Raw genomic sequence first — 126228 nt, forward strand, 5'->3', positions numbered from 1 at the left:
GGATCCTTTTCAGTTCTTTGTCTGCCTTTCTATATAGCACAAAGCAATCAAGGGTCTAATTTTTAGACACGGAACCTGTAAACTATCTTTGTGCCCATATTGTGGAAAAGAGTTCAGGTAAAATTGCAAAAAGCCTCAGAAAGGAAAATCAGAGTGAATATCAGAGATTAAACACAACACAGTCTAAACTGAGCATCTGTCTACCAGAGAAGGTATACCCTTTTAATTATAATGCTATAGGCAAGACAGCTTAGCTGTTTTGTTCCCAAAAGTGTGGATTTCCCTAATGTTCATTCTAGTTGTACTACTGCTCTGCTATTATTGTATAAGAAGGGGAGTCATGTCACCTCTGAAATTATGCTTCTACTTTTTGACCAAGACAGCCTTTTAACAGGTGAACAGACTAAAGCACATCTGTATCAAACTAGCAATTGTTGATTCTTTTAGGCTCACAAACAACATTAATTAAGGTTGGGGAAAAATAACATAACAAGTAAAAATACAGGGAATTGTGTTCCTAAGGCTTAGAGAAAAGAACTGGTTTATGGAACTCAAACCAAGGATTTTCAGCACTGAGAAAAGAAATTTTATATGTCAAACTAAGCAAGAAGGAAAAAGCTTGGCTGGAACAGGACTGATCCTACTATTGAATGGAGTAACAGATAAGGAAAGGAAAGGACAAGTGTGGTAAGAGAGCAAGTGAACTGATCTTGAGAGCAAGTAGTGTGTTCTCTGCTGCTATGAAGGAGACAGTTTGGATAAAGAAAAGGGAACAAAGAGATCATTGCTTCTTGTAGAGCCAGACCTCCAGCCATATCATTATATGCCTTCACCAACAGCAGCAGCATCAAACCTAGTTTCCCAGGGTTTGGGTAGAGGCAAAGCAGGAAGCAAAGCCAGGGTTTTTTTTCTGCTCTTGACAACCTTCTAGATGAATGGTTACTCTGCCCATATGCAGATACCTGATCAGCTCTTTGGATCATAAGTTAATTCAATTCCCAGACAAACTCTTCCTCTACATGGGAGGTATCTATGCATTTTGGTTGATACTACATAGATGTTTGGTTTGGGGCCAAACTAGAGGCACTTTGAGTCACTTGTACAGCCTTTGTTTTGAAGAGTCAGGAAATGGCTTCCTTTCATGGCTTCCTCTCTATTGCTGGTATTTTCCCCAACACTTATATTTCTCTGAGATTGGACAAGAAACGTTGAGAATCTAAATGAGGTCAGGGACAAAGTCACTCAGCCAAGGACAGCACATCATGTTCTATATGAGATGTTCTATAGGAGATAATTTAGCTTGAAGCTTTGTCTCCTCAGCCCCAAATTTGAAGAGATTCAAGATGCAGCAATTTCACAAAATCCCATATAATTCAAGGATACTTTAATTCAGCATTTAGTTATGGACCAAACTGTAGTAAGAGAGAAATTTTAGCTGGCCCCCAGAGTACATACATCATCAGCCTTATGTCCCAGAAACCCTTCAGGAGCATATTTTTAGCCTGTCTAAGCTTCTGTACCATCCCTGAAAGGCATCCTGTTACGAAGTAGATAGCAAGAAAAAGCACACACTGCTGACATACAAGGGCCCAGAGCTGTTATTAAAAGAAGTAAATCCCCCTCAATCTCCCTCAGCCATTCCTTCCTCTCCTTTACATAAGGATGTGAACTCAAGACAGATTATTGCAAAAATACATAATGTTAAATCGTGAAGGCTAAGGCATAGCAGACTGATGCTAAATCTGTACCAAGAGAATTAAATGGTATTAGAGTGAATTCTCTGACCTGGACAACAACCAGTGCAGTCTGACCATATCTCTACTCTCAAAATCCAAAACATAGTGTCACATCCAAACTGCCTGGTGGGAATTGGGCTTGGCCCGTGCTACCTCTCAGGCTATGACTGGGGATTGTTTGGGAGACTATTAGTTGTCTCCTTCTCAAAGCATATAAAGTATCCTGCTAATAATTTAAGAGATTATTACATTTCAGTGCTTGTGCTTGGACCCTGACATGGTTTAATATATTAAAATAGTTGTAATCTGAGTGGCCATTACAGAGATAATTCAAAATCAGTCTGGGGCAGAAATCACAGGCAGATCACAAATGGGCAACTGCATCACAGGCAACTGCATCATTCTTGCCTCTAAATCAAGATTCCCACCTGGACTTCATCTCCTATACTGTCCCTTACTTCCCTATAGAAAAGGAGTGAAAGGCTGTGATAACCATGGGACCTTGACAAACATTCACATATGTGAGGTACCTAAAATAATACCACAAAGCTGAAAGGAAGCTCATAAATTACTGTTATACATTGCTTTAATCAATAAACACAATGTTATTCTGTAGAAATATTCAGTCTGCAGAAAGCTTAATTTGCCATTAAAAATATTTTGACAGAAAATTTCCTGTTTGTTTCAAAGAGTCATAGTAACTGACTGCCACAGGGCAGAATAACATTGCCTAAAGCCTTTCTCCCTGTGGCATCCATTCTGCATGCAAGGCAGATGAACATTTGTTTTTTCGCTTTTTCACATTTTCTGCCATGTTTCCTTCAAAGCTTTATTTTCCTGGCAGTTCTAATTAATTATATTTTATTCCTTATCTGCCACTATGCAAGAAATTTTGCTAGCTCACCTGGTAGAAAGAAGAATGGTTACACAGGACATAAATTGGGATACTTTCACATGAAATACCTATTCTTCTTACCTCATGGTAAACACGCCAGCTTTACATTGCTCTTGTTTCAGTAAAGGTGTTATGACACGTCCCCAGCCAACCTTAAGCGCCTGTTTAGAATGGAGCTAGGCCCAGTTTTGAGGAATAGAGATAAACTTCAGTGACACCAAAATGATTGTGGTTAGTGAGTCACAGAGGAACCTCTTTTTAATAAAGTGGTTTCAAAAAAGGTAGTAGAACAATGTGAGTTCAGCATGTGCTTTGTTGTTTTGGTGAATCGAGGCTCTAAGGTACTGTTCAGCTGTTCCTGTTCCAAATTAAATGTGTCAGTCAACGTAAGATGCATCAGTGGTGTTATGGACATGAGAAATTTCTCAGTTTTTTTGAAGCAAATGCAGACTAACAGGAAACAGGAAAAAGCAGTACATATTTTGCACTACTTAAGTCAGAAATAACTGTCATTGGGATTTCAGCAAAAGCCCCAGAAAATGAAACAGAAAACCAAAAGCCAAATGGTCATGAATAGTAAAATGTCCAGAATTAAATAGAAATAAGAAAGGGAGAAACCAGATGAAGGGGAAGTCCTATCAGGATTAAAGAATTAATCTAAGCTGGCAACAGTTTGGACATACTTCATAAAAGGAGAAATGGATGACAGACTACAATTAAGTCAGAATGGAGTCAAGTGGTTCATAAGACTTTTATAAGACTGTAGCAAACAACATTAAAGGATAAATAGCAATTTATTTCTGAAATCTTTACCTTTTGCCCAGAGCAAAGATACTTAGTGTTATGCCTAATACTGATTACTTTCTAAAATATATTTGGAGAAGGAACAGATGAGCAATAAAATACAGATAAATTGCTTTTTGATATTAAGTTAAATAGAAACTTAACTGTCATAAACTAAATTCTGAAACTACTTGGTCTAAAACATATAATAGTGAAATGGATCTGGGTTTTGACAAATTTGATGCTTCCTTTTAAAGCCAATAGTTTAAAATGGCCAGAGCACCATTGCCTGGGTCCACGTTGCCTACCTCTAAATAAACTAGACCGCATGTTTTTTGGAAGAGGAGCAGAGGAACTCTGGTCCCATGCTGCAGGCAGGATGGAGGCAGAAGACACAATTACAAGAGGTATGTGAGTACATGCTGTCCCAGGGTCAGTGGAGGAGAGTCAACAAGGAGTAAGGAAGATGGTGTGGCATTCAGAATTGGGATAGCATTGGAGGTCCCATACCCTTAAACTCACCTGATAAAGTATGATTTTTTTTTTTCACCTGGAGGTCCTGGTCCTTCTCAGATTTTTGTCAGCACAGGCTGGTTTACAACGGCAGGCTGAAGTCTCTGAGCAAGAGGTGCTTCAAATCACAGACCTCTTGTAGCTTTCTTCAAAACCCTACTAACCTTCCCAAGAACTTCTTCACCTTTTTTCTTCACATGCCACTTTTAGATTGACATAAAGTTAAATTTTACCACTGCTAACACCAAAAGAAGATGCTGAATTGCATGTACATGGCAAGGCTTGGAGGGGCTGGAGGATGGAGTGTGATTCCCTCCTCTGTGCAAAAAGATTGGGGTTGCTCTGTGCGGGAAACAAGAACTGCTTCATGGGCCAAAACCAAGTCCATTAGCAAAGTTTGTGATGCCTCTGTGAAAATATGGTTATGAAAGCACTGAAAATACTAGAGATAAAGAAAGGAACAAAAATAAAGGAGCAAGAAACAGCAGAGGGAACACCAAAGCCAGAGGAGGAGGAGACACTCCATGGCAGAGCAGATAATCCCAAAAAGTCTGCAGCTCATGGAGGATCCATATCAGAGGAGAAGGAAAGAATAAGAAAAAAGAAGCAGCAGAGAGAAACTGTTGTTGTGACCATGAACTCCACACGCCAGTTGTTGCCATAATGAAGGGATTGAGTGATGATAACTGTGGTGGTAACAAGGATAAAAGAGCCAGGAGTGAAGGAGTGAAACAGAGCCTGGGATTGGGGAAGTAAGTAAGCAAACATCTATTTCTTATATTTTTCTTTGCCAATACCCTAATCAATACTCAAATATTTATATTAGTTGGCAATAAATCAAGTTTAGCTCCTCAAAGTTGCATCGCTTTTGCCTACATTAGTAGCTGGCAAGTGATTTCCCTGTCTTTATTTTGACCCATGATTCTTCTGGATCTCTCATCCTTACTATTTTCTCCCCCTACATATCACTGGGGAGTGAGGAGGAGTGAGCAAGTGGCTGTGTGGGTGTTTAGCTGTGCACCAAGGCCAACCCACTACAGATGCATTATCCATCAAGATGACAAAATTCAATTTCATCTATGCTCTGCAGAAGGCTGGAGATTGGTTCAATATAATGTTCAATTACTGTATCTCCCATGTGGTACCAAGATATTTGGTGATTCAAGTCTTTTTTATAGAGGAAGCGCTTTTAAATTAATGTATTTCAGAAGGAGAAATTGAAAACTGTTCATATTTCAGTGTTTTGTGGTGAGGAAGAGATGAAGATCATACTTCAGTGTGATTGCACTGGGAGCAATGGGGCTATTCAGGATCTGACCACAATATTACTCAGTTTGAAATTGGAGTCAAGGTATTGTGTGTTAAATAAGACACATCATGAAAAAAAAACAGCACATTCATGTAAAACAGATAAGAAAGCCAATTTCTCCATCAAGGAAGTTAAAGAAATCAAACCTAAGGTGTGACTATTGCCCCACTATACCTAAAACAGTCTTCTGTGCACATCCCAGGTACTAGAATATACTCAGAATCATGTAAGTTTCATTCTAAGTTCAACAGCAAGATGTGATAAATGCCAAGATTTTAATGGTTTCTACTGGTGGAAAATGTTATATTCTTATTTATAATTTATAATTAAAACTCATCAGTAAGTATCAAAATTACAAGATCCTAAGCAAGGAGTTCAAGTATACAGTTATTGCTCTTGCCAAGTAAAATGTCAATATTAGATCATCTCCCACTATTAGCACTACATGAATGTTTTACATTTAAATCTTACACAGAATCTGAGCCCAATAACATTTAAAAATCACATTGTGTGTCTTGAAGGACTTGTTCTCTAGATCAGTCAAATATTTAGGATTAGATGGAAAACAGCATTGAAATTACTTGTTCATCATACTGTCAGTGATGGAAACAGTAATCAGATTTGGATCTTGCAAGCCTATATTAATCACCCAGTCTCAAGAAGAAGTTGTGTTTCCATTTTACATAGTGTTAATCTGGCGAGTTTTCATCTGATAAACACATAATTGCCTACAGCCCTATTCAGTTCTTTCTTCCTTCTAAAAGTAGAAGCAGATCTGCTGACTTGTACTATTGGATTTTTTGATGTGGGCATCTTTTCTCAGTAAACTTCACTGTATCTACCAATGCATTTTACACAGGCTACTAAACATCCATGAGATGGAAATGATTCACAGTCTTTACTGATTAGGTCATATTTGAGCCAGTGACCTAGAGCTGAAAAGTAACGACAGCTTAAATTGCTTTCTACCATACTGCAAAGAGCCGTATCCTGAAATGTAGCTGAAAGATGAAATCTAGAGTACTTCAGTTTTATAACAAACAGTTATCTGGTGCAGCTTTAATTCCAGTCAAAGTAAAACCTTTGACAGTTCACTAGTTACAGAGCATGAACCAACCAAATATAAGGAACTAGGAATGCAGGCATTTGCATGCAAAGATCAACAGTGATTTTGTGCTTTTTTTCAACAGCTGCAGAGTTTTGTCGGCATACCAACTGCTTCATTTCATCTTTGCAAAGTTTGTTGATGTTAAGATCCAGAGACAGAAGAAAAATCTGTGAAAGAATTACAAGAAATGTTGTTGCAGTTGCAGCATTCTTAGTATAATCAAGTCTGCTTTGTGTGTTTTGAAGTATTCCCAAATCAGGATTTTTGGGGTTTTGTTTCTCTTTGGATGATTCTTTCATGGACTGAAATATTTTACAAAGGGCAACAAATGCTATTAACCAAATGATCATAATTGTTGTTAATAGTGGCTTTCTAGATGGTATCTATTGTTAATTGAAGTGGAAGTTGATGCGTTAACAAACTTCTTAGGAAATCATTATAATACCTTACATAGTTCAGAAGGAGAATTCCTGGGCCTCAAGTATGATGTTCTCTAGATCAAAAGGCAATAGAAAGAACTATTTTTCTGACCTTCATTTATAGCATGCATTCAAATCTGATTTGCATTCAAGATAGCATATGAATTTTGTGTTATATTCACTTCCAAGGATATTGAGGGAAAGTAAATTTGGTTCAGCTTTATGCAAACCTGAATATAAAGCACAGCTGTACTTGACACCTCATTGTTTTCCTACTGAAAATATTCTTATGGTGTTTGTTCAAGAGACTTTTTATGCCAACTGCAGTTTTCATACTATTTCCAGTAAGAATTTAAAAAAAAAAAGAATCACACAGAACAGCAGAAATGAAGTTTTACCCCTCTGCAGCAGTGCATTCTGTGAACATAAAATGAAACTCTTGTTGCTGTCTCTCATCACATTTTAGCATTGGTAACTCCATTTTGCTCTAACAAAGACCACAAACAGTGCTCCTTATGTAAAGATGTTGGCTATGATTCCTGGTACACTGTTGACATGCATGTGGAAATACATTTTTTTAATGTCTTGAATGTAATGCATAGATAGTACTGGGAAACATATTTTTCCTCAGGAATCTAAAGCAAAATTTGTCATTTCAGTGAAATGTTACTAAATTATATGGATTAGGCCATCAAGGCAAGTAGTAATTCAGAAGAGAAGTTAATGTAGGGATTAGGGCATTAGTTTGGCAACTGCTTTCCTGATTGATCATGTGCAAACATTAGTGTATTTGAAAACAGCTTAAAGTCTGTTTATTCCACAGTACACACTAGACAGACTTCTAATTTACAACCTCTATAGAGGTTATGTACAGCATCTACATTCAGACAGAACCAAGAAAAATTTGAACGATACACTGGCATTGTGTTGATTTGGTTGCTTGCTTTGCTTCCTTTCTTTCTTTAAAAACAACATATATTTTGGCTTATTCAAGGTCACTTTGAAAAGCTGTTCCACCCAACAGCATATTGACTGCTCTCCCCAGTCGAGTACCATCTGTGAAGTCACTGACAGATGTTATATTGACCAGCCTAAAGTTCCCATTATTGTCCTTGTTTAGGGTGACGGTCATTAGTAGCCTGCTTTAATGATCAGTGTCTTCCCATATGACATGGGCAACCTTGCAAAGACATCAAGCATGCTCCCTCAGCACTCTTGGACATATCCCTTCTTGCTGTATGTCCAATTTGTTTACACACTCCTTATTCAACCTTTCTGTACTGTGGACAGTCCTTCATAAGCTCACATTGGGCTACTAAATTCAGGGGTGTGGAAGAAGGCATAAAGAAAAATACATTGAGTACTGCAGTCTTTTGCTTGCCCGTTATCCCATTGAACAGTGTGTTCATATTTTCCTGGCCTTCCTTTTGCTGCTGAAGCCCTCAACTTTCTGGAATTCATGATGTCTCCCTGTACTAATTGTTGATGCTGGGAATGAAGCCACCTGCTTACAGTAGAGCTGGCTGTAAAAAGGCATGTCCTGAAAGGGCCTGGTCATCCTGCTCAGTTAGTAGTGTTTGCCAAGTCCTTGCACAAGCTAGAAAAACTTCAACAGTAGGCAAAGATGCGACAAACTAGGTATGCTGACTTTGATACTGTCCATGTCACAGTCGACCAAAGAAACACTTGCATTTTCCCATGCAAGAATTAATCACCTAAATGAAATTACCATAGGCAGCTCACTGAATAGCTAAACCAAATGATTCAGGGTGAAAAGGATGGAAGGCAGGAGTTCACCTTGCAGAGAGACACTGCAGAGAGACACCCTAACAGCAACAGTTCCTCCAAGGAGCAAGAGTATCAAGCGGCATGTAACAGACGGTGGTGCACTCTGGAGAACAAGAATGTCACCCATTTAGCTTGTGAATGCTATCATTATGTCCATACAACATCCCCTGTGATCACCAGAAGCCTGGCAGATAGGAAATTTATATCCTTTGTAAATGCAATAGTTGTAAACACTGGTGTTGAGCATGATACAGCATGAGGTATCTTTCTCCCTCTTTCCCTGTATTTCCTTAGAAACAAAACTAAAATAAAACCTTGCTTTCTCTTCTGCTGCCTAACTAGGTAGGTGTGAATCCTACTCACCTTAGATTTTAACCAACATCTCTCTTCAGTGCAGGCCTGAAAGTGCCTGTGTCTTGGCAGACTTTTGCACCACAATGCTTCTGTTATCATGTGCTCAGATCCAAAAATTAATTCTAGAAATGAGATCACCTTTTCTCTATCATTTTAAGTGCTTCACAGGCATTCTCTGAATGCAACCAGGCAGAGTTGTTCACACACAATACAGACCTCTGTATTCAAAGTTCTACTTGCTGAAGACAGCCTCCCCTTCCCATGCAACAATATCACTACACTTACACAAAGCAATGCATGATAAAGGCAAAACTGAGAGGCAGAGGGAATAGCAGTCAACAAATTAGTGATATCTCATGCAGCAATGCTGAAAGAGATTATCATACCACGAAATTTAAAAGAGTCTTAAGAGTCTGAACTGGTAAGAACAGAGAACCAATATTATTAGTTTTGGACAAACAGATGCAACAGAAACATCTTCAGTAAAAGCAGTATCTTCAATAAAACACACATGTTTAATAAAAATCTTCTCCTGTTCTCCCTGTCCTACTTCCACTGCCATCAATGGAAAATCTTACTCTTTCCTCTTCATTTCTGTGAATGGTAGCTAATCAGAGAATATCCCTGAAGCTGAGCATTCAGTTTTACAGTCTTACTTATGAATATGTTTCTCAGATGCTGAAACCCCACTGAGACTTGTATTTCAGTATGAGTCATATTTCATCACAGTATGTTAATTTAGTTATTCGTTTCCATTGAGGGATTGTCTTATAGAACACGTCAATGGAAGCCTTATTGTTTCCAAAAGAATATTATGTCATCTTAATGCAGTTTAGATCCAGTGCCTGCAGCTGCCTTCTGTTTAAGACTTGTTTCATTTAAGTTTATATCATTCTGAGAGACTTAATTCCCATTCATAGCTGCTTGGATCTAGGTCTTTAGTTTTATTATTGATGCGATGCAGCATGAGTTATCCCTCTAAAAGCTGTTCTCAGCTGAATGGTTAAGCAAAACATCAATCCGGCCCCAGGGCTCAAAGCTAATCTTTCAGCTCATTACATTTTAAAGATGCAAACAGTCAGAAGGCCTGGAATTTATGTAACTTGGGTTATATACAGTAAAAAGCATGTAAAAGTTATATAACTTAATGTTCATATCAGATGTTGAAAAATAATAGGTATATCAGACACAGGAACATAACAAAAATGTCTCAGCAGAGTATTTAAGGTTATCCTTTGACTAAACACACACAGAGAGCAATGTATTTTTACATACAATTAATTCTTTCACCATTTCAATATGAAATGCTTATTTTTCCACTATTTAACTTTTACAATAGCACTCTCATAAGTACTTTAATAATACTCTTAAATCTCTACATGTTTAAATTGAGTTTATGAACAGGCTAATTAATTTTGCTGTCCTCATTATGGTGACATCAAAGCTCCTGTTTACCTGGGCTGTTAATAATTTGGCTGTAGAAGAGTATTACAACTAACACTAAAATTTTGTCATAGAAATATCTTGGGAACTGCACAGTCAGATTTCCAAGTAGTAAGGCAAAATGATGCCAATTTAAAAAAAAATCAAGAATAACATTGCCATGCTATTGTTTTTACCTCTTAGGACACACTGTAAAGTATGCACTCAGTGAATAGAATTACCCTATCACGTTAGTCCAGACTTTCTGTATTTAAGAATAGGTATTTCTTGGTTAAGGTATGATATGAAGAAATACCTGTGTGGTCCTCCAGGCTGTATTATTAATGAAACCAAGTGAGAAGTTCCTAGGCATTCTTGCCTGGCACTCTCCATGTTTAAAAAAGTATAGAATTCTTAAAATTACTTCTTCATCTTCAGCTATATGATTTATAAATCATCTCCTGCCAGGCTGTGGTGTAACACTGTGGCCTTTTTCCCACCAAAAAGCCTATCCGAGGCACCAGATGCTGCCAGTCAGTGGAATACACGGGGTACAACTTTCAAGAGCCACAAGAGCTGGTGCACTTCAGATGCAGTACATCACTGTTCTCTCTCATGTGCTAGGTATGCACTTGGCCTGTGCTAACTCATGTACCAGCAAACAGGCTATCAATCATACTTGTGTCTGGACTACTGCATGCCATCTGAGTCTCAAGCATGCAGGGAAAACCAGCAGGGGAGTGGGAAACAGAGGGTTATGAAGGAGAATGCATGAGATGGATGAAGAACTCACGTTATATTTACTCGAGTAAATACAGTTCCTCACTTCTTTTTTTTCAATTTCTCAGATTACACTAATGCAGTCATTTATGCCACTGAACTCTGAGCTTTTAACACAAACTAAATTAAAACTATCATCTCTACAGGATCCTAACTTCCTCAATGGAAAATAAAAGGCTACAGACGGCAAATCAATCCAGCTAAAATCCAAATCAGTTTCCAAGATTCTGCCACTGTATTAAGGTCTTTTACCAGAGCACCCCTTCTTCTGGAATAGGAAGTCTTCTGCTTCAGTGAGACTACTCCTAACAATACTTAGTGAAGGATTCAGTGACAGATGTTGTGGCTCTCAAGGCTTCCAATGTTTTTCTGGCTGTTTGCCACTATGTTCACCTACTCACAAGCAAAAAGCCCAGAATCCAAAAGGTTTCATTTAAAACAAGGTTCTGAAGGAATCCTTTATGTCCCAGACAGCCATGGACAAAATGCATCTCAGTTTTTAAAAGTGTATCAACAGATCTGCCCACTAATGTCAGCCTCATGGAAAAAAGCTCTCCAAACTCCTACTTATATTAAAATCAGTTTTGGATTGATTAGAACCAGTTCTCTAATCACCTAGATCTTTTTAGATACCTGGGGAGGATAGTAGTTTTGGACATACAACCTGACTCTATTCCCATTGAAGTTAATAGGAGATTTGCCATTAATTTCCAGAGGAAGAGGATGAGGCCCCAGACTTTTAAGAAAATGATGCAGTAGTGCTTAATGGATCGTGCAGACCTCCTTAGCTGAAAATACCTTTGTGGTTCCAAGTTTCCATCTACCTTTCCTGGATAAACATGGACATTTAGTTCTCTGTTTCAGATTGTTTCCAATTAACATTTGCAACACAGTCATATTCCCTTTTTGTCTTCTGTTAAAAAAAGAAATACTTAGTATGTTCCATGACGGTAGGAAATGCCAAGGAATCATTCCAGCAAGTAAAATTTCATACATCTAGCTGGCTAGGAAGAATAAATAATGACCTTTTCCACATGCCAGCAAATATAAAACGTTCATATTTCCACAGGCACAAGCTTAATGGCCATCTGAGATGTCTGATTCATTTATGATTTAAGTACTGTTTATAGGAGTTGACCAAAGAATTTACTTGATATCACTGAGGAATGCAAAACACATGAGTAAATTATATAATGCAGATATCCACATGCAGTTCACCAGAAAAGAAATAAAACACATTTACAGTAAAAAAGTTAACTTTTGCATACACATCCACTTCTATGCGATCATTCAGGCCCAGTTTCCATCACTTCAAACCTATTCTGCAGTTTTTCAGTTAGCATATTACAATTTTGTACTGGAAGCCTGAAATTATGCCTCTTGTTTTCTTTGTATTACTCCCTTTCCACTACTGTCTGTCTCTCTGTGTGTTCTGTTTATGTTTGCTATATGATAGCCACTAAATGCAGACCTCATCTCATGCCAAAACTGCTCTTTATAAGGGAAGCACTAGTCTCTTGTCCAAAATATGCATCCAGAGCCATTAGGGACTGGTTGTTTTCTTGCAGATACTGTTGCAGAAGGATGTGGAGCTCCACTAGCCATGTGCCTTATTTGTCAAACATTAGCAGATGGCACTAAATACTCCATCTATGCATGGGAAACAATTGATAGAAACCTAAGTTTCTGTGATAAATGGAACATTTAAGCTCCTTCAATGTACCCCTAGGGCCTCACTCCAGTCAACACAGGTATCTTCAATGACAGCTTCATCCTATCTATTGTAGATGGTTATCAATATGTGCAAGGAATTATCCTCTGGAAGTGCCCATTTTTCTCCAATGCCTAAGGCAAGTTTAAATTAATAAAGGCATTAAAGCTAGTGTATATGGCCAACCTCTGGCATGAAACTGCCTTAACTGCTTAATTGTTAGGATGTTCCCTGGTGTAGTTTTGACCTGGGTCATCTAGCACTCTCCAAAACAAAGTCTGGACATATTTCAGGAACTAGCCAAGGACTCTTCCCAATACTCAGAAAAGAATGGACCTGTCTCATTTTATTTACTGGACTAGATGTAGCTTACATAACTAGCTTAGATGATGTACTTATAATTACAGCATGCCTCTAGACTAGTTGAGATGAATCCCATCCAGTATGACTGAAGTCATCATAGCTGGCCAGTGACTGCAGACAGTCTACTAAGAACAAGAACTTTGGTCCCACAGTTCCAGATAGAGTTACTACTTCCAAATCTTGTCTGACCTAAAAAAGGCTGTGATAGCATTTTTCATTATTAGAATTGGTCTCATTGTACTAACATCTGTAGAAACAAGACCTAACAAAAAACATCTCAAATACACTGAATAAAACAATGAACACAAAGGTAACAGGGGCAATGGGATCTAAACTGATAAAGCATGCATCATCAGCAGCATGGTCTTTCAGTTAAGCAGTGTACATTTTATGAAATCTCAGAATCAGAATAGTTTAGAATGGGCTTTTAAGATCATCTAGTCCACCATACAGTCTAACCATAGGCAGGAATATCTTTCCACTAGACCAGGTTACTCAAAAGCCCACCCCAATCTGACCTTGAACACTTCCAGGGATGGGGCATCCACAGATCTAAGAGCAACCTGTGCCAGTGTCTCACCACCCTGGTAGTAAAAAATTCTTCCTTATGTCCAATTTAAATCTACCCTCTTTCAGTTAAAAACTGTTGCCACTTGTTCTATCACTGCAGACCCTGCACAAAGTTTGTCTTCATCTTTCTTCTAAACTCCCTTTAAGTACCAAAAGGCCACAATAAGATCTCCCCAGAGCCTTCTCCAGGCTGAACAGCTCCAACTCTCAGCTTTTCCTCCCGGGAGAGGTATTCCAGCTCTCTGATCAATTTCATTGCCCTCCTCTGGACATGCTGTAACAGGTACGGGTCCTTCTTACACTGGGGTTTACATTTCTAAATGGTCATCTATTCATTCTTTCATGGTTGTTCAGTATTGATACACAATTTCACCCTAAAACAGATATGGTACATACCAGCAATAATACCATGATGCATAAACAGGCATCCCACAATTAAGACACTTCCTTGAGTATTTCACCTCACTGCTTAGCTGTTGGATGTTAAGTAGGATGTAACTAAAGGAAAACTTTCATATTTTTTCTTATATCAAAGGCTGTCATGTGATATGAGAGACAGCATGCAAAACCAACATGAGCAATGTGTTTTCCTTTACAGTCTCTCACATTAGCCATAAATACATGATTTCCTCCATAGTGACTTCTCAAGGGCATTAGGCAATCTGGATGTAATTCATTTGACTTATATTTTGCGGGGTTGTATTCTCCCATGTTACTGCTTTGCCATAAAGGGACTGCATAAAGAGCATCCCAGAATACAGGCAGACTTCAGAAGGAAATGTTTTTCAAAGCAGTAAGTTGGCTGCTTGCTATGGCCTATCATGTGGAATGTAGTCAAAAGGTACAAATAATCTGTGTGTCTAGCCTCAGTTAAGTGGAGAGTGGGACTTGTTTCATGGTCAAATACTTAGACTCCCTGGAACAATTTGTTTGATTCCTGGAAGAGCTGACTTGGACACTGAGGTTTCCAAGGCTCCAGTGGATGCCATGGAACTCACTGTGGGAGCGGCCGCAGCCTGCTAGCCAAAAAAATTAAAAACCTGAAGTCCTCTTACTTGTGGTAAACTTTACACACTGTGACAGGTTTCACATGACTCAAATGAGTCATGACCTATGGCCAAAGCAGTACTTGTAGTCAGTGGTACAAAGTATGTCATTGTGGTTACTTGGCTACTTGTCTCATCCCAGCTGTAGCTGTAGGTAAAAGCTCTTGATGATTAGTTATAAAATATGCTTTAAGATAGCCTGAGCTAAAAAATATTCTGAAGTGATGCAACATTCACAGGTATCAGTACAAAGTGTCCCATAAACTTCCCATGGGTTTTAGCTCAGGCCCTGAGGGGACATACTTTGCTAAGTGGGCAGAGAAAGTCAGCAGTCAGGAGATGATTATCATCTTTACATAAGCCTCACATCTGACTGCTGGGAGTAGGAATTCCAGCTGGGAATGTTCAAGCCACTGTCTGTGTTGAAGTTATGTCATCAAAAATATAGCTCTTGGCTGGAGTAATTTCGAATAATAAAAGTTTCTGCAGTTTGTAAAATTGGGTTTTGGATATATAGAAGGCAGTCTAATGTCTCAGCATTGCTCTCCAAACATCATCTTTCACTTTAAAACAGTGTTAAGGGCCAAATTCTCTGTGTGGCTTCAACCCAGACTCTAACTCTGTTCAGGGTGAGTAGACGTTTGAATATACTGGTCTTGAGGAGTGTACAGTTTAATTCACACACAACCAACAAGGAATGGCAATGGACCAACACAGAGTGAATGATCGTAAGTAAGCCAGAACATTTCATTTGTTTCTTTTTTTTTTTAATGTCAAGAGTGTTATTGAGGGGGTTTATTAGAAGGGCAGCTGGAATAAAAAATACATCAGGTGAAATTAAAAAGCAGAATGAGGTTTCATAATGCCTCATAATTCATAGTGAAGCTTAAAACAAGCAGAGAGGTAACATGTGATAAGGCTCAGAGTCACTTGTGGAAGAGTGGAGAGCCAAAGAAAGCATGAGAGTGTGCTCTTCCAGCCCTGTAGGAGAAGCAGCATCCTAAAACTGTCACCTCCTTGGGGTTAGTGTGCTCAGCTACCAGTGCAGCTGCAGTATGTAAAACCACTGCTATAACTTTCTGAAGTTACAATAAATGTAGCACACTGTGACTCATGATCTATTGCATATTGACTTTGGAGAGGTGAGATGTATTTTATTAATCTCAAGTGGAATATAGTCTTCCTAATTCAAGCTATGGCTGTAAACAAGCAGTGCTAGGGCACGGGCATGAATGATGGAATCCAGCCATCCACACTTCTTTTTTTGTGGGCATGATTGGCACTTTTTCAGCCAGTTAGTGGTCTTGTGGGCATTGTTCAGGCACTGACATGCACTAGGAGCCCTTCCAGCAGGTGAGTTGTAATTTCAGTGGGGCAGGGAAAAGGAGTGACAGACTTAAATAACATGGGCATGGCTACTCTATGCTGTGTGGCCTCAGAGCTGGAGAACAGGCACTTCCTCTGCTCAGTTTATTAGCTTGGGTATTGTCTTAGATGTCTGAACAAGCACAGAGGTTGTCATTCTCTCCAGAGGTGCTTAAAGCAACCAGCTCTCCACATGGCAGGGGGGTTGGAACTAGATGATCTTAAGGTCCTTTCCAACCCTAACTATTCTATGATTCTATGTGGGCAATCTGCAGTATTCTGTTTGGAATTCATTAATTCAAGGGGCACCTATCAAGGTCCACACCTTGATTTGCTAGAGCTTAGGAACACCACAGGGTGTCTGCAGTTCCTTCCACCTCTTTACAAGCGCGCATTGTTTCCAGCAGAAATGAAGATACGGCAATCTGATAACATCAATGTGTTCTGAATAGCAGTGATATTAATTAATGTCTTATTAAGTATTCCCACCACGGAAGAACATGTTCAACAAAATAATAAGTCTTTTCTTTGAATTAATTATTATAATAAAGTTTTAAATTTTCTTAACTCAGAGCAAATTACTTGAACAAACTGTATCATGCAGACTAATATTTTAATTGAATATGTAATTCAAGGCAGGCAAAACCAGCACTGCTTACATTTAGGGAGCCATGGTGTTACCATCCCTTAAACCTTCAAAATCAGACTCACTTCTGACATAGTGAGTACTCTGGTTTTGACTTTTCAAAAGAATCTCACAAGACTGAAAAATTTCTGGGTTTAATATAGAAAGCATGAATGCAAACAACAGTTCTTTTTTTAAAAGAAAATATTCTGTGTGTTCTTCCACCCACCATAAACTTCTTTGGCACCAGACACCCCCCCAAGCTTGTTTCAGCTTTAATCCCACTTGTAGCCATAAGCCTCACTTTTGACAGGTTTGCAGGCCCCATTTATTAGCAGCAACAACAGAGGTTGTCTGTCTTAAGACACCTCTTGTAGCAGCAGCAGTCCTCTTGGTCAGGCCAATAGACTGAGAAGTGTTACTCCCTGTATGCAAACTGTGTAACACCTACCTCTACAGGAGGCTTTGATTTTGCAGGAATCTGGGCACCCAGAAGGAAATATCCAGACACTGTTCAGTGCTCTCTTTGTCATTCAGATAAATTTTCATTACGGAAGAATGTTGTTAAACCCCGTTTGTAAGGCAAGAAACAAGATATTTAAAATCTTGCAGAAAAATATTTCTACAGAGCCATTCTGTGATCCAGTTTTTCTTGTGATATGTTTGAATTCAGCCATGAAATCACTCAGACCTTCTGAAACACAGCATAAAAAAAAATAAGGAAATGTTTTACGACGCTTCTTCGACATAAGGCAGTGATGGGAGCTTAAAGAAGGCAGAGACATTGCTGAATATCTCTGTTAGCTAGTCAACACTTCACAACTCTTTGTCCCCCCCTTAACACTCAAAGTGCTGCCCTATATCAGGTGGAAAACAGCAGTGTTTATCATTCAGAGATATCACAGTGGTAGCCCTGGCAAGTATGCATGCAGTATCTAGTATGCATATAACTCTTAGACGAAAGAAAGTAGACTAGGAAATCTTCTAAGGTTGTTTAGTTAGTGAAGTTTAGGTACTGATGAGTGCAAAACAAATCAAACAGAGAGGAAATTAAGTGTATGTGACAGATATTTGTCACATTACTTAATAGTGCTATATGGTTCAGTGATAAAGACAGATTGATTCTAACTCACATGTCCGAAGAACTACTGGGCATCCATTCTGTTTCTGGTGTAATAGACTGCCTCAGATTCCTAGGCTGACCTTGAGTCAGCCTGGTGATGGACAGGGGTAGGCATGAAGTAATTCAAGCTGCTCTTTCTTGTGCACATATCATTTCAGTAGCATAGTTAAATCCTGAGATGGCAATCAGGGGTGGACATTTTCTATATTCAGATGCAAAATGAAAGGTAGTTATGAGAAGGATGGTAACCAGTAATCTCTAACCTATTTCAGATCTGGGGGAGATTAAAAGATAATGAGCTGAGATGCCTTTTTATTTCCTCCTTAGGAAAAATACCCCATTGCAGATAAAAACATTATTGTCTGCACATTGGCTAAAAGTCATAGTAATTAATGTAATAGCAGCTTTTGTGTTCAAGTAGCTGTAACCAGGTTCCAAAGTCAGCAGCCCATTGTAAAAAAGAAAGAAGCTCTCACCTTTCCAGGTCTTCTCATTTGAATCTAACTACGGAAAAGTTAAGGCTGTAAAATAGCAGTCTGAGCTATGAACATGTCTTTACCGTAACAGTTCAGGAGAAAAAACAGAACTCCAGCTCTGCCTTGCAGTCCTCTGAAGTCAGACACAAACCTTCTCATGGCCCAGCTGCTCAGTCTGCCTCACAGGGGAGAGCAAGAACAAACCTCATCAGCTATTACTGATTATTAATTCATTGTCATATTTTATTGTAGCACTCCTGCTCCATGTCAGACAAGCTGTGTCAAGAAATGTATAGGTGTTTTGAACTTCCAGGCTAAAGTGACAGTGGCTATTAAATAGTGAACTGTTATGAAAGAAGCCGAGGCCCCATAAAAGGAATAAAATTGGATGAAAGGTGTCTCTAGAGATTTTCATCTCATCTCCCACAGACTTATACTAGTCCACCAATTTCTGATTAATAGCTCTTTAGGGGGTGGGGTAAATTTCAAGGAACAAAGTAAAACCTATGTTAAAGTGGCACAGCTTTCCAAAACCAACAGATATAATCTCCTTCTTTTAAAGGCATGTAAACAAATGTTTGATGATGAATCAGTATGGTCATTAAGCCTTGACCTTAACTACCTTTATACTGACAATCCATAGCTATGTGAGGTGAAATCTGAGAGATCTTAAGGTTTCCATTAATAGTTATCAGTCTTCCAAGAAATTTTCTAGGCCAGATTAAATAAATAACATTTTTTTCCTTTACACATTTATGCCCTGGGGGGGAATAAATTTCAGGTACCTTTCATGTCATTTAGATACTTCAGTTAGCACTGTTTAAGGATATTCAGCACTTTACATGCCATCAGCTGTGTGGGTGCAAAGAAGGTACTGGTAGGATGAGATTTTTCAGGAAAAGATGTTGTTGTTTATATAATTTTTAAAGGAAGAGTCAAAAGGGTTTTGGCTGAGTTGGATTTCTTCATTTGTTTGTTTGGGGGGGGTTTAAGTGTTAAAATGGCTGGATATTTCTAGTACTTCTCTTTTTTTCTATTTTCTTTTTTTTGGTTAGGAAAGAATAAAAAGAGGACAGAGCAGCCACTGTTTTTACTTAGTTTAAATTCATTAATAGATTCAGTTCAGATGAACCTGCATCTTCAGAAAAATCTACCATTCAGTCCCCAGATTTGGCTTCTTGTAGTCAGATATATTGTCTTAAAAATAGTGTCCAGTTGTCTCAGCATATACACTTCTTAAAGACAGTGGATGTGAAATTAAGTTTATAGAATTATAGCTTAAGAAAGAGAAGCATAATCAGAGTCTCGCTCAAAATCAGGCATCTGTAGCATACAGAAAAATTACCCTTATGTGAGTTCTACAGCAGGTGCATCATCTAATTCTAGTTTATATGGCCCACTGGTAAATTTAGCTGAATTCATGAAGAAGTGCTGGTCAAAACCACATATATTCAAGAAATGTGTGGAAGATGTGGAGGATGATTGCATGCACTGGTCCTCTCCTGAGGCCACGTTTATGTCCTCTTTGCAACCAACCATTTCCATGAACTGCCGAGGTCTCAGTGAGAACCACTGTGCTCCACCACCACAGGTCTCTGGTTTCCTAGGGGACATGGCAGTCCTGTTTGCCTCATTTCTTCTCCTCTGACACTCTCCAAATACACCTAACCTATTTCTGTTGCTCATGCAAATGCAAAACCATTCTCATTTTTCACTTTCAATAAACATTTTCAGAATAAACATTTATAAGTACTTTGAAGAAATTTCTTCAGTTTGCTTGTTCAGTGCTCCCTCACACCTATACATATTTTAAACAACCAGAACATTCTCAAATACCTGCTGCATAATGAGCCACCTTTTTTTATTTGCTCTTTCTGAACCTGCCTTTGTATGGCTTCATTTGATGGCCCTGTTGCTGCACAGGACAAGAGACAGAGATTGATGAAATTCCACCCTACATGACTTCCCTAAACTTGTTCAACAGATTAACAGCAGGTCTGAGATTATGTGTTCTCTTTCTGTACTCTCTTGTTTCTGCAGAAAGGTCTATTTTACTTTTTTCCTGAGCTATTTCTAAAGCTAGAGGAACTGTCTTCATTATTTCCCATTCAGAAACATTAATTCACCTTAAGATAGTACCCCATGAATTAAAGACCACTAAGCCCTCTTGCTTGGAGATGTTACTGGGGGGACCAAATTGCCTAGGACACTGTTGCCAGAACTGCAGGCCTGAATTCACATCTTGTTAAAGCAGTAGTTGCAGTGATACTCAGAATAGGTTTTGCTTTGCATCATCTTTTGTGCTTTTTCTCCAAGCACTCAGGAGTAGGAACTGTCCTGGTTAGTATCAACAGAAAGCCCAGCAGTGGTTTTGCTCCTCACCTTGTATTTAATGCAGTGAGGGCCAGGAAGGACACTGCCTTCCCACAGAAGTTTCTATCCAAACATCTTATATTTCAGCCCTGCTGTTCATGTCTCTATGTGTTCATGTTTAAATGAAACCACTCTTCATCTTCCTCGATGGTTTTCTAGCTCTGTGTTGCTCACATCATTGTGCCATATGTGCAGTATGAATGTGTTGTTCCTAGTGTAGCTGTTAAACCCCATATGCTTCAGTCTGTGGGAAAGAAAATATTATATATGCAATCAACAGGCTATTTCTCATGTAAATTTTTCTTCAATGCATTAAAATGGATTTTCCAATGAGATTTAATAGTCATTGTTCTTTACTTATTCAATCAAATCCCACAACCATGTTTGAAAAATATTTATTTATTTATTTATTCCCTAAAATTCAGGGGCAGTATATGCCACTACAATATGAAAATTCTGTATAAATAGCAACTAGTACAGAAGAGCAAATGAGGAGAACAATCTCTACAGTCAGTTTATGTCATCTGATATTTCAAAGTGCTATCCATGCGTGTCCTTCTTCTGAAAGTAATTTTGCTATTGTATATTGTGGAATTTAGTACAGCCAAGTAGCAGATGATGTAACTTAATTCTGCAGTTTTTTACTTCTCGAATAATGTTTAAGGGTAATTTGTTATTGTTCCAGAATCAAGCACTATGCAATACAGAGATAACCTAACACCTTTCCTATGGAAAGAACACCTTTCCTATGGAAAGAATATAAGCAAGGAGACGACACTATGTTAGGGAACTGGTTGACATACACAATAAGTAGACTGTGCTCTGTTCAATTCACTTGATGATGAATTGCCATAAGGAGTGATGCCCTTAAGTAACAGAAGTCCAAGACTCTTAGTTGTTTTCCAGGGTGAGACCTTAACCGCAGGCAGATTTACAATGAGGCTATAATTCTAGTGTGTCTAGGATAACTAGTATGCTCTGCATGCCTTGGGAGTGCCAAGCTAATAAGAATAATTTATATAATATGCAAAAGAACATTTGAGGATTTAAACTGTGACATCCGTGTTCTTTGCAAAACCACATGGTATTTGCTTTGCAAGCCTGTTCTTGATTTACAGGCTGTAGAAGGTACAATAAAATACTGCTATTTCAATGACCACAGTCAGGTGCTTTTTTAAAGTGCCTGCTAGCTATTCAGAGACAGTGTCTATTGCAATCTTCAGAAAAACTGAATTTTTCTCTTCTTTGATATGGCCCTCTTAGCTTTATTTCCAAGTGTTTCTCGAATACCTATAGACAAAATCTTTAAAAGCATTCAATCAAAGACAATAAGAGACAGTTATCTCAAGTTTGTGCCTAGTAAACACTAGTATAACACAATATTAATGAAACCATCACCTCTTTTAGTACATCACTTCTGATCATTACTAATTCATGGATAATGGAATAAATTTTATCATCCATACCCAGTCCAATACTATTTAACAGCCAGTGATTAAGAACATATATTCAAACAGAAAAATAACTGCCAGTGTGACCTGGCGACTAACTGGTCAAACTAACTGCCAGTGTGACCAAGAAAAAAGGGACTGAAACACACATCTAGCTGAAGCCTGCAGGCTGCTTAGGCATGTATGGAGAGCAAAATCAGCAGACCATTATTTTACAGTGGCCATTATTTTCCCCTGAATAACCTAATGGTGTTAATGAAAACCAAATAAAAAGTAGTAGTGAACGAATCAAAAATAGACCCTTAGTCTATTTAAAGAACATCAGATAACATTTTACTGCCCACAAACATGTTCCCTGATACGATTTTTGGCTCAGGACAGACACAGAATTAATATGGGGCAGGCACCATTCTCAATGAATAGTTGCGCAGAGCACATCTTCTTTCTTCTATTAAGACATTTAAGTAGCATGGATGTGGCCAGAACAAACTTGTTTGCCTTCAGGCTATAAAACAGGTCCTGGCGTTGTTCAGTTTACGTGTCTGGATTTTAGTTTATTCTGCCTCTGAGTCACCTGAAAAGCCTGATACACAGCAATAAGATGATGATACAGTGTAAGACATGATGTGTGAGTGTCTGTGTAAATTCATCCACCAACTCCAGGAAGGATAGGAAACGGAAAAAGATAACAGCACAGTCCTTGTGATCCCACTGAAGGGATAGCATCAGTAAATCTTGCACAGGAAAACAATGAGGGAGACCTCCATCACTTACGCAGCTTCTTAGAGCTCAAAAAGCCCATGCAACTGTCACAGCCTCTCATCAGGCACATCAGCCAACATTTGTTCCAGGTACTCTGCAGGAGAAAAAGAAAAAAATGGCCATTAAAAATAGCTGAATAGCAAGGAAGGTAAAGGTGGTGATCATCTCCCACTCCGTGACAACCAGGTTTTCTTCCAAACAGTATGGCATCAGGAAGGCTGAAATTCAAAATGTACTTTTTGTTTTGCTGAATCTAATTAATTGACACCTGTTGTTGGGTTATGAAGGCATTGCTTTTTACTTTTCTGACTGCTAGAAACTTGGTGCAGATGTTTTTGTCAGTTTTTATATTTACTATCAGTGATCCAAAAAATCAGCTAATGATGCAGCACATTCTAGTAGCTGCAGAACTAGTGAATCATCAAAAAAAGCACTACATTCTCAAAGCATGTCCACTCAGGCTGATCGACTGAGATCATAGTTCTGTGGTTAATGAAAGGCCTGATCTCTTTGGATGATGAGGCCAGATGGTGACCACGTGAGCCTGCCTTGGCAGGGACTCTGGCCCAGATTCTGAAATCTGCTTGCATATTAGATAATTCTCCAGTGCTAAAGAAGGAATTTAAACCTTCAGTTTAAAATCAGCCCATCTATCTGTTGCTTCTAACAAACCCCTAGAGTCCCAGACTGACCTCATGTAGAAGACCTCCTTATGCTAACAGGAGCAGTGAGGGAATGAGCAAGTGAAAACAGGCACACACGCATGCACACACTTTTTGAAAAACACATTAACAGAAGACAGCATTTCAAGCTGTATGATAATATAATGCATTAAAATGCACTCCTAATACATTATTTGTTGTGTGACTGAGTAGAAACAGCATATGCAAATTGATTCCAAGCATGCAGTGTAATTCCCATGCATATGAGCTGTGCAAATGGGATTTCAACTTTGTTATGAGCACTGACAGAGACACGATCTTTGGTCATTTAATTTTTTTCTATCTCTGAGTCATCAGTCTCCCTGACTGATAATGAATTTGAATGTGAGTCTGTATGATACTTTCTCATTCTCAATCATGTATTCTCCTGTCATCATGTCATTTCCAGGGAAACACAGTTCAAATCACATCTCACAGTGATGTAGCAAGAGATTGCTTTTTCCAGAGGAGGAGGAAATGTTTGTCACCTTAATAACTTAAAAATTGATGCTTTTGAGAGCTGTCCACATTACAGCTTCATTGAGCTCAGGAGCACTGTACCATTTGCCTGGTGAGTTTCATCTTCATGGTAACTGAGAACATGCCCATCAGGCTCACAGAAGGAGAAGCAACATGAGTGACTGAAGTGACACTGTATGTTATGCAGTTACAAAAAGCAAATACAAGATGAACCATCCATTTTCAGGACCCAGTATTTTCTACCAATGCAATTTTCAGCATGCCCTTAAAAAGTTACAGTGGCTTATAGTGGACTCCACGCCTCTCTTGTTCTTATTTTTCCTTCACATCTTCTTTCAAGTGGCTTTATGACGTTACGTGCATAAGGACAATGTGTGGGATGTATGGCATATTTGATACTCAAAAAATAGTGTTGCAGGTGAGAGAACACATCAATGGACAGACTGCCTGCTCCCTGGAATAATCCTGAGTCTCCTGTAAAGAGAAAAAGGTGTTCAAGTAACAAATCCAGGATATATATCCAAGTCTGTGACGTCCTGGGTTTGAGGAGTCAATGGAAGTACCATAAAAACTGTATGGACTGAAGCTGGTAACTCTGACAGCTCTCTTTCTTCCTAATATACATCTCAAGAAATTTTTCGTGAGAGCAGCTTGACCCATGAACAGAAAGAAGGTATCAGAAGAGAAGGTAATTGGGATGGCACAGCAGTAGCACACTCTTCGTTCAAGAACTTGCTAGTTGGTGTCTTACTCCTCTGTTTTTGCTTTCTAACAAATTGTTGAGACACGCTGGCAAAAGTGTATGTCTCCATCGCCCTCTAGTGCCAGGTCCACTTTGAAGATACGCGACAGCTGTGCGCCCTGGTCATACTAGGAGGCAGGTATGAAGAGCCCAAGCTGCTTGATAACTTTCATAAAAGGATCAAGAGGAGTAAGCTGGGAGATCTTTTTTCCCCATTATCAGAAATAAACATAGTAAATTACATAAAAAAGTCCAAAGTAAAAGATAATTGAGCACAAATTGCCATGCACATGTCCACTTAACAAAATGTCAACAGGTAATTGTCATACAGTGTTGCTCACTTTCCTTGATGTTTTACTCAGTCATATTCATAACCGTTAAACAAAGTACATGAGAGATATGGAATAAAATAAAAAAAAAAAAAGAACTTTCCCACTTTGTTTAGTCAGTTATTCATACTAGATGTGCAAATTTGTTCTCCTTTCCAGCTTAAAGGACAACTGACGAAACAGGACCATGGAAAATGGGCAGTGGAGGGAAGAGATTTACAGACTGTTTAAAACCCCTTTGATCTTCATTTGGCCATGTTGCTTTGTTGGTTTTTATTTGGATTTAGTTTTACTTGTACATGCTTGGTGCTAACTGGCAGAATACTGTGCATTCATGTAAAATGCAGAAATATGTACTTTTGAAACTAATGTTTATTCATTTTAAGTAGTGATGTGGAAACTTTAAGGAAGGTCCTCTTTACACAGGTTTATTTCAACAGGTGCAAATTCCTGGTATTAAACCCATTGCTAAGATTTGTTTTAGTTTATTTTAGTCAAACCTCTTCTAAATTACAGAAGTTCTCAAAATGCCCTTAAAATTTATTGTATAACCTGTTCTTTAAAGCTGCCTCTTCTCACCCAGCTGTCTTAGTGTGATTGTTTAACCCATTGCAGAGTTCTTTCACTTCTCTGAATAAACAAATTCAGACCCAGCAGTCCCTGGTTTCCAAAGGAAGTTGTAGAATAATTCTTGTTCCTTGGACAAAGAAGTGATTAAAAAAATGTGTATTGGCTTGCCGTTTTGACCTACTACATCAGAGAGGCCCAAGTGGAAACCAAAAAACCTAAGTGGCCACTCTGCAGGACCAGAGCTGACACCCACTGGAGGCAAAGATGCAACTCTATTGCAGATAAACTGGTGGAAAGGCTCCTTTGTTAAATCCTGTGACTCCTGCATTCAAAACAGGACAAACTAGCATGAAAACATGCTAGTTGCTCAGGCCACAAAGCACATTTCAAACCTCCATGTCTGGCCACACACCTTAATATTCATTAATCATCATTCATGAAAAGAAAAACATTGGATTGACAGCAGGATGAATAACAACTGTGGGTCATTTCTAGAGCCCAGGGCTCTAAGTTCCCACTCAGACTTTGCAGACTAACTAGATATTGTTAATTTCTGATCCCTACAAGCTCCCCTGGGATGCTGATATTCTTGATAGCTCTGAAGACATAAGCCAACCTGGAATAAAACCAACCTGAAAACCACTACCTTTTCTTCAACTTTACAAAATGGAACAGATGAGGTGGATAGGCAACAGTAATTATAACTTAGGGTTCCTTTTCCGTAAGAATTGTCATGTTTTTCACAAATATTAGGGAGTCATCTAAGCCTCAGTTACACTATAAAGAACAAGAAAAATATTTTCAGAGATCTGTGCCTGAAATAAAAGATAGACAGACCTAACAGTCAGAATGAATGATGCACTCTTTGAAAAACGTGCACGGCCCCAGTATGTGCTTCATAAAACTATGTTTAACACTTTATAGAGCTTGAACTGGCTATGCACACTTTATTAAGTATGTGGAAACAGCTGTTCACAATTAAGTTCTTTATTCTTCAAATACCTACTACCGGGCACAGAATTGACTGCCATATGTAATCCAAGTCAGTGATCTATATCTCCACATAGACATACTCCACAGTATCCTTAAACTGCTTCTCTTTATAAAAATGTTAGTTTTTCTGTATAGTAAAAAATGGAAACTCAGAGCCTAATTTTCCTCTCATTCCTACCAACATGAATAAAGGCAATGGAGCTGTGCTCATGAAAGCAGATGTAAAACAGAATGATGGTCAGATCCCTAGAGTCCATTTTAATTTTTGCGAGTTGCATATCTGAAAACTAAACCAAACACCTGCCAAGCTGCTACCAGTACAAAAGGTCAGCCTTTCAGAGAGCAGCAGAAATTCTCTTTGTGAGCGATATCCTTTCCACAGGAAGGAGGAATTATCTGTCACCAATATTACACGTAAACCATGGGAACAGGCAGCAACACCTTGGTCAGAAGCCTGCTTTCCTTGACTCTACATACACCTTTTCCCTTGGTATTATTAAAATATGCAGGATGGAATATTCTGTTACTTATGCAGAACAAGATACGCAAAGGAAATGGTTTGGCAAGCTTGTTTCCAAGTGTAAAGGGCTTTCTTAGCTCCCAGTAGCTCTGCCAACAAAACCAAAGCTCTTCTAACAACACTCACGTTGGTCTTTCCTTAGGATGCATTTGAATGTTCCTAAGTCTACTAAGGTACTTCCTTTCTTTAGAATTCTTTGTGTTCAAATGTCAAGTGATTACTATGGATGAACATGTTCCAACAGATATAATATAAAGCTCAGGAAAATAACTCATTATGTATTGGGAGCCTCAGACATTTGAGGCTGTCTGATAGAGCAGAATATTTAAACAGGTGTTCAGTTTGAACAAGCACCCAATTCTGTTGGTTGAAAAACCAAAGTGAAAACTTGAATCCAGTTTACAGAAGACAATGTGCTTTGTATGTGCTAATACAATGCTAACACAATGTGCTAATGCATTAGTAAGTAAAAGTGCAGTCGCCTGTCTGCTTGTTAACTGTGTCCAGCCCCAAGACAGCAGTGCAATAGAACACTGGAAAAGCAGGTTTTGTGGCATACTTTTTTTTCTGGGACGTGCAATATGCCCTGCATACAGCTCTCCTCTGGAACTTAATCTCACCAGGACTGGATAAACACCACAAACACTGCCCAAGGTGGGGCCAGTTCCCAAGCTTTATTCACTGTGAGATATGTTTGGTTGGGGTTTTTGTAATGGCATTTGAGACATCAAGAAAAGCTGTCAGCCAAGAGCATTTGGGATTTTCCATTGCAGCCTGATCATTTCACTGAAAGAATTAAGGTACTTGAAATAACCTTGATCACAATTCTGTAGAAATCTAGATTAAGCAATATGTGTAGTGGCCATTTGGTTACTATAATATACCAGAATCATACACATTTGAATATGTGATAATAGTTTAATAGGCAATAGTTTTATACTAGCCATGTGTTAAGCAATATAGATACAGCTACTAAGAGAAAAGTCTGGGCACAGGGACTGAGTCAGTCACTGTTTGCCAAACTCACAGAATTTAGACACAGCAATGAAATAACTAGATGTTACATTGTGTTTTTCTTATTAATTTCCCTGATGAAACTGTGTTTTATAATGGTCAGACTAATACCTCTTTGCTTGCTCCAGTGGACTGAAGTCATGTGAAAACTGGTGTTTCTTTGAAAGCTAGAAGGAAATTGAAGATTAGCTTCAAGGTTCTTGGAAAAGCAACACAAATCTTCATTAGGGCACTAATGAGCATTAATGCACTGTAACTAAAATGGTCTGTTACCTCTTCTTGTTAGAAACAGGATGATAGATGGAGACCATTTCCTCTTTCTGCTTACCATTGCATTTCTAATGACTTTGGTGAATAAATACATGATTGAACTGACCACGGAAAAAAACAAGAGCATAAGGCAGTGATCTGATCATATAACTACCTTTCTCCCTCTAGAGACTACCTCTAGCTATTTAATTTAAATGGCTAAGGACATGGATGTTACACAATGACAAAAATGTTCATATGTCTTCCTATGAATTATGGAGGAAAGTTTTTTGCTATTTTCTCTCTCACATTAAAAGACCTGTTCTAGATGATGGACCTAAAAGGAATAACTTTAATTTCCATGTTTTCACTTTCCCCTCATCTTTTTTCATTTTCTACCATCCTCCTTGTTTTACTTCAAAACAGATTTCTAATTTCATCTCGTAAGGATATCAGTTAGTGTCCCATACATATTATCACAGATTTGCTTCACTAGTGTGCAGTGCTTTGAAGAGCTTAAAAAAATTAAGGGTTTTTGACATATGACAGTGGTCTTCAAATAATTGTTTCTTTATGATAATTCTTAATAGAAACCTGAAGAAGTGTGAATTGTAAATATATAAACACATACTATTAAGCAAAAAGCTACCTTAAAACTGCATACATATCAGTCAATTAAGATGAGAAGTATTCCTCATATGTTGCAATTATCCCATTGTTAAGTAGTCCAAAATAAGGGAGTAAGAAATAAAGTTCTGCTGGGAAATTATCCAGGCTTTAAGGCATGAAACTGTATAGTAAAGAGACTAAACAATACAACCACTATCCAGCTACAGAAACAATAAATTATTAAACAAACAAATAATAAATAATAAAAAAATAATTCTTATATAAGAATTATAGTATTTATGGTTCTTTAAAACGTTTCCAAGATAGATTTAATTTTTAAAAAATAATTTCTTCTTGATTACAGCTGTAATATCTTAATAACATCTTAATACCATATCTTAATACATAATATAAACAACTTTTTAAAGCAAAAGATAAAAATAGAATTATTTCTTGCCTTCTTTGTGAATTTTTCTAAACTTTTTCTAAATTATCTTCCAAAATATCAAAATAATGTACTTAAGGGTTTCATCAAAATGGCGCACTTGCATTCCTATGTGAACAGTGGGAAAGCCCATGCACCCCTGCACATACGCAAAAGTACATCACCCAAATATGTGTCAGTTCTTCCTGGCAAGATGCCTTCAGTCACTTCCAATCACAGCACATCACAGCTGGCCATGAATTCTGGCTCAGAGGCAAAGTGGGGGAGAAGGACAGCACAAATTATTTTGTTGTGCAACTTCTAACTCCCACTTTCCTTTATATCTTATCATCTTGGCTGAATATGAGCCTGCAGGTGGTAGTCAAGAAGGCCAATGGCATCCTGGCTTGTATCAGAAACAGTGTGACCAGCAAGACTAGGGAAGCAATTGTCTCCCTGTACTTGTCACTGGTGAGGCCACACCTTGACTACTGTGTTTGTTCCTGGGTCCTTCAGTCCAAGAAAGGTATTGAGGTGCTGAAGCACGTCCAGACAAGAAGCAATGAAGCTGGTGAAGGGTCTGAAGAATAAGTCTTATGAGGAATAGCTGTGGAAACTGGGGTTGTTTAGTCTGGAGAAGAGAAGGCTCGGGGAGGACCTTATTGCTCTCTACAGCTACCTGAAAGGAGGCTGTAGTGAGGTGGGGGTTGGTCTCTTCTCCAGGTAGCAAATGATGGAAGGAGAGGAAACAACCTTAAGTGCCGACAGAGGAGGTTTAGATTGGATATTAGGGAAAATTTCTTCACCAAAATGGTTGTCAAGCATTGGAACAGGCTGCCCAGGGAAGCGGTTGAGGCACCATCCCTGGAGGTATTTAAAAGACATGCAGATGCGGCATAATGCAGATGCTATGATCTTTTATGCTGAATATAAAGTAACATGCCCATGTCCCTTATCTAATTGCCTGGAATATGTTCCCCATAGGTATGTTCTTCTGTACTTTCAGTCCCATAGCAAGGTTGCCAAGGGTAGTAATGCCAGGAGTGGAAATAATCACTTACCTAGCCAGACCCTGGTATTTGCCACCTCCCCAGCAATCTCTGTATGCCTAACTGCATTTGTTTACGATGTCCTGGCACAGACTCTTTGGGTCAGGTAGCAAACCTGTGGTTTTGTGCTTGAAGAACCATGCTGAAGCCATAGTGAAGAAAGCAGGCAACTTCCCACATCTGTATGCAGATACAGTTTAGGGTACTTTTTACAACACTAGTCAAAGAAGGAAAATAGCAGCAACCTTTACACCTAGATATTTTGTCTCAGAAGAGGCATTTAATCTTGATAGATTTTCACAATAAATATATCTCTGTGTGTTTTATGTCCCAGCATCTCACATGGAATGTTTAATGGAAAAATCCCTCTACAGGTAAATACCAGTTCAGCCATTCAAAATTACATCTCTACAAACAGCCACTGTTGTGAAGTTAGTTCTTGAAGTGATCAAGGCAAGTGTGATTCAAGTGAGACTAATTTGGCCCTTCACATATGGCATATAAACCTATGCATAGGAGACCACTAATGTGGGGAAGAGGCCAGCCTAACATTAATTGTGTCTCTAGGCTACACATTCTTCAGCTGATGCAAGTAAAAATGTACAGATGTCATTTTGGCCCATGGGCAGATCCCATATTCTTTGACTGATTCCACAGAAAAGCTGATCATGAACAAAGTGGCTAATAAAAAATGAATAATATAAAAGCTCTCAAGTTTAAACAATTCACTATTTCACACCAAAATATACATACAAATTTCTTAAAAAGCAATGGTCAAATTTACCTTTCTCTATGTAACTCTTGCAGCAAAGAAGTTGCCATATTTGGCTATAAATTTCTTCATAAAAATGGCACCTATTAATATGAATTTTATATCATATTAAAGTACAAAAAACTCATAAAGACTTATACCATGCAATACAATTTTCCTTTGTGTTCTGTCTTTCCTGTAAACTATGTCCCCAAATCATGTGTAGAATGAACTCATACTATTTAATTTTATGATTTATATTATTAGTTCATATAACTATCAGGCCATGTACCTGGGTCTCTTTGTAGACCTAACTGGAATGAGCCATGCAGTCACTTTGTCTGGTCTCAACAGCCTAAGCAGACAGAGTGAATGCTCAAGAAAACCCTTTTTGCCCTTTATGCCTCCCCTCTTTCTTCCCCCAGCTGCAGCCAAGAATTAGTCACAGCTGCCTTTCTTCAGGTTTTATAAGCCTGTCTTAAGTGTTGCTTCCAAAAGGGAGGAAAAGTCAAGCTCGGGCACTGCAATCCATTTAAATTTCACCAGCACTTACTATTATGTGCAGAGTTTAATCATTTATTAGGAGCAGAGTTGTGGAAAGAGGCTGAGCCTTGAAATCCTTCTACAGCTGCTGCTGCTAGGTAGGGCACTAACAGGACACACTCTCTGTCTTTAAGACATTTGCAAAGTGCTCTGTTGCTCTGTTGTGGATGATTGAAGAAGTGCTGCTGTCACCCCTCTCCTGTGGTGGCAGAGCCTCATGATGGCACATATGCAGTATCCCATGGAGTTCTGGGACATTCTGCACTCCAGAAATATATTCCAGTGCCATTACCCCTGCAAGAATCACAGGTGAAATGATATTTCACTCCAATTTAATTCTCTTGTTTGAGAAAGCCACTGTTAGCTGCAGCAAACTTTTCGCTATATGAGAATTCCAGGACATCACACATCCTTCACCACGAGACAGAGTCAAGTAACCTGCAAGCAGATACTAACTTGAAGAATCCCATGTCTGTCCTACTTCTCAACATTCTGGTACAAAAGACAAAAGCAAAATTCCCACTGCTTTCAATGACAGAAGGTGTCATGAACAACCTTGAAGGGCTTTCACTGGTTAGCTCACTTGATGCTATTTGGAAAAAGACCTTTTATTTCCTAGCTTCACGCTGCAGAGACAGATGGACAAATTATTTACTTCCTATCCTAAACCATCCGACAGCACTGCTACACAGCTGCTGCTTTCACCCCAGACACCACGGGCAGATGAGAGCAGGATCTTTGGCCAGCAGCCATGCAGGAGCAGGGTATCGGATGTGGGGTCAGAAGCAGTGCAGCCGGCAGCGGCGCAATGCACATGCTCACGCAGCCCTTGCCATCTGCCAAGGGGGGCAAGGCTGGCTCACGCCACAGGAGATCAAGGACTTTGCAGTGGAAGAATGAGAAAGAGGGGCTGGGGGAGATGGTTCCATGATGGGGGCTGAAATTTTGGATTATCTTTGAAACTGCAGCCAGTGTAAAATCCACAGGGTTGCACTGATTCCTAGTTTTTTTAAGCACCTCTAGTAGTGTCTGAAAAATGTCTCTGTCAAGCAGAGAGTACAGGCTTGAGATGATAATGCCACTGCTGAAAGGTAGCCACCTTACATAAATGAGAATTATTTTTTAAACCCTCTGCAATCCTAAGCCATTACAACCACGTGTTACATAAATGTATGCCAACCTTGTAAGTTACACAACTGTGCCTCTTTCTCTTTTACTCCTCATTTGGCTGTCACATGGAAGAGCTTAGTACAAAATTTTGAAGCCACGTTTGTGACTTACAAGCAATAATTTACCATTTTTAGTTATTTCATTTGTTCACACTTCTGGCTTACACAGTGATACCGAGTAAGGCTTAACTTCCCCTGGTGATGTACAGATCTGCCTGAAGCCCTTGCTACTGTTAACAGATTTTCCAGTGATGGCACAGAGATCATAGCTCGGAAACTGCAGCTTGATTTAAATTCACTCACTGCAACTCCTCACCTCAGCTGGTGCCATGCTGTGTTTAATTGGCCTTCTGAAAGTACATCTTCCTTATATCTTGATTATTTTGAATAGGAAGTGAGAGGGGAAAAGTGAGAGGGAGATCTGTAAGGAGTGGAAGAGGAGGACAAAGGAGTGACAATAGCCAAGTGTTGCAGTAGTGGAGTGAGTTATTACAATGTGCTCCTCAGAAAAGTTATAGGGCAGATTGACAGACAAGGTGAAGAAATGGAGTTAGGAATCCAGGTAATCACACTTCTTACTACAAAAACGTATTAAAATGTTTGGGATTTTGGAATAATTTTTTTAGTAAAGTTCACAAACACTAGTAAATGAAACAGTGCCGTGGTCTTTCCCAAGGATATAAACTTCATCATCTATACTGGTAAATTTTAAGAACGGTCTGAGCCAGGCAAAATTCATTCAACAATTCCCAGTTGGAAACTGGCACAGTTCTGGAGTTAGTAAAGGCCAGGGCCCATCTCAAATGGTCAGTCTATATGCAGCCACCTGTCCTAGATGGTAACTGTGTTCAATATGACCCACTCAGCTAAACCAGATGGGAACCCCATGTTCAGAAAAAAGGCCCTGGTGCTATTCTCTTTATAGATGTCAGTGATGCAAACAGTAAATCCCATCTTGAATGGATACTGTGCTATTTAGGACTCAAGAGGTCTTTATAGCTCATCATATTCACAGACAGTTCTCAAAAAGATCAAATTTACAGTCACAATCTGTTGAAATCTCCTCCTGACTGACAAAGAACAAAAACCTCACTGTACCATTTCCTGAGTATGTGCTGCAGCCAGGAGGCTGTTTTGAAGATGATGGGCAGAAGTTCCTCCCCCAGAGATAGCTGAGTGAAGGTACAAGCCACTGCTGAGATGATGTAACCCCAGAGCCAGCAATGCCATTTGGCTTGCTCTCTGCATAGGTTCACCACTCTCCTCAGATTGGACACTTCATCGAGTCCATGCATGTCCATAAAATTCACGTGAGGTATGAACAATACATTTTCCACAGGCTTCAGTGAGTCTACTCACGTGCTTCTACGTAAGTACTTACGTGATCTGTAAAGTTTTGGTGGATTCTTTATTGAAATGAAGACCCAAGTCCATAAAAAAAAACATATTTCTGTCTATGTATAAAGTCATGTACTGGCACTGTATCTTCATGCTACAGGAAAAATCACTACAGTAATTAATTTAAGAATGTATCCTTTCTCAACCACACTTCAATTGGGTTGTATTTTTTGAATAATTAAGCTTTAAAAAGGAAGTCTAATGAAACTAATGGCTATCAAATTACTAGATTTTGAAAATCATTGATTTTCTCATTTACACTCATACATGGCTGCTAAAATTAATTGATTCCATTTGCATATAGAGATTGCATTTGCTTTGACTTCAAGAATGCTTCTTTCCCAAGTTTCTCATCAAACTTTCAATATTCATTTTTATAAAAACGCAAGTGATCCTTTAACTATGCTCATTTGCATAGGAACTGAGACATCATCCCTCATCTAAATAAGCTCTATTTTAATTATCTTTTTTTCTTAATACATTCTGCCCTAGAGTGCCTAGATATTTCAGCTGTGCTCATCACCATGTGTCTGAATACCTTACCAAAATTCTAATAGAAAACTCTAACATCAGATTATTTCAACTTCTTTGCTTTCTCCCTTTTCTTAAAGAAATGCATTTCTTTTTCTTTTCTACCACATCAGCTAAGCCAAGTAATTTTTTCCACCCCTTACCATCTTTCCACTTTCTGTCTCATAACTTTCCCTCCTCCTGCCCCTTCTCTAACTCGCTGGTTGAATGGGAAGGCTGAGTTGTTCATGTATTCGGAAAAGGTTAAGGTGCCAAATGACTCGTCTTTCCCCTACTCTAAAATGTAACACTAAGAAAAACAGAAATTCTTTCCAAGAGGACCTATCCCTAAGAGCAAAGACAAACATATACAAGAAATCCAGATAGCAATATGTCAATTCAATATTAGTGAAATATGTTGGTGCTAACCAACCAACCATTTATCCAGAGATACATCTATTTAGTGTTAATAGCCAGATTCTATCAACAAGAAAAATGCATCATGATCAGTGCATTTCTCCCTGTCATCTTTCCCTTATACCATACATCTGATCATCTACTAAACTGCCTACATGATTTATTATCTATTTTTGAAATATGAAAATATGTCCATTGCTTTGCAGAGTATACCAGAGATTTAGAAAATAATTAAAGACATAACCTCTCTTTTATGTCAGAATCTTCTCTTCCCCAGACCTTCCTCTCTTCATCCCCTCCTCTGCAAAGATCTACTTTTATTGGTTGGTTGTTATAGGAGTCTTGTTCTTTAAAAAATGTTTGTCAAATTATAAACAGGAGGATAGATCAAATAATTATGTTGTAAGTTTGATGCATTATTGGTCATTCCAGTCCCTCCTCCATGAGGGAACCACTGCAGAAAATCTTCATTTCCTGGCAAGAAGAGTGGTGCAGATCAAACTGACTGTGCCCTGAGACTGCAGGCTGCAGCAGCCCCTGGCTGTGAGGGCTCTCCCAAAGAGGGCTTTGAAGAGGATTCCTGCAGTCAGTCATCAAACAAAGTTATTCTGCACGAAAGGAACATTAATGTTGGGTGGCTATTGTATTCAAAGGTGTGATTTATCAGAGGAAGAGATGGGGATGTCCTGATGATTTTAGTCTCTCCTGTCTCCTAATACTTTAGTAAAAGAAAGCCTTATTGCTCGGCTATCCAGTATCAACAAAGACTAATTCAAGTGCATGTCCATCCAGTCCTTTGCCTCTTTGCCAGGAAGAGTGCCGCTTTTACTGAGATGGCTAGTGTTTGCCATGTGAATATGTTTTTCTGAGGTCTCAGTGAGCCATGTCATTTTATGAGGCTTTGGTCACATGCAACATGGAACCAGGACATAAGCCCATTTTGGGTTTCCTGGGTAGTGATGATTCGTGTACTGGATGGCACTACTGCACACTTGGTGCAAGTCATATGCTAGATTCAAGGGAGCTACAGCAGTGCAAAGTAGCATAGGTCCCAGCATCTGGCATCCTGATACACCTTTGGTGCTTTGTTTTTTGTATTATGTTACTGCACTACACTACTCAAAGTTAACCTTCTCAAGCAATAGATTAATGGCATGTATATACTAGCCAGTAGTACACCTAAACTGGAAATTAGGAGAATGTTTCAAATCATTAATACATTAAGTTCTTAAACAATCTATCCACCTGGAGAACTGGAGGTGGGAAAGGGTGGGAAATTCACAATGAAGTTGGTGATTTCCTGCAGGTGGGGTTTTCCAGAGATGAAAAAGTTCAAACAATTTAACCACTAAGAAAACCAAGAGTATATTTAATCCAGTAGGTGATGTGCAGGCTCAGGTCAGAAACATATCCAAGTGAAATCTACATTGGAAAAAGTGTTCTGCAGCAGAATGAAGGCCTAAGCATAATTTCAAATGGGCTGAATCATGGAATCCTGACTATTTGACTGTCCAAGAGTTCATGTGGGATATTTGGTTTCCAACTCTTAGTTATTATTCTCTTGCCATTCATATTAGCTTACTTATGGCTATGCCAGATTGAATGTACCCAGTCTGGTCTCATCATAGCAACTAAATAGTTTTGTGTTTCACTAAGAAACTAGGTGGGAATCCCTTTCTGTAGGAATTAGACAAGGAGTCATGGCCAAATATTAAACCACAGAAATCAAATGACTAGGAATATTTGTTTAGCTGCATCATCTCTACTAAGATGATAGATGTGAACAGAACAAAAAATAAAACCAAAAATGTGTTTGTCTTGCCAAGGGAGAGCATTCTGAAAATTATTCTCTGTCACTGTGTACACTAGTTTTGAGTATTATCATCTGTGCTTGCACAGAAATGGAAGCAGAGCATGCAAGATCAATTTACCTAAGCTGAACAATAATTAGTATCAGATGGTCATCTCATTTTGGATACACACAGAGATTAGTTTTAGAAAGCCATGCATTTAAGTGATATGTCTGTCCTGGATTCAGCTGTAACAGTTATTTTTGTCCTTCTTAGTAGGTAATGCAGCAGCTTAAGCCACGACAATGTCACAAAGGTAGGCTATACGGACAACAACAACAAATGCAATTAGGTGACTGATGGCTAGTAGTATCACTGGCTTTTGGTTTGTATATCATTTAGGAGTTGGGTAACTTCTTAATATCCATGAGTTTTCTGTAGTATACAAGAAATATATTTTGGCATTTGTAGGGAGATTGCAGAGAATGTCAATTTGAGAAGCTATTTATTTCTGTAGAGAAAACAAAAAAAAAGAGAAAAAAAGTTCAGTCTTTTAAATATAAACCTAAAGTTCTGATTCCACCACACACATGAATATATGTGTAACCTTAGGCTCAGCATTCTTACTATTGATATTTAGTTTAAGAATATTGCTTAAATCAGTCTTTTAATTACAAATTTTTTCCCCACAACGTTCATCCTTATAGCGATCTGATATGCCGTAAACCAGATTTCCACTAAGTCAGTTATCTGAATAAAGACACTAATGAGCTATTGTGGTTTTGTGGTTTATTTGTTGATGTTGTTATTTTTTCTAGAGATTTTGGCCATATTCTTTCTCAAAATTAAGATCTAGCCAAGAAATTTCTAGATGTACATTTGAAGACGAAAAGGGGGGTGGAAGGGCTTGCTAGTCATTCTTCAGGCACAGACATACTTTCCTGAAAGCATCGAATTAGGTTTCTCCATTAAAAGTCCTTGATGACAGTTAAAGGAGAAGAAATACTTGTTGTTGTTGTTGATAGTGATCCTAAATACTTTATTTACAAAATTGTCTAATATTAAAAGGAGATGATTACTAATTTACATATAGGTGTGCACATTTATTTGAACAAGGTAATTCACCTTCAATACAGATGATTTTCAGTCTAGTTTGTGCAGACATTCCAAGTGAACGAGGATTGAAAACACTGTTCATTTGATGAGCAATGCTGATTACTATAGGTAGTGGAAAATATTTTCATTTTAGTGTGTGCACAGTGTGCTAGACTAAAATGCATGCAACTGTCATTTCTAAACTATAATTCCTCAGGTAGGCTTAATGAAGTAAATTATTGGTCAGTACAGTAGAAAGGGATGTAGTACAATAGAAAAATCCTGCTTTCTCAGACCAGAATACTAGTCAGAACTTCATAATTATAACTTACAATTGTGATAACGTGCTTATAGCTTGGAGCCAAACAAATTTGGGAAACAGAGATTTTTATCCAACTTACAGTCACTAAACCAACTAAATACTGCACATTGATCCCTCTACTTCAAGCACAGCAATATCGTTAAGAAATCAACCTGAGGCTTTCTGCTTAAAAAGAAAAGGCCAGCCTGGGAGCTGTTTGGTTGTTTGGTTTTGTGAATGATAATGTTTTCCTATCTTGAAATTGCTCCTTTTTGGAAAGGAAACTGTTAAATCCTGAGTATATTCATTAGAAGCTCCTGGAGAACAAAATGCAGAGCTAAATGAAGCATGAATACCATCTAGAAATTGCTCCAAGGATGTACTGTGAGCCATAGATTTTAAACAGGCTTTGCTGGTTTGGGTGAAACCCTTGTTTGGGGGTTTGTCTAGGTTTTGTTTTTTCAAGTGGAATTACATGAAGGCATGTAGTGGAGTAATGAAGCAAGGCATTTTAATGAATAGCTCACTGTATGGCTATTGATCATAATGGCAATGAAAATTTTTATATAGACAATGATTTTGGGATGCAGAAATAACCAAAACTGCATGACCTGTCACTGTAAAGAACAGAGAGTATTTTCTGAGTTCATTCATACGGTCATGAACTCTGCAGGAATAATAATAATATTTAACATGTCAGGGTCATTCCATTACCAAAGTGAAGGCTGTAAATTACAGCTCTAAGGGACTCGGTCAGCTAAGAGAAAAAGTAATGGTCAGGTGCTCCTGCAGGAACTCATAAGGATGATGTGCCTAAAGGCGTCACTGAGGACAGAAGCACAAACCCATAACTGAGGTATTTTGCAAGCTGCATCACGTACTGCCCCTGGCTACTCTGTGTTCTCTCATTATTGTACCCAGTGCACAAAGGAAGGCAGTCTGTAGCAAGGCCCTGGCCTTGGCTCAGTGCTGCTCAGAAACTGTAGTCTTATTGTAGCTGAAGGGAAGTGTAGATGTCTTGAAAAGGTACAGGGAAAGCTAGGACAAGCCTTGATTTTTCTTCTCCTTAGGACCTGGAGAAAGACTTCACATGTTTTCAAGATTTTTAAATATATTCCAGTTGTTTGTTTGTTTTCAATTTGAAGTGAAGAGCAAGTTTAGGAGAAATCTGGTTTGGATCATATATAATGTTTGACTTTTTCTAAATAGAAATGGTTTGGTGCAATTATAATCAACAAACAATTACATTCCTATAAATATTTTTAGGAGAGAAGAAGACTAATTTTAACTGCAGAGAAAGCTCATATTCTGAAAGCACTGAACCAGGCCTAAGAGTTAAGGGACAATATCACAAGTACAGCAGCAAAGGCTCTGCCTGTGCCCTTACAGTTGAAAAAACTATAAGAAAAACTTCTTGCACGCTGTAGTAATTGTTCTTTAATCTGGTATTGACTAATGAACTAATTCCTAATTAACATTCTGCAGCTATCAAAAGATACTAGGGTCGCATGAACATTTTTAATAATGGAGCATTAACTGAAGTGAGATGTTTAATCTACTGTAAATTAAATCAGTGTCACTGCTGGTATGGACTCAAAAACTGGATTTCATCCCTCTTCTGTTGATAGAAGTGTGTTCTGTTTCGTATGTGATCTCATCATGGCTCATGTACTGTGTTTGCTCCAATTCATAATAGTTAACAATGGGGTTCTATGCTCATGGTCCTGAAAACAATTTCCTGTCTTCCATATTAGATAGATTCTGTGCCTGTGCTTGAGACACCTGAAAGATCAAGCCACATCCCAAGCATACATAAATAAATAAATAAATAAACCCTGTACTTTTCTTAACTGTCAGTGTAAAAGAGCCCAGTGTTCAGATTCCTTTGTGCTCTACACAGAGAGATCATGTTTAAGAAAATGTCTACAAAAAGCTATCTCTTGATGGGAGCCTCAACAAACATTTCTGTAGAACATGCTGAAAAGGACATGTATTATTATCTTCTTCCTAGGATTGAGGTTCCACCCTCTGGGATAAGACCTAGAAAACCTGGCTGCAGTTCTCTTCTGCGTGTGGGAGTTACACAGGGGCTCAGCCGTCTAATTCAGTTCTCAGACTACGACTTGATTGTCTGAATGCAGGCATCTGCTGACACTTTATGAGTCTGAAAGTATCCTAAAACCATAGCTAGAATGATGTAGGTCTCCCACAAGTCCTTCATCTCATCTGTGATCCCTGAAGATTCCTGGCATGGCAGGAGGTGTCTCAAAAAGCAGCAAGCAGCTACACTTTGGCAACTATATCACATCCTCCATGCTCAATACTTTTGCCCAAACATAGACATACAGATGTTCTCTGCCTGATCTTCTAATACTGCTGCTGTTGCTCCAAAGAGATGGAGTTCTCACATAGGTCCTGCATCATATCTTGTAGGTCCTGCATCCACATGGACACTGAGCATATCCTAGAGCATCTCAGTTGCAGTAGGTGTCTTTAGTTGAAATACAGACGGGAACCTTCCTGGTGGGATTCTGCTTATTAGTAGGACACCTAAATTAAGGTAGAGGCCTGCTGGAGGTGTTTAATCTCCCTTTTTAGTTACTGGGGAGCTACTTAATACAGCTAGCAGACTGATTCAATGCACTCCACGAGGTAGGTAATAGCTGGTCATCTAAATTGTTCTTTATTTTTCCCTGGCTGCACTGTCTTTCCATTGACTACCATTGGAATTTAGACTCTTTTAGCAGAAGTAGATACATCAGTGTAGATAGATATCTTAAAATAAGAGCAAAACCTCTGCTGACAGATGAAAGCTTTAACCTTTAGGCCATAGGCTGCTTTGACTATTAGGGTAAACTAATATTGTGATAAGAGATTTTAGTCCCCCTGTTAGAAGCTGGCACATTTTGCAGAGAATCTTAGAATCATAGAATACTTAGGCTTGGAAAGGACATTAAGATCATCAAGTTCCAACCCCCCTGCCATGGGCAGGGAGACCTCACACTAAACCATGTCACCTAAGCTCTGTCTTGAGGTGACATTGCCAGGGATGGAGTATTCACAACTTCCCCGGACAACCCATTTCAGCGCCTCCCCACACACCCTTACAGTAAAGATCTTCCTTATATCCAATCTAAACTTCCCCTATTTAAGTTTTAACCCATTACCCCTCATCCTATCACTACAGTCCCTAATGAAGAGTCCCTCCCCAGCATCCCTATAGCCCCCTTCAGATACTGGAAGGCTGCTATGAGGTCTCCATGCAGCCTTCTCTTCTCCAGGCTGAACAGCCCCAACTTTCTCAGCCTGTCTTCATACAGGATGTGCTCCAATCCCCTGATCATCCTCGTGGCCCTCCTCTGGACTTGTTCCAACAGTTCCATGTCCTTTTCATGTTGAGGACACCAGAATTGTGCACAATACTCCAAAAGAGAATAAATAAGAAATCATTGTACAATTGAGATATAGATAAGAAATTTGTACTCAGACTCAAAGAGCAGTTCAGAAAGCTCTTGAGGTAAATAAGTATCATATATTCCTACCTAAAAGGAAAAATCCTTTTCAGTGTGTTTTTTGAAAGTGTTCCTTACTTTCAGGAAACGTAGATCAGCCTGCAACAGTTAAACAGAATGGCTAAGCAAGAAAATTAGAACAGAGAGGTCAGAAACACTAAAATTAGGCAAGCAATGCAAAATACATTAAGTACTCACTTCTACAATCAGTACCTGCTAATTGCCCCTGCTGGTTTTTAAATGGTGTTTCTGTCTGAAGAAGTAATTCAGCTTTAATTGGACAACTTTTGTTGTTGATGCTTTTGCTTATTTATTTGTTTTAAGTTAGGCTGCAGATCCTTGTCAGCTGCTTTTAGGAGCAAAAGAGAAATGTTGCCTGCTTAACATCTGCTGTCAGATTATGTTGCCGCTGCTATCAGAGATGAATGCAGAAGACCAATTCAAGTTCCTGTCAGCTGTGATGCCTTTTGGACATGTTTCAATCAAGCAGCAGGCTTTTCTTTACACTTAAAGAATCATTAAAACAGCTAAAGTCTTAGGAAAAACACATTTTGATTGCAATTGTAAACTAATGTCTAATTCATTTAAATTATCATGTATTAAGTAAATATTTGAACTACTTTGAGATCCATCACACATAATTGTAGCTCTATCTTTAGTTTAAATATTTTTCTCTCCTCCAAATTCTAATCAATAGAACGCAAAACATCTTTTAGAGTTAGTGCTGCGGCAATCTGATATGTCAGTGTATACCCACAGATTCTCACTAATGGTTATCTGATACTTTGCAAATTAACTATTGATGTTTCCCATATCTCACGGTGAACTTGGTAAAAGTTCATGATAAACCTGAACATACCTCAGACAATTCATTTCCACCTGATGTGTCAGCTAAACTCAGATTCTCCTAACCCAATGTCCAGGAAAATCTTTAAGGTGCCCCTGGATCCCCTATGGATAGCATAGGGAGTTGCAATGGGGCTTTATCTGAATTCTCTTCACATCAATTGTCACAACAACCTGAAATCACTCACAGTGGTAAGTTGGGATGAATCAAGCTTGATGGTTGAGAAAAGACTGTATGGGCTCTTGTGTGAATCACCTTTTTCCTATCCAAGAATTTGTCAACAACTGCAGTTCTCGCATTTTCTACGCAGAAAGAAACAAAATGTTATGACACCTATTCTAGTAATGTAATTACAACATTTGGTGTTCTCCCAAAGCCTCTATTCCTAGAGCCAAGTGATTAGCTAAATATCTCAGTTTTCAGTCTCTTTGACAGAGGCTTCCAGGAGAAAACTTGGAAATGTTATAGTATGTTACCCCAGCAGGCTTATAAACCAAAGGAAAATAAAAGTAGTTAATAATGCTTCCTGATTTCTAAAGCTTGCTATTTAAGCCAGTCATATGTCTTCAGATGGTCTGTCTTGTGATACGGTTTCAGCTATACTGGTTTCAGCTCTAATGTTGATGTTGGTAACCACTTCCCACATCTGCGAAGGGAGCCCTCCTACTGCGGGATTTTTCTGGGCTGAAATTCTGTTTTGAAGCCTCATTTGCAATCAATTAATCTTTTAAATTTGAAGTAGTCAACTGAAATTGTTTTCTGGATCAGTAGTGTCCAGCTGATCCCATCACAATGGTGTTGCCATGTTATTTTATTTTCAACTAATATCCAAAGTTTTTCATCAGACCTACTTCAGATATGGCTTACCAGGAAAGAATGAGAGAAAAGGAGATGTAGGGACTGGAACAGAGGGTGAGTAGCAACGGAACAACTGTGTTCAGATACAGAAAAGCAGCTGCAAAGAGGAAAGGAGTATTCTTTTCTCTGTGTCCAGGGGCAGAAAACAAAAACACAAAATGAACTTACATGACAGTGCAAAGAAGAAGCAAGAAAGAAACAGTGAGCCTGGTGTAACAGATTGACTGAAAATGCCATGAGGCATCTTTAGGAACAGACTACCCTAATAACTCACAAGACTCAGACAGGCATTGGTGGTGTAGGGCTGGGAGGCTATAATATACACTCCTGAGACCCTTTCAGCCCTGTTTTTCTATGGTAAGTGGGATATATCCCGGGTATGTTGGACTAAGAGCAAATGATAAAGGTTCATGTGAGGGTTGTTCTAACTGACTAGGATCTCATATTTGGGAACCTGCTATTTGAGAGCCTAGGCTAAAATTTCTGCAGATAGTAACAATACACTAAACCAAACCAAATTATTTAAACACTGAACTGATTTTTGATGTTTTGCATTGTTGTATTGGGAGAGAAATCCAGTAAAAACTATTTCTGTGTCCTGTGACACAATGCCCAGGGCCACACTGGCTGAACAGAGGGGTCTGCAACTTCAGTGGTTTCAGGTTGACAATTTTTATTTAGTTGGGTCACGTTTTTTTGTTTAGGTTCAGCATGTTCATTCAGATCTTAAAATTTATGAACCTAAATCTACATCACTGTCTCACAGACATTAAGCTCTCAAATCTGTTCAACTCATTACACAGAGTTAACGCTGGCATACAGTTCCTTTGTTGTATTTTTTTCTTATTCTAACCACTGTCTGTCCTTAAATTGTGATGAGTAAAACAGGTACTTTTTTTTCCAGGATAGTGAGGAAACATCTAGAATATCTCACAGAGAAATAGAGCATTTCTCTGCTGATTTCTTGAAGATGGTTAAAGCATCAAAATGAACAGAACTTCTTCTGGTATGGGAGCACTCTCATTTTCTGAGAGCCATAACCCAGCAAACCTTGTTTCACATTTTGAAAATACACATTATCTTGTTCTCAGCTCAGATTACTGGCTCCGAGGTCCCGCTGCAGCAGAGTGACTGGGTAGGTTGTAGGAAGAAGCCAAAACAAACTTCTAAGACTAACTCATTTGTAACCTTAACTATGAAAATCACTCCTCAGTAATGTTAAAAACAAAATCAGTGCCAGCAAGTGGAAAAGGAGAGGATAAATACTGTACATGCTGGAGAGCTACATCTCTCTGCTCTGCTGACTCACAGTTTAAACATCATACAAGTCAGGTGACATTACCGCAGTGATAAATCTGATCTGTATCTACAGGAGAAGACTCCTGAGCTAACCCTTTGGTGAATACTGAGGAAATCATTGCCATATGTGAATATTTTTTAGTTGTGCCTTCTCACAAAATGCATATTTTCCATTCTTCATTGAGCTGTTTATCTAGACTAGAATTATGATAAACTTCTCATATGGTTCGTTTTCCCAGGATTCATATGGAACAAATTAAAAGTACGTTTCCATAACAAAACTTGCTTAGCAGTAGAGCTATGAGATCTCCCTCTCCTCCTCCTCTCAGACAAGGTTCACAGCCAGACAGAGTGAATGGCCCCATTTGTGGCTTTCCGGCACTCAGCTGCGCATTCCAGAGAGGCAGCCCCACTCTTCCATGAGGATGCACAAGGCCAGACACTGCCATTGACAGGCTTCAAACCACCACTGCAGTGTGGTGAATCCAGTAGGACTACATATATTCACTTTTTCCATTCCTTTTAAGGTGGTTTACCCCTCAGTGAACAAGGGAATCTGGGTCTGACCGCCCCTGAAGGATGGGTAGAGACATTATCTGTACAGGCCTATATCATCTTACAGTACTTGAGTACAAAGACTAGAGATAATTTAATTGACTACTAAGATAATTTTTGGCTAAGGAACATGTGGGTATGAACATAAATAGCAGTCCATTTGTGCTTCAACTTGGTGTCTATCTCATCCCAGCTAAGGCTGCCTGACATTTATTTTTGTATAACCATGTTTTCATTTGAAGCTCGGAGAAACTTTCGCAGATTTCACACTTGTCATCTCTCGTGCTACTTTATTCTTTAGAAATTGCTGAGGCCTTTTCAAAAACAAAAATCAGAAGAAAAAAGGGAAACAACCACTAAACAATATTTAAAAAAATGTAGTTTTAAAGCTTTGAACTCTGTGTTTTGCAGGAACCCTGTGTAGGGTGCAGTTTTTGACAAGGATAAGCCTTATTTATTCATTTTTATTCCTTGAGAAATACATCCACATCCTAAAAATGTACAAGTCTTTGACAAGTAGCAGTTTACACATACTTCACAAAGACTTGCCAGAGTTTAATAGCTGAAATCTCCAGGCACTTTGTCTTCACTGAGCATGTCCCAGCTCCTTACAAGCTCTGTATGTGGCTGAATCATATGTGCTTCACAGCCACTGAAAAAGAAAGTTTAAAAAAGTATTTCGCAGCATAGGGATATAGGAATCAAATCAATTTTCCTCTGTAACGGCTGTCCCCACGTATCTTGAGCTGGAGCAGTCCTGAGCACTGGATGTGGCACCAGGGAGCTAGTCTCTTGCAATCTCAGTCTACCAGCTGGTAAAATGGCATCAAAGATGTTATCAACCTCCTCTTGGACAATGAAAATAGGTAGATCAAAGGCTGTCAAGAAAAGCAAGCATGTGGGAAAAGATGGAAAAAGATGGATTTTTCTGCTGATGAGCAATGAGGTATCTGCATGGAGCAGCACAAGGGAATTGCTGGGAAGAGGAGGTCAGCTTTGACCTGTTCAATGTAAACAAAATCCAATACTATTTAACTCTCAAAGCTGTGGAAAACATCACAGGATTATTTAGCTAAATGGTCATCCATTGGCTGTAGTGCACATTCTGTACCTTCGCCTCTCACAGGACACTTCTGCCCTGTCCTGAGTGATTTTCAGTATCCAAAAGGTAGGTGCCACAGATCCTGTAAGGTAATTGTCAAGGTCCTGCAATGGTCCCTACTGGATAAAGTGACTCAGCTCCCTGATCCCCTCATCAGAGCAGGAAGACCAGAAAGTGTTTGGCTGTAACAGGGAGATCTATGAAGGAACTGAAATCCATATCTGGGCAATAGGAAGACTATAGTGCAATTTCAACTTGATCATGATTGGAAATCATAACCCTGGTTTATATTATTTGCACAGTTCCTCATTAATGTTTGTGGCATAGGAAGGGATGAAATCAATTTCTCTTGAGTGACATTTATCTAATTCAGCCACCAGACAACCCGCTTTCTCTCTGCTGTCCCTTGCCTCATTCACTTCATATCTTTGAACTTGCACAACAAATGAGTCAAGGGACTTAACAGACAACAGATGCCTTCACAGCACAATTGTGACTCATACCCCTGGCAAAGTGGGAAAAATCATATGTGACTATTTAATTCAAGACTGTAACTTAAGAAAGTGAATGAAAAACCAGAAACAACATCAATTTTTGTATTTTGTTATTTTTTTAATGTTTACATCTGCAACCCTAGAAGCATTCTTCAAAGAGCTGTTAGATACTGGGTAGAATTTTTTGTTTTCTTTGTATTGTCTATACAACCTACCTTAGACTGCACCACATAGAATAAACTGTATAAACCCGGGACAAGAAGAGCACAGAAATTCACTTGGATTTATCTTTTCTGATTCATTACAGTAAAAAAATCTGGAAAAGCTAATTTACTGTAGTCTATCAGAAAAGATTGGCATATCAGACAAAAAATACGGAAAAGACCTAAACTCATTTGTGTTTCAGTATGTACTTGAGCTGCTTGTGTTGGTTCTGTTTATACAATTGCATCTTTTTTGGACATGTGTTTTACAGGAGTCCTATCCTTGTGGCCTTTGGAGATCTGCAGTCTAGCATGATGGCAAATGTGATGTATAACCCACGGAACAGTTCTGATACTACAGACATTCAAATAGGGTAATTTTGTTACGCACAGCATACACATACACCTATACACTGGTTAAAACGCCCCAAAAGAGTCACAAGTGTTCATTATCCATTCCACTGGGCTGTAGACATTTGAGTAGAAAATAATAGTGCAAGAGATTCCCAGCAGAAAAGTTCTCTGCAGAGTGCATCACACCAAAGCTGGCACCCATGCAAGGGTTCCTAGAACTGACACATTCAGATCAGATGAGCACTCATTTTCATACATCTCTAATCTTCTTTTGTTCTTGTGGGTTATTATTTGACAGGAATTATGCATTCTCATTATCTTCTCTTTCGCATTCATGATACTTTCCAGAGAGATGCAGAAGGTCTGTATAGCAATAGAAACTAAACTCAGCAAACATCTCCTTCTTGACTACAGGAAGGAAAATATACTCACTGGATTTGGTGAGTTACAAAGATTTTTCAAGTATCAATGACAAGGTTATAATTCCTAAGCGAACCCTTAAAACATCTCTAATTTAGAGACTATCTCCCCATAGCAGCATTGGTTTTCAAGTACCTGGTTATAGAAAATTTTCCATATGAAGCACATTGAAATATCCATGCCCTACGTTATCTGGCTAAGCTTCTTGAAGCTTGTTGCTGAAGAATTGGAGACAGGGAAAGGACTATACTAACAAAATCAGCCTCAGCATTAGCTAGTGGTTTCCATCCTGTCCTTGACCTACTGAGACAGGGGCTGATTTTGATCCAAAGTCCAATCAGCCACTTCATGAAAACAGCCAAGATCATACAACAATAAGCAAGTGAGCCTTCTCAGACTGTATGATTTTGTCCAATCTGTTTATGAAGGGGATGAAGGAATTATTCCTACCATTATTTATCCTAAATTAACTTGCTGGCTGGAACTTGATGATCTTAAGGTCCTTTCCAACCCTGACTATTCTATGATTCTATGTTCCTAGTAATAAACAGGGAGGCAAAGGAATTCATCTAGAAGACCATTCAAAGCAGAAAACTGACTCACATACTCTGAGATGAGATCGGTATCACCCTTCATAGCAATGCTTGAGACAAAAGTGTCCGATGCAATGGTATAACCAGCAGGATCAGACCTTGGAGAAGGCATATGAAATCTCTTGCCAGAGTTTCCCTGCCTGCAGAGCCTGAAAGCTCTCCACAAACAATGTGACACAGAAGCATGTGCAGATTGGGCTCAATTGTCAGCTCACGCCCTGAGCTGTTTTGACAATACTAAGGGTGGCTTGTGAGCATCTGAGTCAGGCTTCACCTCTGAGTCACCTTCTGGGAAGCTTTTCTTACCACTGTGAAGAAACGGAGGTTGAGAGATTTCCCAAGTAAATCACACTTGACTTTGTGACTACCCCCTCCCTTCCACTCACTCTTATTTACAAGTCATGCATGCTTTAAGCACAGAAGTCAAGCCAGAGAAATTCAGACACAGATATCCTTGAGGCTGCTAAACAAAGTTTTAAACTTCTCCTCAAGTATAGATTAATTGGTCTTAAAACTCAAACATATTTCTTGGTCTATCATGCAGTGTTCTATTAACTCCAGCAAACTGCTACATTTGCTATTAGTTGTTTAGTTCTGCTGGAAAGATACATATATTGCCATAAGTATGATGCAGTTAAAAAAAGGCCATCTTCTCATACATATTCTCTTCATTACAGAAAATGAAATAACAAGACAACATCAAGTCAAGAGCAGAAAGGGATTAGGATACAATTTCAATCAAATCTTCAGCATGCACTTCACTAACTCTTACATTTTCACTTTTTAGGCACACAGTGTGTAGTACACGACGTGCAAATGTCATCAATCTACAGTTTACATTCTTTCTAACCTGAATGGCTAATAAGTTTAACACATTCATTTTTCAGTACAAATTAAGCCTGTCAGAATGACTCACATTTCTATATAAACGAAGTTCTAAACATATTTAAGGGGAAATTTAGCTGTCAAAGTCAGTTAGTTCACTGAAGTAAGAGGAATCCCATGCTTCTTTGTAACCTTTCAGAAAACACAGATTTGGCAGATGCAGACCCGTGTAAGATAAGTGGTTTTCAAACTTGTTTGTGTATGTATGTGTGTGTGAAAGAGAGCAATTACAGACTCTGGAGAGCAATTCTGGAGAAGCTGAAGTCATACTTCTTTGTCCTTTATTACTAGCTATGGCCTTTCTATAAGTTGAGTTAATGAGATCTGAGGAAGGTTTTGCATGTCCACTTCCCTCCCCCAATTATGTAAACTTGATATACTGAAAGAAATTACTCTCCCTACAAATCTTGCTTTGCTGGTGTACTCAGTTATAACATTACTGCTTGTTGCACTTCAAGATCATCTTTCATTGTTACTTTCTGAAAAGTTTTACATAAATATTGATGCTCAGAATGATCTTTTCCTGCAAAAAGATCTAGCAAAGCAAAAAATCTTGTAAGCTAAACATGGCTGAAAGCCAAACAATTCTACTTTATAATTTTTCTAGCCAAAAGGGGGGGAAATTAGAACAATGTGGAAGTTCTCCATTAGTTTCGTTGGTCAGGTAGCTAAGAACCTGCTTTTCTATTCAGGTATTTTTTCAGTGTAAATATTATGAGCAGCTCCTAATAATTCCCCTCCTCTTGCTGGTGGTGAAAGTAGACCTTAGAAAAGTGAGATGGTGTGCAAAGAATGCAGAGTAAGCTAGTTGTTTTTCCTGACATTAGTATACCCCATATCCCATAAAGAGACATGGGGACACTTTCCATGACTCTGAGCTCACTGTTATGCATTAAGTCCCTTGTTTCCCTGTTCAAACCTGGAGGTCAACACACTGGATGAATTGTCAGCCAAAAAGTGTGCCCATAAATGCCAGTATGTCTGCCTCCAAAGCAGAGGCCCATGCAAGACCAAAATTCACAGTTTGTACTCCCATCAAAAAGTGAGATTTCATCATTTGTTCATCATTTGAACAATAAATACAGAAGACCTGAAAAATCCTTTGGCCAAAAAGAAAAAAAAAAGCAAGAGGAAGTCTAAATCTGGAACATGGTGGTAAAAGCACTCAGCTGCGAAGAGGAGGATGTTGGTATAGGAAAGATGAATTATTACTGGAGAAGGGGGACAAATACTCTTGTATTTGGAGAAAGGGACAAATACTGTTACAATAGGCAAGAGTATGCTGCTTCATTCTGGAGGGGTTGACAAGGAGGGTCTCAAGATCCTTCCTCGAAACTCCACTCCTGGACTAAAGCCCACATCTCTGAACTAAAGGCATTGAAAAAAAAAATCCTGAGAAATACAGGGAGTCTGCAGTACCTAGGAGGTCTGGTCTGCTTTCTAAAAACAGGCTGCCCTCACATTCAGGTTATATACATAAGCTTTTTCAATTTGCTGCCCTTAGGAAGCCTACGCATGCCCCTTATTCAAGCTGGATCAAGCAAAAGCAGTTGGAGCCTTTCCCTAGATGCCTAGAAAACTTAACCAGTAAAGGCATAGTTCTTGCTATGGACCTTGTAATTTACATGCTTGGTCTGTAAACACCAATATGCTATCTGAGACCTTCCTCAGCAGCTTGCAATCTTTTGTGGAATTCAGCCTTTATTTAGCCCTTAATGCAAGACGTCCCAGTATGCAGCTGTAGCTTCTGGAGAATGGTGATCTTTGTCTTTTCCTACTTGTTAGCGTCTCTGTCAAAGAACAGAAAATTTTCAACAAAAAATTCTGTCACTTGAGGATCACTTGAGAAGATCACCTTTTAATCCCATACAGGATTAAAGTTAGATGCAAGTTAATGGTGAGGCCAATTATCTACAGTTGCTAATGATCAAAGGAAGTTTTAAAGTGCCACTGTCCACTTCATCTGTGGGCAGGTAATGCTGAATTCACCTACTACTGGAGTTCTTGCATTTTTAATGGCACATTTGAACTCTCCACTTCCATTCAGAAGATGCAAAATTAGATGATGCTCTGAGATGGGCAGGCACAGCACCCTTTTACAAGGATAATTTTCCGTTAAAATTGGAGGCTGCTTTCAAGCCCACTTTTCTTAAAACTCTATTTCTTCTAAGTGTTAATAAGACAGTACGGCATGAACAAAAGGCCATCAGAGATTGCCGGTACCTAATCAAAAGAAGAATTGCCTTTCCAAAAGATTATATTTTGTTCTTTTTTTAGGGGAAGGGAAAGGAATCAGCATCAATTGAACTGTTTCAGGTCAGGCCAGTCACCATGGCAACAAATTTTTCTGGTATTAGAAAGTATCACCTGGGAAGTGTGGTTAGCATAATAGCATCATGGATCATTTTCATATATTCACTTTAGATTTAGGCTTAAAGGAACTAAGTCCTTTTCTTCTGAAAAAGACTGCAATATAATGTACAACATACAGATCATGGGTTCAAAAAAAAGTGTGTATCAAAGAAACAAGGCAATCTCAGCCAAATGTAGGCCTTGAACATTTATGTCTGGAAGAAAGCCAAAATTAGCTACCTAATAACCTGTCCTAGACACTTTTTTCCCCATTGACTATAATCTAACAGTATTTGTCTGCTTTTCAGCTATAATTGGACGTTCAGATGCAGAATATTTCTGCAGAATATTCTGCAGAATAATAGTAACTATATTGAATTGTTTCATTTCTTGTCACATTAGATTGAGCTGTATTTAAAATATGCTGGGTTCGCTTTTAGCAGTAAGTATAAATATGTAATTTGACTACACTTGGGGATTTTCAGTCTTTAATTCTCTTCACTTTTTCCCTTTCTGGAGGTAGGCATATAGCTTCTAAAAGTGCTTAAAGAGAGCTGCTTAATAATATGGTGGATTCTTAAGTCTTTCAGAGAATTTGTTCTGATGACAAGAAGTGCTGGTTTCAGTGCAGGTATTACAGATCAAACCTGATGTGTCGAGGCAGAAAGTCAGACACACATATAAACTGCAATAAAAGTATTGAGGATTCTTCTTTTTCAGCTAAACAAGCTAAATTCATGATCAGACCAAATTGGCCAGCTACATCAACTTCACCAATTCAATCTAAATATTACACTTCAGATTAAAGCAATTTACCACAAATGCATAAATACGTATCTTGTACTTCTTTATACACAGAAGAGAAAAAGAAAACTTTTTCACAGATATCATATTGTGGGAAAGGGTGAGCCAAATTCTGATCTCTCCATAATCCATGCAACCCCTGAGCTGCCAAGTGAAACTTCTCAATATTTACAAGCTGGCAAAATGAGCTCAGGGTACAACCCAGTATACTGCATGGTGTAACACTCACCCATATAGCTGTCTGGAGAGTTTCGTTATGGACCAGGGAAGAACCATTTGGTCTGTGCAAGAATCATTGGGTGAAGTTCTTCTGTTCTTCATAAGGTCAGACTAGAAAATCAGAGTGTTCCTTTTTGGACCTGAAATCTATGAATCTATTAAATGAAAACAAATGTTATGATTAATCAAGCTGTTTTTCCTCTAACTCAGAGGGCTAGTCCTCAAAAATTAACCTTTCAAGACATGGCTATTTTGACTGTTGTTTGGTGCAGCCACTACCAAAGTGTTTAAAGGAACAAGAGATGTCAACCTTTAAGCTTCATTTTTGCATTAGCTATGTGCTGTAACTGAAATCCTGAAATCCTTACTCAGCCCTGGATTAGCTGAAGCTCAAATGAAGTAAGACCTTTGGAAGGTCTGAATAAGTAATTTCAGGGACTAGATGCAGTAAATGTTCTTAGACTGGTACCACGCAGCTGCAGTGGAGACGTGTGAGTGTCTGTCAGCTGCAGGCTGCAACAGTAGGAAGCTGAGTAATAACTAAGGGCATATGTCACACATGTGGGCAGAGTTTACCTCCTAAAATGGAAACCCCGTTGCATCATTGTTGTGTAGGTGACTGAATTATTATAACTGTGTAAGTGTAAACAGGATACATGTTTAAATATATGTATTTTAAAAATGTAAAAATTAAATATTTTTACCTGGATCCTGCACTCATTATATATTTCGCATGGCTATATGCCATGTCCAATGCATGCTGCAAATCTGAGACTCATCTGTGGGAACACAGAGCACACAAAAATAGAGATGCTTCCATCGCACAGTAAAAATATGATATCTTAACAATCTTACCCAGTGATTAAGCTATCCTAAAAATAACTATTCTCAGTCATATTAGTTGCTCGGTGTAATAATTCTGCAAATAAAGAAATAAGAATTGTTAAATCTATCTGAGGTATTGTGTAATTTGCCAACAGTTGAAATCAAACAAAATGTACAAGCTGCAAGATATACACATTTTTGTTACAAAATGTGAGCTTCATTATCACATAAAGCCTTGGAAAATGGGATTTATGAAGCTGGAGTTTTACTGTATGTAATGCAGGTTGTTTATTGTGCTTGAAACAAAGATCTGAGTAAAGATCTTTGTACCGAGGATAATATTTTCAAAGAAATTTTCAGAGCTTATTTCTCAGGCAAGATATAAAGTCAAAATACATTCTTCCTCCTTTTTTTCCCCTCATACTTATAGATCTACCAGCCTGCACTATTTTGAATCACTATAATGGAGTAAGAGACTAGAAACTTTCAGTTATTCTGAGAAAAAGTAGAAAAAAAGCAGTCATAAAGTCAGTTGAATATGAAAAAATATGCGTTATTTCACGTTTAAACATATTACAATTAACTTTTGCTGCCATTCTTCAGCCATGCATATTCCCAAACGTGCTGGTAGAATATGACCTGACAATTCACTCGGGTAAGTTTGAAATGGCAACATCTCCTGTGATCATCGAAACTAGGGATGACTGATACAGTCATTTCCTACCAGATAAAATAAAACCTTCTAATATGACTACCATCTAAATGAACATACCAGAGAATTTTATATTTGCATTGAAGGGAGTTCATGTATTGCATCATATGGTCTGTGAGAAAATGCAATATTCTGGTGCCAAATATAGCTGTCTTGCTACAGTCTTTAGGATTGTCTGGGCTGACAGAGATGACCTGCCTCTTCTGAAGATACAGCTGGAGGCCAGCCAGGTTAGTCTAGAGCATCTACCATGGCAGTAGTCATCACTTTAGTCAGCTGAATTGAGCCTGAGACATCTAACATCACACTGTATTAGCAGAAATCTACTCAATATGGTCACCAAAGAAAGCCTAGAGGGTGACTCGTGTGATTATAGATAGTAGCTAAGCAGTCAAATGAATTCTGGGTTTCAGCACTGCATTAATTACATCTCCACTGACTATAACAGGAGTCTAGATATCTAGTTCATGTGTAGATGGATATACATGGAGTCTTAATCTCAAATGGATTCCCAACTGCAGGGTTCAATACAGCCTCCCAAAACATTTCATGTAGTTTCAGATGTCAGGGCATCACTCGTGGCATCTGTTTTTTCAATAAAGGCAAGGTCTACTGTATGTCCTTTATTACATCTGCTATTGTGGGAATGTTTCAGATATATCTAGTCATATTAGCTGGCACTAAGAACATAAATTCAGGCAATTGACATAAGTCCATAACGTCTTCCTTCCATAACACCTTCAGCAACTGCTGATGCATTGCATATTGTGAATACAACATGCTGAGTCCTAATAAGGACTAAGCGTGCAGAATTGGGCAATTAATTAAGCAAACACTCATCCAGGCTGGCTGTTAGGAAGAACTCACTAGAGCCTTTAACAAACGGCAATCACCCTTCTTTTTGTCTCATCATCCATCTCCACACTCATTTAGTGGTATTTTAAATCTTTCTTGTCCATGACTGCATTGACAAAATAGATTATCAGGGGCAACCAACCCCAGACTGCCCAGAAGAGGGTCAAATTAATAAGTGGGAGGGGGTGCTCCAAAATTGTCAAGGGCAATCAGAATTAATGCTTGAGAGGAAATAAAACCAAGCAGACAAAAACCAAGAGAATGGGACTTCCCTGAGGGATGACGAAAACACTTTGGAATAATGGCTCAATTATTTAATTCTGAATTTCAGTGAAAATCCTATAAAAGAACTTAAAACACCTCTATTAGCAATAAATGAGCTCATCTTGATTAATGTTATTAAAACAATTGCCAAAGGGTTTAGTAATGATTAAGTCTTTTATCTCAGGTGATAAATTCTTAACATTCCAGCTACATTAGAATAAAGCATAAAAATAAAAGTTTATTTTAATTTTAACTTTTCTAATTTATTATCTTCTTTCTTCATTTCTCAATCAGACCCAGCAACACATGCACATTTCCACCTTAATCTTAGTAAGTGTTGCACAGAAAAAAAAAAAAAAAAGCAATAATTTTCCCACTGTTTCAGCTTAGGTGTTTCAATGTCTTCTTCCCGCTAAATTTGGGCACTATTCAAAGCACCAAATTAGAATATTAATCTCTCTAACAATTCTTTAACAGTTAAAGGTGTGGGATGGCTCAGTCACAGAGTCTGACCCACTGTCTGACTGCATGTGTTTCTTTGCACTGATCTGTCTTAAACATTGTCAAATGCCTACATTTAGGTGGATGAATCCCAGTCTTCAAACCCTGTATAGGCATGCAATTAGAGTAAGAATCAAAGGGCAGCCGAAACAATTAAAAAGACCCCTGTTGACTTCAGTGCTGATTGTACTGGAAGTTGAGAAGCATGTTTGACAGTTTCCACATCCATTGCATGGTGTCCTAGCTTTTCCCTCTCAGGGTCTCAGAAGAAGTATGAGTTTTGTCTGTGACACACACATCAAGGAGCCAGGACACAGTAGTTCTACACCACGCAAGAGCAAGCTATCTCAATGTATGGAGAAGGTTTGTCCTCACCCACCTCCATCCCCACAGAATGCCAAGGACACAGCCATGGTGCTGCCTTCCTCTGCCAGTGTCAGCTATGGGCCATGTCAGAGAAAGCCATGCTGTCTTTCTAAGGTAGCTCTGCTGCCACTGTGGATCATAACAGCCAGGGAAATTCCAACAATGCTGTCTACAGGATATGAGATCTCACTCTCAAGTAGCTCTAAGTGCTCAGAACCTTTGCATATAAGTACTATTTGAGGAGGACAAAATGTGCAGGAAGTTTTTATTTGTATGGGTCAAACCTCAGTGTGAGAAAGAGAAGTGGCTGAACTTCAGCAGGTGACTAAAGCCAGACAGCACATCACCTTCTTAGAACTTCAGAACTTACAATTTTTTTCACTCATATGTGTATGTGCATGTACTAAAAGCCTTCATTCCCTCCATCCCAATAAGTGTGCCTTGATGTCACTCTACTGATGGTGGGTACAAAAGATTTTGCTGTTTTCAGGTTCAAATGGTGTGGTATGCATGTCAGAATTCCTTAAGAAGGTCCTTACTTACTTTTCTGAAGCTCCTTTGACATGCCAGCAGGCATTTTCTTCAGTCAGGGTTGAGAGCAAACTGTGACTCATGAGTACTCAAGCTGTGTTCCACTGACAATGATAGGAGGCTGCTTTTTCTTATCTTTTCTGTTGCAGGCTCTTCTGGCTGCATGAGGGCACACTGAGGTTTACCCTTGGAGAGACATAAAAGGGAGATTTATGAGGCTTTCTTCTCCTGTGCAGTCAGATTAACTGTAGTCCTTATCACTGAGATACTATACAGATATCTCAGTGAAAGCCCTTGGAGACAGGTGCAGACGGCACCATTGCCCTTCTTATTGTTCTTTGTGTACATGGCATCTCTTCCTCAGAGGCACTGGGATTATGGTGCCTATGTGGCAAGGAGATCTGAGGATCTCCTATTCTCAGGCAGACACAACACAGAGAACTGAAGGCAACCTGTGAAAAGCAGACACAGTAGAGTTAAAGCCACCAGCTGCAAACCCAGCATCTCACATGAGCACATACAACCTCTGGTGAAGCCTACATGGTCACAGCTGAGCTGTTCTAACCGGTTATGGCACATCTGCATGGACCTCTGTCACTCACCACACAGTGCCTCCAGCTCTTCATTCAAGGCCCTGTAGACATCAGTACTTCCTTGTGTTTTTCCCAGGGAAACTCACCATGGATGGATACAGCAATACACAGGATAAGGGTCATGATAGCAGCTCCCTTTATTGACACTAAGAAATGCTGAAGTGGAAAGAAAAAGGTGGCTTCAGCCCTGTTAGGTCTCTTGGTCAACCTGCTTCCCCATAGTGTTATCAAGTTCTTAGAGATGCTGATAAAGAGCTTACTTGATCTGAAGTGACCTTTGCTCAAAGGTTTCTGATGCTATCTGTGTGCCTGTATATGGAACAGCTCTTGCTCTGTAAAAAGGGAAGTGTTGAAGAAACATGAGCCTGTAAATGCAGACTGGAAAGAAGTGCCAAGGGATTTCATGAAATAAAAATAAACCCAAACAATTTTTAATTACTTTCTCTAACAGAGTTAAACGTTTTTAAAAAGTTACTCAGGAGTTGTGCAAAACCGCTGGTTTTCCACTTCCTGACGTTTCTCCAACAACTTGAAAGATTTGATGAATTCTCTGGAAATGCATAAAGTGTGGAATAAAGCATTTTACAGATCTTTTTCTTTCATCCCACATTTTGCAATATGTAGCCATTATTGCAGAGCAGTTTGCAGTGTGCTTGTCTTCACCAAAGCTTCTGCAAAATGTCCTTATTTGTTGGTGGTGAAAAACCCCTTGATGTTTCAGTAGTTTCTCCATACATGCCAATGAGCTGGCAGCAATGTGTGCTTTCTTGCAGTTTTCTGGAAAATACATCCTATTCTAGTTCACAGACTTTGACTCCTAAGGTCCCATCTGACCTCTGAATTTATTTCTGTCTGGCTCTAGTCTCCTATTGAACTCTACTTTCCTCTTTCTCACACAGCATTTACTTTCTATCTTACAACTCTCTCCCTGTCCAGTTTCTTCTGGATGTTTTCCTTCTATCCAAAATAAAGATTCCCAGTCCTGATGGTGAGCCCTGTACAGCCCACAGGGGTCTGTCCAGCCACATCCATAATAGCAAGTTAGGTAGAGCCAGGGCACACACACAGACTTCCACCATCTGAACCAGAGAATGGTTGCAGCAGTACTAGAAGCATTTCTGATATGGACCAGCCAGCATCCTCCAAAGAGTTCTGGGCACAACTAGGGATGTTGCACAGTGCAGGGACTAGACTAGACCAGGGACTATTCACCAGGCAGGTTAAATGCAGCCATCCTGTTCTGAAGGCAAAGACACTTTAACAGTACTGATGCTGCCAGATTCAGGGACAGAGAATGAGACCTCAACACCTTTGCCCTGCTGCATGTATGCAAACAAAAGCAGGCATACCAAAGGCCGTTTACCTGTCCTGGCTATTGAATGTGTCTCCCTCCTTCAGAAGGACATGTGCCCACTTGTGAACACACACAAACACTGTTTGCAAATGTTCAGGTTTTCCGGAACCCTATTCCCCATCCAGATACTCCCCATACCAACAAAATACCCTTCAGTGAGGACAGCTGGATTGTGCCAGGTGACTACTGGCACTCAGGTGTTGGTAAATTCCCACTGAGAAGTAATGCTGAATTTGGATGTAGGTGATTTTCCCCAATTAAAACTAGCGGGTCTGTGCTTTCTGCACGGGGTTAGGCAACATGAAAAAATAGAAGAGTCTCACTCAATTGCACAAGCTCCATGAACAATTAGTAACTCAGCGAGGAAAGAAATCATGAACCAAATCGTAGGAAATGGCAGTGGAGCTGGAAAGATGACATCATAGTTTATTGGACTTATTTAAACATCTTAGACATATGTGCAAAGCTCAGTGGAGAACTCCATTGCTACATGCCAGTGAAAAGTAGCTTTTCATTCAGGATCAAGTCACATATCCTTCTGACTTCACACTGGAGTGCTTTACTCATCTTTTTATACATGGCAGCTAAATAAAGCTTCTGTCACAATTAGCTGCTCTGAAACAACCTTGGGTATCACATGATGATGCATATGCTTTAGCTGATGTGCATCCGGAGAGAAAGCTAACCAGAACCACAGGATATTTCAGACCTCAGGGGGAGGGAAGTGAGCAACTCTGCTGTGGAAAGTAGCTGGATGTTATCCAGCTACTCCAGGCCAGTTAGTCATGAATATCCTGCTTTGGCCACAGTGGGGTTGTGGAGGAAGCAGGCTCACAACAATTGGGAAAGGTTTGTAACCACAGGAGTCAAATGAATGAAGCCAAGAGGCTGCCAAGTGATGCAATTCATGGGGAAGAAAAAAAAATGAAAAGAAGAAGGGGGGGAGAAAACCCTCCTCAGCTCCTACACAGGAGCATTCATCATTCTCTGTGACCTTCCAGGAATGTGCTGACAGACACAAAGCGTTTTGTGTGACATTGTGCCAGTGAACTGGAATGACTGCTGCTCGCAGCATTGTTTCCTAACAGCAGGGCACCATCTCCTGGAGGCTGCAAGGTCCGGCCCGACGCTCCCGGAGCGGTGCGGGGCGGCCTGGAGGGGGGGAACCAGGCACCAGCCTTTTGAAAGCAATTTAGGGTCCCCCAAAAATAATCCAGTGTTCAGACCCCATATTAAAACCAGCCGTTGCCTCAATTAAGCTCAGGCGCCTGAGAGCCCAAGAGGGGAGTCGGAAGGGAGAGAGTGGTTCTGTGCTGGGACTGGATGGAGCTGGGGAAGACCTCTCAGGAATGTGGTAACTGCAGGGGTGGCCCACAGAGATGATGAGCAGAGTACTGCTCATCAGCACTGCACATCCACTGCTGGACAGACAGAGAAGGAAATAGTGTCTTACAAAGAGAACAAAGTATGTTTCTTACCTTCATGGGGGTTTTCCTACAGGGATGAAGATACATCTGTGCATTTTTTGTCCCAAATGATCCATTTGATCCTCCACCTTCAAGTTTGCTGCCTTTGCTGCTGCTATGGTACTTGCAGTGCTGGCAGCTGTAAACCAGTGTCTCCTGGAGCCACCAGAACCTAAGAGCAATTACTTCTTTCTACAGAATTTCAGAGTGAAATGCACTTTTGGTTTAGGTTCATTTTATGAAGGGAAAGAAAAATGAGGCATATGTATTGGACACAGGCATATGTGCTGACTCTTTTTGAAACTTAGCAGAGAAATTATTAGGACACCATTTCCCATTGATGTATCCATTAGGTTCCTCAGGCTGTCTTGGCTATACCATGCTTTATTTCTGCTGTGCAGTGTTGTGTCCCCACCACTGTGGCATCAACAAAGAAAAACCCCAGTCCCCACAAGCCTACAGGAATGTCCCACTCCCTGCTCATGAACACTTGTCAGGAAAGGGGGAAACCCAGACCTTCAGCATCCCACAGGGCTGGGAAAGCAGAGGGAGAAGGAGGAGCACCCAACTAGGTCACCAGCTTGGCAAACAGCCACTTCACCAGCTTTTCACATGGATGGAAAAGACTGCTGAAGGTACAAGGATGGGACAGTTGGGGTGACTGAACATTTATTGCAGGAAAACCCCTAGGGTTGTCCCAACAGGGCCCTACGCCATCAGCACATGAGCAGTGCTGTCCACAGCACTGACAGATACAGGCAATCGTATAGCCAGGTAAATATGAAAACGTCTCCTGTGAGCCTTAGCCTACACCAAGCAGTCAAGCTCCCAGAGCTGTCTGCTAGGAACAGGAAAATTCAGTCATGCTACCAAAATCACTCTGCCAGTAAAAGTGATGCAGAAGGGGACAGAGTTGGGGCAGCAGGCACCTTCCCTTCAGCTGTGCCTCTGATGAGGACTTGGCTGCCTGGGTGCAGCCAGTGGGGCTGTAGCAGCATGGTGTTTGCAGACACTGCTCTGCCATAGGTACCATGAGCAGAAGCATCCAGGCATCAGTGTATGACTAGGAGCACAAGCTGCTCACCATCAGTTGAAGGGTGGCTGGGCAGCCAGGTTTCTTTACCCCTTCCTTACTCCTTACCTTTCCTGCAACACTTCCAGCACATCACACCATGCAAAGAGAGAGGTAGTAGGAGTAGGGCAGTGGCACATGGCATTAGGCTGCCCTTAGCACCATGGTGTCTGCCTTGCCAAGGTCTTCGACTGCCAGGCTGGCAATTCAGAGGATGCAGGACAGCAGCAAAGTCTTGCTGCAGCTACAGGCAGTGCAGCCCTAACTGCTCAAAGGGTATGGCTGCTCTCGGCCAGACCTTGTGCCTGAGCAGACCTAGGGCTCAGCAGCCACACAGTCAGGAGGAGAGGAACCTGCCCAACAGAGGAATAGATGTGGATAGGGAGGTTCTGGAGATCCTGCACACAGCTGGGGTTGCACACTGAGGAATCCCATGTGTCTTGGTGGATTTCAATATGGCAGAATGGAATAGGCTCATCTGAACAAGAAGAAATAAAATAAAGTTACAATAAGATGTACAAGGAGTTGCTGGCTACACTATGTCCTCCACAGAGACAGTGGGTCACCTGGCCAAAGCCACAGAGAGGACACAGGCAGGGGATAAGAAGATAGAGCCAGGGAAGGTAGCCAGTACAGGAATGAGTGCAGGATTTCAGCCCAGGCTCAGAGAGGTAGGATGTGGGGAAGCAGTGGGAGGAAATAATAGATGCTACAACCCTCTAATAAAAAGAGAGTAGAAGATGCCAAAATAAACTCACTCTTCTGTCCTTGCCTGGAGCTAAATTTTCAGGACCACCTGGGTGATGAAGCGACCAGTCAGGTAGAGATGTAGGATTCACAGCACCTCTGTGTAGCACTGTCTCTGGAAAACCGGGTGCTCAGTGATGCCCAGTGTACTTTAAAGAATCTGGGCTTCTCACTTCAAAACCAAACACACTGCTTCATTTCTCACACTCCAGCTGCAGCCCTCAGTTTCCCACCGCTGTCCCTGGCTGCGTCACAAGGCTGTTCCCATGCCCCTCACTAACTTGCTTCTTGGCATACACTTCTGGGAACAGCCATCCGTGTGCCCTATGTATCTGGAAGTATGTGATCCTGGGCAAGTGCCTTATACCCTGTATGGCATGGATCAGACTTGCTGGGAACAGTTCCCAGGGACTTCCTCAGTAATTGCCCAGTGGTCTCTTACAGTGTTTATTGGAAAATGGGGAGACAATCAAAGCAAACCTGTAGTGAAGCATAAAAAGATCCGATCTAATCTAAGCTGTGGGTAACAGCCTGGCCAGACAGACTAAAAGCTTCCAGTTACAATTCATTTAAGAGACTAACTTCCTCCTATTCTGTGCCTGATGCAATAGCTGACTTTTATGAGATAATCAGCCAGAGCTCTCCAGCTATCTAAGGGAAGGCTTTACCTCCCAGTGAGCAATGAAACACTAAGCCCACATGGTGTCAAATGGCATCATTTAACTGATGGTAGTTTGCACCAGGTGACATCAAAGATCTGACTCGGTATCTGCAAAGGCAGTGTTAGTGAAAGGTAATACTAACATCCACTAAGTAACCGGGGGTTGTGGCAGCACAGCACCAGAAAGTCTACGAAATAAAGACTACTGCCAGTCTGCTTGAGACTTTCATCTCCGGGTGTCCCAAGCCTTTTGTGCTTGCTACTACCTGTGAATCATTCCTCCGTATATACAGACAACAGAGTTGTGCCCACCGCTGCAAAACACAGACTGAGCTCCCACAACCATTTCATTTATTTGTGCTGAAGGTCTAGAAAACTGACACAATGCTTTTTAAAAACAAGGTTATGGATGTTACGATTTATCAGAAAAGCTGGGCTACCACGCTGTAGTAAAGAAATGAACACAACGTTTTCTTTATCATAAAATCAAAGCATATTGCACTCAATAACTGCCAATTTCTTTTTTCTCATTCCACATATATTAGGACATGGAAAATTGGTATGGGGAGGCTTTTAAGGAGGAAATTGCATCTTAAATTTTTAAATATATTTCCATAACTTCCAAGCTTTTCAAGAGTTCCTGATGAATTAGAGGATCTTAATCCTGAGAGCTGAATTTAAACAACCATAAAAGGACTTAAATTTCAGATGATGGGTGCTCAGCCATTCTGAAATTCAGGCGTTATTACAATGTTTCCAGTTAGGCACCCAAAGTCATTAGTCACTTCTGAAAACCTTGGCATTGAGTAAAAGAGAAAATCTCCAACTGAGCTAACATCCTTCATGCACAGTCTCGTAAAACAAAGACTAGAAAAAAATGTCCTAAAGCCTATGAGTGAGTCAATCTCATTCACTGTGACTGTGGTAAGCTGTAAATTATTTTTATTTAATAATAGCTAATACCTGGCTTTTATACAGTATTTTTTTTATCAGGGGGCTATAAATGTATTATAATCTTTAAATGCAGCATCGTGGAGCCATTAGTACAAGAATTTAGTCAGTGTAGACAGACCATCATAGCAAAAGAATCCGTCTAAACAAACTATACACCAAAGTATTTGCTGCTTAGAAGACAATGGGAAATTTTAAGCGGGCAAGAATTCTGATGCCTTTCTCACATATTATTCTTGAGAATGCATTTCTCAATCAGATCAAAGACAGTTGTGATATTATTTCTTTCTCTGGTTTCTTTTGGATCCTCCTCCACTAAGCCAAAGGGAAGGAGGTTGTATTGCAGACCTCAGCATCAAGCTTTCTATCCTGTTCTGCAGAGCAAAAAAGGGGGGGTGTTGGTTGCAAGGTGTCACCCAGGACCACTTTGCAAAGTGGTTTGTATAGGTGTTTACTCAGGGCTGTACCTGAAACAACTTCAGGGCCCATAAGGCACAGGAATTGACTCAACAGCAGAGGGGCCAAAATCATCCTCAGCACCACCGCTTTCAGCGTGAGGCATTTAAATATCCTGGGGTACTTACTGGGGCACTGGCAGTTTGGCTGCAGGAGCAGACTCACTCAGGGCATGCCAGCATTGTGTTCCTGCTGGCCAGACTTGTTTTACCATGGTGCAACCTGCTACCAGATGAGCTACCACATGCCTGCAAGGACCTGATCAAGCAGAGGAGCCACTTGGCAGATGGGTCTGGCTTTTATATTCAACACTTTCAACCTTGAGTGGCCAGCAGGCACCAGCACTGGGCTGTAATACAGGAAAGCCGAAGCAATGGTGGTTGACCAAGCAAGACCACATTTCATCCAGCACAGCAGGTCCGTGCCAGATCCATCACCTTGCAGCTTAGATAAGCCCCGAACTGAGCTTAAACTGTGCTGAGCAATACTTCTCTCACCACAATATTTTTGCTGCCTGGGGCCAAGTTTCCTAAATACTCTTACATGGGGTTGAAAGTATGTGCAAAGCCAGGCTAGAGCTGCAAATGGAACCAGTCATCTGGCTCCTATATGAGGCCCTTATAAAGGTCACTTTATAAGTATTTTTGTAAGTGATGTTACACAGCTTTTCTGCACAAGCCCATTGCATCATTACTCCTAGCTAAAACAGGTTGCTGGACTGGGTAGGCTGAGGGCTGATTTAGGTAGGGCAGCTCCAGCAGTTTTCAAGAATTTAATAAATAAAGTGAGTCCTTGTAAAACCTTTGCAGACAGCCTTGGTGCCATCAGCGACTATCATTTTGTTCCTGCCACAACCCTACAGCCTAGCCTCCTGGCAACAGAGAAGCAGATGAGCATATAGGCAGGATCAGGCCTGATGCAACCCCATCTTATAGTCATCTGAAATAGAAACAGACCCTGAGACTGGCACACAAAACAAGCAAGTCTTAAGGAAGGTAAGGATAAATCATTTAGGAAAAGAGCACAATTTGAAATGCAAGTACAGGTCTCCAGGAAAGGAGAGAGGAATGGATGCAAAAGAAGAGAGAAATATGTAAAAGGCAATAATCCATCCAAAACACCAAAGCGAATGTGCTGGATAGATGCAGTCAATACAGTTTTCTGGATATTTTCTTCCAAACCCAAACTTAGAATTCTGTGGTTATGTGTTAGCTTTATATATTCATTTAGTACTCAAACCGAGTCTGTCTCATTTTTACCTAGTTTTAGAAGATGGAGTTTCATTTGCTTTGCAAATAAGATTTTCTTTTAATGTAAAATGATTCCAGATAAAAAAAAAAAAAGCCCACACCTGACAAATTGTCACATAAAATCTTTAAAATGCATTTTAAGGAGTTAATGACTACAACACATTTGTATAGCTCACCATTAAAATACTTTTTAATCCCCAAGTGCAAAATATGAAATAGTCACATACGACAAAATATTTCTCAAAAAAAATAACATAAAAATTATTATCCTACTCCTGAAAATAGGCAATGGTTTTATTTGGCTATGTGCTTATACCTCTTGAATTTATTAAGTGTTTGCTTACCACTATGGATGGTCATGCATGTGGTTATCACTAATACATACCTGTCAGTTTCACAGGTAAATCAGCAGGTAGCTAATTTGACCAGACAGCTGAAATCTTCCATTTTTATTTTTTTCTAAGTAAGAACTGCAATCAGAATGTTATTTCCAGGCATGGTTGGTGCTGTTACCTGCAGTATTCCCTGCTGGACACTCTCTCTCAAAAGGCAATGTTTAGAAATTCACATTAGCCAAAACTCCACTTCTGTGTTTGTCACAGGTACATTTTGGAAGTGGTATCCCTGAGTCAACACCCATCTTGCTGTATTTTAATGAACGGTGTGAGCCCTTCTGATTGGCATAAGAACCCATGTTTTCAAATCCAGCCAGAGCTAACACCATATATATCCCCTTTCACATGAGTACCTGGACAGCAGTGACCTGGACACCACACCACTGCCATTATTCAATGGATGTTGTAAGTAGCCAGAGTTTCTGAAAGCCAATCTTTATTTCATAGGTAGCTAAAAATACATAGGAACAGGCTTTCTTATGAGCTAGAGCCCTATAGCCTCCCCATTCTGCCCACATGCCAGTGCCCCCAGCTATTTCATTTTCTTCCCTGCAGTAGGGCTTTGGAAGTGCTCTGGTACAGAACTGCATCACTGTCACTTAGCAACCTTTGCTGTGTTCCCTAAATTCAGTGTTATATTGGGGAATTCATGTAAGTTCAGCATTTCTAACCAAATCAAAGGTTTTTCCCTCTATCATGAGATAATTAAAGTGTAACAATTAAAGTTTAAAATAAACCTGAGAGCTGTTTCTCACTGATAGAATCAGAAACTAGTAAAAACTGATCTCAGATTCTGCTGCCAGTTACTGAGATTGCGTTTGTGTAATTTTAGCTTCCTGCCTGCTTACTGTGAGAGGACATGGCTGAGCTGGAGGTCTTGCCTTGGAAATTACCTTTTCCAGAGCCTTCATCAAGTCTTAGCTACACTTATAGTTGAGTACGGTAAGAACAACTTTAGTGGGAGATGCGATTGTTTCCTGACATCTATATCAGTGTAACTTTTACATTGGATGAATTTCAGCACTACGGTTCATTTCTCTTTTTAATGCAAATAATAATCATTATTGTCATGTATACATGAGAAAATTTGAAGCAGCATAACTTGCTTATGAGAGGCTTGCTCAGATTCAACAGTGCACACATGGGTCATGCAGCAATATTTTTTGCATACATCAAGAAAGGGACTATTAAAAAATATGGCCCAGCAGCCCTGAATGGTAGAAAATGGCTGTAAATGCCTGCTCCTCTCCTGAGCTGACTGTGTGTGATGGCCATCCTTCTGCACCTCTTTACTCTCTCCACCAGTAACCAGCCCACCCTTGGCTTCCTTTCCCTTGGCTGATGCAGGTAGTTCAGGGTGGGGAGAGAAACTGAGGCAAGGCTGCATGTGACCAGAGACACCTTGTAATGGGCATCAGGCAGTAGGAGAGCTTCAAGAGGACCATGTATGTGTACAAAGCAGGATGCTGGTCCTCAGGTGAATCAATAAGGGTCAGGATGCAGCTGGGACTAAAAGCAAGAGCTGGCTAAGCCGGCTCCGTGGGTACAAGTCCTTCTAAGCCCACCCGATAGAAGAGGCTCCACATGCCTGGCTGAGAACATCCCCCCAAGCAGCCCCGGGAGGCACAAACAGGAGACACAGGTGTGTCAGGCTCTCTGAGTGGTATTTTTCCCACAAGAGAGCACTAAAAGGGGAAAGGAGAAGCTGGCTCCTTCATGGCTGAGATTTGCTCTGCAAGGCTGCTCCTTGCCTGCCACCCTCCTCCTATGTTGCAACACAGGAAATTTGCTTCTGCTAACACCTGGTGTTGTTTCAAACAGCCAGATGGTCCTAACCTCAGTCTCCAGTAATTGATGGCCTACTTGTCTAACCCTGTAACTATCTCTCACTTTAGACACAGATGCTGCATTTCTCTAAATACCATTCCACATTAAAACATCCTACCTTCCTGTTTCACATATCAATCAATGCAGCAACTCTCACAGAAACCAGCTATGGCCTGTGTAAACAAGGATACAGTGGGTGTAAGCAAGCAGAGATAAAATTATGCAGGCTTACATTACAAACTGGATGCACAGCTGAAGGATTTAGACTCACATTGAAATATTACCTGGGACATAACCAGCAGGCAAGCAAACATTATGCAATGACCCCAAGGGCAGATTCCCTGTTTGGACTTAGCCCACAAAACCCAGGATGCCCTGGTATATACTACTCTCTTACAATAACTAACACCAATTTGGTGCTCCAGTTTCATATGATGGCATCTCATATGTGCTAATGCCTCATCTTCAGGGCATGGCTTGGACAGAGAACTGCCACATCCCCATTTTGTGCTCAGAGAACTGAGGCATAAAGCACATTGAAGGATTCACCTCAGGCAACACAAGATGTCTGTGGCAGGGCATAGGCTGGATCCTGTTCCTAACTTGAGGCCAGGTTTTTGCTTCCCAATCAGTCCTTCCATCTCAGGCAGATGGTTTTGATCCTGTGATTTCCTTACTTGTGGTACGTCACTGCTCACAGTCTCATCTGGATGTGGTTAGAGCCATGCTCTCAAGTTCACTGATAGACACCAGGCATGTCACTTTAAAAGGTCTGCCCACAATTATATGACTATAAGAACAAAGAGGTCAGGTGTAGGATGGAGAGGACGTAGTAAAACACAGGTTGCACTTTCATGGGACATGGACAAAAGCATAAGGTCCTGCTTCCCTCAGAGCCCATTTAACTCACTAATGCAGAACAAAACTATCCTGGGAGTACTTGTGGGTGTGGGGTGAAGAGTGAGGAGGAGCAAAGGAGGAGACAGGGAACATGACCTTGTGCTTTAGGCAGTAACAAACCAGTCAATCAGATCAGTCACCCATGAAACCACAGCCTTGGTTTACAAGAACTTACTAGGCCCAAAGAAAATGGAAGTGATCCCATATCGATGACATGTGCAGAGCAGCAGACCAGAGATAGAAGAAACGAGCCTTGCAGGAGGGTGTAACACTTGTGCGGACTCTCAGGTTGTGCAGGGAGTGCTTTAGAAGGTAACAGGATGTGAATAGCTGAACTGCTCCCTAAGTCACTGTATTTCAATACAATCTGTTACCAACATAAAACAAAGAGCTAACCCCCCCCCCCACCCCCCTGTAAAAACTACCCACCCCATCACACTTTTGAGAAATAAAGATGTTTCTCATGTTCCTTCCATTCACACAGTACATGGATAGGAAATTAAGTCCACAATACAGGGCATTGTATTTTCACATGATATCAGTATCCCTTCAGGAGAGTCAGTATGACAATATTGGGTGCCACTCATTCTTTTGTCTCAGTACTTCCTCAGTAAAGCTGCTTCAGTTTCTAAGACTCACAATTTTCCCTTCCAATTGTTGTCTCTGCCAGCTTAAATTTGACAGTTGAGATGTGCAACTGGAAGGTCACCTTTTTAACATGATCTGCTGAATTCCTGCTTTCCCAATGTGTTTATTTTCCCTCAGGTATGATCTTCTGTTCACCCCCATTCCCACTTTGCCCCTGAGAATCCTGTGCTAGCAGAGCTTATAGATTTTTCCAGCTTTTTTTTTTCCCAGAACTGCAGGGATCATCTCGGCCTCCCGTTAAGGAGTAATGCTTTAATATTGCACAGAGGTGAAAGCAGTTGAGGACCAGAGTGCCTCCTCTTGAGATCAAGGTGAACTACACAAGAACTGAAGAGCCTTCTCAAGCCCATAGGGAGATCCCAGCTCATCCCAAAAACTGTGGAAGGAGAGGCACCAATATCTTATCCAGTGAGCTTGGACACATGCTGGGAAAGGAGCTATGGCCTGAACCCAGGATCCAGAGCAGGCTCTTCCCAGGTGTAGCATGGACATGTCAGCAAATCAGCAGGGTGCAAACACAGGCTGTAGCACACAACCAGCTATCCGGTATGCTCCCTCCATGGTCCCCAGCATGGTCCTGGGCCAGACCAGCCAGTGGTCCCCAGGCAATGCTCAAGCACAGTGTGAGGGTCAGCAGAGGCCAGTAATTACCCCAACGTGGCAGGCAGGCAGCTGGACACTGGCCAAAGCACACCAGTTGGCAAGGGGGCCCTAGAACGGTCGGTTCCTGCCCTTCACTGGGCAGCGATTTATCTGTGCAGACATAGTCACTGAGCCTGAAATATAAATAGCTGTGTCTAGCAATGGGGAATGGAAACTGTCCTGGTCATTGGTTTTGATATATTTATGGCTGCTTTTAACGTAAATCTCAGTTTTCAGGGCTAACGGTCCAAGCTTACCTTAACCCTCTCCTTCCGCCACCATATTTTTGGCAAAAGTCAGAAACAAATACATCCACAGCTCAAACCTCTTTGCCTCCAATATCCTAAAGGGATGAGAGGGACCAGGAATTGGATAGAAATCTGAAGCACTCACTATTCATCCTTCAGGTCACAGTTGGAGCCGTGTGTACCTGAGCAGCCAACCAGATGCTAATAGAGCTGTTCCTGCGTCAGTAAGATCAGAGAAAGGCCTCCACAGTTTAATTTCTGGATATTTATTGGCTATAAATCAAAGGGCCAACACACACTGAGATGTCAGGGAAAATGTCTTGTTTTTGCCTGTGTTAACAGCAATGTTCTAAGATAAAGCTGTTATTCTAAAACATGACCTATTTTCACTTTGCACTAGTCCTTTTAACTGTCCTGAATAGAAGGATGTTTATACAATTCTGCAAAGAAACGTGAACTGTTCTACTCCATTTACATTTCTTTGTTCCAAAATGTATTCCTTTTGTTGAGATTCCAGGAGACAAGGAAAGCAGACACAGCGGTTACTTTCCAATGTGAAACTTAAAACCACAATCTCCTGCTCAGAAAACACAGAATGAGTCACAGGAAGGGGCCACTTGCTTGCAAAACTCATTAAAAGCAAGGCAAGGCAAAATGGATTTCCTGTATCAATAAATAGATTGCTGGCAGCAGGCAGGACACCTGACAGTGCTGGAGGCTAAAATCCAGTCCAAGGATAACCATTAGAAAAGCCAGATCAATTCTTCAGCTCGGAAACGGTTATCTCCTTGGTACACAGTTCCCTTGGCATTAGTTGGCTTATTCCAGCAAAGTGGTTCAGAATATGCATACATTTCAGTGCAGGAAGGGGTGACTTAAGCACATATCTGAATAGGCTGATAAATAATGTCTATATTTATTTTCCAAAGCAAGCCCTATTGAAAGGATGGTACTATAGAGCTGTGTATGCTGCAGGTGAGAGCTTTGCTTCCCAAGTTCATGAAAAAATAAAGAAGCCCTAGTCCTTACCTAAGCTTAAAATTTAGCTGTAACTGCAACTTTGTTTTGCTGTTAGCAGTACCCTGAGGGCACTTGGGCATAGATTTCCTTTTGGTCAATGTTATTCTCTCGCCTCACAAATGAAACCAAAATGGCTTTCTCACCTCTCCTGTGCAATGCAGACACATGGGAGATAAGGCAAGACTGCTTAAGAGGGAAAAGGCAGATCTCTGTGCTTGACCTGCTACCACCTGGGTACACAGGTGGAAACCAGAAGCTGCATTTTAGCTCTTTGCTCTGTTTTTATTCCCTTTCTCTAGTTCCTCCTAGAAAACCCATTTCTCATTTTGCTTTTATTTTTGTCCCTCACATCACAATGGCTGGAAAGGTCTTGATGAGGATCTCTTCCCCAAAGCATCCAGCAGCCCTAATTCCTCTGCACCACTGCTGGGTTTTCTTTAGAGCCAGTCTCCCATCTCCCATTTACAATTAGCCCTTTCTTCACATATCTCCAATGTGTTACAGAAATGAGGGTGTGGATTTTACTGCAAGCAAAAGAGTTAGGACTACCTGAGGTTGTGGCTCTGTGTGTATAACCCCTTCACCACCATACTTCGTTGGACTTTCACGATAAGAAAAAACTATACTGAAACCAACCCCAAAACAGCCCCACACCAAGAACTCCCTCCAGGCTTTGCCCTTTCATGCATTCACAGAAGAGTTGAAAGTTGTATTAGTTATATTTTTAAGGCACTAGGTCTTAGCACCAGCAGTCTTCTGCCTTTTGCAATGAGGTACTTGATGGTATGTGCAATGTATATTGAATTATAACTATTTATTTATAAAGAAAAATTTACTGTTGTATTTTGGGAATAATCCCCATGGCATCAAAAATACCCCAACCCAACAACTTTATGGTCTTTGCTCCCAAGGCGGCTTGCTCCCTCAGACTTTCTACTTCTAGTGTTAATGACCTATTCCAGGAGCAATGAATGTGTCCTTATAAAGTTTGGTTTGCTGATGCAAAAGCATAATTTCTCTGACTTTTAATTAAAAAGGCACCTTCATTTCAAAGCCCGTCTCTAGAGCTCCCAGTGTAAATGTTTATACAAGCCAGAGACGTACAGAAAATAGAGAAGATTGAAGAAGCAGTGACTGCAGGCTGCCCAAATACGGCTGCTCTTGTATTTTTAACACAGAACTTGAGCTGCCGCTGCGCCTTATCAACCCCAAACATCTCTGTTTTCATACCAGCTAACACAAGCCTTGCAGTATCACCACGCTTCAGTGTTTGCTCAGCAAACCCGGCAGAGGGAGCATAAGGCAGCGCTGCGTTCTCAGAGCCAGGAGGGAAGGGTAATGCACCAGCAGAGTGGGCAATGTCAAAGAGGAGGAGAAAGAGAAATAGAGAAGAAACACCCCACCAAACTATGTGGTCTCACTGCCATGAATGACAACACTCCCATTCAGAACAGATGGCTACTTTTTTCTTAGGTCGCATTAGGAATTAGACAAAAGGAAGATTCAAAACCGTTCTGGCTGGGGTAGCGTTCTGGACTGGTCCAATTTGCTCCAGCTCCCGTCTGGCTGCTCTAGACTCCGAGATGCTGTTCCCATACCCCAGAACAGCCAGAGCCCAGATCCTGGGCCTGATTCCCTCAATAAACTCTTTCCACTTGAAAAGGCTCTGGGGTCAAATGCAGTAGCTGAACAGCAACAATTTTGCAAGTGCTGGAAGTAACACAGGCTAGCCCTGAGAAGAGGCAGGCCACTGAGACTGGAGCTAGAAAAGCCACGCTTTACAGTTTCAGCAGTTCTGCAAGAGCACTCTGCCATTACCAAAAGCATGCAGAAAAATAGAGAAGTCAGGGAAAAAAATATATTTGCCTTTATTAGAATACATATTTCTACCCTTGATGCATTCAGCAGATCAAAATGAGGTGTTAAAATGATTTTCATCATTGCAGTAGCGTATACATATATAAATACTATATATAAATAGGCTTTGAATAATCACGTCTACAAATAAAAAATACCCAATAACCACTTTCTCCTCCCTCCATAAATTACAGCAGCAAGATTTTATCTTCAACCTAGCTAATACAAGTATGGTACTCTTCCCCTCATATGCTGGAGCAGTATGGTCATCAGCTCTGAGAAAATAAACATTACTCACTCCTAACTGCTGCACATTCTAGTTTATGTGTATTGTATAAATAGAATATACTGTGATTTAATGTGTCTGCGTATTTATGTTAGCCAAATATTCTGTAACAGACACCAGCATTACACCGCAAGCAAGGCTGATTTTTTTTCTTTCACAGAAAGAGTAAGAATTTATTAAACCATCCCTTTTTCTTCTACATGAATTAATAAAGCAGTTTAAATACCATGCATAAAATTGTTCCACTACCAAACCAAAAGGTCTTATATTCTCTGAAAAAGCATGGTGATGTTTATAGCAAGCCAAAACTTTGATTTTCATGTCTTTTCCATTAGCAGATTTTATAAATATTATAGAAACACACACTCATTTCACTGTTCACCTATATTTCAACTTTCAGATACAAACGGGTATACAGCATGTCAGAAGTAAAGCATTTAACCTCACAGAATCACAGAAATGTTGGTCAGAAGGGACCCCTGGAGGTCATCCAGTCCAACTTCATGCTTGAAGCAGATGATTGCCAACACTAGATCAAGTCAGCCATAACTCTGTTTAACCAAGTCTTGAAAAACACCATGACAGAGATTCCACAGCATCTCTCGATTATTGTACCAGCACTGCACTGCGCCTGCAAGTCTGACTGAATTAAAACGACCACCCATTCGTACTATCATGTGGTTTGAAATACTAATGGCAACAAACAACCCTGGATTAGTTATTTAGTAAGTTATAAATAAATACATCCCAGGCTTTAATTGTGGAGAACTTTCAGGCACCATCTTTTCTGGTGAAAGCTACTATATATGGTACCTTAGGAAAACAGATGTTATCTAACATAGAACTGACAGCCTCTCTCCAAAGAGAAGGGTTGGTTTGGTTTTATTTTGCATAATGAATGGATTGAAATAGGCCTTCACTAAAAATGAATAGAAATATGATACAGTTAATATATTCATCCACTTATTCAATCACTAATTACAAGTATTAATAGATACTTAAAGGAAAGTGTGGTTATATTTAGAGATGCAAGGAGTTTGGCAACCTGCAATCCCTACTGATTGTCTATCAGAAAATCCATACCACATTTCTTCCATATTTAAAATATTTCCATTTTCCTTAAACCTTCAAGAGGGCATAATCAAGTATGGGTTGTTAAGCATGCACTTCTTCCTCTTTGTGTTTATCTAATCCTGGTATATCCAAAGTGGGCATGCATCATGCCTGAAGCAGCAACATTCGTGAGGAAAGGAAGACTTGGAGAGATCTCACCACTGCACACTGCAGCTGTATACAGGATTGCACTTATATCCATTACTACTGAAGGCACAGAGAAATCACAAATTGGCCCCTGACATCACAGATAAAGTGCAGCACTGAAAGTTAGAAAATCCCTATTACAGAATTCCCATCGTTACCTATGTTGCTATCACTCTTGACATGCAAACCCAGAATGTGTTGAAACAGAATAAATGTGATACAGAGCAGCTCCTGCCAACCTTCTGGGTGCTGATCAACCACAATCACATCTTAAAATTTCTCCTGGCCCATTCTGCCTTCCTATTATTAAACTCTTAACTGAAAACACTACATGTACCATAGCCTCACAGATGACAAGCTGGCAGAGACCACAGCCTGTGAACCACTGTTTAGCCATACTGAAATATAACATAAAGAATCCCATGATGCCATTTTCAGTGTTTCAGACTTTTAAATATATTTTAAAAGGAAAAAAAAAGTTTTTTTCCCAGCTACAAGCACATATGAGAATCATTTGGCATATGGTCACTTGATGTCTACATTTTAAGTACCGCATTGTGTAAAGGCAGACCATTTGGAAAACATTATCAACTGATTTGCAGTATTGCTTTTAGCATGCACAGTTAAAGTCTTAAGGCTGTCAAAAGCAGGACGCAAAAACAGTTATCTACAGCTTGTGTCTGGTCAAACAAGGGAAAAAAACTCACAAAAATATTTCATTATCTTAGAAGAGAGTAAATTGCACTAAAAGTATCCATTATTTATGATGAAAAACAAAAAATTCCATACAGTAAAAACCTGAGATGCATCATTCACCAGCATCAAATTTCACATTTTAGCCAAAATAATTTTTCAAATAAAACTATTCCATTTTGACAAAATCCTCAGTGCTCTTGGCTCAGTAATGATCCCTAACCCTAACCTCAGCACATTCTGCAAGATGACTCTACTGAAAATCACTGACTTCAGAAAAATAGGCACTATGCACAGCAGCCTGTATCTTCCACTTGCACACTTATCTTAATCCCAATAGCTATTCTTGAAGCATGGTAATTCTCAAATTAAGAGAGACTGCCAGAATCCAGCTATCTTACTTAATTTGCTTTCTCTTTAGACGACAGATGATTTATTTCCTCAGAAAAGTGTTACCATGTCAAAACAACAGGCTGGAATAAATCAATCAACACAGCTCAATTGGCTTTGATAGCTACACTGATTTACAACAGCTGAGGATCTACTAATTAACTCAGACAAACAGCTGTTGGTCAAGTAAGGGGAAAGAAGAAGAATCACTTGCTCCTTCAGAGAAAGGAATTTTGACATACGGATTGTGATCCCAGTCCATGTCACCAGATGATGTCAGGAATGGTGAGCACCTTCAGCTCCCTTACTTGCAGGGGTTCTGATGAGATGGAAGATGACTTCAGTGTTTCAGAGAAGATACAGAACCACTTTACAAACTTCTGGTATGTTTAACTGCAACTCCAACATCATTTTTATTTGATCTTAAATACTGAAACTGTATGGCACAATTTGAGAAGCTGGATGAAGAGCCAGAAACACAACTCCTGTTCCTAGTAAGACTCCTTCTTGTCATCTGGAAATGTGAAAAAAATGCATTTCTAATTTTGCTCACAGCAAAATAAATACAATGCTCACACCATCACAGATTCCAGCTGAACTGTCAACAACAAAAGCCAAGTGGTGGCCTTTCAATACAAGCTAACTCATTCTTTGAGCTGAGGGCAGCAGTTTGGAGATGCAGTTAAGTGGCTGTTGAAGATGGATGCTCATCCTGAGTTTCAAAAGGTAGTGGAGGTTCTCTCCAGTAGGTGAACTGGCTGTAGGTATCAGAACAAGGGAAGTCTGAAGAATGGCTTCGTTTTAACAAAGGAAAAATGTGATCTACCACTTCACATAGTCTCACATAGCTGGAAAATAAACAAATAAAAAGAATGCTGAACTGTTTAAGATCTTTGAATTTTCCTAAGTCCCCAGTCACTAAGGAATGGCTACTTTTACATGAACAAGTCACCCTCCTCAGATGAAGAAAACTGAACTCAATTTACTGTCTGGTTTCCAGAGAGGATTCCCAGTTCTGATAAAAAAAATCATTAATTCTAAGCAACGATACTTACCTAGTAAGAAACAGATACCCTTTTCCACCCAGATCATCTGCTAAACTATTCAAGCCCTATATCTTGCTCTATATCTACCTTCTCCATTTCCATCCAGCTTGGCTCAAGCAGCTCTCTGCTGAATCAGTTATTTCTGGTTTATACATGTATGGCTCCCCTTCAATTAAGGACACATTTAACATTACTAAAAACCTTTTCTGTTTAGTGTTCCATTTTAGTGTTAAGCCCTACAGTGGCTAAGCATTGTGCTAGAAGCACCACCTTCAGATTTTCAGGCCCTTCTAGATAGGAGCTCCAAGACAAGGACATTTTGAAAAGACCATGAAAAGGTAGTTTCAGGAAACTAGCTACCTAAAGGGGTCCTACAAGAAATCTGGAGAGGGAAATTTACAAGGACATGTACTAACTGGACAAGGGGGAATAGCTTTAAGATGAAAGAGGGTAGATTTAGATTAGATATTAAGAAAAATTCTTGACTAAGAGGGTGGTAAGGCACTGGAACAGGTTGCCCAAAGAAGCTGTGGATGCACCATCCCTGGACATGTTTAAGGCCAGGCTGGATGGTGCTTTCAGCCACCTGATCTAGTGGAAGGTGCCCCTGCCTATGGCAAGAGTTGGAACTAGATGATCTTTAGGGTCCCCTCCAATCCAAATCATTCTACGATATGAGTCTATGATTTTTATGCAGACTAAGCTGTACACTGATAATTCCTTTACTTGATTAAGGTAGATGGAATACATTAAATTACATTTTTTTTGTCAGTGTTTCTGACAAAATGTTTTTTTCTTCAGTTTAACTAAAGTGGAAAAGTCTGTATTTTATTCAAAAAATTTTAATGTTTTGTTTCTAAGGAATCAGTTATTAGTAAAACCAAACGCATCTTTGGCCAACTTGAGTCATAAATTAGTTAGCACTTTAATTTAGTCAATAGGTGTTAGGTGTAAGAGATTACTTACGATGAGATGTTTGTCTTTGCATGCTCTTGTATAAGTTCTCCTTTGGGGTTAACTGTAAATATCCTGTTTAAAGAAACCCCCACCTGTTTGTATGAATAAACATCCTAAACAGAAAAGAAAAAATAAATTATGACTCTGCCTTTGCACAATAAGATTTATTCCTGCTGGAATATATTACGCATAAGAACATATTTGCATAGTACTGGTACTAAATTTAGCTAGTTATTGTGTATGTGTAATTCTCCATTATGTTACAAAAGAGGTCAGTATAACAAATGCCCATGGAACAATTTGCAGCTAGGTAAGGAGTTTGCCAGTTCAGTTTAAACTATTGATCAAAACCATGTTCATTTTCTCAGTAACTTCTCTTGACACAGAAATAACATTCAATAAGAAAGTAACGACATATAGGATAAAAGCATTTGCACTTTCATTTTGCTTTCAGAGATTATATCATTTCCTGAGTGCATTGTACTATCTTGCAACAATATACAGAGGTTAAAACATAACTGACACATAGAACAGCGATTTGTGACCTTGTCCTTACAAGCGAAAGGAAGTCATGACAACTGTGTCTATACTAAGACTCCTGGAAACATCTCTTTGCTCCTGAGTTTGGATTTGTGCCATGTATTGACACCATGTCAGAGCAAAGGGAAAAAGAACAGAAATCAAGGAATACATGCTAAAACAGCAGCTGTGAGCCCCAGCAAGTAATGCAGATGCAACTCTGGGAAGTATAGCTAGAAGTAAGAAATACTCCTAAGAAATACAAATTGCTAACGAAAGCAATGAGTAAGTTGATCTGGTCTGAAGAAAAGCTTGACAAAAGCAAAGATGCAAATAACACTCAGAAGATCAGAGCAAAAACAAGCTTCCATTTTAGTCATTCCTCAACATAAAAAGGACATGGAACTGTTGGAACAAGTCCAGAGGAGGGCCACGAGGATGATCAGGGGACTGGAGCACATCCTGTATGAAGACAGGCTGAGAAAGTTGGGGCTGTTCACGCTGGAGAAGAGAAGGCTGCATGGAGACCTCATAGCAGCCTTCCAGTATCTGAAGGGGGCCTACAGAGATGCTGGGGAGGGACTATTTATTAGGGACTGTAGTGATAGGACAAGGGGTAACGGGTTGGAACTTAAGCAGCAGAGGTTTAGATTGGATATAAGGAAGAAAGTCTTTACTGTTAGGGTGGTGAGGTACTGGAATGGGTTGCCCAGGGAGCTTGTGAATGCTCCATCCCTGGCGGTGTTCAAGGCCAGATTGGATGAAGCCTTGAGCGATATGGTTTAGTGTGAGGTGTCCCTGCCATGGCACAGGGGTTGGAACTGGATGATCTTAAGGTCCTTTCCAACCCTAACTATTCTATGATTCTATGATTCTATGATCTAAATCATGGTCTAAAAAGCTGAGGTGGTGGAAGACTGGAACATTAATGAAGATACAAAGATTATTTTTATCTCTATAAAGACTGCTTAAGAAAAATTAAATAACTGAACAAAAGTTAACAGCAGTCATTTCAAGAATCCTGGAAGCCCATGCACTGGTTACACCAGTAATGTCCATGAGTATTGGAATTTCACTCTCCACATGTGTCCCATTTCTCTGCACCAACTAAAGAACAATGTAACCAACTGGAGCATTCTCTGGCTGATCATACTATGAAATATGAAGGATGAGAAACCATTCTCTTCAGATCTAATGGCATGGTCAGGATAGAGGCATACAGTTAACTGGGTTTAGCTTTTAGAGCAGAGTGTATACACCCAAGCAGTATGCCAATGGTTCTTATCCATAAACACCACAAAGGTGTTGCCAGGTTCCTTGTTACATTCTATTACACCACATATCAGTTTCAACAGGAAATACTACCTGACAATACAGAGCTGAAGTACAAAGTGCTCTGTGGAGGTCTTGGGCACAAATAAGGGTCCCATCTACCTAATGCAGTTAGCATCTAAACTTAGGTGTCCAATGAAGCTGTAGACATCTAATGAAGTAGATTTTTTTATATATCTCCTTCTGAAAACAGGATGCTTTCAAAGATTTCCAGTGAATCAAAGCCTTTATCCTTTCTTAGGCACCTATAGTGAAATCTACACTAGTAAACTAAACAGTGAGAGTGCCCACTGTCTCAGACTTGAAAGTCTCTTGACACTTTGACAATATTATGAAGATCTCTACACTACTCCCTTCAAAAACCACCCAAACCCCATAACCAAAAAAACTCCACAACTCCACATACACACACACCCCAACATGGCTATATCAAAAATCCACTGTGAAGAATCCATGCCACAATCTAAGACAGCAATCATACCCAGGAATTGTCTGGAAGACTGCTAGCTGCCTGTGACAAAACAGCCTCTTGAATCGTGCTAACAATTTATAAGACGGGATAATCACATGCCAAGGTTGCTGCCTTTGCCCTAGCCCCTGAAACTTTCCTTTTCTGCATAAATAAGATAATTCTGGGGCTAGAACAGGACTAAGAAAAGCCTATAGCCCAGTTATACAGCCTGCAAATGGCTGAAGGAGATCTGTCTTCCCCTTTCCATGTGAAACATTTCACTTTCTATGCAAAGTAAAACCTTTTGATTTCAGTAGAACATGCAAGTTCTTTTGAGCATACTTAAGAGTCTGAAGTGTAAGTCCGACCAACAAGCATCTGAGAGATGTTCTCTCTGTCCACATGTATCTAACTGACACTGTATCAGTATGGATTAAAATGAGATCAGTGATATCTCAACTCCCATTTAAAGCTTCTAGCTTCAACAGAACCATGAAATAACGGCAAACTTTCTGTTCTTTGTAACAGAAATAAATTCAGGTATTACTTACAGCAGGTCTGTTTCCAAAAGCAGCATAAAAGGGTTCTGTGTTAGGATAAAACAAATTTTTGATGTCTGTCAAACACTGAACTTTAAATTTTTCTGGCTTCTTTTCTATAACCTCCCTGAAATGACAGAAAAAGGGAGGCTCAGTAAGTACACAAGAAATACAGTGCAAACCATTTTATTTTCTTTATTAAATGTTTCCACCTAGCTGGATACTCCTAAGGAGTCCCCACCCTTCTCCAATGAATCTTCATTTGGAAATCACATTGTCTGAAAAGACAAAACAGCATTTCTAAGCTTATGCAATGGGCACAGTAAATAAACCCTCTGAAACAAGGGCTATTTAAACCTTTGTTGTAAAGATGGATGCTGAGCAAGGATGGTTGATTACAGGAGTAGCTGCTAAATAAAGCCTTATGAAACAAATTGTCATCAAGTAAACTGCTTCCTGAGAACTGCAGAATGATTCACAGATTTTATTAGCCTTCACTGTGCACAGCCTTTTTTTCAGTTTTTAGTTTTTTAATTTAGTTTTCTTAATGGATTGCCATTACCATATATGCTAGAAGCTCATCTGCCTGTTAAGACACTTCTAGAGTCAGGGTCCTCCACCACTGCTAATTAACAAAAGTTAAGGAATAACGAAAACTTCTATTTCTCTTCAGTTCAGAATGTAGAATTCATTAATGAACAGAGGAGTTCTCATCTCTAGGCAAAAGCCCTTCCACAGCAGCTTCTCTTGGCAAGAAGACTGAACAGGTGGCAGAGTCTGGAGTTCCCATAACACAGGAAGATGCCAGCATGACACAAAAGCGCTTAAGCAGCTTAGAATCCCACTTCCTAGTACCAACACATATGTCAAGGAAGATGTGAATAGTGCAGAAGCTTCATAGGAGTAAAACAGGCCTTTGGAACAGCAGCTCCATGTATAAATCAAAGTTTGAGAATGTGAGAAAAAGGAACAAAACCATCTTTCCTCAGTCTCACATACAGATGATCTCAGAGCCTCAAAACCACAATAATTAAATCTACAGATAACAATGAAGTCATTTATGGTCCACACATCACAACAGCTACAGTAGCATATACCAAAAAATGGTTTTCTTTAGTCTAACCAAAATACCACAGAGAGTATCACTTTAAATGTATTTCTAGATACGAGGAGCATAACAGTAACTACCCTGCATTTATTATTTAATCAGTCTAAGCAGCATACTGTAATACCTACACAGTCTCTTATATTTAGAACATGACTGGTAAGACAGTCTGTAGCATGTCACTCAATCAGGAGAACATCTGAACAACCTTCCATTAAAAATTCTAATGAAATATATCCTGTCACAGCAGCTTTTAACAGCTGAAAATATTTTCAGTAATCACTTGACATTCTTCACTGAATTAGGAAGAAGGTACTTTATTCATAACCTGTGCTATTATTATTCACTTGTTAAAGTTCCACACCTAGAAAGACAGACATTGTCCACACAGTGCAGTCAGGAGTTTAAAAAGTTCATTTCATTTTCACATTAATTTCTTCAAAACCTACCAAGTAATATTCTTCCACAAAACAATATTTATGCCAGTTGGAACAGCTTACAAGTCAAGAGTAAATGTTACTGAAACATTCACATTTTCCCCATAGCTAAATATGAATACACCATGTTAAACACATGAAGTCAACAGGCAGTACCTACTGGCAAACAGTGAACACAGATGTATATTGAGACATGTCTTAAGAGATAAACTAAACTGAATTGTGTTCTTTACCAAACAAAATTTCTTCATTATATTTTGCACCAATACGTAAGAAAAAAAAAGCCACTATGAATGATTTTAAGCACTATTTAAATAAATAAATAAAAAAGCTGAGAATTCAACCTCCACCAACCCCTGAGTTTCCTTCTGCACAGAAGTGAAATTGCATTACCTGTGAAGAGCTGAGAATAAACTGCTTGGGCTCAGCAACACTGGCCCCTGGGGCAGGACAGTTCCTCGTTCATTGACCCAGTGCAAGTATCCTCGGGTCATGCCTGCCATTCCAATAGCACGCGCTGAGCAATATAAAAACTTATATCCATTTCTGCAAACAGAAATAAAAGAAAAAATTACCATAACAATAAGGCATGTGTTTAGATATTAATTATTTTGTGGGTTTATTTTTACATGAATCAAATTGTGACTGTTAAATGGACTTACGCTTAACCTGGACTTTTTTAAAGGAATAAAATCATTTATGCCAGAAACTTGGATAATTAAAATCCATCTAGTTCCACTGCAATTAGTGATTTACACCTAAAGAGGGCCCATTTCTTATGGCTTTCTATTCACCGCTGCATTGTGGAACTATACTCCTTAGAATTAACTGAAATGACATCCACTAAGAGAAAAACACTTGGCATAAAGCAGGTAATGTTGTATTAGCCTTTGCTGTATTAACAGTGTTGTACTCCTGTATTTTGAGCCTCTACTAAAAAAAAGCCTAGCTTGTGTGCAGCAGTAATGTATTTTTTCAAGTCAGAGCAAACCTGAATTTCAAAATACAGTATGAGAAGAAAACTTCAACTTGACACTGAAAGAAAAGTTTCAGCAGAAGCCACAGGTTACTCTTGGTTCTGTCCGTGACAGACCAGAGCCCAGTGATGTTAGTCCAACTTAATAGCAATTTACACTGCAAGTTGTAGAATGAAATTATTGTTCTAAAATAAATACTGTATTTAATGCACACATGGTCATTACATTTAAGTATTGAACATTTATGCAGTGTCCAGCTGTAACATCTAACCACTACGTAATTAATTTGGTAATCTGAAAAACAACGTGACTCAAATCTATTTTTTACCCTGTGTGATCACCAAAGCCCTATTAATCGATAATGCTGGCAGGCACAGAAATAACAACTGCAATTAAAAATATTAACATTTTTGCCAAGTGTAATGCAGAGGTTATACACAGAACTAAATACAGCTCAGAATGTGAATTCCCAGACTGTCCTGTCTTTTCTATGACCACATGTGTCTGTATGGAATAAAAGTATAAACAAGAGTCTCTGCTATAATTTAGATTCCATCATGCATAATTTATAATTCATCATCTGTGTAAAACAAAAAGCAATAAATGAACCTTAGCATAACCCTAGCACACAGGACAAATCAAATTAACTATGAGAACAGTTCTGATGTGTACTAGAGGCTCTTCAAGCACTTACGGTAATTTGACTATAACAGCTGAATTTAATGTAATAAAAGAAAAGCAATTTTATTTTCTGTGTAAAGCAGAAACATCAACCTGAACAGACAACAATCATTAATCCTCCTTGTACAAGCTAAAATCAGATACTTCATCTGATCCCATTCAGACATCAATTAATTTCTCTCCTCATTTCCTTTTTTCTCTCAATTACTAATTGCAAAACTCACCATACTATGTCTTCAATCATCCAGAATACACAATGGCTTGACTACATTACAAAATGTATCCAGAGAACCAACAGTATACCTGTACTCTTCCACTAGCCATGCTCACCTAGAAGCATTCCCGCACATCACCCCAAAGAGTTGGTACAGTCTTAACAATTTTTCTCCTGTTCATATTCATCCACATGATTTTTTTTTAATACACTGTTTTATATCATTCCAGGATGCTCTCCTTGTTAATAACATTAACTGACCTAAAGCACAGCTGATCTACTACTACCCAATATTTCTTCAATAGCTAATGGAAAAAACAAAAGGTATGTATTACTGTGGACCAAAAGGTACCAGTCAATTACAGAGCTATAACACAGCAGCTCACACTGGTGTTGCCAGGTGAAAGCATGTTCCTCAGGCTCTTCACAGCATGTCTTATTGACTTTCAGTTCCTTTCAACTGCACTTTAAGCAATGTTTACTAATTACTCTCAAAATTAACCAATGACACTAAGACTGATGCTTTCTAACTTTGCAAATCAACCATGGAATAACAACAAATATTTGTATACAAAAATTACAAGATAAATTGTATAATCATTAGTAGTAAACATCATCATCAATGTCTTTGAAGCTCATCATTATTTATAGAATAAATAAAATAAGAATGTAAACAGTGATTATCCAAAATAGGCCTGTTTCTACTCAAGATAAGGCACTGTGTTGTGCTTCAAGGATGAGATTTATCTTGCTTGACAAGAAGCCTAATGTTTAGACAGCTCAAGCCTAAACTGTTTCACTAAGCTCCCTTTTGATGTACTGGAAAGAAAGTGAACTCCCCCACACAGATTCATTCCATTTACTTTTGATTTCACCTCTGCATGACTCCAGGTGGGTCAAGTTTGGCAAAAACTCCACCTTCAGTGGCCCTAGGCTAAAGAGTCCTTATGCATTTTGCAAATCTCCTCAACAAGGAGGGAAGGTGTATGAGCATCTGAAATATTAATGCTGCTGCAACTCACAGTTCACAAAAATGCTGCACTTGATGCAACTGCATTGCAGTCTTTGGAACTGACTGTTGCTGTCTGGGATAGTTGGAAGATCAGTCACTGCCCATTGATAGGGGGGTTTCGATTTTGATATCACAAAGTAAGTTCTGCTCTGGATATCATACAGCAGATGTTTACACTGTGTAAGCATCACTGAAGTGATGAGATACTGATGAAATTGTCACTCTTACAGGTTAAGAGAAACCTACAGAAATTTTTTATGTGCAAATGAATAAACACAAGTCATAGATGCATGGATGAATTTACTGAATACTCACTGGCTCACTTTATGATACAACTTTGCGATCCCTTGGTGTGTCCAGTCTTTGCCAAGAGTTGGCAAAATATGACCTAAAGTATCTGACCTGAATAAAGGAAAAACAATATAACTGAACTGAAAAAAAAAAACACCCAAAGTACTTATAATAACAACAGTCAAGGTTAATTCAAACCCCACTAACTTATTTGTCTAATGGCAAAGGAAAATACGGTTTTCTGTAAGGTACTGATTGTGATCAGATGATTTTACTGCCCTTACTTTTGAGATAAACTGACATACCTACCCTTGACCATACTGTTTTAAGTATTCTTGTGTTCCAAGATTTCCCATCATGGATGAAGCTTGGGACCCACAAGTTAACATGGAAGTTGCAGCATATAGGCTATCAATCAAACCTGCGTGGTACCAAGTGACAGTACTAAGCCTACTTTTTGAGGTTTACTTTAAATGCTTTTTAAATAAACCAAATCTAAACAAGATGGATTTGCAATGGTATTGTAAGGTTAAGTGATTAAATAAAAGAAGCCAGTGTACTTCATAAATGCGATGCAGCAAAAAAGTTATGATTCTGCATAAAGTCCTCCAATACTACTGTAAATACTATCATAAAACACCAAAACATTAAAAAATGTGACAAATAATGGGCACATATGGCACACATCTTTATTAAATTAAGAATTCAGCTAATGATTCTTGCACTGTTTGAAAGCCAAATCAAGAAAAAAACACACACGCAACACACAAACACAAGAATATGATGATTCTGTGACTCAAAATTCTGTTAAGTACTTTTTCAGCTAGTCCAGAGAAAAACTTGTCCTTGTAGATAAAGCCTCTCCCTGTTCATGAACTCACCGTGTGATTGTTCCATCAATGTCAGAAATAACAATTTTATCATCCCAATTCCACAGGTAAATGGTGCCTTCGCAGCGGCAAGTGCCTTGATACTGTGTTGTAACACTAAAGGTCACATCATTGGGGCCGTTCTTAAGGTTTAAACTTTTCTGCAAGACATTATCAGCAAGATAATCAACAAACTGAGTATGTGAAACTGGCACAGTGCAAACACAAAGCCACAAATGATCACTGCATTCTTGGTCACACTGAATCTCACTGCTTTCAGCAGAGCCAGTGTCTTAATGACAGCAGAGGTTTCCCCGGCGTAGTGTACGTTAGGCATCTATTTACAGAGCAGAACAAAAACAAACAAAAATTCTGTTTCACAGTCAGGGATATTAGAAAAAAAAAAAAAGAGAGAAAAGGTTAAAAAGGAAATGTCCAAAAGTTCACATCAATAATAACAAATTACAGATTAGGGACTATCTACGGGGGTGGTTTCCATTCTGAGATGTGGACACATGCAGAGAGAAATGGGTGTAACAAGGAGTTCCATAAACCCTAATTTAGAGTGTTTATATGGGGACTTGTGTCCTACAGTATCACATCTCTTTCCTACAATAACCCTCTGCTCATACCATATGATCCATCACCCTTCAGTCTTCACCAACTACCCTTAACTCTCCCACTTCATTGCCTTTCCCTCCCACTGTCTCCTGTGCCACTTAGTGACAAAAGACAACTGATTTTATTCTATTTGTAGACCTAAATACTCATTTTCATAAAGCCTGCCGGAGTTTAATACCTCAAGTGTCTTTTTCTTATATTTCACTGCAATTTTTCTATTAGTTAAAAATGAAAAGGAGGTGAAAATGTAGGACAACTGATGGGTAACTGATGAGTCTCAATCACTGTTTCATCAAGAACTAATCTAAAAGTAATTTTAGCTACAGGTAATTTCTTTGAGGTTTCCAAACCTGAAAATTATCAGTATATTTGTATAACCCTTGTTTGCTACAGAAAATTACCAACACGTCCTATCTGCCTCTTGGGATAAATTCTACATTTCTTACAAACTATTCAGGCAGTGAGCGCTGGGTTGTTTAATACTGTACATCTTGTGTGGGTTTCCTCCAGAAAATTAATTGACTGTAGACAAGACGACAGAAAATATTTCCCTTAAGTAGCCCATTTTTCCAAATCAAATTGGAACATGCAGAACACAAAACTGTAAGAGTTTTGTCACCATTAGTCAAAACACCTCTGTCACAGAGGAAGAGAACTGGCTCCAAAGAAATTAATAGCCTGTTCTCATAGTAAATTCACAAGCAGCACTTTCAGAAGTTACTAACAGAAAAACATACTTATGTAAAATGTGACTGTCTCCCTGTGAAAGAAGTGAAAGGAAAGGAGAGGAAGAAAAAAGAAAAAAGAGGCCTCTGGGGTAACATAATATATATTATACATAATACAAAAAGGACATAGTTCCAGTACACTTAGTTACGTGAAAAATTTAGACATGCTTTAGAATTTTGACATTTTTCTAAATATGATCCCTTGTCTCCTAATCTGTGAACCCCAGGACTTGCTTCAAGGTACAACACTGATGCTGAATATTGAAAAGAGAAGGGAAAATGATTTTTTTTTAAATATAACAAGAGAGAAAATGAAATGCAAGACATAAGAGCTAATTAAGCTTTGCAAACCTGAGTAAAAGTATTGTTCGTGTAGTATTAGAAATGACATTTCAGGACAAGGATGTAAATTAACTCACAAGCTGGTCAGAAGTGAGTCGAAGGGTTTTTTTGTAACTGATTCCGGACAATGACAGATGACTTGAGCTGGTTTGTAATGATCCAAGATTTTGCTTGGCAGCTCTAGGGTCTTCATCGCTTGAAGAAGATTCATCTTTTATTCTGGAACATTGCACACACAGAAAATGATGTTATGTCAGTAAATGCATCTCAGTATCCATTAAAAATGCATTAACAGTGAGTCACTAAGTCAGCCATTGATTCTCTGCTCCTAAGTACAGTCTCACAGGAGGTCATTCACATCATGGCTTTAAATATATCAATGAAGTGCTGAATTCCCATTCACACATATTCCCCATTATTCATACTTGGATTGTACTAACCATTCACATGTCTATAAGCTAGTTTCCATTGTTTAAATATTAGAGATGTAGGTTAATGTGCCATATCAACTCAAAAATCTCATAGTGGCACAAAAAAACCAAAACATAATACCTATTTGATATTGTAACTGCAAAAAATCCTCAGTTTCAAAAGGAGGAATTCACTATACTGGCCTTTTCTCTCCCCAAAAAGAATTTAGCAATTCATACAAAAAATAAAGGCAATTGAAATTTGATTACAAATTCCTTCTTTCAATGAGCAACTTTAGATCATTGGATTATTCTTTTCCAGGATTTGCAAGATTATCCCATTCAGGATATGATGATGAAGTCACAAAACCTGAGCTCCTTTACACAATTCTGTTTAAATACACATCAATATCATTTTTTTTTCTGCTACAACCATTTTTTTTCCAGAAATTTTTATGGACATTTTTCTTCAGAGAGAAAGTGTTCCCACAGTAAGCAGATCTATCACTTTAGGCAGAAGGTAAAACATCCTTTCAGGTGCTACAGATCTCATCTTTAAAACAATTAGCATTTGGCCTCTTACTTCAATCACACCTGGATGTTGTTAGATGTTACAAAGTCTTGATCCAGTATCAAGGTACTGCATGCCATGACAAGCAATACTTAAATGCCTGTCTTATCCTTTGTAACATCAGGTCTCAAAAGCTTAACTCAACATCCTACATATCACATTTTGCTTGCAAGCAATAAATTCTTAATGACACATTTCTAAGGCCAGTTAAAATTTAAACAAAGAACACCAATTACAGAATTTACTGGGCTTGAAGTCTTAATCCTACTTTAACCTTTAAACAACCACGTAAGAAACAGACCTAAAAGACACATGTCATCCTTAAAACGAAAATCAGTCTTTCTGATTTATTGCATGGCATGCTCAAACTCAGTGAGGCAAAGGAGATAACAGCTAGCCTGCTACAGAATGAGGAATCCTCCTTCCAGCACATTCGCCTGGACTGCAAGTGCTGACCTTCAGAAAGAATGACAGCTATGCTTTTTGTTTCATAAAAGTGATACTTGAACTTCATGAGCATAAAGCATATTTGAATATGGCCCTTTTCAGCTCTAAGTGCAGACAGCGTACATACAGCATGTGTTTACAGCAAGATCTGCATGCACAGGGAAAGGGCATTGTAGGAGAGTGGTCCCTGGCAAACTCATCCCTCTGAAGCAAGTTAAAGCTCATCTTACAGAACCCTGCTGAAGGACATATTCTGGCCATACAGTATGCCTAATTTGGAGAATGCAACAGAAGAGACCTCTGTAATCCTTGAAAGAAGCAATAGAAAGCATGAATATAGCAAAGCCTCTACAAAGACTTAGGCCCCTGAACTTCTAAAGACTGCAGAAACAAATGAAATTGTCAGGCCATAAATATATCAGAAATCTTAGCAACTGAGATCTGACAGCTGTATGGGGTTGTCTATGATGCTCCCTTGAAATCTCTAGAGAGATACATACAGATTTGGTGAACTGCTGCAGTAATTGTCTGTTTTCAAGGGGGTGGAATTTGTGTCACAGAGCTGCCAGCCAAACCACAGAAATGCCAGGGCACACTCACGAAGTCTGAAACCCTGCCATGGGTAGAGCTTTCCTATCCGCACTTATCCGGTGTATTGGCTAACAAATTAAATGTATTTCATTGACACAGAATTTCTTTGTTCAAATAAATTGTTTCTTTTTAAACAGTAACTCCTGCTCATTTCAGATACAGATACTTTCGGGGGTACCTCTGTGCCATGCTCAACTGTGAAGAGTCTTCTCCTGTAAGTCCACTCTCACTCATACCTCGCTCTGGCTTTGTTTCCTGTAAAAATACAAGTATGAGAAGTTGTCAATTTCCTTTTAGGGAGTGAGCAAATGTTTTTAGAAAAATGCTTGAAAACCAACTTCTGTCTTGGACAGGCCTGGTAAAAATCAACCGCATGTTTATTTCTTTGCTTGTAAGCAAGCAAGACTTAATGGGTTTCTTGAAAAAAAAAAAAAAAAGGGCTGCACAAAGAACTAAAAATTGCAAATATTAAAATCAGAAGAAGAATTAAGATTTAGTTTTGTGTGGAATTAGCACAGAAATACCAAATTACAGATTTAGTATTACTGAAGTTCTGGTATCAATCCTGTAACTATTCAGTTCATGCACCTGAAATACCTAGATTTCATCTGAAAAAGCAAAATATGACTCTGTAGAAGAAAAACAAACAACTTTCACAGAATCATTAAAATCTCTAACATAAGAAAACTTTCCAAACTGATTTTATATTGAGTTGATGCTAAATTCTACCAATTTCATCTCACTAGATTTTTAAACAGTGATTTTTAAACGCACAACCAGCACCACCACCCCATTCCATTTTATAGCTGACACTGCTCAACAGATAAACAAATACTTCCACTAAGAGAGAAATTCTAAAAATTTCAGTGAGCTGTAAAAACTAAAATGTCATGCTCTGAAGCCCATACCCACAGATCAGCACAATGGTTATTTCACGCAAGGCTAAAAAAGTTCAGCTGAGGCACAACCATAAAAACATATTAGATGTCATTTTCTCCCCTCAAGTACTAATGCTTCAGTAGTATAAATTACTATGAAGAGGTTTTATTAGCCAACTTTAAAGATTAAATATGTCTAGACAGGAGATCAATATTTCATATAAAGCTTTGGTTTTTTTCCACTCTTCTTTAATATTCATCCATGGCTTTCAGACCACAAACTTTTAATGCTCAGAAAAAGAAATTTAAAAAGACTTTTGTTAGTTTTCCATCTTAGGTTTTGCTGAATTTTACAGCTTACTACCCATAAATATGTCTGTTATTCAACTATCTAAAGAAAGCTCCAGGAAGGTAGATAATCTGCATGAAGACATTGAATTAGTGGCACCAGTCGTGGATTCTAGGTTCCAAACACGTATTTAATCTATTAGATAATACTGCCTCAAGTTTGTATAAAGAAAATAAATGCAGAACCAAAGCACTGCAGACAGATGTCTCAGGCAGGGTCTGAAAAACTTTCTGAAGTCAAAAGAAGTCAGACTTCAGACCTTGTTTAAACATCTTTTAATACGCGTACCCTCAAACTGAATATTGAGTTATTCTCAGAACAAAATTCTGAAGGATGAATATACAGGTACCCAGCTTTCCCACTGCAACCAGAAGGAAACTGCTTGCTTCTTAAACTTACCTCTTTAATAGCACTGTTCCTCCCTCGCCACGAAAACCACCACCTTCCACCTTTTTTGGGCATCTTGTCCCTCATTATAGATTCCACAGTGGCCTGTGATAAATGGATGGTAACATAAAAAAAAACCAAAACAAAGGACAACCTGATATATGCAAATAAAAGAAAGTGCCAAACACACAATTTTAACTGATAATAAATAGAAGAGAAATAAACATACTGTCTGTGGACCATAAATTCTACTAAAGCAAAATCTAATGGTGTCCAGAGCTGCTCTGAAGTAACTTAAGCATGAATACTTATGGTATTTTTAAAAGGAAAATGAAAAAGAGATAAAAATCAAAGAAGAAAACAAAGCATAAGTAGATATTAGTACAATGTCTAGAATGGAGAGCCTACTCTTTTAAAGTTGAAGTTGCTTAGTACAAATTATATAAAAAAATTAAAAAAAGAAAAGAAAAATATCACTTCCCAAAGGAGTTCTCAAGCAAAACAGTAACAAACTGATATGCAACAGTTATTTAAAAATAGCTAGAGTTCATATTTAATCATCAGTTTAGAAATAAGCAAAAAAGTTACTAGCTTTTATGAGTTCAGTATGATGCTATGAATTTGACTGACAATGTTAGAACTGTCCTTTTTTTTAAACCCTGGCTACTTTTCTTTGGTTATATCTACTACACCTCAGTAAAGAAAAGGGTTTTTTGTCTTTCAACACCCATAATGACTAGAGCTTTATGCACTGTAACAAGGTGAGATGAATTCTTTCACTCAGAGAGCAAGCAAAAGACAAAAGGGGAAAATACTACAGTGAATGGGAAAATATTATACCACAGTAAAGGTGGCCACAGTGTTTGGTATGCCTTAAAAATAGCTTAGCCACTGTAAGGAACAATTCATCCCTTCTCTCACTTTTTCCATAGGTTTTCTCCACTATACTAGCTAAAGTATGTGAGAAAAGAAATGACAGAGGAATCAAAGTGAGCAAATAACTTGAAAACTTTTCAAACAAAATAAGAAAAGCAAGGAGCAGATGGAGCAACTGAGAACAGAATGCCACTGCTGAGAAAAATGGATACAATTTAAAGATGTCCTTAAACATATAGACAACTTCAAGCACGTGTCCTATTGACTTTTATTGAGATAATTCACATGCTTATAATTAGGGATTTAAAGGTATTAAGAATACGTGATGTTTTCTGCAAAAACTTGAGTTTTCAATCACTTCCTAAAGCCTGTTTTGATAAAGTATTTTAGTTCCATTATTACAGCAAATAAAAACTGTAAGTAACAAGTCATTAAGAAAACCAGTAACATAACTGGTAGCATAAATTAGTAATTTCAGTTTCAGAGGCACAGTTCAGTCAAGTAAACCTTCCGAATCATATAGACTGATCTAACTACATATACTGGCTAGTCCACTAAATTCAAATTGCACTGTCTAGAAAATTATCAGCCTTCAGCATATAAATTGATTATTTAAAAAAAATGAACACACTGAATTTCACACTCATAGACTTCTTAACTGATAACCTCTACGAACGATGGCGTAATCATAACACTGTTGAAAGAACTGCCATTTCCCTTAATGGAAAAATATTTTGTTTCCATTCTTTCAATTTTATCCTAGGCAAAACCCAAAACATCTAGCATGGGCATCGGTGTTTAATTAAAAATGCAGTTACTTTGCATTATCTTTATGAGATCTCACAGGCATCTATCAAGGTCTGTGGAAATGCCCAACAAATACAGATAAAGATAACTATACACCTTCTGTGGGCATTTGAGTTCCACAGATGAATTCCACCTTTGACAAGTATTTGCATATATAGAATATTTGCAGTAAAGCACAAAATATGTGGCTCTAACATCCTTGAAATTCAAGCCAGGTTTACCATATGCTTGGGACCCTTAGGATCAATTTATTTTACATTGGGGTACTACAGTGGAGCTATACATGCATACATATGTGACGTGGCACTAAGAAAGAACATAGTGGTAGAGAGTGTTCTGGACTTTGAAGAAATTTTTATCCCACATTCATGGCAATAGAGATAGTATTTGAATTCACATGTATTAAACCCAAAGACAGGTGAAGTACTAGAAATAGTAGGAGAGTTTGAGTCCCCGACTTCATTAAATCCATGGCTAACCAGGATACAAAACAGTACCAGCGATGATACTACTTAGTAGTATTGCAGTGTGCCTTTCTGTCCTAAGCATCTATGTGGCACCAGGTCCCATGGAACTGAATTAAGTTAATAAATGCATTTAAGGCAAGCCAAGACATATAAATACCACATAATCATAGCTATCTGCCACTACCTACCTAGTTTGTTTATGAACAATCAACTGAAAAATAGAAAACTAGCAAGCTACAGGCCTTCTTTACCTAGTATTTAAAGCTTATTCACTGAGGTTAAAATTTCTAGCCTCTATTCTTATTTTATAATATATGCTCCATACAGATAAAATGGAAAGCAGTCATCAGGTATTCAGCTACAGCAAACACAAACATGGGTCAATAAAATTTCTGCTTATAAACCATATTAATGAAGGAAAACAGGAAGTTTTCCTTATTTAAAGTATTTGTAAAGTTCTTAGCCAAGCAAATAAATACTAATCACAGATCAAATTGAGTCCTGCTTATTCAGCCCCTAGCATAAACTAGATGAATGGTTACATGTGGATAGGTATTACTGATGTACAGATCCTCTTTTGTGCAACAACCCTCTTCCCTGCCTTAATAAATGGAAGAATATCAGAAGTCATCCTCTGACCAACCTTCATTTTCAATCTCACCTTTGGCAAAGGTTTCTGGAATGCCTGCATTGCCAGCAGAAGGGGTCCAGCTGTTGTCCAGTTGTAGTACCTGGGCATGCAAGAGAGACAATTACTGCATTTTGTAATCCCAAGGTTCCAATTCACAATCTACTTAGTATTTGTCATCTGGCAGGTGCCATGGTTTAAGCCCAGATGGCTTAATACTGCACCAGTAATAGCAGACCCATCTTATTCCACATTATGTTCACAGGAATTTATGACGTACACATTTCAAGGTATGCAAGAAAAGCTATGTCCTGATGTAGAGAGGGCATTTTTCATACATTCCTTATGTCCTTATTATACTTACTTTCACATGAGACACTTTTTTTTTCTACAACTGTTTACATTGTTTTTCTATCAAGGAACCACATAAATGTTAGGGGCTGTAGTCTACATAATGTTAAGTAGTCTACATAATGTCAAGCTTTTGCTATTATGTGCTGAACATGGATGGCTCAACTCTTACAGACAGCAGGACAAACAAAATACTGTTTAGGGAAGCTGAAGTTCACATGACATCCAAAGAATGAGACAGTCATATCCTCACTAAGTACTCCTCTCTCTTCCCCAGTACATAAATAAGCAGGTAAACACTACCATCAAAGTCACAGAACTATGACAGGGAAGCTGTAAGTGACTCGCCTCAGACCACAGAGAGGGTCAGGTATGAGGCTGTAACATATCTGCAATACAAACTAGCACATAAGGATGTACCAGGCATGTCAGATTTGTGTGAGTGATGTCTACAACTAAGGGTAGCCTCACCTCTAAGTGCAACACAATGCCATGATCTCTCCTCTACTCTGTAACATTGTATGCCAGATGCAAGTTCTCAAGTTAAAACATCATGCAAAAAGCTGCACCTAGCATAGATTAGTGCCACGCTGCTGCCAGCAGTGTGAACATACGAAGTAATCCCTTAGCCTTGTAGAAATATAAGTCTCATACTTGGTAGGTGAAGTTTGACAAGTAATACCTCCATAGAGACATATTAGCAAAATATTCAGTATATACAGACAAACTGCTAGGTAAAGAGTGCTTGCAAGCAGACTGCCATACCCCTGTAAATATCAATTACTCAAACTGGCTCAGGGCAAGCCTTAGAAAGTTCACATCCTATTTAATTTTTTACTCTGCCAGTTGAGTGTGAACACCATTAATATTTAATACTAGCTTCTTTAAATTCAAATTGTAACAATTAGCTGTAACAGGTCATCTGAAACTGCTCTTTCAATTTAAAGAAGGAAAGGTAGCTAGCAGGGCCCAAATTCTTTGGAGAGTTGACTCTTTCTGGATGTATCTAAGCTATGAACATTCAAAACCTATTTTTCAGCTACAGTTCAATTTCTCTAACACACTGAAGTGCCACAGAAGTATTTTTGTTACAACAGTAGCGGGTTTTTTTCTTGAAATATACTTACTTATTTCCAATTTTAACCACAAGGTTAGGGTCATCAATGATAGCAGGATTGTCCACAAACTGCTGGTATGTTACTGCATGTTCTAAGAATTCTTCTGTGGGGAGAAAAAACTACATTTGTAAAGCATGCATTTATATATGTCTGGGATGGCCAACCTAAACATCTTCGCACCTCTCAGACAAGCAGGTTTCACTGTTCTGGGTCAATCTTTCATTACAAAGGTGATGACCTTAGCAGGGGAAGTGCTAATATGGAAGCAAAGTATTCAGAGACTCAATCTCAGAAGATACTGAGTATTTCTTTGTCTGCTGGGTGTCTTTCCTGTTCAAAATACAAGCTGAGAGAAAGCTCAGGGATGGAACTGTGAGGGAGGAAAATCAGGCTTCTAAGCAAGGCAATGAAGCACTTTATCATGTCTTTCATTGATCCTCTGTCCATGTTAGGAGAAGGAACTGACATGATCAATGTATATGTAAACCCACAGCCAAAACTTAATTTTATCCTTTGTAAGGCCTACAGCAAAGTGAAAATGTTTGTGCATACCCCTTCCACTGATTGTAACTCCTTTCACAATGTCTATATAATTTACAAGTGATGCAGTAACAATTCAACTCCAGTAAATCACAGTATATTTGAAATACTTTACAACTGAGTTCTAAACAGCAATCAGTGTAGCATCAGGCTCATATGATTTTTATGATGTCATATAACTACAGAAAACACAAGTCTTAACACATTTATGTTCACATTATGCAGCTGGAAGTTTAAGGTACAGAGCACTGTAAATGATTTATCTAAGAGTTACATATGAAATTTGAGGTAGAACAGGAACTCAGGTTAGTTTCCAACTCCCCCTTCTAGTGTTCCCATTTACAGATCACCTTTTTCATTGCTGACACCAACAGCTGTGACTTCCTAGTTATATACTATACCAAGCAGAAAAGATACCATTAATACTATCGTGATACAAGCCTTAGTACTATCACAAAATTAAAAACAGAACCAAAAAAAACCAAACACAAAAGCCAATGCAACAAAATACTTTAGAAAATTTAGTATGTAGTGAACTACTAAAACTTACTAAAAATTCTCATTCCTATATAAGTCCATTATTTTAAATATGAAATATTCTAGGAATCTAATAATTACAGGGACAGCATTTCTCTTCGCAACACATTCTTGAATACAACCACAGGAGGGCACTGCTTCTTCAGTCTAGGATGCTAAAGCTTGGCTGCCAGCACATGCCTACCTAACAAACTCATTCTGTACCTTTGGTTATTTCTCTGTTGTCAGTAAGGCCTCCGCAGAGAGAAATGGCAATGGAAGGTAAATCTCGAATTCCATCCGAAGTGCTTTCAACTCCACTGTCAACACCTGAGCTCCCACCAGACTGTGGAGATTGGCTGGCAGATCGTAGCCCTGTGTCACTCGTGTTCTTGCATTGGACATTATCCCCACTGGAAAAGAAAAATCAGGAATTCAGTCTCCATGTATTCATTCCCAAATTCATTCCCTTTAGCAACCACCTTTTACATCTGACACACAGTTGGGGGGGGGGGGGTACCGGGAAAGGGGAAGAACCTAAAGAAATTTGCTTGGTTTTACCATAAAAGTAGTACAGGCCTCATGTGCCCTCAAACATTAGATTGCTTCTTCTTACTTGTTCAGACTAAGCATGTATAATTATAGCTTCACATATGTACAAGAGATAGAAAAAATAAGGCAATAAACTGTACGACCTTAGTAGACTATATAATGCTTGCTACTATAAGCAGTGTTTATACTAGAACTATTCCCACACAGGCAGAAGAATAAACATATTACTTTATTATTTTATTTATATTCATTATACAAACTGATAGCTAAAGCCAGAACAAAAGATGCATCTGCTTGTGTGTTTATGTCATGTATATACAAATAAAATACTCTACATATAAACTACTAGGATTAAAAAATTTGAGAAATAATAAATCATTGTACCCACTTAAAATCTGCAGATAGATGAGATCATTATTACAAAGTGTAGGCTCATCAAATTCTGCTTTCCACTCCAGATTTATATGAACACATTTGAAAAAGGAACTTTCAATTCAACTTTTTTCTCCATATTACTATCTTCCTCACTTTTATTAAAATGCTAATATCACAACAGCTGAGTTTAAGCAAGCAAGAGGGAAAAATAAAATATGCAAGCTGCTTTAGTTGTTGCTCAATGAATTTAGTGAAATGACTGGAGTATGATGTGGAAAGAGGACTATAAATGTTATAAGAGGCTCTAATAAAGATCAGAGCAAGTTGGAAATCTTATTTTCAGGGTGCAATACTTGCATAAATAGATCTGTTATGCACCTTCCAAAAATTATTTTGTAACATTCATATTTAAAGGTGATCACCCACTGTATAATAACACTAAAGCAGTAATTTGGTGCTAATACTATTAACAGTAAGGTATACTCCTCATGGTAATAAGCAAGGACATGGGGATAAGTATATCCCAAGGCAAATCACTCTCCCAGGGCATGTGAGTAACACTCAGAAATGTCAGTGTACATCACATAACAATCCACAAGCAATGTATGATGTTTAATTGACCAAAATAGAAAATTACTTTCAAGCACACTTCTCAGGCCCAAATGCAAAATCTTACAAAAGCTCTAATATTCTTCTCTACAGAGTTTTATTTTCCTTCTGCCTTCATGTCTACAGGGGCTCTGAAAAAGGAGGTCTTATCTGGTTGACAGTGAATCTGGAAGGTGAAAAGAGCTCTTTAAATAGTCAAAATATAAACAAAGGACTTATACTTCTTGGGGAAATAAAGTGCAGCAACTTCTGGATCCATGTCAGTGAGGTCATCTAAATAGACACCATCAGCACCAAGATGCCGGCTTCGTTTGTCTGTAAGGGACAGCACATATAAGCCTATTAACGATCATTTTCTGAGCAACAAGCCAGAACTGTTATTACTGTTTAACTATTCATTTTAAGATTGAGAAACCAAATTGTAACAGTTTGTGAACTGTATTTGTATAAAATGGTACTGCCAAAAATTTCAAAACAAGTTGCTCCTATACATTGTTCAGTGTCGTGGTTTAAACCCAACCACAGAGCTCGTGCACTCACTCCCCTCCTTTCTCCCCCAACTCCCAGAGAGCTGGGGAGGAGAATCAAAAGAATGTAGCTCCCACGGATTGAGATAAGAACAGTTTAATAACTAAGGTATAACATAAATCACTACTGCTACCACCAATAATAATAATAATAATAATGATAAAGCCAATAACAAGTGAAGAGAATACAACATCTCACCAGCCACCGACCCATAACTCACCCCACCCTGCCCAACCGAGCACCGACCGATACCTCCTCCAACCCCCCCAGAGCACTAGCCCTTTCGGGTAACTCTCAGTTACATCCTGGGCATGACATGCTATGGTATGGAATACCTCTTTGGCTAGTTTGGGTCAGGTGTCCTGTCTCTCCTTCCTCCCGGCCTCCCCTCCTCCCTGGCAGAGCATGAGGCTCAGAAAGTCCTTAGCTAGAGTAAACATTTGAGCAGTAACTAAAAACATCAGTGCTATCAGCACCATTCCCAGCCCAAAAGTCAAAACACAGTGCTGCACCAGCTACCAAGAAGGAGAAAAAAAATGACTGCTACTGCTGAACCCAGGACATTCAGATTTTGTCCTCTAGGATAACAGAGGACAAGTTCTGAGATGCTGAAGCCTCCCTGTCCAAGGCAAAACAAGTGGGAATTAGAAGTCAGTGGTCACTATAGGAGAGCAGCAAAGAAAAAGTGTTTGCATAGGCCTATTATAACAGTAAGGCAATTGGAGACTTTAATCTTCAAGAACTAACCTTCAGCGTCCCTTTGCAAAAGGGAAATAACACAACAGACTATACTATAGTCACTAATACACTGTAACTGGCTTGTTATGGAGACAACTCACTGTTTAGCACATACATCTGATGTGTTGTGTGTGTGCATGCACCACTCTAGGGCACATGACAACCCTCCCATGTCTTTAACTAGTACCAAAACACACAGTCATTGCTGTCCTGTTTTTGCTGGTTCATCTAGACAAGTAATTGTTTTAAGGCCAAAACCTAACTTGGAATTCATTCTAAAGCCCCTGACTTCTCCCTATCCCAGTTACCAACATCAAACATCAGCAAAGAAATCAGAAAACTAAGTTATGTAAAGGCCAAACAGCAGAGTAACACTGATTTTTATACCTTCAAAGATAGTGGAACACATGGGGAAGTGGCTAAGAAACCTGTATGTCTACTAATTAAAATCAGCTGCATAAACCAAGCTTAAATAGGTTTTATATAATTAGAGAATTATCAGAGCTCTAAAACACAACACTTGTAAGCAAATAAATTTCATATGAAGATTGTAACACTTATTATACAATAACATGGATATAAAGCCCAGAAAGTAAGAAGTAGAAAAGCAGATAGGGTTATATTTCACAAATTCAGAACAGAACGTGTACCACAAATGACTGAAATTGCTCATTGCTCATGCGAAATGAAAGCACCTTATTTTGCGGTGAATCTGCTGTTCGCACAAAGGACATACTACCACTTTGTACCAGAGCACAGAAATTCCACAATTACCAGAAACACATAACTCAGAAAGTAGTCAGAGCAGGTGAACCAGATCTACAGTTTGCTTGTACCAAAACCTGAAAATTGAACCAGTGTAGATGAATTTGGAACAAGTTTTGTAAGTCTTGCTCATGTGCACAGAGCTGCCAAAAATCCCAAACCAAGAAGAAGCTTCTGCCTCACTACATGGTTCCTGTGAACAGAAGGCTGCACAGCTCAGGTTTGGAAGGTTCTTTCCAAAGTTTATAATTTTCCAGATGTGAAAGTGCCTTCAGGGCACAGATTAATCTAAATGGCAATGAAGTACTTTATCACCATGAAATTTAAAGATGAAATCATACATATAAAAGTGAAGAATCAAGACCTTTACCTTTTTTTCTGGATGGAGAATCTGTTTTGCCAGCTGGTTGGGTTGAGCAAGCTGTGGCTTGTTTTATTTCTTCATTGGCAGGCAATGGTGGTACAGCTGCTCCTGGAGACTCTGTCTCTGGCTTATTTGTCTCAGCTGCTAAGGGCTCACTTTCAGCAGCAGTTGCTGCATCTGCTTGTCCAAGAGGAGGTAGAGGAGACTTAGTGTTAAACTCCTCTATAGGAGAATTCTGGATGACCCGAAAGTGAGTGTTTTCAGAAGGATTTACATCCACCACACTGGCTTCCTTTGCTTTGAGCAGAGGACTGGCCTGTGAGGAAAAAAACAGACTGCTATAAAGAAAAGTTATTAAATGGAACAGCCAGAGTTTAATTGTCTGATCATTCAGTGAGATCAGATTCTCAAGGTAAGCAACTACAGCAGAAAGGTACCACTGAGGTGGAGACTACAGTGTACAAAAGGCCTCTCTCCTGTGTATTTGCTACTCAAAATTCATCCGTATCTTGGGGCCAGGAAAGACTTGTTTTGCAGTGTGCTTTACCATCTTCATTTCCCACTCACCTGCCTGGGAGTACATCATAGCTCCCACCCTGCCCTCCTTCCTGCACAAATCCTAACTTTTCTTCAGAAGGTAACCCTGACAAGGATAAGAAGGAAGTGCAGACTGCAGTCCGTACATAACCAGAATGCTCCCAGGGACCAGACACTGTCATTCATCAATACCCCAGATTTAGACTTTAAAATCACTTCACAGGAACAATTCGAAATCTTCTCTCAGTGTGGGACAGGAGGAGTTCTTACAGAGGAAAACTGAACTCATACAGCAGCAGCTGTATAGCTGCTATAACCTTCACACGATAGCAAAAAACTCTTAAACAAAAATTAAGATTGTCCAAAGCATAACTCTCAATTCAGGTAAGGTCAGATCAACTCTGAATAGACTGGCTAGGGACACAGGCAGGGACTGCAGAGGGAAAAGCTTCCAAGAGTCAGATTTGCTGTACACACTAGGCTGTGTGACTGTGATAAAAATGAAACACCTACATCTATTAACAGGAAACCCTAAATTATAGATTGGAAATGCCAATTTGAAATTCTTGCCTGGGCCTGTGCACTTGAATTAGTTCTCTACTTACAGAAAATAGCTCCCAATTTTCTAACATACATGAGGAGGAGAATAACACAGAGGTGATGAAGCAGCTCATCTATGGACCACTAAAGAAGAAGCCAGAGGTTTTCTGAAGGAATTAAGAATTCTGGATTTCCATCCCTTCTTATGCCACTAGCTAGCAACACTGAACTAAAGATAAAATATAATAGCACCATTACACTTCTGGTGACATCACCAGAATGTAGTCTTCTTTCTGAAGAGAACACCCACTTCCCCAGCCTGCAAAGCAGCAATTTTGTTTCTTTATACTGTTCCTGACCCCAACACTCCTGCAGACCTTTCTGTAGAGAAGCCAGGCTTGAGAAGTAGAGGCCAAATCCTGCAAAAACCCTGCCCCTGTAGTTGCAATATGCTACTGACTTTTGTTTCTCATACCCTGAGGCAGGCATAACCCCTAAGTCACCCTTTTCCTCTATGAAAGCTCTGACTCCATAGCTGTCATATGGAGCTGATCAATACCTGACTGACCTGCAGTGTACACAGCTACACATGGCTACTGTGCAACATGGGAGACAATATTGCTGGCACACTACAGATTCTGCCACCTAACTGAGCCAAATGGCTTCAGGGAGAAGACAGGCACCAAGCCAGTCAGCTGAGCCAAGAGAACAGCATGCCTGGGCATGCACTGACACGGAACTCTAAGTGTTTCTGGATGCTTATGTACTCAAAACAACCAATTTCAATTTTTGTGAATCACACTGCTAACACCAAGCACTAATTTCCATCTAAGATCATTTATGAATTTCAGTGATTTACCAAAGGACATTTATTTTGATTTTATATGTTATTTAAGCTTCTAACTTTTACAAGATTAGGTCTCAGGGTCATTTTTTACCATGTATCATGGGTATTGATAACATACCCAGCACAGGGTACTTTCCTGTACCTCCTAAGGAGCAAGATGCAATTCTCTTTCTTACATAAAACATTACAGTATTCGGTAAAACCAGGATCCACTCCCTCTTTAGTAGTCTGCAGCAGAGTAAATCCATATGCCCAACAGATGCTAGCAGGAATTAAATTACATTGGATACCTTTGCAGCCTGGGGTAGCTCTCCCCATGCCCAGTGCATGTGGGGATTATTCTTCAGCCCACTTCTGTCCGTAGGTTTACTGACTAATTCTGAGTCACTTTTAGGAGTAGGAGGGCGTGAACCTGATGGGCTGAAGAAAACCAAACAAAAAATATTACAAAACCAAAAGTAACCACAACACATTAAGCATTTTCCAAACTGATATCCCCAACACAAAGCACTGGAGATCTAAATAGCCATTAGCCAACTGAAAATGTAAAAGCATGGAAAGAGAGTTTAAACAGTTCAGGATCCTCTCAGACTGGCATTCAGAGGTCTCATCCATTTTTTATTAAGTGCTGTCACAGAAGCAGGATTTGAGAAGCTGAAAGAGATGAAACAGGACTACTGGACCTGAACATTTCAGGAGGGTTTTGTGTGGAAGAAGTACAGGGATGGTACCAGCAGCAGCAGATGAATAGATGTTAGTATTGTTATAATGGATGCAAAGTGCAGAAATTACTCGCATGAGCAAGACATTTTAACCTGATTAAGTAATAAATTAGTCTAACGAATCCAGCTGATTACTTCCTTCTACTAAATTGCTTAGTTCTAGCCTTGGACACAAGTTTATAGAGAAAGCTGTACAACAGCAGAGCTGTACAAAGATTCTGAGTTCTTTCAGTTCAAAAAAGTTTAACTGTTTGCTTTGCTGACTACTTAATAAAAATATTTAATAATCAGTAAATTATTAGTTTATAACATATATGTAATGTGGTAAAGTCAACAATGTGCTAGCAAGTCACATTTTTCCTTTTGTTCTTGAATTAGTGAATCAGTATTTATTTATATTCTCATTATCTACTCTGCCTGTAATGCTGTATGTGTGTATGTTAATACCAGGCAGTTTTGCCCTGAGTGCCCTGAAGATGCCTCTTGCTGCGAAAGGCTGTCCAATGGTCCATGCACATGTCTGCTTTACTGGTTCTGAGTATATACAGCCACAAGTAGGTTAGGATTAGGGTAAGCATCTCAACACCAAAATATTACCCACTGTCCCAAAACAAAGTAGAAAAAATGCCACTATCTGCTGAACTTTTGACACAAACACAGTGGCGACATCTTAAGTCTCATTCTACAGATACTACTTTTCTATACAATAAAAAGTGAGGATTTAGTAGTAACAAACGGTTAGATCTTTAGAATTTTTTTTCAGTTGATTTCTCCTTGTAGATTAGTGTATAAATGTGAATACAACCTTCGAGTAGACTAGAATTATCATTGCAATGTCATCTTGATTTGAATGGCCCACGTCCAATCAGGCTGCAAACATGCAGCCACAAGGCAAACAGGGATAAATTATTTTGTATATAAAAATATTACAGCATTCTCATTCCTTATATCATCCAGGGCATAAAATGGAATTTTCTATGCCATCAACACACATTAATACAGGGTTAGTGGCCTCCTGATGGGAGCTGTAATGGAATTACAGAGAAATAACCTTTTCTTTTTCTTCATAAGCCACATTGTTGTTTAACACTCCACACCTACTCTCTCCAACTAACTTTCTTCTAGAACACCAACAGTAATCTCTGTAGTTTATGGACACAGATAGCCAATTATGCCTACTACAGTCCTGTTTGTATTCTTCCTGTTTGTAAAGTTCTGCTTCTATATGTAATGCCAGATGTCATCTCCTTTACCCACACTGGGACTATTTTGGCTGCTGTTCATTTCATACCATTGCCACCAAAGTAAAATAAGACTGAAGACTTAATAAAGCTCACAACGCCATTCCTTTAGTTTTATTTTTAAACTCAATTAGGTCAAATTAAATCGCAAATTAATGTTATACATACACTAGGGGTCAGAAAGTCTGAACACCAAGGCTGTGCAGGATTTGTAATCCAGTGAGAGTAGTCTGCAAATCATGCTAAAAATGGGCTTTTTATTCCTTACATAAGCAACATGTTTGTCTTGGACTGAACTATGCCTTGCAATGCCCCTGTCCTTAGAATGGTCACTGACCCAGCCCAGCTGAAATTCTCTTCCCTTATGTAGATTGCTGTGATAATTCCAGATTTAACTAGAGCCACCCTTCCTGTCCACAATGCACAAGAAGGTAAACTTCAGTTCAGTCATTTAGATCAGCATATCTGATTCACATCCCATAAATGCTGGATATTCGTGTCACAGTCCTATGTATTCCTTAACCACTATGATTGCAATTAATGTAATCCAATGTCAAGAATACAGAACTTGACCTGTAGTTGGCAGTTCTGCAATAGAAAACCACACTGATCTTTGCAGTGTTTCCCACTGAAAGCTAAGAGAGTCCTGAGAAAGCAGCAGTGTGACCTGAGAAAAAGTCCAGTCCTGACTGATGCCAAATAAACTGGGAAAAGATAGAAGGAAAGTGACCTATCTCATGTACATGTCACAACAGCTGAGAACCTCTGAAGCTCCTTTGAGGTGGCCATAGTAGGACTTCTTATTTCACATCAAGGAGAACAGTTGTATACACAGCTGAAGTGCTGTAACGTCCTCTCTGTGTATCTAGACTGCAGGACAGGTGAACACTATAGCAAAGTTCATGGAGCCACCCAGAGCACATCACTGAACCATCCCAACCTGTGTACTTGCCTATATTGCCATGAAAAACACTAAGGAGAACAGTCTTGAATGTCCCAGGATCTCACCTTGATTGGTAATGCAACATTATCAATCAGGTAATGGTCAGGTTAAAGAGGGCAGATCTAGAAGCTGGCAAAAACTTCAAGATCATCAGTTTGATGCAGCCTTATGCACCTAGTATGGCATCTCTGCTGAGATAAGCAAAGAACAATTTAGCCTGATATATTACTCAAAGCTTCCACAGCATTAATGGAGAATTGTACAGGTCATATTCAGACATCTACTTTAAATTTTTCAACTGAGTTGCTGTGATTTCTGTCCACTCACTTAATGGAGACAAAGGGCCTGGCTGCAGAATCTTGAGACATCTCAAATTTAAGATATCATCAAAAGTGTCTGCATCCACTTACAGCTCTGTAGAAGAGAGTCTACAGTCAGAAGAATCCTACACTACAGCAAAGTAGTATGCCTTATCAGTTGTGTCATCTTTACTCTGATACTCCCCCCCTGCAAAGACTTCCCCACCCACACACCAGGGAACAATGGCAGAGAAGATAGATCTCTTCTGGTACTGGGGTTCTCCCACTCCAAGTTTTGTACTCCTTACCGCTCACTTCATCTCCAAGATCTCTGTTCTGCTTTTACTTTCACAACCTATGCACAAGCAAACAAGTCAGAAAAGCCATGGAATAAAAATGTCCTTAAAATATACACTGACTATAAAATGCCACATAGAAATGCCAGTCTTCACAGGAATGTAAGTTTTCACTAGCTAAATTCTTCCCTTCTTCTTTCAACTTCAATTTTAATCCAGGTTTTCATTGGCCTGATTTTATATTGGCCATCCTCAACAGATGATTCATCAAGGTAATTTACCTCCAGTCAATGCCCACAAGGAAGCAAGCAGAGGAAGTGTTTCTTACAAGGTGCCTGGGTTAGCAATAAGCACAGCAAGAAGTTCAATGAAGTTCACATATTATTAATGTCTTTAAAGGATTTAAAAAGGAAAAGAGGAAGGACAACTGTTCTACCTGAAAAAAAAGTGAGAAGATTGTTGAGGACAAGAGTTAGGTAGGCCTCTGTCTGCTGGAACAGCGAGAAGAGAGGTTTGCCCTGTGCAATCTATAGGCTTACTGGACAGCACAGCATGTTGGTACAAAGAAAAACACGGTGTCATTATTCACAAGTGCTGATTAACACTTAGCTCTTTATGCATTAGCTACATGAATGCTGAATTTACATCTAGAGCTTTCAAAATCCAGAATACAGCACTCTAAAAACAAACAGAACATACAGCTCAAAAAGGCATCAAAGGGGCAGGGTACTGACATATGCCATCACCAAACTGGTGAAGCTAATCATATTAAGCTTTATAGTCAGTGAGGACAGTTTCTCCCAGAATGCAATTCAAAACATTTCAATTAAGCCCCTGCTCTGATTACATTGCCCCTCAAATACACAGACAGTACATTAAAATTAGACTTCTTAGAATAATGTCTTGTGAATATTGCTCCACTCAGTAGAGGATGGAGGATGTGGGGCACATGTGCACAGGAGCACATAAACACACAGATTTCATTGGAATTATAATGCAGTGCACATTCGGCAAAAAACTGTCCCCCTCTGACAGTGTTCCACAGACACAAGAGAGTCAGTCCAAACTGATCTGTTCTGACATCAAAGGTATACACACACACATAAATACACATACAGGAAAGAATAAGAACAAGCATATTTCTGTATGTGTTCTTTTCACACAGTAAATATTACTTGGGTAATATTTAGAGCCTTGGGTGACATGGTTTAGTGGGAGGTGTCCCTGCTCATGGCAGGGGGGTTGGAGCTGGATGATCTTAAGGTCCTTTCCAACCCTAACTATTCGATGATTCTATGATTACATGTCTATTTAACTGTGCAATTCAATAAATTAGCTTTGAAAGGGACACAAAAAGCTCATATGCATTTACATCAACTACAGCCTTGAAAGTTCTTAAAAGGATTACACCCGAAGTACTATAGATTTATATACAGACATTCACTGAAGTCCTTACAAGGTGTGTGCATCAGGCAAAGATTCAGGTTTCACAAAATATTCATCCTCTCTATAATATTTCTACACAAATAGTGACATTAACAGATAGAAACATTCTTCAAAATTTATTGGCCTGCATTTGTACGTATGCATTTGTTGAACCAAGGACAAAGCTAACACGAATTTTTTGAACACTACCTGATTTCAAATACAGAAACCATTCATCTAGTAGTTGACACTGACCATGCTTGATACCACTATTTTCAGTAAGACTTTGTATAGCACTAACCTATAAGACTTTAATGGAAAGAGGAAGATTATTTGAACTGTACTAACAGAAAAAGTACCTTTGAACAGGTGACCATTCCCCATCTGAATGAGGGTAAGATGAAGACTGAGAAAACATAGAAGCTGCAGGAGCCTTCATGTCAGATACCTCATCAAGACACACATCTGGAACAGGGATTCTAGGTATAGGGAAAGACATGACATTTAAAAACCATACTTAATAACTAACTGTCATATACTTCAGACAACAAAAAAACCCTACTGTAGAGAAGAATCAGTATAACCTAAACTAAAAGGATATAGACAAATATTATCTGATTGACACCTTTTAGTTCACAGCATGATGGAGGATTGTTCTTATGTTTTCTATGTAATTTTTGTTATTTTGTTCCCAATGGCTTTCTAGCCTAAAGCTTTTTCTTATAGACACATGTTCATCAGCCATGTGTACCAACTTAAATAGAAATTACTGTTGGAAGGCATGGAATGGAACATTAACCCAGCATCAGGTTTCCATTATATATCTCAGTTCCACCATTATACCGTGAATTGTCCAATGGCTCTTTTTCCTCCTCTGAGCTAATCTCTATCGGAAACATGTCTTCATCTTCTGACGTGTCTCCATTGTCTTCTCTTTTTAAGCTGTCTATTTTATGGGTAGACTTTCTCCTCTTCTTCCTCCTTTTTTTCACAGAGCTACAGACTGGAGATGTTTCAGTAGAAAGCTGGGATCCATGGGCTTGGGGTGTTACTAGTGAGGATCCACTGGTGTCCAGGTTTCTTATCCTGTCTATGGAGTTCCTCTTCAGCTGAGCTTCCATTAAAGCAGTTCCCTCAGACATAATGGGAGATGTGGAGAGATGATGAGGAATTATCTCCTGAGGAAGAAAAAATCCAAACCATGCTATATATTAGTTCCTCCACCAGTCATAAATCTGGTTCTAAAATATATTCACAATTGCCAAAATCTAAGTGAATTATTCCTCAGAAAAGTAATAAAGATTAGACACTTGGATGCCCACTATGATTCTATAGCATATGGAAACTGTTCCACAGATGCATCTCCTTAGACAAGCCAGGAACAGTATCTGTAATAAAGAGGATCCTCTGAGCATCTCATTGGCCTCATTATGGCATGAATCTCTATCCACCTGATGCTACATACAGAGCAGAAACAAAATCCTAATTTATAACCTGAACATTTTGTACAAGCTAATTCTTCACAACTCAGATAACTCAGGTAACAGTCAGCAGTCGATAACTTTGAAGTCATAAGTTTATAACTTAATCACATATATACATCTCTAGATACTCAAGCAAAACTCCTAGCTATTTTCAGTCACCAAATAACCAATTACCACACAGATTATCAAATATAAAGATATAGAAATTAATACTGCACATGCACACAGCTCTCACTTAAAACTACTGTCACATTCAATGTGGAATTTGAAAACTCATTCCACTGTGGACAGTGACAAAATTTATTGCGGTTCTCTGATGAGAAAAAGCTGTAGAAAGCTTTTCTTATGGCACATTACATATGGTCACACTAATTTTGAATAGTCCACAACATATATGGACTGATATTTAATCACACAACTCAACAGCAGGCATGCTCACTTCAATATAATTCCACATGAACATGTCTTTGGTGAGTACCAGAATTACTGTGTGCACAGATGTTTACACGTGTGTGCACTTCTACTGGCATTCTGCTGAGTGTTTATGTTCAGAGATTTCTGCAAAAAACAGGTCATTGACATATAAACCTCTGTTGTACACACCTTTGAGCATGTGAACAACGTACACATTACTTCTGCTCACACACTGGCATGAACATACTTCTCAGTTATGTGATTATCTTCTTTAGATTTTTCCAAATCTCAGCAACCCAAAAAACTGCACAGTATTGAATTTCCACAACAGAAAACTGTCCAGAAACTTTGGAACTATATTATGGGTAGAAGTGTATTTTTCAACAAAAATTCCTAAATTCAAAAGTGACTCTGAAAAACAGGCATCGAATTTTTGACAACTTTAAATTAGTTTTGACTTTTACCTGGTTGTTATCCATCTCCTGCACAAAAAAAGCCTCTCCATTGTCTCCTAATTTCATGTGCAAGTCTACAGCTTCTCCATTAATTTCTATGTCAACCTGGAAGAAAATAAATATGTTTTCATATGAAAAGAAAGTTCTTTTTGATACACAGATCCTGTTCAGCCATTCTACCACTGTCACTGGGCAAATGCTTCTCAGGGAAGTGTAGGAAACCTTATAATAGCAAAATAGTGAACTTCTTTTCTTCTCACCACTTCACAAGGTCATCAATTGTCAAAACGTTTTCCTTACTTATTCAGCTCATTGCTGTCTTGTTCTTCTGCTCCGGAAGGTTTATAGTCATTATATAAAGCCCTCAATCTTCTAAAATTTAAATCTGAATGCTTCATTCGCCACACAAGTCTTTTTGCTTTTTTAATTCAAAGCTTAATTTTGAATTGTGTAAGAAGTACTTCCACATGCAAACTCCTAATATGCTGTCTCCATTAAACAGGCTTCTCTTCACACCATGGAGAGCACAAATAAGAAAAAATGTCCTACATTCTCTACACAATTTATGCATCTATTTCTTCCACGCATTTATCTCACTGCTATACAGCCCCAACTATTTCCATTTCTTCTCAGGAGGATCTCCTTCTTTGCCCATAACTGTTCTTGCCATCAACTCCATTTTCACTCAAGTTTGTTTGGTATTTTTGAGGCTTGGATAAGTCTATATTAATGTTACATTTCAGGACACAGAACATTACTGACATAGCAACATTTTCAACTTTTACCCATCCTAAATATTGGACTCCCTTTCTGATTTATGTAGCATTTGAACAATGTCCATGATGACATTAGGATCTTTCCACTGAACAACTATAAGTACATTCTAGATTATATGTAGTTACAAATTGTTTCCCAAAATAATCTGTCACACATCACTCACTGGCAACTTCACATCTGACATCATATTGCCAGGTTATTCAGTGTGGTTACACTTATTTAGAGGTCCTTGCTGCTTTATCTAGTTTCAATTAACCTCAACATTCTGTTATCTGAAAACACTACTTCATTATTACCCTCCTTTTTGTAACTATTATTGAAGATGTTAAACAAAGGGGTCTTAACCCACAGTCACTAATGAGATCTAGTATAGGGCCAAATCAGCACATTCAAATTTTTGCTTTCTGAAAATAAAACTTACAAATGTCATTCTTGTTTTGTTTTTGCAATAGCCAAAGTCTCACAAATTATGCTATGAAACAGAAAAATCAGTAACAACCATTTTAATTGAACTTTGCCTCAATCTGACCACTTTATAAAGAGTGTCTAAAAAAAACCTTGAGTAGCACACCACAGAACATTCAGTAACTTTCATGCCATTAAAGACAACCCACAGACAGAACATATCAAAATTCTCCATTTTCTTACCACTTTCTCCCTAGAACGTAGAACTCCCATTTTGCCAAAGCGAACATGGAAAGGAGAACACTGAAGATTTCCATCTGGTTGACATACAACAATTACATCTATACATCCTGACAATGTGGCTGGGTTTAGTCCTTTATAAAGCTCCTTCACAGTTACAAACACTTGTCCTGCTAACTGTCCCACGTAATTCATGGTTTGGACCTGCAAGGTAAAAGATAGAATAGCAAGATTTTAATCTCTACTCTATATTTTAGATACATTTGACAGATGGAGATTCCAGCAGTGGGATATTCTTCTGTTTCACAAATTAACAAGATCACACAGAATCGGGACTTCCCACCTAATTTATTTACAGCTGATGCGTGTTTGTAAAGAGCTATTCAAAGACAAAAGCAAAAGAGACCTCGCAAGTAAGAGAATTGTAACAGCTTTCAAAAAGTTCATAAAAACCTGTTGCATTCAAAACCACTGTCAGACTTTTAGACTCTGCAGCTCATAATTGCCTCCAATTGTCTCTGAAGAGAAAAGCACTGCTTCCAAAATAACATCTCCTCCTACCATTTATTTTGCCATCAAGAACAAATACAGTTTTCTCATGTATTTCTACAGGCTTTTAAGAGCAGGGCAAGTGAATGGGTTTTAACAGATCTAATTTTCCACTACACTCAAGTCAAAGACTATTCTCCCACTTTACGGGACTTCTCCCGTTAAAAGACTATTATAATGCATACACACAATAGATACACATTAAGGTTTGATAAGCAACCTTCAAACCAGAGCAGCTGAACTTTAGAGTGCTTCCTAATGAAACTTTACTGCTCTTGTTTTTTAAACCAACCTTTTAGTAACAGCGGGTTTATTGAAAATAAGGCATATGCTGATGGTTGAAGTGATTGGCTTTATCTTCTTGCTCTTTGATTTAATTAGCATTTAGTTTCCTAATTCTACTTGGTTAATGCACATCCTGTTTATGATCCATTAATACACTGAGCCCCCTAGGTGAGACAGCATGCATACTTAGACTTACTTCAAAGTTAAAAAGTCATCTAAGGGCTTTCAAAATACAAATGAATTTAAGCAGATATCTTCCCAAATAGTACATATTTTAAGGACTTCAAGTGTTTATTGTTTTCATTATTTTTCCAATACCTCTTGAAGATTCTAAGATACTGATTTCAGCATTGTGCACTCAGAACATATACCTCACATACAAGTTCTTTGCTAGGCTGTACTCCATGACCTGGACATCAATAAAAGAGACACTTGCAGGGAAGGCAACACTAAAACTCCCATTGATGGTGATGAGAACAGAACTGAGCTCAGAGTCTGAGAGACAGTCACTGCACTGAGTTGTGTGGCATGTGTTAACCAGCATCATCTGCTACAATAGGGACTCTCTTTCAGCTGAGTTCTCTCATAAACAACAAAAATGCTATAAAAATGAAATGCTGCAAGAATAGCTAATTTTTTTCACTGTGATTTACACTTACAAAAAACTATAAAAAAAAAGACAGTGAAAGCATTAGAGTAAAAAATTCTAAAGTTAGGAAATGCTATAATTAAGGCTGGTCTCTTCATGCATAGCTATTCTAATTAATTAATGATCACTTGTGTTTTGTTTTGTTTTTTTTTTCAAAAGGATGTACTGAAACTTCCCTTTCTTCTATTTCTATTGCAATACACAGGTACCGGAACACAAACAATGCTCCCAGGAAGATTTATTTATGTTCTTTTGAAGTTTATGATAATTATCACTACATTGCCCCTGAAAAGCAATGATGGTTTCCCTATCTGATAACTGGGAAGACGAATCACAAAAAGACTAAGATTAAAACTAGGCACTAAGTTTGGAAACCAAAGAAACCTTTTGGAAGTATTTAGCTTACAAGATGTTGTTGTGGTTTAACACCAGCTGGTGACTAGGCCCCACACAGCTGCTTGCTTGCTCCCCTGCCCCCCAGTGGGATGAGGGAGAGAACTGAAGGGTAAAAGTGAGAAAACTCTTGGGTAAGGATAAAGACAGCTTAATAGGACAGAAAAGGAACAAAATAATAATAATGATAAAAGAGAGTATACCAAAGAAGTGATGCACAATGCAACTGCTCACCGCTTGCTGACCAATGCCCAGCCTGTTCCCGAGAAGCAGCTCCTGGTCAGCTTTCCCCCCAGTTTATATACTGACCATGATGCCATATGGTATGAAACATCCCTTAGGTCAGCTGGGGTCAGCTGTCCTGGCTGTATCCCCTCCTAATTTCTTGCGCCCTCCCTAGCCTTCTAGCTGGCAAGATGTGAGAAGCTGAAAAGTCCTTTACTTAGTATAAACACTACTTAACAATTAAAAACATCAGTGTGTCATCAACATTATTCTCAGACTAAAGCCAAAAAACAGCACTGTAACAGCTACTAGGCAGAAACCTAACTCTGCTCCAGGCAAAACCAGGAGAGATGTTAACTAATGAAAGAATAATCCCTAAATACTGTTTGGAGAAGCGTTTCTGCACAGCCCTCAATTCAGGCATCTAGAAAGTGCCACCCACTGGAAAGTCAACACATGAAAACTTCATGGCAGAAAGAGCAGTTATATTCAGTTCTCCAGCATTCACTCAGTATTAGCACTTCTGGGGCTCTATTATATATTAGAAACATGCCTTCCTGAATGCAAATCTAGTGGTAAGCTCTTTCATAGGGAACTGCACTTGAAATGCATGCCGCACCCTATGCTGCTCACAGAACAACAGGCTGGCACAGATAACTGGAGGCAACATGGCCCAAAGGGTGGCCAGCTTCAACCAGGTTGCCCATCACCTTGGTCCTGTCAAGTTCTCAAAGTCTTCAAGGACGGAGATTTCTCAGCCCTCCTGCTCCTATGTTTGCTTGTCCTCACAATGAAAATTTTCTTCCCAACACCTAATCTAAAATTCCCATGTTGCAACTTGTGCCTGTTGCCTCTTGTCCTACCACTGTGTACCTCTCAAATTCCAACTGTTTCCTCCGTACCCCACAAGAGGTAACTGAATACCCTCAAGACCGAACAAAACTAGCTCTCCCAGCCTCCACTCATAAGCCATAAACTCTTAGCCCCCTAATTATCTTGGTGGACATCATCTGACCTCTTCAAAAAGCTGGCACCAAACAGGCACAGACCTAAGTTCAGAAGTAAGTCTCCAGGGTGACAGATGAAAGCAAACTTTTAAAATTATCCTTTTGCTTTGGAAAAATACTTCCGTTTGTACTGGGGATTTTTCTAACCCAAAGCACAGTAAGACAATACATTTCTCACTGAGCTAAGATTAAGCTGAAAGATGGCTACAATCAGAATTACATGGTGTAGTTCGCCACAGTCAATGCTTGGTCTGCTGAAGCAACAAAATTTCTAGGTGTGAAACAGCCACAACTTTCTTGGTGGGGAAGCAGTTACTGAGATCATACATACACCCCACTGTTCAGGAGAGTTAAGGGCAAACAATACAAACACGAGCACTCACACTCTTAGCAAGTTACATCATCCACCAGATCTTCTAAACTCCTAATCAGTGAATTTTGCAACTACCCTTGCTCACAAGAAATCTTAGCTGCACAGCCTGCTCTGTCTTAGGTCACAGAGATTATTTTTAAACTTGTGAATTAAAAGTTAGACACCATCTTCAGGCTCTGAGGCCAACTGGCAGAGCACAGCTTGCTCCCATATAGTGAAAATCCTTCATCCCTTAAAAAGAAAGTGACATATTCAAGCTGTCAGCTGGTGACAGACACTCCTTTCAAGCTGGGCTGAACCTGGCCTGTGCAATAAAAACACTGTGGAATTAAAAGGCAGACTAGAAGACTAATCACATATCTAATCACACGACTAATCATGGCAGTCAGGTGAAGTTGCTGACACTGGAAAAAGGAGAATATAACCCCATTTTCAAGAAGGGGAAAATGGATGACCCGGGGAAGTACAGAGCAGTCAGTCTCACTTCTGTGCCCAGCAAAATCTTGGAAAGCATGCTAACGCACATGCAAAACAGCAAGGTGCTTGGTGACAGCCAGCATGGCTTCACTAGGGGAAAATCCTGCCTGACCAAAGTGGTGGCCTTCTATGACAGGGCTATGGAAATGATGGACAGGGGTAGAGCAGTTGACATCATCTACCTGGACTTGTTCAAAGTGTTCAACACTGTCCCACACAACATCCTTGTCTCTAAATTGGAGAGACATCAATTTGATAGGTGGACCACTCAGTGGATAAAGAACTGGCTGGATGGCAGCATGCAAAGAGTTGTGGTCAATGGCTCAATGTCCAGCTGGAGACCAGTAACAAGTGGTGTCCCTCAGGGACCGGTGTTGGGATTGGTCTTATCTTTGTCGGTGACATGAACAGTGGGATTGAGTGCGATCTCAGCAAGTTAGCTGATGACACCAAGCTGTGTGGTTTGGTTGAAATGCCGGAGGGAAGGAATGCCATCCAGAGGTACCTTGACACACTTGTGAGGTGGGCTGATGCCAACATTATGAAGTTTAACCATGCCAAGTGCAAGGTCTTACACCCGGGTCAGGGCAATCCCAGGCACAGCTACAGGTTGGGCAGAGAAGAGATTCAGAGCAGCCCTGCAGAGAAGGACTGGAGGGTGGTGGTCGATGAGAAAATGAACATGAGCCGGCTTCAGTGTGTGCTTACAGCCCAGAAAGCCAACTGTATCCTGGGCTGCATCAAAAGAAGTGTGACCAGCAGGTTGAAGGAGGTGATCCTGCCCCTCTGCTCTGCTCTCGTGAGGCCTCATTTGGAGTACTGTGTGCAGTTCTGGTGCCCTCAATATAAAAAGGATATGGAACTGTTGGAACAAGTCCAGAGGAGGGCCATGAGGATGATCAGGGGACTGGAGCACCTCCCATATGAAGACAGGCTGAGAAAGTTGGGGCTGTTCAGCCTGGAGAAGGCTGCTTGGAGACTTCATAGCAGCCTTCCAGTATCTGAACGGGGCCTATAAGGGATGCTGGGGAGGGACTCTTCATTAGGGGCTGTAGTGACAGGACAAGGAGTAACAGGTTAGAACTTAAATAGGGGAAGTTTACACTGGATATACGGAAGAAATTCTTTACCGTTAGGGGTTGAGGCACTGGAATTGGCTGCCCAAGGAAGTTGTGAATGCTCACAACTGGCGGTGGTCAAGGCCAGGTTGGACAGAGCCTTGGGTGCCATGGTTTAGCGTGAGGTGTCCCTGCCCATGGCAGGGGGGTTGGAACTTGATGATCTTAAGGTCCTTTCCAACCTTACCTATTCTATGATTCTATGAGTCTATATACTCCACTTCCTCAGGAAACTAAAGATGGTTTTATATTTCAAATATAGGGAACAAAAGACGCTGTAGTTAAAATGGAGGAGAGTTCACAAACTGGACTCTGATGGATGTAGGCCCTTTATCCTAACTTTTATAAATGCCAACTAAAGCTGAGGTTGTTTGGAGTTTGAGGTTTGTAAGTTTACACTCCGAACCTAAAGTCAGTCCATTCTATGTCAGTACTCCAGGAAACCAACATTCTTCAAACCCCAGAGAGACTGCATGTGGTTTTGCATGTGGCAGTTTACTCTGGCCACTCCAAGAAGTCTTTCACTTACTAACCAGGCAGCAGCAACTTCAGCAGTAAATATGAGTTTACGTCACAGGTTAAACACTCAGTGCCTGCCCGTTAATTATACTGAATTTAGTAAAAGTCTTGCTCTCATACCATGCTTGTGGAAATAGCATATAGCATTTTTTTGCTGCTGGGAAAATTCAGAACCCTTTTGATCTAAGCTTGCAGCAAAGAGGAACAGTCTGTACTGCTCCTGTCAGGATTTTCAAATGGCCTGACTTCTTTTCTTTGCCAGGAGACACTCCACAGCTTTACTTTATGCATCTATAATGAAATTAAAAGCATTTTCTAGTGCAATTTTTAATGTCAAATTAAGTAGCAGCACCTGCCAGGAGCCTCAGAAAATTTCCAACTCCTCTGATTGTTAGAGACAGCAGTCATTTTTCAGAATTGATCATCTCATGGAAAAACTTAAATGAAATAACAAATGCAAACTAACTAAATTAAATAATAAATAAATAATACATGAAAAATTAATAGCTAGGTGTTCCCACTACTTAACTGATTTATTAACTTAGCAAAGATTGACTTAACAAAGTTAATTGCTTACAGTCCTGCTCTACTGGACATCACAGTAATATCAAATGCTCTGTCATCTAGCTAATCCACATCTTTCATACAGGTACACCAGACTATGTCCTAATTCCAGTGAAAAAGGTAGCAATTATACCCTTCATGGCCCATTTTTTTACTGCCGAGCTCCCTATTTACCTACAAGATTCCCACACAGTCTTGGGCAAGATACTAAGGCTTAGATTTCAGAGGATGTTTCACTCCCATTGGTTTCACGCAGGGTCTATCACTGTGGCTACATCTCAACTGCAGCGTGCCAAGTTCATCAGAGTGAGACACAGACAAGCACATTCCTTGCATATTCTTTTTTTCTGGGAAAGGAAACCTGGGCACATGACCTGGAAAGGAATCATAGGCAGCCATGACCCTGATTTGCACAGTTTGTTGAGGGAGAACTCCAGAGCATTCTGCTGAGCAGTGTGACTGCGGTTGATCTGTAAATAGGAGGGTAAACTATGTCTAAACCTAAGTATGCTCCATCCCTGGCGGCGTTCAAGGCCAGGGTGGACAGAGCCTTGGTGACATGGTTTAGTGTGAGGGTGTCCCTGCCCATGGCAGGGGATTTGGAACTAGATGATCTTAAAGTCCTTTCCAACCCTAACTATTCTATGATTCTATGACCACAATTTTGCCAGGCTTCCCCACAGTCACAGTGGCATGTGACAGACACATTCCTGCAGGTGATTTGACAATACATCTGGTCAATCAAGAGATAGGTAGAATTCACTTGTACATCCCAGATCAGAAAGTAACATGCAACATGTGGGTGGCTCAACATCAGAATTAAGAACATTTCGCTTCCTGCCAGCCAAATCTTCAGAAATACATTCAGGTTGGGATTATTCTGGGCTTAATTCTATTAGGAACTATTTGACTCCTATTTCAAGTTAGCCAAGGCCAATGCCAAAAACTGTGACTTCTTAAAATGGCCAGAGAGCCATATGGATCAAATGTCAAACTTATCTTCCAAGCTGCCAGTCCCTCCCAGAACTCACTCACTCACACTCACTCACAGATATGGACTTTGATCATGAGATGACTATTCACTTGATTCTGGTATTGCATTGTCTTTCAAATAGTTGAAACATTACCTGGTCCACCACTTCACAAAGTCCCTTTATTCTGCCTGTTACAGGTGGAATATTTTCTTGAAAGCAGCTGAAAGCAAAAACTCAGTCTGAAGAGTCAAAACCTGCCTGTAATGGATCTTCATGTTCAAACAGAGGACTAGCCTTCAGTCCCACAGTCAAGGTATTAGACTGACACTGAAAAGAGACCAAGAGAATTATTTCATGGCATTAAGAGTGTACAACCATGGTCCCTCTACCAACCTTCCAATCATATATTCCCAACTCTCCCCAGTCTTGCCCTAGAGTCAGAACTGAAAACTAATACCACTAAAGCCATACAAAAATAATTTCCAGCTGGATCAATGGCATGATCTGACTCACCACATACCCACACAATTGCTAATATCAACTAAAGAGAAGCTGAGAAAGAGTCTGTGGTGGGTGGCACGAGGGACACCTCTTTTGACATTTCAGGCAATCTTGAAATCATGACTCAAGACTTGTCTCTGACAATCTCAAAGGTGTCTGGGGGAACCCAAGACACATTCCCAAATGTGTCCTTCCACACTTCCCTTGATCTCCCTGCACCTTACCTTCCGAACTGTACAGCGCTCTCCTCCTCACAGAGACACTTGGGGGGAATGGACACAGGGGCTGACACCCCTTTGGACCAGTGCTGCATAAACAGCATCAAACTTTACAACAAATTGAAAAAAGTACAAACTGAAAAGTACTAACTGATGCCTGAAACTGAAAAGCATTTGAATTACATGGAGAATATATGGTAGATCATGTACTGTGCTGCCCTATGCTACTGTTCTGATGTCAGAGAAAGAACATAAATTACAGTGGAAGCACAGCAATAACTCTATGCTGATACCTCATGTGACCTGGCAAACTTGCCTTCACTGGGATCAGAAGGCAAATTTGTTTGTTAAGCTGTAACTTTATATTTTCCACATTCTCACAGTTTAAAGTAAGCTCTTACTGTATTTCAACTGGTTTTTATATTTGCTGTGTGTTATGTGTGTTCACAGATAAACAAATGTGTGCACCTGCACATCCTCAGGTATGGAAAAGGGTGAAAGACTAAAACTTGCTTATCTCCCTTACAAACAGAAGCTACCAAGTCTGGTAAGCAGATATTATCAGGTACTCTATATTCCACATTAATGAATTGGAGCTGTCAGAAAAGCAGAAACTATCTAAAGCAATCAGAAGCTATTTTCATGGCTTTATGCCATGCATAATAATGTTGAGTCTTTCCCATCTTATTTCCTTCACTGTCTCCCCACTTTAACTTATTTTCATAGAATTAGGTTCATTTTACAGTAATAGAAGTATACCCATCTGACTTCTAGCTAGGTTGTGTATGCTAAACATTTGCCTGTATTTGTTTCCTAAGGCAGCAGACACATTGAAAAAGACACCCAGAAAATAAACAAATCACTCCAAAGCATCCTCCAGATCATGAAACAAAACAGAGGTCAATAGATCTGTTGAGGTCAAAGACTACATCTGCAATATCAATGCTGAGATCCTGTTGGTAGTACAGGCCACTACCCAATTCCTTTTTTTTACAGAGATAACACAAATATAGCACAGTTTTGTCTTCTCCTCACTCTCCAAAAGATAAGATCTCTTTTACTTTCTCTTCTTGAAGGTAGAGGAGATAGTCTAATCAAAATAAACAGATGTTTAAGGGAATCCCATAAAAGAAACCCAAATTATCTAAAAGCTTCGTTTCTCATTGAGCAATTGCCCTACTGCCAGCCAGGCTTTGCTCTGCCATTAAATCCCTCTGGTCTGCTACAGCTTTCATTATTCCATCTCAGAGAAAGTATTAGAGAAGCAGTGGTACTCATGCAGCAATTTGCATCAGCAGTTGTCAGCCAAAGGGAGGCAAAATACCACCTCTAACATACGAAGGGTCACTGGACTTCACGATCTCACACAGATCGGCAGGCGAAGGGCCCCCCCACCGACACTCCCCGCAGCTGCCCAGCGCTCGGTACCTCCCTCAGACGATAAACTAGGAAAGCATCAGATTTCCTTTTCCCCTCCAACACCCTACACAAAGCACTGTCAACCCCAGACGAACCCGTGAGCTCCAGAGCTCACTCTCATTCCCAAAAGCCAGGCTCCTGGGCAAGGATAAAGCAGGTGCTGGGGACAGGCACCCGCAGCCCAGCCACGGCCGGCGGGATGCCCAGGCCAGAGGGACCCGCTGCCTCCAGCGGCTCAACGCCCGGCCGGGCAAGCCTGGCCTTCTCTGCTCAGCTCAGCGCCAGGAGCAATCAGAGCGCGAGAGGAAGGGCCGCCCTCTCCCCGCACGCACCGGCGGCACCCACCTCTGCCGCTCCCCGCTTCCCGCAAGCTCCTCTCGCCGTCGCCTTTGTGGTCCCCTCCCACCGCGGCGACAGGGACGCACCCGGCCGCACGGTGGTGCCGCCCCGGAGGAGGGACCGCAGCGCCCGGCGGAGCTGGGCTGCGGGCAGAGGGCGGTCTCTGCCTGACCCGCCTCCCGCCGGGGGAAGGCAGTGGTGGTGAAGAGCGCGGCGGGGAGTGCGGTTCTGGCGGCCGCAGGCTACTGACGGCCGAGGGGCGGGCGGGCAGCTCTGCCACCGCCTCCCCGCGCACCACCGGGGTCGGCAGTTGGTTGGGCCCCGCGCGGCGGCGGTTGGTCGGTGCGGCAACGCTGAGTCAGCGCGGGAGGCGGCGCACTGAGGTGATCCGAGGGCGGCGGCCCTGTCGTCCAGCGGGGCCGCGGCGCCTCTGACGGGGCCACCTCAGGGACCGGCGGGGCCATTGCGCTGCCCGGTGCTGTGCCTTGGCCGGCAAGGAGGTCTGGCAGCTCGGGGTTGTCTGTTTGTTTATTTCAACCATTGCTTCATGCTTGAAATGATGATCACAGAAGGCATTTTTATCAGCTTATTTCAGTTCATGTCAAAGAAGGCATCTTCACTCAGGTTTGTAGATGGGAAAACCAGAGAGCAGCGAAGGGAATTGTTCAACCCAGACTCATGGGCAAGGTCATTAGGAAGCACCAACAGAAGCTGGGGTTCTCCAACCACAGCACTCACAGCCACAGGAGCCACTTCCTTTGCTATGATGTGTTTTATCGATGTGATTTAAAGCAATAAAATAAAGTTTTTCCACCAGATAGTGGTTCTCTTCCATTTAATCATATAGTAACCTCGTTTTGCACTGAACACCTTACACAGCTCAATAAGGAAGTGGATGTCTGTGATAAAAATTAATTGATAAAGGAATCTTCCAGGGTTTTCCAAGTCTGTTTACAGAAAGCAGGAGAAGATGGTGTGAAATGCAAAACAACTGAGCAGGACACAGAGTAATGCTTTTAAAAAGAGGACAAAGAACATGCACAAAAAAGGATCAAAGTTCATTATCTGAAGAAGAGCATGCTAATTTTTCAGAGCTGGACTTCATGCATGTACACATTCCAGTTCCTAAAAGGTATAGGTAGCTGAAACCTGGGAAGAGTGCCTTGTTGACGAATTAGCACTTACGCCTTCTGTTTTCGGTTAACTTTCCAGTTTCACTGTAAAACATTCTCTCTTGTTAGACTCTATCATTAGGGACTGTAGTGATAGGACAGGAAGTAAGGGGTTAAAACTTAAACAGGGGAAGTTTAGAATGGATATAAGTAAGAAGTTATTTTCCTGAGGCACTGGAATGGGTTGCCCACGGAAGCTGTGAATGCTCCATCCCTGGCCATGTTCAAGGCCAGGTTGGACAGAGCCTTGAGTGACATGGTTTAGTGTGAGGTGTCCCTGCCCATAGCATGGGGGTTGGAACTAGATGATCTTAAGGTCCTTTCCAACCCTAACTATTTTATGATTCTGTGATTCTAATCTCAGTACAGTCACCTTTAGGTCATCATTCAATTGTAATTCTTCAAAGTATTTTTTCTCTGACACATTTGATTTGATTTGATTATAATAATAATAATGGAAATAGCAAGGGGAGAGAACAAAAAACTAAAAAGGAAAAGAAAAAAATAAACTCAAGTCATGCACAATACAATTGCTTACCACCCACTGACCAATACCCAACCAAACCCAAGCAGTGATATGCCCTTCCGGGTTACTCCCTCCCAGTTTATATACTGGGCATGACGTGCTGTGGTATGGAATACCCCTTTGGCTAGTTTGGGTCAGGTGTCCTGTCTCTGCTTCCTCCCAGTTTCTTGTGTCCCTCCTCACTGGCAGAGCATGAGACTGAAAAGTCCTTGATCAGGGTAAGCATCACTTCGGAAGAACTAAAACATTGGTGAGTTATCAGCATTGTTCTCAGACTAAAGCTGGAACACAGCACTTCACCAGCTATGGGGAAGGAGAAAAATAACTGTTACAGCTGAACCCAGGACATCAGATTCTTCTCCGGAACAACCTGTGCCAACTGATTCTGAAATCCTTGCTTGTGTTGCACTCCAGCTCATAGCTATTCTCACCAGTTAAATCTATAGAAAGGCCCAAGCACTAGCATGTCTTCCATACCATCCATGCCTTAGCATGGTCATGGCTGTGGTTTTGGCTCAGCCCAGTGCAGGATTTGGTGGACATTATGGTCAGGAACAGTTCCTAAAAAGTAATCTGGAATTACCCAAAAAACTAAATGGCTGAGGGTGTGCAGTCAGGAGGCATGCTGTGCCCTTGCAAAAGAACAGTCCCTGTCAGTGTCATTCCAAAATGAACTCAGGAATAATGAAGTTCTGAACTATTATCATTTTCTTTCTGTAACATTTTCACCTTGATAGGTTTCTTTCTAGAGGCATTGCATTAGGCAGCATGTTTGTTTCCCAAGGTTTGAATTAAAACTATCCACAGACTTTTGAAGAACCCACTCATGAAAGTTTTCATTTCCACTACTTTACTGGATTGTTTATAGCCATTCATTATTACCTAACTCTTGGTTCCTGTCCCAAAGAGCCTATAGTTTACGTATTCACTCTGTTTGTACAGTTCTGGCACAGTGCAGTTCTAGTCTATGATCTGGTCTCATAGCTCAACTTTCTTCTTACTTGTATTTTCAAAGTAACTATGTAGTCTTCTGTGAATTAATAAAATCAGGTTAAAAAAAATTCTACAAGCACAGAAGAGTTTAGTAAAACTCAAGAACAGATTCGTAGAGAGCATTGCGTAAGTTCATGCAGGGAAAAAAGAGGCTTTTCATTCTAGCTTGGGACACTAGATTTTCCTGGCATGTATGTTGCCAGTGAGCAAAATAACCACTTACTTAAACAAAAAATTAATAATGTAATACATTATCAGTAGTGTCTGTCATTTTCCCCACTAAAACTGGAACTCGTGTTCAGGAGCACAGTACCTGAGTTATAAATGCATGCAATTGGTAATACATGCACACTGTGCATGTAAAGATGATTCAGTAAATAGAAGAGTTGAGCTTTTAGCTTTTGATTTATGATGAACTCATAAGCAAAGATGGCTCTGGAGTCCGGTGTTGACATCCTCTATATTAGCATTAAAATTGGATTAGCTCAGGCAATATAAATGAAGAGTTGATCTAGTTTTATTCCAGTGTAAACATCAGAAGGTAACTGGACGCTGATTCTGTAGTCAACTAATTAACTGTTCCACCCTCTTAACAAAGGAATAGTTCTCTTAACATGAATAGGTAATTTTATACAGTACCTACAGTTGCCTGTGATAATCTACTGAATTTTCTGTCCAGTTCACATTATTTTTTCTCTTTCTTTTCCCTTTTTTCCTTTTGCCCTTCATTTGAAGGCACAAGAGTGATGGTTATTGCAGCATGTAAATCCTGGCATTTAATCTGCCTCTTAGTGCTTAATTTGAGAACTTTTTTCTTAAAAGAGTATGTAGATGGTATTTGGCTACAGAGATTTGTAAAATGTTTGGCTACCCTTGACTTCAGCTTGTCAGTTTGGTCTGTCCTGCTGGGTTAGCTTTATCTCTGTTGCCAGGATTGACTGTCCCCGCTGTTTCAGTGTCAGGTGTTTGAAGATCTGAGCAGTAAAAAACTTCCTTTGAAAAGAGAAAGAATGCCACCCTTGTCCAATATAAGGCTATATGAGAAAGCCTTGCCCAATATAAAGCCATTTCATATTTATTCTATATGAAATCATCTTGCTTTTTGGCAGTGTATTCAGTCTGCAACATTCAGGCAGATGCTTCTGGCCTGCACCAGCCATCAAATCTGTCTTGCCTGAGCCCCTCATACTTTGCCAACTTCAGCTTTTGGATTTTGCTTTCCACATGGTCATATTTCCCAATGTCATCAGAATTGCTATAAAGTTTAACTCAATAATGATGCAGGGGAGTGACAGATGAAAAGGGAAACTGAGAGGATTATTGTGTCAAATGATCAAGTGCAGGACTGTAATTTTCCAAGAACTGTTATAGCTGGAGTTAAAGGCAGAGGAGGAGACACCCATCATGTACCAAAACACTCACCTGTGACGATATCACCCTTATCAGTTCTCTTGCCATCAGGGCTTGCATTGCATAATCAAACTTGATTTTGAACCAAGTACTTTTGGACTTGGTTGTGTGATAGACACATTGTTCCCCCCCATCATTAAAATACAGTCCCCAAAAGAGGATCTGTAGCTGACAGACTACCAGACAAGTGGCTGGGTTTTTTTCCTTCTCAAAATATAACCAGTCTTGATGATGAAGGTTCTCAAAAGAACCTTTCTTTTTCCTCTAAATCCATATCCAGCCTTGCAAAACCATGAAAACCTCAATGCTTCCTTTATATCCTAGCAGCTCTTTCCAGAGTCAAAACTCAGTTTTTTGCTACAAAATACTGAGAAACAGAGGCATCTGTTGACTCCTACAAGTCAAATATGGCCAAAGCAAGAATGTAGGAATATTAAAGTTACAAACAAGAGAGGCTAAATATATAAACCCTTCTGGAGGCCCAGTTGTACCAGTCAAATCCCATCAGAATGTAATTAAGCTCCAAATCTGTAAATAACCAAGGCTGAGCTCCCTAAATATAATCTTAGAAAGCTTAGAAAACCTCGAGATCTTATAAAGCGAAGCAACCACTGTGTATGAGATTAAGGATATAACAGTGAAATCATTACCATGTTCTGTCTTTGGCCAAAAGCTAGAACTCCTGTATAGGCATCTTCACACACAGACCCGTACTCTGCTCAGCCAAAATAGATAGTGATGTTTAAAATGGACACACATACGAGAAATGAGATACCATACACAACTCCATAGGAAACCCCTCCGTGCTGTTTTTGGACTAAAATGCTTTCCAGCCCAAAAACTAGTTTTTAATGAGTCCAGTAAATCTATGCATTTGGCCAGAACACTGTTTTCACAGCACAGCAAATCAAAAGCACAATCAGTATTATTTGTTTAGAACAAAATAGTGCAAAACACGCTTTGAGAACTTCAAAGCTGTTCTGCTTCGAAGGGTATAATCTTTTCTTTACT

The 126228-nt window shown here is 39.6% G+C and overlaps 1 protein-coding gene across 1 annotated transcript; it reads right to left on the reverse strand.

Annotated features, from left to right (window-relative positions):
* Positions 1 to 73251: 73251 nt before the first annotated feature.
* Positions 73252 to 121238, reverse strand: LPIN1 (lipin 1). Its single transcript, XM_031043940.2, has 20 exons — positions 121123 to 121238; positions 111510 to 111710; positions 110094 to 110189; positions 108575 to 108909; positions 108091 to 108210; positions 103096 to 103225; positions 100888 to 101197; positions 98708 to 98801; positions 97176 to 97363; positions 95904 to 95997; positions 94459 to 94528; positions 91660 to 91752; positions 90212 to 90288; positions 88092 to 88233; positions 86336 to 86484; positions 85479 to 85565; positions 82673 to 82825; positions 80750 to 80864; positions 77906 to 78009; positions 73252 to 76741 (listed from the first exon to the last, which is right to left on the reverse strand). The coding sequence occupies exons 2-20, from the start codon at positions 111699 to 111701 to the stop codon at positions 76576 to 76578; spliced, it is 2715 nt and encodes a 904-aa protein (XP_030899800.2). The 5' UTR covers positions 111702 to 111710; positions 121123 to 121238; the 3' UTR covers positions 73252 to 76575.
* Between the last annotated feature and the right edge of the window lie 4990 nt (positions 121239 to 126228).

Source organism: Melopsittacus undulatus, chromosome 3 (genome assembly GCF_012275295.1).
Source record: "Melopsittacus undulatus isolate bMelUnd1 chromosome 3, bMelUnd1.mat.Z, whole genome shotgun sequence".
Lineage (NCBI taxonomy): Eukaryota > Metazoa > Chordata > Aves > Psittaciformes > Psittaculidae > Melopsittacus > Melopsittacus undulatus.

Excerpts from the sequence above, each read along its gene's own strand:
- LPIN1 (XM_031043940.2), bottom strand. The coding sequence starts at position 111,701 with ATGAATTACGTGGGACAGTTAGCAGGACAAGTGTTTGTAACTGTGAAG. Across the intron at positions 101,198-103,095 it reads AGCTACCCCAGGCTGCAAAG|GCCAGTCCTCTGCTCAAAGC; the intron begins GTATCCAATGTA and ends TTTTCCTCACAG. Across the intron at positions 88,234-90,211 it reads CAGTTGAGCATGGCACAGAG|AATAAAAGATGAATCTTCTT; the intron begins GTACCCCCGAAA and ends GCAATGTTCCAG.